This window comes from Simochromis diagramma, unplaced genomic scaffold (assembly GCF_900408965.1).
Source record: "Simochromis diagramma unplaced genomic scaffold, fSimDia1.1 OVJJ01000216.1, whole genome shotgun sequence".
Lineage (NCBI taxonomy): Eukaryota > Metazoa > Chordata > Actinopteri > Cichliformes > Cichlidae > Simochromis > Simochromis diagramma.
Window position 1 is genome coordinate 12,862,588 of NW_024386883.1, and position 122,917 is coordinate 12,985,504.

Here is a 122,917-nt window from a genome sequence, read left to right on the forward strand (position 1 = left end):
ATGACTGGTTTGGGATCACTTTAGAGATATTTAGAATGGAAAAACTGACATATCAGTTAAGAAATCAAATTGTTCCAAATTTGGAACAAGTGGATCGTATTCATTACCCCCAAAAGAGCTGACTTTACTTGATCTCAGTGGCACTTGTACCTGTGTAACCTACTTATCTAACTGTTGACCATTATTAATTCATTTATTTTATTTACTTATTTTTCTACTTTTTTTTTTCTCCATGGCAGCAGAACGGGCAACCCCCCAGTTAATGATTATAGTTCCACATAATTTGTTCTACCTTTATGTAATATGAATCCCCTCTTAGAGAACATGTGAACCTTTTAGAACTTTATTTATCAGGCTATTCTCCTAGTAATATCCATTAGAGGATAATATGCACCTGTCGATCACTGTGTTTGTCATTTGCTTCTCCAGGATTAACTCCAAAAACCTGGAAGGACTCTGTTTTCATGTCATTCACATATTGCTATGTTGATAGATTTTTCTATCAACATAACACAGAGCACACAGAAAATATTTCTGTGTAACTGTGTCATCTAGTAACTGTTTGATAACAGGCTTTTGTATTAAATTGGTTCTCATCTCTCTCTAACTCTCTGGAATACCCTCAAGGAAGGTAGTGTGAGGATATAATGACAGAGGTGTGTAAAATCAGCCAAACAAACAAATATTTTACTCCCTCTTCATATAAGCAAATCAAAATAATGATTAAATGACAGCTACGGACACCACAGTGGTGTCATAGCTGCCATAGAAATTCCTCTTTGGGATAAAAACAAGAAGTATATCTTACTTGTAAGTTGCTGTTTAAAATTAGTCTAATTTGTAGTTTAGTTTATGTTTTGTTTGATAATCTCACTATCATATATAATACATGACATCTCTGTCTGCTATTAGTGTTCAACTCCTCCTACATGATCACGAGTTAAGCAAACAAACTTGGCACACAGATACATCGAAGTACATCTACTAAAGGTTCTCATCTACCATATCACATATTGTAGCGTTATTGCATTGCCTAGCAACCAACTACCAATCGTGTATGAGTTTATGCACCCACAATATTTTATAAAAGCACAGTAGCATTTTAATTTCACGAGAGAGCCATCTAATCTATATCCACAAAAGCTGACGTACGCATTGTTACTTCGTAATGCCATCGAGTTGCCCAGCAACCACTTAACAACAGACTAAAACGACAGTGGAGGAGGATCTCAGCAGTGCGTGGAATCCACAAAAATGTGCTAATTCCTCTAATTCATCATAGTATATACAGCACAAACAGACCAAACCATACTGTATTGTGACATCGTAATCGTAAAATATTATGTGGTGCTTTACAGTTGTGAAATTGGCTACAGGTTAGCAACATTTAGCACTAATATAACTTGTCAAAAATAATCACAGAACATTTTAAATGCAGGACTGAGACTAATGAAATAGTTTTTCTCATTTAAGATGGACAAAATAACAGAAGCACAAAATCCTTCTGATGATTCAGTTTCAATGAACTGTAACTGTGTGTATATTAATTCCAGTCTTTTTGAATCACTGAATCATTTTTCCATGTCTTGCATCTACTGAGTTCATGGGTGTATTAAATGAGTATTGACAACTTTTTCACACTTTAAATCATTTGCAAACGGAAGCTCTGACTCATAAAGCACCTGAACCTGCAATGATGCAGCGGTGGAAAGTCCGGGAAGCGGAGACTGACCGTGAAACCGAGTTGAGTGACGCCAACAGCGGCTCGCCGGGAGTTGCGCGACCGTGCCGATCCGCGGCGCTATTCTGCGCTGCGCAAACCCCTTAGCAGGCCCTGTCCTTTTTGCCCGTCTCTCCCCTCGCCTTTCTCCTGTCTGTCTCTACAAGTCTGTTTTTCTTTCTCAGCAGCCCACTCCTGCCAAGATCGAGGCAGAAAAGCAAAACGCATCCTAAATCGTCCGGGTTTCCCCCTCCCTCTCAAACGGAAAGAGGAGCTCACACCAAGTGTGTGTGACGGCAGAAAGCGTACATTAATCTGACTCTTCTTTGTTCTGCTGGCTCAGAAATGATCTTATCGGACTAAAGGGTGTATTTATTTAACATCAATAGTTGACCCACCCAATGTTTTTTTGACAGAGGAGGGGTTGCGAGTGCTTTTTTGCGGCATGTCGGTTGTAAATGCCGTTTCTCACATCGCCACCCGGTGACTGTGGAGAGGTGTGTGTATGTGTGTGTGTGTCTTTGTGGTTGGGGGGGGGGGGGTATTTTTTCGTTTACACCTGAAACAATCCCCCGACCATCCTCCGTGTCCCCAGTCACACATCCTCCCCACAAATCTTCAAATCTGGAGATTTCCTCAGCCATAAAAAACAAACACACCACGGCAGAAATCTCGTATGTCTCCCCGGCCGAGTGAGCTGCAGTTGTTTTCAGCTCTCAACCCCTCCGTGTGACAGAGAAGAAAAGCCTTCCCTTCAGACGTGCACACAAAAAGAAAAACTGGAAGCAAAGCAGCACGGTCGACGGTTAAAGTGCCATTAAATGTTGTGGTTTTTGCTGTCAAGACGTACGTTTGGCACACACACACACACACACACACCAGAGGATAAGAGAGCCTCAGTCCCCCTCCTGTCGTGGCAGAAACGCTCATAAGACAGTGACTTTGGGAGGCACAACATGTTAAAGAAAATGTTACTGCCGTGACAAGACCCAAAGCAGCCTGCAGAAACCCCATCAGAGCACGGCAGAGGTGCGCTTTGTGGTTCAGTTTCTCCGTGACTGGGTGAACTTTATATCGAACATATATTAACACTTTGTGGCCTGTTTTTTTTCCCTCCTCTCAGGCTGGAGGACTCCATTTTGAAGGGACCGGGTGTGCAGCCAGAGAGACTACACAGCAACTCGTCTCAGGAAAGGAAACCCTTCTGTTTTTCCGGGTAGACTGCTGCACCATTTCACAGCCTCTCAGACGTGGTGGTGGACATTTTTGTTGATTTATTTATTTTTATTACTACTCGTCTTATCTCCAGGAGCATGTGAGCTTGCCCTCACATGCGGGGGTTGTGGTGGTGGTGGTGATGAAGAAGATGTCAGTTGTTGGCACAAGTTTGGCATATGGCATGTCATTGATGAAGGCAGCCCGCTTTGGGTTAATAATTGATGCTTGTAATTAAGAAGAGGGGCGGGGCGATTTTTTCTGAAGGTGTCGCGTGGTCGTCCGGTGCATTTTTTTGTTTTGTTTTGTTATGGGGGTTTTTGATGGCTGACAGCTCAGATTTTTCTCCTCTCTTTGTGTCTTTTTATATATCTTTTTTATTAAGGAGAAATTTACGGCCCCCTTCTGTGCTCCATGCTTTGGACCGGCTGGGGAGGGAGGCAGTGGTGACGACTGGCAGTGCGCACAGTAGAGATACTGACTTTCAAGGGGCAAGGCAGAGTCTGCGGGCAGGAAATAACCATGCAACAGAGCAAACATCCATAGACTGAGGAGGTGAGGGGGGATTATAAAGTTGTAGTTATAACAAAGCAAAGGGGGAGTGTCGCTGGAGGAGCACAACACGCCTGAATTTCTATTCCGGGGGCCGCTGGACCAGGCTTTTTAGCGCATGTTGAGAGGAGGAGGAGGGAGGAGGAGGTGGAGGGAGGCTGTGGAGGGGGGGTAGAGAGTGAGTACGTTTCACAGGATCCAGGCCTAGTAGTATTGCCGCTGGGACTCTCCTCATCCGCTTTCAAAAAATTGGAAATTGACACATTTAAACGCCAAAATGAGCGGGGCGGGGGTCATTTTTGCGCTGGCCGACAGTGGAATGGTAAGATTCTCGCGACACATCCCGTGTCATGTGGCGTTTTCTGCGTGATTTTGCTGTTTGATGCACATAGCCTGCATCTGTCGGAGGGAAGCCCGTGGAAGTGTGTGTGAGTGTGTGTTCGTGAACTTGTTGTGTGTGTCGTGGTCTTCGCATGTTATGTATGTATGTGTCTTGTCTCTCGTGCATTCACTGAGCCACTGGAGAGCAGCGAACGACACGAGACACACACACTCATGCAGCTGCACACAGACATACAAAAACACACAGATATATGTAGATGCAAACGCGCACACGCCTTTTGGGCACGCGCACGAACGGGTCCATTTTAATTCGCGTTTTCAGCGCCGGCGCGTGAACGCGGGCTTGATTTTCTTTTTTATTAATTATTTTTCCCCCCAACACGACGGGATGTGATAATGTCACCGGGTTTATTGATACTGTAGCCATGCGTGCGAGTTTACAGGCTGACCTTATCGCGCTTGATGTCATTTTCATCATATCGCGATAACATTCCTAAAAGGATTTTGCAGCTCGACGGCGGTGTTTGCGCAGAATCCCCTCTTACAATGACACGTTATTATTTCGACCTTCGCGTCGTCAGTGAGTCTGTTTACGTTTTTTTTTTTTTCCCCCCAAATTTTGACACCACGGGAAGGCAGGCTGTGTTGTCTTTTGCCGATCTCGCCTCTGTGAGCTGTGCCCTTTCTCTGCCACTTTTTTTTTTTTCAAATATCTCATTACTCATTACTGCTTGGGATAACTTCAGATAATCTCTTATGACGTTTAAGTGACTGAAAGATGTGCCGAAACAAAATTTAAAAAAATGTCACAAATAAATCAAAGAAAATGACAGCCTTGAAGAATCAGAATGGATTTTAATGTACAAGGCATCTCCCAAAGTCTTTATGTTTTGGTTTTCCATTTAATGAAAGAAGGCCCTGCATTGATTATTTTGTCTTCATGTTTCAGGGAGGAGTCATGCCAGCATGAGTGGGCCTTACACAGGCCCAGGAAGGGAGAGTCATCAGACCAGCTGCCCTTTGACCCCTGGGTGTGACCTCACCGCCCTCTCCTGCCCCTCCAGACGCCAGGATCACAGGCTTGGGCTAACCATGTCAGCAGGCACCTCCTCACTCAAACATGCTTCCTCTATCTATGGGTTCACGACGCAAAGGGACCACTCCTCCTCATCCTCCTCCTCATCTTCGTACAGTCCTCTCAGGAGGCTCCAGCATCTCACCACCATGGTGAGCCAGCCTGACCTGGTCTTGCCGCTGCGGGAGCCAGAGAGGGGATGGGAGTGGGGGACACATAAGAAGAATAGGGAGAATATGGAGAGGGACTCCTGGGCTGATTGCACTAGCAGGGATCACTCTGGAACCCAGGTTACAAGCCGAGAGGCAACCGTTGTTAACATTGCTTCCAAAAAGAAACAACCTGAGGTCCAGACGGGAAGTAGAGACACACCGGCGCCTAATTATACTGATTCTGTCACTTCGGAGAAAAAGACAGAAAACTGTTTCTCAGGCCCACCCAGTCCGGCCTTCTCCCTCGACAGTAACAGTCCCTTTGCGAACAACTTACTCCACTTTGAATCCTCTTTGTTTGAGGATGACGACAATGACATGGAGCGGAGGACCGTGCCACCTCTCAGTGGCATTCAGGAGAAACGGGAGAAGGTGGGGAATGTACTTCAGTCCGCCTCCGGAGACGTAAACTTGCACTCCAAAGACTCTTCTCTGACGACAGCCAAAGTCGTCACCCGCTCCCAGTCCTCCGGTCAGCGCAGGAGATACTGGGATGGCTCAGAGGACGAGTGGGACAGCGACACCGAGTTACTGCTATTTGAGGATAGCCCCTCAAGGCATTCAATGGCAAGTTTTTCCCCTTCTAAGTTATCTCGTCATGAAACAGCAGCAGCTCAGAGGTTTTTAGAAGTAGCAACGGCTTTTGGGTCTAGCCAAAGGATTGCTGGCATTCACCTGGCTGGGAAATACATTCTCCGAAGCTGGATTACAAAACTTTTTCCACACACAAACCTTGACCGTGACATGCAGTGGCTCACTGCTTGTAACCTGCCATAACAAATCACTGGTTATTTTAAATGCTGGCCTGATGCAGACAAACGCACAGCTCCACGGCTGTTGCCCTGCCTTTAACAAACCGCAGCTGTCTGTTTTTAAAAAGCAGCAAAGGATCATTTTCACCTCCGCCATAGGTGTTCAAGCTGAGGGCAGAACTGAAGGGAGGGCGTGGAGGGTGAAATATGATGCCAGCGGTGCCGATGGCTTACTGACGGCACGCTTAGCTACAGGGCCTGCAGTTTGAGCTGTAGCAGAGGACACACAACAAAGGCTATGGAGGCAAATTACTCAAAAGCTCTTATTTAGTTTTTGTTGCGATTTATAGTAAAAAGTGACAGTTCTTTTACAAATCCGATTTTAAAATACTCCTTAAAACTGCAGAACCTTTCTAAGAAGTTGCCTTTACCATCACAGTAGTCCAGTTGTACTCATCAGTATCAGTGGGTACAATTCTAAAAGTAATTGTGAATTTTACATACTTCTACGATGCATATTTCCAAAGTGCTAAACAAACACTGAATAAATAGTCCACAGTTAACCCACTAAACCCCCGGTACCATTATAACCATCCTATAAAGCACACGATTAACTGTAGGTACCAGTTATCCTAAAATCTATGACAAAATGTCAAATTTCATATTCATATTAATATTAACGTTACTGTTTGCACTGTTTTACATGTTTTTATGATGGAAAGCCTCTGTGGGCTGCCTTCTTTAGGACACCGATAGGCTCACATAACAATCGATATAAATACAACACAGCGGATGTTTTCACTCAGTACGGTATATTTAAAGTAGGATACAAACAAAGTCCATACCATCCTTTCACATGCACAAGTTCAAAAGCATGACCACAAAATCCATTTGAAGGCACCGTTTGACCATCAACCAGCATCTGGACCCTGAAACTGAAGCATCTAAATGAAATGCAGGCGTCATTCAAGGAGGTTCCTTCCTGCTATAAGGGAGTTTTTTCTTCCCACTGTCGCCAAGTGCCTGCTGATAGGGGGTTGTCTGATTTTTGGTGTTTTCTCTCTGTTATTCTAGCATCTTTACCTTTGAGTATAAAGCACCACGAAAACAGCTGTTGTTGTCATTTGGTGCTTTATAAATAAAATGTTATTTAATTCCTACAGTGACCTATCAGAATGTCTTAAAAACCCATAAAAGCTTTTTGTTTGTAGACATGATGGGACATTGATGGCAGCCTCACAGGAAAGCCGTGTTCGTGAAAAATTCAGTTTAGTTTCCTGTAGTTTAAAGAGTTTTCCTCAACTCAAAGGAGGTATTTGAATTAAATAAATTATATAATACATAATGTGTTGTTACCTTTAGAAGTGCTGGTAAAAGGATTAAAAGGCTACTTTGGACAGAGCTGGGCTAGCTGTTATCAGTAGGCTTAGCTCTCATGTCCTGGCTTTACCCCTGTGAAACTGTGTCAGACATGTTGGATGGTTATTTAACTAATAAAATATTTGGCTAGTTGTAGTTATGGTATCTTAACCTTTTAGTAAAGTGACAATCTTAGGGGTTTTCATTTAAGTAGCAGTGGTTATTGAGCCTCTGAAGCTATTCCCATATTTTATATATTTGCAGCGATGTGAACTAGGTGTCAACAAAAACAAATAAACAAAAAATGCCATATTGAGTTCATGCTAATTTAAGCCAAGCCAAATCCTTCAGCTTCAAATTAAAAGCATTTAACGGTTAAAAACCACATGATGTCAATGAGTTGAGCTTTTACAGTGGTCACTTTCTGCATTTCAGAAGAAACATTGGAGTATTTTGAAATTGAGATGCCATATCCATCTGCGGTGGTGAAGAGAGAGCTGAGTGTGAAAGCAATGCTGTTCATTTACTGGTCAGTTGTCGTTCCTACCCTCATTTACGCCCGTCAGGTCTGGGTAATGACCGGAAGACTGAGATCACGGATTCAAGTGATGGGAATGAGTTTCCTCCAAACAATGTCTGGGCTTAACCTTAAAGATAGGGTAGGGAGTTCAGTCATTTAGGAGTAGAGCCAACAATCTGCAGCAGTGGTTTGGGCAGCTGACGAGGATCCCTTCTGGACACCTTCTAGGTGAGGCGTTCCAGTCATGTCCTAATGGGAGGAAGCCTCAAGGCAGGCCCAGGACACAGAGATTACATCTCTTGGCTGGCCTGGGAACACCTCTGTGTCACCCTGGTTGGAGACGGTGGCTGGGCACAGAGAGGGCTGAGCATCTCAGCTCATACTGATGTCCCAGATAACTGGCAGAAAATGGATGGATGTGTTTTGAAATATTGCAGGGAGTAATAAAACAAGAACAGCCACAGTGACCACAGTGTGGTTGGTTATCTCCACCAGATAACCAAGTATTACTTTCACTATTCCCTGTTGTTCAAACTCATGCTGCGTGCAGCTTAAAATCAAGTCACAGTTGGAATGCAGAATGATGGAAAAAGACAGGCTGCCTGTCAGCTTTATTCAAATGCCAGTAGTTTGTTTTTGCTGGCCAAGAAATCTGTGATCTATAGCGTAAAATCTGCATTTGCTGTTCCTACTATCACCCGCTGCAGTGATTCTCACACTGTGAGGTGTAGCGCCACGGCCGGATGGATGGGGATGACCAGGGGAGGGAAATATGACAAGAAATTCGATTCTTTTTCATTTTCAGTGATTTTTTTTGTTTTTTGTTTTTCTCTCTTAGTCTAAAGTATGTCATGCCAGAAAAAGGTTGAGAACTAACACCCAGGCTTTTAGATTGACACCTTAAGTGAGCTTGTCTCCAGTGCTAACAGCTTTTCTGGTCACACAGCTCTCTCTGGAGCCCATAAAGCTTTATGAGACTTTATAGCCATACATCCTATAAAGTCTCATATGTGAGCACAGACTAATAAAAAAAAAACTTTGCAAACATTGCAAAATACAACTAGTGACAATTTCTGAATGCTATATCATTTTATTTCACAATAATCCAAAATAAAATGCGTAGAATACTTTTTAAAGTGAAATTCTTGGTCACAGAAATGAAGAAAATAACTTTTTCATTCAACACTCATTTTGAATTGAGTAAGATATGAAAAGTTGTATCAGAAAAACAAAAATCAATAGATGGAAGCAGAAACGTAAAATTTAATATAGTTATATTACAGGTCTTGCAGTCTCCCGTAGCAGTCGTAGCATTAAAGTGTTAGGCTTGTATCGGACTACTGATCATGCAATGTGGACACGGCGTCTTGGCCTTACAAGACACTCACGTGAAATGAGGCACTAATCTCATTTTTATTACCCTGAATTGTTTTGTTCTGTTTATTTTTATTTATAAAAAGATTTGCATTGGTGCTTGTTGCATTTTGAATGCCTCTCGGTATATTTTAGGCTTAACCTGAATCATCAGACTCATCCGGGGCAGTAGGTCTAAAAAATGAGAAATATGCTCATGTTTTTAATTTTGTGGTACAACTTGTGATATTTGCTCAATCCAGCATAAAAGGTTGAATGATAATAGCATTTTGTTTAATTTTTGTGATAAAGAAAATCATGTTAAATAGTATTCTACATTATGTTTTGCATTATTGTGAAATGTAACTATATACAATGCAGAAATTGTCTTTTGCAAAGTGAAGTTAGTGTGTTTTCAAATATGGGACTTTGCAGGAGTCCTTCATTTTTTTATTTATTTTTTTACTTTCTTTTTATTTCAACTAGCTTATACTGAGAGCTTTTTTTAATGCACCTGTCCCAAACTGCAGATACTGATTTAATTTTGTGATAAGAGAAGGGCAGTGAACATTTCAGGCTTTAATCTTTAATAATTTCTTATATATTCATGTTCAAACTTGGACTCAGATTGTAAAAAATTATATCTATTTATAAAAAATACATGTTTTATATAAGCTAAATTATGTCTAAATTTCAAACTGTGACATTTTCAAGAAAAATCAGAGCTGATTAAGCAGAAAAAATTCAAAAAAATTGATGACTTGAGATGCAATGACCCTTTATTTTTACACAGGGTTAAATCATAGCAGCTCCCAGTGTCAGCCCTCTGGTCAGGCCTGCTACATGCCAGTCATAATTCAGGCCTGCTCGTGTATCTCCAAGTTCAGCCTGGTTACATTTACACAAACAATCCAGCAGCTACAATTGGTACTGGGTTTTGGTGTTTCCATGCTGAGGTTTGTGTCACGGTTTGAACTGGACATGATGACAAGTTAAAATTAGACCACAGAAAAGGTTTTTGGAGGCCGTTGTTGGTCAGAAACTGAAACTTTTGGTTAAAATATAAAATGATAGTAAATCCTTTTCATATCTGTTTGTGTGAAATATTTGTACACTTACACAAGGTCATATTTTATCTTTGCTCTTGTCTGTTATATCTTCTGTACTGTTCTGTTAAGTGAAAATAATTCTTTTACTTATATTTCCCTCTTCATTTTTCTGTTGTCAGCCTCAGAGCAGCCTCAAGAAAAAGTCTTTGCCACCTGTGAAGTTTGTTGAGGGTGAAGTCGTTTGGGCAAAGTTCAGCCGGAGACCATGGTGGCCCTGCGAGGTGATTGTTGACCCCGTACAAGGAGTCTATCACAGAGCGAAAGGTGGGCCTGGAACATTGTTGACTTACTGTGATAACCCAAGCCGGTGCTTGGTAAATGAGTAGCTTTTAATTGTTCTGTGCAATGGTTTGGTCTCTTAACTTCAGCTGGTGGTTACAGAATGAATCCGTGAGTCAATTAATGGTGATTAACAGCACAGACACAGCCTGACGTTGAGGCTGTTTGAGATATATTTGATTATTTTAACTTCTTATACTGGGGTTGCCAACTTAAACTACAGGTTGCAGTGAGTGTGGGGATTTTGGGAGAAAATTATGAGGTGTGGTAATTTGGCTACACTGCAACTATGTGCTTCAGGAGAAAACTTTGCCACTTCTGTAAAGCCTGAACAATAATACCCTTAATAAATAGTGAAAGCCCAAATCTGCAGGTGGTGTTCTTTACAGAACAATTATACTGGTTTATGTTTTAATGGTTTCTAAACACAGTTTAGCTAGGTTCCCCAGTCATACACGGTAGGTTAACTGGTGAATGTGACTGTGAATGATTGTCTCTCTGTTATATGGCCTGTTTATGCCCGCCGTTCTCACAATGACGAGAAAAGTGACGTCACATCAACTGGCGCCGCTGCTGTCATGTCTGTTATTACTGCCACTTGAATCAGATATCAGTGCAGGAGCTCAGACGTTCCCAGATTAAATAGAGATGAAAAGGGGGAAAAAATGTGGTGACTTCTCCTCATAAACCAGCACTGATGTGGGGATTTTGGCTGAGAGTAAACTGTAACAAGTGGTGATGTAAATGGGTTGGAGATATGCTGACGTTACTGTTCAAAGTGACCAATGTGGTGAGCATAAATTGGCCATTAGTCCTATAACAAACTGGCAGCCTGTCCAGGGTATATCCCGACTCTTTCCTAGTGACAGCCGGGTTAGGCTGCAGCTACAGCCACGACCCTGAATTGGTGAAGTGGAAGAAAATTGATGGATGTACACAGAAAATTATCTCCTTATGTGATGCCAGGATGATGCCTTCCTGCTTTCTCTGGACAAAATATGTGTTTTTCACATGAAGTACACTTAAAAGATTACTCTCAAATTCATGCTCTCTGACATGAAAAGACAATTATGTATGTGTGTAGTTCTGTACAGTTTCATAAAATGTGTTTTCAGTGTTACTAGGCTACCCGTTTCCATATCAGAGGCATTCAAGCGGCAATAATAATTGGTGAATAAAAGCAACTGCTGTGTTTACTTACAGTAAAATAAAGATATCTGACATTATAAAGTTCAGGAATGAATTCGAGGGCTATGCGACTATGTATCGAGTGATGACTGCCTGAGGGTTTAGGGATATTGTCTTATTCTGTTATGTCCTCACTGTCCCTTACTGTAATTCTGTGTCTGGAATAATTGGTTTACAAATAATTAAAGAAGCTATCATTGTGCCAAGTGCATGCTCTCACTTTTGGGACGCTCATATGGATCCTGCTGCCAAATGTTATCATAAGTGACGGATGACAGTCCTTTTCTACACTATGTTATCATTGGCTAGTTTTTCTTCACCTTTCACCATTTTATCAATGATGAACTATGATTGTATGCAGCTTTCTTAAAAGCTGTCATATATTGAGAACCTAAATGATTATGTTGGTTATGTGTTAGCCGCACATTAGTCTTTGTATACAAAGAATTGTTATTCACAAACAGTAACAATAACATTTCAAATTGCTCATTTATAGCAAATTACAATGAGTTTTTTTATTTATTTCGCGCGTTTCATTTCACGTAAACATAATGTGCCTAACATTAAAGATATAAATTAAAAACCTATGTAGGTGTCCTATGTCTTAAGGGAATAAAAACAAAAAAAACAAAAAAAACAAAGAAAAAAAGCATGATTATTGAATTTTTTTTAATGGTTCTTGGAGTGTTTTTATGATTCTAAAGTCACAGCGGGCCTCCTGCTGCGCCTGTTGCACATTTTCTTTTAATTTTACAGTACCTCCATAATCTGCAGCATATATGGTACTTTCCTTTCCCACAAAGAAGAAGTTCCATATAGAGCCATTTTTTTTCAGTTGATAGCATTGTGGTCATTTAGCAATATGTCATGCTCATAGTTCTGACATAAAGACATCATGTATTTCCATCAGTTATGGGTTGTTAAGACTGCTGTCTTCTTATATTTTCAAGTTCCCTTTTCTTCAGGTGATGCACTGATCTGACTGGACTGAGAGTAATTTTTGTTGTTGTCTCAGAGCCTAGCGACCGGCCCTGTCGGCTCTACCATGTCAGGACGTTTGGGGAGCCCCAGGAGCTGGTTTGGGTGGAGGAAAAATCAACTCATACTTTCCATGGAGGCTTTGAATTTGAACAGCTCCTCCTACTACGGCGGAGGGGGAAACAAAGGGAGCAGAACAGCAAATACACCGTAAATACCATTTTATTAATAGCAGGACAACACTTGCATGCCTTGAGTTAAAAAAAGAACCTTCCTGGTAGATAACAAAGGAAAGCTTCCACGTCCAGAAATAAAAGACTTGCTAAGGCCAAACAGGTTATTTCTGTAAGCTGAAATATGCGCAAAGATTGAGGAGTCTTTGCTTATCTTTCTCTAGATTGCTAAGCGGTTTAAGGAATCCTGGAAGTCCAGTGTGGCAGAAGCTGAATCCATTCTTCCTGAGAGACCCAAAATGGCGTCTTCCGTGTCTTTGTCCATAGCTGATGCCTTCCATGATGCTTCTCCACTGGAAAGAGAGAATAAGACCCATCAAAACTTTCTTCCTGTCACTTCATCTGTCTCCACCCATACTGAGACGTCACACATGACCAATGGATCCATTCCATCCCCAGTAATTACACCCCCTGTTACAACTCCAACAAAGCCAAGCACTTTAAAGAAATCTTCTGGAAAGAAGAAACAGAATGAAGCATCAAAGGATACAAAAAGTAAACACTCTAAAAAGACATTGAATAATAGTCCTGACAAATCGGATAGAGACAGTGAGGAGTGCCCGTACTCTGACCTTGAGTCAGTCCCTAAAATTTTGTGTCCTAAAGCACTTGAACGTCAGCCTAAGCTAGTTCCAACTCAGCCGTCTGTTGTGGTTGTCAAAGAGGTAAAGAAGCAGCCTGAGATTCAAAGTGGTCTTTGGTTTAGCAAATCGAGCAAAGACAGGCGACCTAAAACAACCAGTCCAATGCCAGACCGCAGTCTCTTCAGTAAGGTCCCCTGTAAGAAAAAGAGCTCATCTGTTATTAGTAAAAAGACACCAGCTTCTTGTGCCTCCTCCTCTGTCAGTGCCGCCGCCAACGAGCAGTCAGGATTGTCGGACAAGCAGAAGACCACTGAAACGAATCTGCCTCCTGAACAGTCAGGAAATCTAAAGTGTAAAAACACTGCTGCTGCTAATGGGCACTTTGGTACAGCTGGTGGTGTGGGTGAGCAGAAGTCTCTAGACTCTGAGGATAGTGGTTGTTCAAAGGGTAGAAAGTCAGTTGCCAGTTCAGTGGATACCATCAGTGGCACATGTGGCCAGTTAAGTCTTTCAGACATTAAGAAGTCCTTAGAGGCCACCGTGAAAGATAATTTGAGTGATCTATCCAGGTTTTCAGAGAGTGCAAAGATTGTCAGTCAAACTGAACATTCTGATGCGACATCTACTAAAAAACATTATACAACTGAAAACATTGCTGAGGAGGAAAAAGAGAGCAAAAACGCTTCAGCATCCTGTTTACAAGATAAAACTACGGACCCATTAGGGTGGCTAGAAACTCAAACGAGTCTGGTCTCTAAATGTAGGCTACCCTTTGTCAAATTAATACGCAAGGACATAAAAGATAAGAAGATCTCAAACTCCAATACAACTATTCATTCCAAAGACCAACCTGGAAGCACAAAGAAAGAGAGAAGATCAAATACTAACATGACTACATTGTCATCCAAACAATCAAACTGGATGGATGGTCAGGGAAGAGCCTCAAAAGACGAGGTAGTCGCCTCCAAAATAAAAGTCTCAGTTAAGAAATTAAAAGCACGCGGCAAGTCAAGTATGGTTAATTTCTCATCAGAATCATCACATGAGAATATCATGACCGCAAATGTTTCCACTGAGGAGTTGGGTAGCCCAGAAACAGAGGGGATACCAGTTTCAAATGGAAGTCTGAGTACTGTGAGTTACTCATCCTCGAACCAGTCAGATCAGTTTGAAGGTAAAAAGACACCCGACTCTAATGTAACAAGCAAGTCCTCTGAACAACTGGTCAGACCAGACCAAGCAACCACATCTGTCACATCACATAGAACGACCGTTCCACCTTCTCACCAGCGTGCAAGGTTAGCATGTAGAAGAGCTTATTTTCCAGGACGTCCTTCCTCTGAGAAAACCAAGAAAGTGGCCTATAAATTAAAGCGTGGCCTAGATGAAGTGAATAAAGTCATGCAAGAGCAGCCTGCCCACCTCCCGGCCAGCAGTCGGCTGATGACTAGAGCGCTGAAGGCCATGCAAGAGGCTGAGGAAAAAAAGCGTGAAAAAGTCAAAAAGGAGGCTGAACAGAAACAACCCTTGAATAATTTTAGAAAATCTGACGACCTGAGCTGCAGTCCCAAGGCCAAATCGGACTTTTGCACTAGTAAAAAATCTCCAAAATCACATTCTAATGACAGTGTTGAGTATGCGCCTGACAGTTTTTCCAGTTGTAGCAGCCCCCATTTGATTTTTTCTGATTCCAATGACTTTGACACAGATGTTAAGAGTGAAGATGAAGACCTCTCAATTCCCTCAACTCCACCGATGGACTTTATACCTCTTACTTCTAAAGCAAAGGCAAAGAAGGAGGATCGCTCCTCAGACGCATGGTTATCGCATTCACCGTCTTCGCCATTTTCTTTTATAAATGCCTTTAAAAATGTTGAAGAGGTCTCTTTTCAGTCCCTGACAAATGAAAGCAATGGTAAACCCGTTTCTTTCAAGCCGGACACCAACTACAAGTTTAGCACCTTCCTTATGATGCTGAAGGACTTGCATGACACTAGAGAGCGAGACGGTGCGCCCTTAGAACTGGAGATTGGGCCACCAAGTGCACATGTTAAGGAAGAGCCTTTAGTGATGCCAGGGGAGGCTACACCTGCAAGACAAGATCAACAATTAGAGTTTGTTCATAGAATCTCAAACTCAAGTCCAGATAAAACCATAGTCGCACATAATGAGGAAGGTCCGTATCAGATGTCCAAGAGGCCCTACAACAGACGGGGTAGCTCATCCAGGTGGAAAAAGAAAGCCAATCGCAAAGTGCCTTGTCGTCGCGCCAGGTCTGGGCCTGGTTTCCCAGGACTTGAGTCAGGAATGTCGTCCATGCCAGCAAAGGACTCTTCATCAACAGAGGATTGCTCATCAAAAATGCCGGGCATATGGGAGCAGCCTGGAGGTGGTGAAGGAGCAGTCGTGGTGACGGAGGAGGACAGTTGGAGCAGAGTAAAGGAGAATCTACAGATCATGGTGCCTTTGGAGCAGAAGGGTCGTGACATTGCACTGTCTTTGGAAAAGCCTAATGGGCTTGTGGACTGCACTAAGAAGAAGGCGAGCTTGACGCACAACACTGGAGAAGGTGACAAGGATCCGACAGGTAAGGAGAATTTAGTGTAGAGACCCCCACAGAGAGACTAAGCTGATGGGTGTAATGTAGAAGAAAGATAATGAGAAAAACTGAATAGAAGCCAGGGAGGCAAGGGAGAGCTAAAAGCAATTGTTTTTAAAGAGGTTTTTGTGTCTCTCAAGTGCTCCCACACTAGCACCGGCTTTTTCAAGTGTATAAATGCATTCATATTAGTGTGTTTACATAAACCGCTAGAACAAGCAGAATGGTCAAAAGGTTAAGAGTAAGACCCTGAACTCTTCTCTCCCTCAGTGGTTGCCATCTTGGCTTAGTAGCAGAAACATAAGGATAATTTCAGCCAGTTGAAGGCTACATCATCAGCGTTAATTTTGATTAATGACAATTAATGACAGTCACACCATGTTTAAAGTCCATTTCTCCGTCTCTTGTTTATTTTTTAGAATTTTGTTTTATTCGTTGTTATAAATGCCAGTACAGATAAACCGGCTAATCGCTAAAATCCTCAATGCAAATAACCAAAATATAGATGATGTTTGTCATGTCTTTGCTGTTTTTTTGTTTGTTTGGGGGGGTTGTTGTTGTAAAGGTTGTGTCGATCGGATTAGCTTCGTAAACCGTGTGTACTCGTTACCCTTTGATTACTCAATTACAGAAGTACCTCATTTTGTTTAGATTAAATATTAAGCACACTGGCAAATACCTCCTTAAAAAAATAAATAATTCAGCCGTTTTCAACTGCAAATTGCTAAACGTGGCCAATATCAGTTTTATACAATACGATTACGTCAAGTAAAACAACACTGTAACTAAAACCTGCCATAAATGTTGCCATGAGACAGAGTCAGACTGATATCAGTGTGTGAGGCAATTACATGCAGACGGTTTCTGATAATACAACAATTAACTGTGATAAATCACACATCTGTCACTGACTACATAGGTAGGAATTTCTGTTTATTACATTTGTTCTCAGCAATAATCAGAATACATCCAGTTCATTTGAGTCCCCTCAAGTTGTGCTGATTGGGAAAGACTCCTTCAGACTGATGGCAACATGTTGGCAATGTGTCTGCTTTTATAAAGTAGATGGTGAGTCAGTCCAAATTGGATTGTGACTGTTTGCAGAAAAGTTGCCTCCCATCGGACAACCTGTGCAATCGCCTTGTGATTAGAAGTGGCCATTGGTGTGCAACAGCCTTAACGCTGGGACAACCATTTAGTCGCCACTAGTCACAATTAGTCACAGAATATGAAAAAATTTCAATTAAAAAAAAAATCAGTACAATTATCAGGCAGCTGGAGATGATAATCTTATTTATTTGGTTATTTGTTATGATACATGGATACATGCTGTCCTATTTTTACTTGCACGACTGAGCCATTAGCTTTCACTGAATTAGGGGGTTGTTTTGTCAAGCTGAGTCTTGGTTGATTTTTTTTTTTTAGGTTGAGCCAATTCACAAGTTTGGTCGGCTAACATTATCTGCATGTGATGAGCCCTCTTGTTCGTAGTATTCCCAGCAGGGGCGAGTCTACAGAGGGGGAGACAAGGGAGGGCAACTGCCCTCCCTGCTGTAGTGCCTTGCCCCCCTAGCTTTTGTTAACTCCATTTACACATAGGGGATTTTCAAATACTTCACTGAAGAGTGAAGTATTTGAAAATACTTACGCCTCTTTTGTGTCCCTGTAATGGTACAGTATCATCACGCAAAATATCGTGATGCTATTCTGCATCTGTTGTTTTATTTTTCCCCAACCCTAGTTTATACAATAATGTGTATGAAATGAAAAATCTGTGTTTCTGAATAGTAAATCCTTTAACCACAGGTGTAAATCTGTGTGCACATTAAACTGCAGGTATAAAAGTAACAGTACTTTAAACTGTTAGGTTCAGTTCTGAATTCTGACTTGCCATTGAGGAATTTAAAAAAATATATAGCAGTCTGTTTCTGCTCATGTAATGGGTAGACTACTAACATAGTTAGTCTACCAGTTGTACAAATACTAGTGCTCTCAGTGTTAATGTCGTTAAAATGACGTTGACGCCATAACCGCATTAACACGGCAAATCTCCGTTAGCGAGTTAGCGCGAATCGCCCCGTGCGTGGGGCTGCACGGCGTCAATGCATTAGCGCGGTTAGCTCGTTAACGTGTTAGCGCAGTCCAGCCACACACACGAGGTGATCCGTTAACGACATTAACGCTGACAGCACTAACAAATACTGATGCTGTCAAAGGGCTAAATAGGTCAAAAATAAATGTATATCTATAATCTTTTTAAAAATAAAATAAAATTTGTCCCCTTAGCACATAAACGAATAAGAAAACCAAGCAAGAGGATGATTGAATGGACTGAAGAGTACGACCAGATTTTCTCCGTGAGGAAGAAAACGAGAAAGCCTCTCCAGTTGATTGGAAAGGTAAAAATCACACAAAGTAAGCTCTTTTGTAAGTACACATTATTATATGAGCATAACAGTTTAGTATTAACCAGCCAGTGTAACTTTATACTGCTTCACACAACTCATGCAATCTGCTCTCTCAGGCCTCTCAACCCATTACCTCCATATCTGAACCCTCGGAGTGTGACAAGAGCATGCAAGTCCAGCCATCCTTGAACTTACTTCCCGAAATACAGACACCACCCCCTGAGGAAATCTGTGCAACGACGCCCTCTGACCTACAAATTCCCTGCACTGAAAACACACCTTCACAAGATGCACCTGTTCTTTCCATCGACACGTTAACCCCTCCTCCTGAAGCAGAACCTTCGCTACCAGAAAGCATCGTCAAAGACAATGGTAGGACTATGTTTGTGTGCTTTTCTTTCTGAGGACACAAGTTCAGGTCAAGTCTCTGTGTAGACTGTGGTTGAAATATTATACGGTTAACTTTAAGATTTTCCTGCATTGGCACTAAGAAGCCTGAACCATGACCAGAAATATGCAGATGTGTTGTAGACAGCGTTGTGGCCATAGGCACGGGTATCGACGTACTCCTCTGCCATTTCAGTACTCATACCTTTCACACAGGGTCAACTTATACATGAACTCTTTTAATAAGTGGTGCTAAAGGTTCTACAAGTTAAAAGGTTCTTTCACTTGATAAGGGCAAGGCTTTTAAACTTCTCATTAGTGGTCATGATTGCCTTCAAATGGTAGTTTCTATTTGCCAGCATAAAAATAAATGTTTGACATCAGACAGAAAAGTCCTAGGAACTCAGTGAAGCTGTAAGAAGGATAATTGTAGATTTATAGAAGCTGTGGAGATCTATTGGAGTCCTTTCAAAACAACTGCAGATTCCATCATCAGTTCAAACAATTGTACATAAGTACACCTTATTTGGTTAAGTCACCACTTTGGATCTTCTGCTAGACCTTGTCAAACTGTCAGCCTCAGATGAGAGGAAGTTGGTTTGGACGTTCAGGAACAACCTAGGAACCATCAAAGGCTCAAGGCTGCTGTGAACTGGCAACTGGTGGAACACCAGTGTCGCTGTTCACAGTGAAGCCAGTTTTACATCGACACGGAGTGAGAGGATGCCGATCAAGAAAGAAGACCGTGCTCCAAAATCAACGCCTTCAAGCTCAACTGAAATTTGCAGCTGCCCAGGGGAACAAGCCAAATGCTTTTTGGAGAAAAGTTTAAAGGTCAAAGACAAAGATTGAGCTGTTTGGCCTCTAGACAAGAGGCATGTATGGAGGATTAAATGTGGAGCTGTCAAACCACATAAGAACACAGTACCAACTGGTGCATGCATGGTGGTGGTATCATTGTGCTCTGGGGCGATTTTGCTGCCTGTAGTACATTGCACAAAGTGGATGGAATAATGAAGGAGGAGGACTTCGTCTTCACCATCAACAGCTAGACGCTTGAAACTTGGACGCAGTTGGGTGTTCCAACAGGACAATAAACCCAAACACACATAAAAACTGGTTTTAAATGGATAAAGAAGGCTAACATTAGGCTTCTGGAATAGCCTTCTGAAAGTCCCGCCCTCAACCATGTTGAAAATTTGTGGACTTAAACAAATATTAGTGGAGACGTATTTATATATTTGACCCTGTGTGGATTAAAGAAAATTAAAAATAAATTCAAAGCCCAAAATTACCGCGACATTCATGCCGCTGATAAGCAGTAATAAACCTGTAATCAGAACTGTACTTAAAGAAAGGCAAACAGGAATGATACAAGAACTGGAACATGACAGGAATTCCCAAGAATTTGTAAGAATGAAGTTTGTGTTTTGTTTTAACAGGTTACAGTTCAGCGTGCAGTAAGTTAAGTGCTCAAAGTAAATACTGTCAGTAACACTGTAAAATGAGACCAGCTTAAGATGACTGGTTAAACAGGAGCTTTAACCAAATGAAGAGTAAATATTGTATTAAGCTTTATTCTTGTGCCAGTGATCTCATTACTGTAAACTATCAGTTATTATTAATAAAGCACTAGTTATTCACATATTTACACATACACAAGTATTTTAAGCACTTCCTGTCGAGCACACATAGATACAGTCAGAAGAAATGTGGGTTCATGCAGACCAGGGGAATAAACCACTGATGACCTAACCTATCTCCTGAGCCACACATAGCTGCTGCAAATGGCTTTTTAATGTAGGAAAAACCTTGAGAGTATTCCACAGAGAACCAGTCACTTTCTGTTTTGTAGCAGGCTGATAATAGTCAGTTTTTATCATCACTTATGTTATTTGGTTTGTATCCACTGCTCCTACAAATGTGTGACGGAGCAAACAAAGTCTAATGCAGGCTGTCAGTGTTTCCACACATGGACTTAAAAATTTTCTAAAGGCACATAAAACTTTGATTTACGGGTGTGTTGAAAACTTGTGATGGTTAATGCTAATCTGGCTGTGACACTTGTTTTTCCAGGAAGCGCTCCTGTGCTGGAGAAGAAGCGCAAAAGAAAACCCACTCAGAAGATCCTGGAATACTGCCTGGAGGCCGAGGCATCAACAGGCCTCAAGAAGAAGGTACAGCATGTTTAATGAGTGTACATTTATTCGTTTGGTGTAATGTTTTTGTACTGTGATGTGCCAGCTTATAAGATAGAGCTGTACATTTTATTTAGCGCAAAAAAAATCCATTTACCTTCATAAAAGCATTACATCAGATTAGATTTTACTGAGTTAGCAATTATAATTAAAAAGAAAATCTTAGTTTCCTCCTATAGTATCAGTAGTACAGTGCCATGAAAAAGTATTTATTCCATCCCCGATTTCGTAGTTTTTTGCACATTTGTCATACTTAAATGTTTCAGATCATCAAACAGATTTTAATATTAGACAAAGATTGACATCTGTCAGTCTGGAAAGGGTTACAGAGATATTTCCAAGGCTTTGGGACTCTGGCAAACCACAGTGAGAGCCACAGATGAAGGAAACTTGGAACAGTAATGAACCTTCCCGGAGGTGGTCTACCAAGACACTAATGACTCCCCACGGATGTCACAAAAGAACCTGGAACATCATCTAAGGAACTGCGGGACTAACTTGGCTCAGTTAACCCTTTAAAGCCGGTCGGAGCGGGCATGCTCCGTTTTGCCTATTTTTAAATCCCTGTAGAACCGGAACCGCGTAAGCTAGCGCAATAATATTTTTTGCATATGAAACCGGAGGAGTTGTACTTACATCTTATGCCATCAGCTTGTCCTAGGTCACGGTTTCCTTCCACATATAGCTTTGCAAATATTGCATAAAAAGCGCTTGCAGGAACAAAAACATAATATTCCAGAAACACACTTTGCCGATCCAATCAGCTGTTCGTAACACTTCCCACATTGAAACAGACGTCAGCGCGAACGATCGCATGTACGCTATTTCCTGCCCGAAACCGGAAGTGACGTCATTTTCGTGGAAAATGTAGTTTTTTACTTGTAAGCCTTAAAAGCCTATACTGGTGTTTTTAGAAGTCATGTTTGACTTTATGCTTTTCTGAATAGTTTCTGGGATGCTTAGAACTCGAATTGCACTGCTGGAAATAGTTTATTTTGATGCACATGCTATTTTCTTTGCAAATTTGCATCATAGGATTGTTTTTTCGTTTTTCCTGCAGTATATAAAAATTGCTGTATCTCAAAAATAAAACTATGAAGACACTCAAAATAAATTTCCTGTTGTTGTAAACTATTTTTTGCAACTTTTTTGTATTTAAAGTTTTGAGGGATAAACCTCTTAAATTTCTCCAAGTAGAAATATATGTGAAAAACAAAACAAAAACGATTTTCAATTTTTTTGTAGTTTATTGCACTTTTTTGCAATTAATGTAGTTACTATGGACTTAATGCATACATATTATTAAAATATGGGCTATAACAGTTGTATTGATGTATAGCAACTTGAAATGCTCCCAAAAATGGCACTACAGCATGTTAAAATATAAAATAAGCCCTGGCAGACTTGGTTCTATGGTAGGTCTTAAAGGGTTAAGGTCAAAGATCTTATGCAAATATAAGAAAGAGACTGGGTAAAAATGGCATCAATGGGAGAGTTCAAGAGACACAGAAAACCACTGCTGACTAAACAGAACATAAAAGCTTATGACTCATTAAAAGTACTCTTATTATACAGGAGGATGATCCAAAACATGGCAGCAAGAAGTTCTCTGAATGGCCAAAAAAGAAATAAAATGAAGGTTTTGGAGTACCTGAGTAAGTTCAGACTTTTATCCGATTGAGATGTTTTGGCTTGACCTTAAACAGACCATTCATGGAATTGGAATTAAAATTCTGCAAAGAAGAGTGGACCAAAACTCCTCCACAGTGATCTGAAAGACTGATTGATAGTTATCACAAAGTAGTTCTTGCTGCCAAGAGTGGCACAACCACTTGTTACGGGTTATTACTTTTTCACACAGGACTTAGCAGGTTTGGATAACTTTTTCTCCTTAATAAAAGAAATAATCATTTAAAAACTGTTACTCCATGACTCCAAGACAAAATTAGTGGTCAAAGCTCTCATTATGTTATCCACGGTCAGATTTAGTCACTCCTGCACCAGCAAGACATTGTTTTTATTGCAAGCTGTAAAGCAAATAAGTATAAGGAAAATTTTCAAAAATGCACCAGTGGGAGTGGAAAGTTCCTTGGGTGATCTACTAACACTAACACTTTGTGTATGAACACTAATTCATACACAAAGATGCAGTAGGTTTATTGCGATAATTGTGAGCAGCATGGATTAGTGACTTAGAAACAAGCGCACCTGATGAGGGAGTGCAAGGGAGCGTTTAAAGCCCTAACAAAAATGAATCGTTGTAAGTTAGGATTTTACAGGTTTTTCTCTCTGAAAACAGTGTGGCAGTTATGATAAATGAGAGGAGGCTGAAGGAGAGAATGCTTTACTATAACCGTGAACTCATTTGTTAGAAATAGGTGGGAACTGTGTGAGGTCCTGAGGCCTGAATCTCAGTTTGGAGTATAGGATTTTTCTGCACACCATTCAGGTCAGCTGTAGCGCAGATTTCAGGTTTATAGGGTGGAATAGTTTCTCCTCTGGATGAATCCTGCCTCCACCTGAGCTGTGAGAGATATCTCTGATAATACAAAGTGGAGAGAGTTGTAAGCAGCATGTAAGAACTGATGATCTGATGGTCAGACAGATGACTTTACCTTCCTAAATTCAGTCTGATGTTTGGTCATAGTTGATGTTCAGTTATGGTCAAAAAATAGAAACTTGCCACTGTGTTGAAAAAACCTTAGAAACACCAATGTGCATGTAGGCAAATGCATGACCGATGCACTGTGCTACTTAAATAAACAGCACTGCACCACGGGCATTAGAAACATTAGAATCCTTTTTCAGTCCAATAAAAACAACGTAGGGATGTTTGATTGGCCTCCGGTCACAAACATAAGCACCGGTTGAGTGTTTCCAGTCATTCCAGCATTTAAGAGATGATGGAGGGTTAATCCTCCCACACGTGTTTAGTTAAGATGTTTAGTTAAGCGCATCTAAACACGCATTATGTTAAGAGCTTCTTAAAGTCTGGGGCTTTCAAATAATGAAGTGTATTTCATTTTGTGCAAGCTTTGCTTTGAGTTATAAATAACAAACATAAGTCTAAATAATACAAGTAAAGGATTTATGCTGTGAATGCTGTGGAGATGAAGCTGAGACTATGAGATGATCAGATTATTTCAGATTATTGTGTAGTTAAAAAAACAAACAAACAGATAAACAATTTTATAGAGCCAAAAGTCCCTTTAAAGATTAAAAGTGTTTGTTTTTAATTGAATTTATTTGTTTTTAAATATTTTATTTTAAACATCACTCACCTTACATTCAATCTCAGCTAAGAAAAGAAGTCAGTGACTTTCAAAAACAAAATAAAACTTTGACAGCGTGTAGTTCTTCCTTGATCCTCTGTGTATCACTCGTAAGAATGTCTTTAGAACTGATATCGTGTAGATGAGCACCCCCAGTTTCCCCAGCAAGAGATGCGTGGAGCCTCTACTTGAGGTTGAAGTTTCTCCCAGAGCTCCCTCGTGGTCTTGTTCACAACTGAGACAAGACGGAGATGGAGATCAACAGATGGACTGGTGCATAAATCCAGTTTTCTGTGGTGAAGCGAGAGCAGATTAAGATCACAAATACAAGTGTTGAAAAGGCTCTGAAGAGAGGCTGGGCTCACCTTTAGAGACAGGACTCAATCACTCAGGAGGGGCTCAGGGTACAGCTGTTGATTCCTCCACATCGAAATGAGCCAGTTGAGTTGGATCAGCCATGTGACTAGGATGCCTCCAGGACATCTCCTAGATTAAGTGTTTTGGGCTTGTCCTACATGCTGGAGGGATTATGTCTCTCCACTGGCTTGGAATCTTTGTGTCCCCCGAGAAGAGCTGGAGGAGGTGTGGGCATTTCATCTCAGACTGATGCCCTTTCCAACCTGGCTGGAATAAACGATGGATGGATGGGCATGGATGGAGTATTCTAGCCTTAAAATGCTTTTGAGAATTGCAGATAAGAGCTACAAACAAAGCAAAAAAAGAAACACTTGAGCTAGACTTTTTTTTTGTTTGATAGACTAAAACAATGTTGGTTTAACTGCAGTCATTTTTGACAGTGTTCCTCTTTGTTCCAGGTCAAAACACTGAAGACTAATCCACCTCCAACTCCTCAATCTGGTCAGTGAGTTTTCGTAAAGCCTTCTAAATTACACTGTAGTGTGCGGTATCTCATCCAGGACTACTTTTATTTAACTTAACAGTAGGTAGCAGGCCTATATCTGTATTAGAGGCAGGCTCATAAAGACATGCTTGATCAGAGGATTTTTACTCATCTGCCACTTTTTCTTCTTCTCCTCCACTTGCCCAGTTTTCAACTCTTTGGGAATCACATTAATAGTGTAAAAATACAAATTTATGTCTGTGTTATCTTTGGTATTTTCCATAGTTTTTATTAAAGAAATGAGAACAAATAGTGTTTTTGTGACAGACCGCTAGTAACAAAGTGTCCAGAGATACAATTTAGAATTAGTGCTTTACTAAATTATCTGTTATATGTCGACACGACACACATCATCCCTTGGGTTTTGTATATTTATGCTCGACTGACTCATAGGTCAGTGTTAGTGTTGGCTTAGAAAACAAACAAACAAAACATGAGTGGAAAAGCAGCAGATTTAGAAAGGAGAAAATATAATAAGTAATTAAATGTTGTAAATGAAATAAAATAATCATTGTGTACATGTTAAATCTATAAAGTGTAATTACATTATTTGTTCGGTGGGTTTCAAACATTTTATGACACAGAAGAAGAAGAAGTTAACATAAAAAAAACTTCCAAGTCACCGGATTTTCTTTTTTCCTTGTAAATTAAATTTGGGAAAGCAGCCAACTAAAATACGCTCTGAGGAGTCCAGATGAATTTACAGCCAAGCGTATTTAATCTGCACAGTTAATGTAATTTAATATGATGCTAAGAGGAAGTCCTTGTTGTTATGAGTTGAAAATCTTGAAAAGCTAGTTTTTCTGTCTTACTGTTTCAAATATGGTTTTCTTCCACACAGACTGCTCAGCACCACCCCTAAAATCAAAGAGTAAGCCACTTCCAGCATCAGAGTCCACACCGGCGACGACCTCTGACCTCTGTACGCCCACACCTTTGGTTCAGACCAGCACTCCTGCACCTTCTGCTCCAGAGCAGTCTTCGCCAGAACCCGGACAGGAGGAGACGGCACCAGCCGATGTCGACGATCCTCAACCGGACGACGGTAAAGCCGAGGACATCAAAAAGGACGGAGCAGAGTCAGAGGTTGGTCGGCTTTACTTTTTTTAAGTACAGCAATAATTAAAATTGTTGCTATGCAACAGCAAAGTCCTGCTTTGTCTCCTCAGGGTGAACCATCCAGCCTGGACAACAGTTTCTGCTCCATGAAGGACGACTTGTCACTGTGTGACGACTCACTTTTACCTACGAGGAAGATCATAGGGGACCGAGGAGGCCCGGCTTCCATGAAGGAGAACATATGTCAGGTGAGCTTTCAGCAGTTTAGTGACAAAAAGATCCCTAGAAATGTGTCCAGAAGCTCCATAAGAAAAGGTTTCATTTTAGCAGTGATAGATTAGAACGCTACTTGTGTCTTTACAAGAAGCTCTACAGCGAATTCTCTGCTGCTAGGGTGAAACCTGTATTCAAACATTTTATCACAGCTTGCATTTCTGTTCAGTTCATTACTGTATGGTTAGATCTAAACAACAGTTGGCAGACATTAGATGTTTTCCTCTAAAAACTCTGAAGCCTTCATATCCACCTCGCAAACCATGCATACATAAGACGTAAAGTTCCCTCTCTCTGAGTCATTCTAGTTATGCTATGATCTCTGCTCAGGTGTGTGAGAAGACCGGGGAGCTGCTGCTCTGTGAGGGTCAGTGTTGTGGCGCTTTCCACCTGCCCTGCATATCTCTGGCCGAAGCACCGAAGGGGAAGTTTGTCTGTCCAGAGTGCAAATCAGGTAAAAAATTAACAGCTGTTCCCTGATGTCAGTACAGCCTATAATTTAATTCTTGATGTGTGAATTTTCCAAATGTAAAAATCACTACAAAAGGTCAGACTGTAAAGTCTAAAGACGTTCTAGCATAAGAAATATCCAAGCGTTTGGATATTTCTTCACTCCCCATGTTGCCTTAATCATAACGGGTCACCGCAGTGGGCGGACTTTTATTTTTTATTTTTTGTGTCTTCTCCCGGGATCAAACTGGGAATCTATGTAAACCACTACACATAGACCACTACGCAAATTTATTTATTGTTATTATTTATTTATTATTTTTAGTTTTCAAAATTTTTCTTTATTTTTGGTTTCAATTTTATTTCTGTTTGTAAGACTTTTTAGTCTGTTTTAGCAATAATTAAATAATTTTTTTAAAATAATTTTTAAAAAAATGCCTGTCATGTTTGCCATTTTATTTATTTTTGTTCATACAATAGAAAAACATTTTTAGTATTGAAATCATGTCTAGCATGGGAAGTTTTAAACAAATAGTTCACGATTAAAAACAGATTTAAAAAGAATTGTTAAAATAATCATAGTTTTATTAGGAATTATAGTTTTATTTATTTGTGTTCATTGCATTCTGGAAGCGATTAGAGGGAGAATTGAGGCCACTTATTATCTGCTGTTTTCATTTTGTTAAATTAATATGAAGATATATTTTTTTAGGTGATCATTTAAACCTGTGACTTTTCCTGTGTCCAGGACTCCACACCTGCTTTGTGTGTAAAAAGCGCGGTGAGGATGTGCGGCGCTGCATGATCCCTGTGTGCGGGAAGTTTTATCATGGCGAGTGCATCGCCAACTACGCCCCGACCGTACCCGTGAACAGAGGTTTCCGCTGCTCCATCCACGTTTGCCTCACCTGCTTCATCGCTAATCCCAACAGCTCCAACATCTCTAAAGGTAATCAGAGGACGCTCAGACCGCACCTTCGCTGTAATCACCCGTCTTGCGCCGTGGCATTTACTCTCCTCTTTACGTCTACAGGTCGGCTGGTACGGTGCGTGCGCTGCCCGGTTGCCTATCACGCTACAGATCTTTGTATGGCAGCGGGCAGTGTTGTACTCTCCAACAACAGCATTGTCTGTCCTAACCATTTCACCCCCCGCCGCGGCGTCAAGAATCACGAGCACGTGAATGTCAGCTGGTGCTTCGTCTGCACTGAAGGTACAGATGCTAAAGGAAACTCTAGACCAGACTAAACTGGTTTTGTTGCTGAGCTGTTTTCTTCACCTCAGATTTATATTTTATTTCACCTTACGGTTACGAATTACAGTCAGGTGGAAAATAAAGTACCGGTAAGGTTTTATGCCAGGATATTAATAAATCATCTGGTTCTCACAAAGTATTTTACGATCACCAACGTGTGGCATATGTCACTGTCATTATTTATTTAACAAAAACTGAACCAAAATCCAGAATTAGTGTATGAAAAACTTAAGAATACCTTTTATTGTTTCCACAAGAACTAAGATTTTTGTTTAATTCATCATCATCGTTGTTTCAAAGGCTAGAGCTGAAGACCAAATTTCTGCTCTAAGGTAAACTTTCAAACTGTTTCAAACTGGTCCAAAAACATGCAAAATCCACTGGAGATGCAGCCTCAACAGGCAGAAAAGCGTTTAGTGAAATACAGTTTTAATACATTTAAAAACATGGACAAAATTGAAGTAAAATAGACATAAAGCACCCAGAAAGGGTTAGGCCATAGACTCATTTGGACATAATCAAAGACCCAAGGCTCTTGGGAGCTCCCACTTTTTTAGGAATGGAAGTTTCCAGTTTTGGTCTGCTCTGGCAGGTGTTCTGGAAAATTTGGTATTTTCCAGTGTCTCATTGTTTACTATACCCAGTGGGATAGTGCCACAGAGTCCAACGGACTCCCACAAAATCACCACAGAGTCCCGCAGACTCTGTGGCAGCCAAGCCAAGTAATGATCTTAGAGAAGCAGTTGTTACTGCCTATCTGTCTGGGAAGGGTTACAAGTAGATTTCCAAACAATTTAAAGACCATCATTCTACCGTGAGAACGATCATTCACAAGTAGAAACTGAACACAGCTGCCAAACTTCCCAGAAGTGGACATTCCAGCAAATTTACCCCAACGTTGTTTAGCAAAACTGCAAAAAGCCCAAGAGCTGCATGTCAGACTCTCAAGGCCTCACCTGAAGTTCTTGATGGTACAATTTGGAAAAAAAGAATGAACAAGTATGGCTTGTTTTGAGAGGTTTGTAGGAGAAAGAACATGGCACTACAGCTCAGTTTTCGCACAAGTCGGATCTGAACAAACCACAAGACTACTGGAATAAAGCCCTTTGGATAGATGAGACCAAAGGGGAGATGTTTGACTGTAATGCGAAAAACGAAACAAGCCAATCAGCTGCAACATCTTATACCAGCTGCTGATGGTGGAAGTGTGATGATTTGGGCTTGTTTTACAGCAACAGGACCTTAAAGTCATTGAGCCAACCATAAACTCCTCTGTATACATACAGAGTACATATAGGACTAAATGTGAGACCAACTGTCTGACAAGCTTTAGCTGTCAGACGGCTGGCTTCATGATTCATTGATGAGAGGTTAATGCAATGCTGTCCCTCCTCCTGTGCTCCAGGGGGCAGCCTACTCTGCTGTGAGTCCTGTCCTGCTGCATTTCATCGGGAGTGTCTGAACATCGAGATGCCCAAAGGCAGCTGGTACTGCAACGACTGCAAGGCCGGGAAGAAGCCTCGCTATAAAGACATTGTATGGGTCAAAGTTGGGCGCTACAGGTCAGCTATGACCCACAGAGTCTTTTAAATCGGAAAAGTCAGACGCACGTCATCAAATCCTTTATTCTCCCATTTTCTGCTCCATAAGGTGGTGGCCGGCAGAGGTCAGCCATCCCAAAACAATCCCAGAAAACATCCAGAGAATGAGGCACGACGTCGGCGAGTTCCCCGTTCATTTCTTCGGCTCCAACGACTACCTGTGGACCTACCAGGCCAGAGTCTTCCCTTACATGGACGTGGACGCCAACAGCAAGGAAAAGATGGGTAAAGGGGTTGATGCGACCTACAAAAAAGGTAGGCAAAAGTAAAATTTGCCCTTTGATCGGTTTGATATCATGGTTTGTGTTTGCGATCGCTGACTTTTGACGTCCTTCCTCAGCTTTGGAGGAGGCGGCTGTGCGGTTCCGTGAGCTGCAGGCAGAGAAGGAGCTTCGGCAGCTTCAAGAGGACAGGAAGAACGACAGGAAGCCTCCTCCATACAAACACATTAAGGTAATGGAGGTGCCTTTACTTTGAAATCAAGCTGCTTAAATCACAAAGAAACTGTAAAAAGCTTTCTTCATAAGTTGACTTAAAAAATGAGGTTTGATTGTAATGCTCGGTGATGAGTGATACACACCTTTCTGACTCATTCAGGTTAATCGACCAATAGGAAAGGTTCAGATCTTCACTGCCGACCTCTCAGAGATCCCCCGCTGTAACTGCAAGAAGACAGATGATAGTCCATGTGGGATGGACTCCGAGTGTATCAACCGCATGCTGCTCTACGAATGCCATCCACAGGTACCGAAACACCTTCATCACGCTCATGCACAGCTACAGATGGATTCACTGACTGATCCAAATCATTGAATTCAGGTGTTCCAGTCACTTCGATGGCCACAGGTGTATCAAATCATACAGACTGCTTCTACAAGTATTTTAATCCAGTTAGTTTGGTTTAATTTTTTTCTAGAATTTTATTGTACAAGGTGCATGATCCAAGTGTTTTTAGTTATTTATTGAAATTTTCTACTTTCAGGATGTTAAGAAATGCGTTTAAAAATCTACTATGCTGCCACCAATAGCTGTGCTTGACCAATTGGAGTTTAGTGGGGCTAAGACGTAATAGTTGTATTGCTCCAGATCTTCTAAAGTTGAATCGGGAACTTTAGCGGCTCCCTGGCTGCCTGCCCTGGACTTTGCAGCCAGGTGTCGAGTATCTGACCGAGGCCGCTTCTTTACTTGCAGGTTTGCCCGGCGGCCGAGCGGTGCCTCAACCAGGCGTTCACCAAGCGTCAGTACAGCCAAGTAGAGATCTTTAGGACGCTGTCTCGAGGCTGGGGGCTCCGCTGTGTCCATGACATTAAAAAGGTAACCGCAGTGCTGCTGCTGTTGCTGCTGGAATTCCCATCATAAGCCAGGAGTGAATGATCCACGTTTCCCGTATGTGTTTGTTCTCTCAGGGTCAGTTTGTGAGCGAGTATGTCGGGGAGGTGATCGATGAGGAGGAGTGCAGGTCGAGGATCAGACACGCTCAGGACAACAACATCTGTAACTTCTACATGTTAACTCTTGACAAGGTACGGCTCAGAGCCACGCGTGTTTTTAGGGTGTTTTCACATTAGCCTGTTACGTTCAGTTCACTTATGCAGGTGTGTACACATTAATCGCAAAACAACCGCACCAAGACCCTTCGGAGGAGGAGGTCTCATTCAGTTCCTAACCGATTCGTTTATGGTGTGAAAGTGATCAGACCTCAACCAACTATCAGGTGAACGTTGGAAATGTAAATTAACATCTTCCCGTAGCCACATATATTTTGCATTCTGGGATGCAACAGGGTAACTTCGATGTACAAAGGTCTGTATGGGCTGGCAACCAGCTGTAAAATGTAAATTATCGTTTCATCATATCTTCTCTAATAACTGCGTGGAAAGAAACCAAACCACAGGAAAATGCTTCAAGTTTACAAACCCATTAACTAGGGCTGTGCGATATGACCAAAATCTCATATCCCGATATAAGACATCTATCGTCCGATAACGATATAAATCACAAAAATTTAACATTTTCTGTAAATTCTGTGAATCTCGGGCAGCTCGACTTGCGGGAAGTGTTTCCAGCTGCGCGTCATGTACCTGGAGTCGAGTGTTTTAACCGATGCATGAAACGATACATTTTTAGACATAAGTTGCAACAGCCGACGTTTTCTTTGTGAGTATTTATTACACAGCGTGCTGCGGGGAAAAGCCTGTTCTAACGTTTGAGTCTAAGGTTCATTTTTTTAGCACCTGACGGCTCTATGTTGCTTTTCATCGGAAAACACTCTGCATCGTCTTTCATATGATTCAGTTTATTTTGAAAAGTCTCAAAAGTCTCAACAGGATCTTGAGCTTTATTGTGAAAGGTTTATGTGGAAAATAAACAAGCGGACACGTGATGCTGTTACCTTGTTGCTAACGACAAGGCATTAAAACAAGCGCTTGTCTGTCTGTAGTGTGGTTATATTAAATATAAGAGAAAGAGAGAACTTTAAGAAATTAATATAGCCACTACAGTGACCATCAAAACGATGAAAAAATATTGCCGTAAACAGTTTATTTTGCGACACCACGAAACAAATGATAGGGTAAAATGAAACATTAGACGTCATCCAATACATATCGTTATATCGAACAGCCCTACCATTAACTGATTTGGACCAGAGTAAATGAACTATAACTGTGAAAACGCTGTTAACCTCAAGAGCAACCCTATTCAAGACTACAGAATGCACTAACTGAGGTTTTGCAGCTACGTGGCCGCTTACTACGTGACATTAACTTGTCAGTTATTATGAATGTGTGACAATCATGGTGGCCATGTTGGATCAAGTGAATAAGGCCCCAGTCACATTGGGTCAGAGCTCAGTTAGTGGCCTCCCCAACTTTGTCTAGCAACTGGTAGTGTCGCTTTTCTTTTTGAGCGAGTATAGAGGATAAAGTGGTCAATGTAGTTCTGAGGAGAAATAACAAGTGCATCAACATTAACCAAGGACTTGAGCCTTAACAGGGAACACAGAAGAGTGTTTAAAGCAGTCCAAATTATGGTTTAAGAAAAAATAAAAACAGTAGCAAACTGCCACATGGTTAGATTAAATCTAATTAAGATCTAAAATTATTCACTTACACAGAACAGCTTTGGAGTAAAGCCTCTGAACATGAATGGCTTTCCTACATCTCTTGTTTCCTGCCATCTCTTTTTTCAATCAATACCTCCTGATAGGTATGAATGCACTTCTAACAGAATCGTGTGTTTGGTAGTTTTAACCCTGTTACCAGCAGTAGATGCTTTCTTGGCACTTTGGAAATTTCACGGCCAGGCTTTAATTTAATTTCTTGTTGGATGACTTTGTGTTTTAGGATCGGATCATTGATGCTGGGCCGAAGGGGAACGAGGCACGCTTCATGAACCACAGCTGTCAGCCAAACTGTGAGACGCAGAAGTGGACGGTGAACGGTGACACCCGGGTGGGACTGTTCGCTCTCATCGACATTGCCGCAGGTTCGCCGCCTCTTACAGATCTGAAGATAGAAGTTGTTTCTATCTTGATGTTTGGTGATGCCAGCAAGCCACTCTCACTCATTTGTGTTTATCCTTTCAGGCACAGAGCTCACCTTCAACTACAACCTGGAGTGTTTGGGCAACAGGAAGACAGTGTGTAAATGTGGAGCATCAAACTGCAGCGGCTTCTTAGGCCTCAGGCCAAAGGTGAGAGGAGGGACACGCCACAAAAAGTAATAACCACCTGTGTTTGTTTGGGAATAACCTACTCCTCTGCTCTCTGAACCAGAACAACCCCCCGCCTGATGATAAAGATCGCAAGCTGAAGAGGAGAGGTCACGGCAAGAGGAAGAAAAAGGTGGTGTTGACCAAAGAAAGGGAGGACGAGTGTTTCATCTGCGGAGACGGAGGACAGATGGTGTCATGTAAAAAACCTGGATGTCCCAAGGTTTACCATGCAGACTGCCTGAACCTCACCAAGAGGCCTGCAGGTCAGTGACTTAATTTATTTAGGATTTTCTCTAATCCACACAATATCACCCAGTTTTTATGAAAATAAAATGTAGGATGGTCCCAAAACAGATCTATGCCACCAAATGTTTATTACAGCTGGTGGAAATGTTGTTGTGGTCCTCAGTGAAATAAAGATTCCTTAATGTTCTTGCATTTGTTGTAGGTCGGTGGGAATGTCCGTGGCACCAGTGTGACATATGCGGTAAGGAGGCTGCGTCCTTCTGCGAACTGTGCGTCAGTTCCTATTGCTGCCAGCACCGTGACGGCCTGCTCTTCATCTCCAAACTGGACGGCAAGCTGTCCTGTAGTGCCCATGACCCCTGCGGGGAACCGCTAGAAGCAGGCGAGATCCGAGAGTACACACCCGAACCCACAGCCCTCACCTCGGGGCTGGGCATGGCGGTCATTCCCTCCTCTGCTACTAACACTACCTGCAACGTTAACCCGTCTCCCAGGAGGGCCTGGGACGTAAGCACCGGTGCCGGCATGTGCGCGTCAGAGTCCTTTCCTGCTTTTTCCATCCCAGTACCTATCACTATTCCCGTCGCAGCTCCTGCAACGTCGCCTCCTCCCAGTAGTTCTGATGCTCCCAGCAGCCCGCACGTGTTCGACCTCCCCCACTACTCGCCCATCTCCTCATATGAGGAGGAGAGGGATGTCTTGGAGGAAGACCTGTTGGCTGAAGAAGAAGAGGAGGAGGAGGAGCTGTTGGAAGAGGGTGATGCAGAGAGGCATAAATCAGACACTAGTGAAGACGACAGAGAGACAGTAATGGAGGAGGAGGGGGTCGAATACCTGGAGCTCAAAGATGAAGAAGAAGAAGAAGAGGAGGAGGAGGAGGAGGAGGAGGATGAAGAAGAGGAGTGACGCACAGAGGATCATTATTTACAGAGTCACTACAGTGAGGAAGCACATGGAGGTTACTCAGTTACAGTCACTGTTAATGTTCAGTATTCAGTTGGATGTATGGAGGGGCTTTTAGGAGAAAACTACATTTAAAAAAATAAACAAATTGTGAGGTTTATAAATAAAAAATATAATATAATATAATTTATGTATACACTGACACACATCCAACAATTTTGCAGTTTATTTATGCTTGCATTACATGTAGTTTTACCCTGGTAATCACTCCCTACCTCCATCTACACACCTGCTACGAGTGCACAAAAACTATCCGGACCCGGGACATCAATCATGAGACTTGGAAACACATTTCATCTTTTTTTTGTTTTGTTTTCTCACATGTTTGTTGGAGGTGTAGGTCAGGTGTCCTATGAAGCTTTGTGCGGTTAGAGGCAGATGTTTTATGCTAGAAAAGAGAGTCACAGCTGGGCTCGGTTTGTGACTTCTACTGAGTTAAATCGGGATTATGTTTACATCCGTGCAGTTTGAGGCCGTGTCAGAAAAACGTTGTATATGTCTAGAATTAAACTAGCTGGAGTTCTCTGTGTCCTTTTTAAAGCTTTTCTTTCTAATCTAAACACTGTTGAACCACCACAACCAACCAACGGAGTTAAACTCGCCCTTGTGGTCCAGTTGTCGGGACGCACGATGCTGGCAACACCTGCCACAAAGGCCCGAGTCAACGTACACGCAGGACTCCATAACCTGGAAATATTACTTGTTGCTTATATTAAATCCACTCTCCTCTCCATTTCCAGTTCTTCGTGATGACTCACATCAATTAGTTGGTGCTTCAAGATCCAGGACTACCAGTGAAGATATGACAGGCTGCCTGGAGTAGTCTTAGCCATGCCAACTTTGTCTTTCCTGGTGTTGTTGGGAAAAACAAAATGCAGTATAATGGAATCAACTGTTTTTTAATAGATGTAGATTTGGTTTGCAGCTACAAATAGACTCTAGATTCAAACATTTCATGCCAAAAAAAAAAAGATTAACTGTTTGAAAGTTAAAGTGTGAAAGATTTCGTGCCATCCTGGGACATTCAGCTCCACTGTTGTTGGACTGCAGGCTCACGTCGTCCAACAACTAATGGTGTGCAACGCGAAATGAACGCTCAGCCTTGCCCTTGCAGTCGGAAAGAAAAGGTAGCACTCAGTTGGCTCCAGTGTGTGTGCTGTGCTCTGTAGTCATTATTTATTCGCTGGTCTGTGACGCACAAACGGTGACGAGGGAGGGAGGGAGAGCGGCGGGGTCGGTGCCCTCCTCCCTCGTTCTTGACCCCCGCACTTCTCGGGGAAACAAAAGTCTTTCGGAGGGAGCAAAAACGTTTGAAACGGCGGACTCCTGTCACCACGCTTGCACTTGGGTATGTGTTCTTGCCACGTTTCGCTCTGTCTTCAAGCTTAATATTGTCTGTGTGTTATCTGCCAATGCCTTAGAGTGTATTTCTTTGGAGATATTTTTAAGGAACAATGTCGCCCCTGTGAGAGCCAAGTTTCCCTACTAATGCCTTTTTACAGTTGCCCAACAAGAAATGTCTCATTCCAGTGTAATTATGTTAGATCTCAACCACTGACCTGTCAAAACAACTGCTATATAAATATATAAGAAGACATGAAATAAGCATCTTGTGGCTCGTATCTTTTTTGTTTTTGTTTTGAGATTAATAATTATAAATCTGAAAAGAGATCTGTGAGATACTTGGATGCTTTTTAAAGCCAATAATGTCAATTTTTAAAATAATTACATTATACCACATTATTATTTAATTAAAATAAATCACACAATTCAAGGATCCAAATTAGTATGTTTTCACTACTATAGATATATAGAAATATATTTTTTTTTAATGTGATATTTTGTGAATTATCAAAATTTTCTTTTTTATAACGACAGGACAGAGTCTGGGCAATAAGTTACAACTTTTTCCATTATTTTCCATTTATTTCTTACAATTTATACCCAAAGAGTCATGGTGACAGATTTCCTTCATTGCAGCATTTTTTTATGCTTTTGAAATTGCACTTATTTTTCTAATACTAAAATATGTCATGGATTAAGTGTGTAGTTAAAACTTATTTATATCAAGAAAAAGGAGTTTCACTGGTCCGATCCACTAAAGTGGGCTGTAAGTGGGGGATAAAAAGCCAAACATACCAACCTGAATCAAAAAAGGTTTTTAGTATTCCTCGAATTCACTTCTGTAGGCAAACGTGCAAAGATTTATGCTGATATGCAATCCAATGCCAAAATTGCGCATATACAGTATTTTTGTCAGTCTTTGCCAAATATTACACACAAGCAAAATACTGTGGATCAATTCAAACTTACAATCTATCTGCGTTCTGAAACATTCTTGGAATGAGCCTTTTATTTTTCAGAACAGATGTGGACATCAGTTGTTTTTTAAAAAATATTTGCATCAATATTGAACATCAACACATCAAAGCAGCAACCTACAAGTCCATTGCGCAGTACAACTTAAAAGGCAATAAATTAGTGACTCGAATCTTAAATATAGCTTTAAATGTTTGTGGGAGATTACAATGTTAGCCCACGAGGCTTTTCGCTGATCGTCCTTCTGCAGAAGAGCTTCTTCCTGAAATCATTTGAACATTCCAAGATTTTCCTGCTAGAAATCTGTCAGACATATTTCTTTCTTTGAGAGATGCGTTCAAACTTAGAAAAACAGTAGATTATTTGTAGAAAAGTAACATTCCCTAAAAATGTTCTTTTAGGCAGCTCAGGCCATGCAATTTAATTACAGATATGTGGGCGTGTTGTTAGTCACCTCCTTAAAACCAGCTTATTTTTCGGACATTTTTACAGAAATCGTAGCTTATGATGCAAAACAAATCTGTTTTAGCAGCATTTAGTGTTCTTGCTGTGTTGGACACAGCAATTGGACTTCATACTGGATGTTTTGGGGGGGGGGAATTTACACCCAATTCAGGCATTATTATTTAAATTATTTTGTCTTTGGGAATTATGCTTTTTGGGCCACAGTTTTTGGGGGGTTTTGTGGGTGTTGGTGCACTACCTTGAGTGGCAACTAGGACAAATGCACAACAAGTCTGAGTAGTGGCAGCGTACGGCGCTTTCGTGGCTGACACATGGCAAAAGATGTACTGTTACTGTAAAGGCCTCTATAAAGAAAAATGTCGTGTGTTTTGCCAAGTTTTTCCAAGTATTTCACTTAAAAAATGCAGCGGGTAGAAAACTAGAAAAGACAAACCAAGATTGTGCCAGAATCTACAACCTTCATCCTGAAGCATGAGCTTAGTTTGGTCTCCACACAGGATTCAAACCCTACTCTTCTGGGTAAAAATTCTTCTGCAAAACCCAATAAGCTACCACATATGAATTCTTACTCAGGCTTTTTCTTTTTTTAAACTTAACTGATTGATTTCTTTTAAAGCCTAAAATCAGAGCGTAGAGGAGTTGCATGAGTCTAGCGCCCTCTTGAAAGGTTATTATGGGTCATGTTGCCTACCCCAGCTTTAATTAAGAGCAGGAACATAAGTAGTTTTCTGACACACTTCATCCTAGCTGGCTTCTCCATCTGTGTAGCCTCCACTGAGCATGAGCAGGACTGACAGATGTGTTTCCATAACAATGTTAAATACAGTTGGAGGTAAACAAAATCAGCATTTGCAAACAAACAACTCCCCCTCCCAAAACACAGCAACCGCTAAAACACACAGCATCAATCGAGTTCTCTTTCAGTCTGGCTTCAGTGAGGATCCCACACCCTTACCACTGCAGGCTGTTGTCCAACCACAGTGTTGCTTCTGATTGTTTAACACTGTGAACTTGGGGAGGCTTATCGCCCTGTGGGCTGCAGGAAAGTCACAAGTTGATATGGTGATAAATATGAATAACTTGGTGAAAAAAGTGGGCGTGGTGGTCTTTAAGTCCCTCACCACCCAGCAGTTGAGGATCCTCTTCCCCAAAGTCTTGCAGCTCTCAGTTCATTATGGCACAAAAGAAAAAAAGAAACATATCCAACAAAGTATAAAGAGTTTTGTTTGATTTTCCTTTTTGTGATTTGGTACCACATTCATAGATGAGTTACAGCTTTCCAGCATTTCCAGGTTTGACTCCAGCTGAGGGAATGCAAACACTTCCTGTCCTGCTCCTCAGCATCAGTTGTTGTGACAACAGGAGTAGAAATACGAGTCCTTCTTCTGGCCTAAGTCGACGCCTGTTTCCTCTGCTATGAAACAAAAGTGATAGGACTTTAAATTAGTTTGAGATCATTTCCAGGAGATAAACACATTGCATATTGCTTTTACATTTTGATAGTTTGTATAGATTAGAGAAAGTCCTGCCAAACCTAAGGAAACCTGTTTCACCCATTTCCCATTTAAGTTAATTAGCTGAAAGCTCTAACTTTATATTCACATCTAAAAGACTGGTACTGGTCTTTTTTCCCCAAAATTTTAGCAACAAAGATAATAGATATATTTCTCCAAAGTCTAAACTTTTCTATAAGGTCCCGCGTCTACTATATTATAGGTCAGTAATTTGTAACTTACTCCATTTTATGATGGTGTTCCTCAGGGATCATTTCTGGGACCACTGATATTTTCTAAGTATGAATGGCTACTTCATATCACTTGTGTCACAGTTAATTTCTGCTTTTTTATTTTGGATTAATACTATTTAAAAGCCCAAAATGTGATCCCTCATGCACCATCCCATCTGAGCACTAATACTGTAGTGTCTAAATCTCAGCTATACATTTACCAAACAGAAATTCTTGGACCAAAAAAAAAAAAGAAAAAAAAAAAAAAAGAAAGAACAATTGGTCTCAGCATTGTTTATTTATTACATATTCTGAAAGGATTTTTTATTAATTTCTGTGCAAAAAAGTTTTTTTTTTTTTTTTTTAAAACCATGAATTTTGTTTGTAAAATGTTATAACTTGGTTTCTTTTTTTTTTTTTTTTTTTTAAAGTATTTGTTTTAATACTACTAGAAAAAAATCTTTAGATATAAAGTATGTTGACTTGTATTCCATATAACTGTATGCTAGTTTAACATAATATAGATGAACTATTGATTTTGATGGAGTAACAACAAATTGCAATAAAGTAAATTAAATATAAAGTCATTAAATAAAAGTCAAGGGCTTTTTTTTGTAATCCTTTGTTACTTCCATGCTTTTCTTTAATTCAAACCCGCTTGTAGATGTGTAAAATTTTAAATATTTTCTGCACAGATGCTAAACCTTTAACTTTAAAAAATTTGATTTTCATGAAAGTTCTGCAGTAAATTCTGCTACGGATAACATAACTTTAAACAAATTTCCATTACCCTTGCCACATGAATTGATATAAAGATAACAAAAACAATCTGTGTACATGAACGACACGCTTACCTGTCATATACTGGAAAGCAGTGCTGTTGTAATCCTCTGCAACTTTCTGGAATAACTCATCTGGAAAGCAGAGGAAGAATGAGGCCTGTCAGTTTCCATCAGTTCGTATCTGTCATGGCCAACAAAAACAAGCCAACTCACATTCATAAAACCTGGTGTACAGCACGCAATAGCTTCTTTTAGTGTAAGCAGGCTGATAAGGGATGCTCCAAAACCTGCATCCAGCGAGAGAATGCTAAAAGCCACAAAGGAGACGACGCTCTTGTTCTAATTAGACTTTAATCATCAGATTCAGCCATGGCCTCACACTATAATACTGGCAAAAATCTACCAATTAATTAATCCATTCATTAAGCTTCTTAGATTAAATATTTTCTCTTGTCAGAAAGGAAATTAAATATGTCCGGCTGTGATTAGCGGAAAATTATGGTAACACTCTTTGATCACACTCGCATAAAAAAAAAAAAAAAAAAGAGAAAAGCTCTTAAGTGCACAAAATTAATCAGTACATATTAAAACTATGTGTGCTAATAAGTAACTTAAAAATAACATTTGTCCAGTACATGTCAGCTGTTTTGTTTGAAGAAGGGTGTGAAAATATGTAGAGATTCTCTTGGGTAAACAAAAATAAAAGGTGGACTTGGGTGAATCAGTAACCTACTTTTTATGCCATTTTGGTGGATTTTGTCATGTCAGTTTGTCCCTGTTTGATTCTGGCTACACACCAATTCGAAAACCTCATGATGCACTACTCAGATCTTAAGCGGTCACCCTGTGTAACCTTCCTTCTGCCTCCTGTTTTTGTGAAGAATCATATGTGTCTAAGTTTGACCCCTGTGTTGCATTTTTACAGACAGAAAAGCTGCCAAAGAGCAACAGTTTTGATACTCTTGAAATGTTTCCAATCAAAAACTGAAAGGCTTTCATTTGCACATACAACACTGCTAAGAATACATTTAATCCAAAGCTGAGTGGGTATCTGCAGCAGCTTCAAGCGTCTTTTATGAGGAGCCAACTTGTATCTGCCATGCTGTGTTCTGACCATCCTCTGATCATCCTGCATGTTAACGAAAACATACCCATATTTTTAATGCTACAGCTCACTTCCTCACTCATCAAAACCACGAATGAATGAATGAGGCTGCGGTCAGAGCCAACAACCTGTGTTACATGAAGTCTTCCGGTGACTCGAGGTCGAACTCACCTACATTATTCCCCGTTTTACTGGAGGTCTCAAAGTGCTGTGCACCAATCTCTGTGAATATTAACCAGAACATTCAGGTTAAACATCAGTCAGTCTGAAGGACAAACTTATGTAAGTGAAGAGAAATTGTGTTTGTGTTGCAACTCGGGCTGATCACACAGAGAAAGCAGACAGAAGTTAGAGATTTCTTAACATCCTTTTAACAACATCCAGAGTGTTCACAAGCTCTTCAGTACACAATCTTTCCCCCAGTTTCAAACATGACAGCGCACGTGGAAAATCCTGTTTCTAAGGTTAAATGATCAACTTTGTCAACACATCTGACTGGTCTCTTAAAGCTGTCTCGGATACAATTTTCAAGAAAAAGACAAGAAAATATCAGAAACATTCAAGGAATCAACTATAAATCATTTTTCCACAGCTGAAGAGCATTTATAGAGTTCAAACACATATTTACAGTATATAAAGTAAGGAAAATGACTCAGGGTATTTTTAAGTGACACTGTGGATACAACTGAAACTGTCTGTGATCGTCTGTAAATTTGTTCAAATATAAAAGACAAAGTTGACTAGCTCAATAAACAACCAAACTAGGTTTTTTTATTCTTCCATGTTTTATGTATTTATGTTTACATTTTAGAAAATTATGAATGCCTCAACTTTAGGAATTTGAAAATTTCGGAAATCAGTAACCTGAAAGAAACCACAAGACTATTGCTCAACTGTTTTCTTAAGTAATGCATACTGTTAACCATACTGATGTTAATTCACTTCTGACCAGGCCACCGTCTCAGAAAGAAAACATGTTACAGTGTAATCTTTCTGCATGTCTACACTCCACTGGGCTCACCTTCAGCAAAGTCCTGAGCGTCGTGGTAGTCGATTTTGCGAAGACTCCGGTCTTCCTGGATCAGGTCGCTCTTGGTGCCACACAGGTAGATCTTACAGTGCTGCAGTGCACGACACACACCAGAATAAAACACAATGTCCATTACTGACATGATAGAAATTTCAGAAATCCAATGTGGGACTTCAGCTTCAAGTAAACCTCGCTGACAGCAGACTGTGCGGCCACAGATAGTAATAACACATACATTTATCTAGATCAATAAAACAATCAAATAAAATAAAAACAATCTTCCATAAGGTTGTGGACTGAACTCTTATATTTTTTTTTACTACAAACTGAACCATCTGATCACATCCATCAAGCTGAGTCTTATTTGATTAGATATTGCCTGCTTTAAATATATGGTACTTTCAGCTGTGTAAAGGACTGAAATAGAGTTCAGAATGGGACAGTGTTTTTTCAGTGCTTCATTATCCTAACAGATGCATATAAATTGACTGCTTTACAAAATGGAGGCCGGATTACCTCAGAGGCAATTACACTGAAACCCCAATTTAGCAACCAACACAGCCAACTAGCAGAGTTACACCATCATAATATAATTTTATTGTATAAATCGGCTATTGTATAAACGCAATTTGCTAACTTTACTTATGGTGTAAAACTGAATGCCCCCAAAACCCTTTTGAGCTTCCATATTAAGATGACTGTTGGGCGTGTGAAAAAAAAAAAATCACATATCAAATGACGTGCAATCATTTCAATGAAAGAAACCATCTTACCTCCTCGTAGTTTTGCAGCTCTTTGACCCAGAAGCGAGCTCGCTGGAAGCTGCTGCTGTCAGTCAGATCTGAAAGCCAAAAATATACAGCAGACTTTTCAGTATTCAACATCCTTGTCTAGACACACACATGCACGTACACGCACACACACACACACACACACTCACCAATCCATACAGAGCAGGCACCCCATATTCGTCACACATTAAAACTAACAACCAATCTGTCCATTATTTGTTTGATAATATAATTGATTAAATATGCTGAAAGATTAGGCTATAAGGTGAAATACAATCCAACTTAAGAAGGAGGAAGTTAAAGAAGAAAGATGTTAAACTAAACATCACAGCAGTGTGACTAATCTGCTGGGAAATGACTATCCACCGACTATTTTTACAAAGTTCCCCAATGTGGAAAAAAGACACAGATCTGAAAGCAGTTCAGGACTGGACAGTGGCTCTTTGGTTAGAGGCCAACACCACACCAACTAGTTTGCTTCTTAATACTCAAGCCAGGATTCCTTGATGCCGATTCTAGGAAATGGGGTAATACACTGAAAGACATACAAACTGATAATGCATTACTGCCGTTTAAAAGGATTGAGAAATATTGTATCCCTAAACTCAATTTCTTTTGCCACTGACAAATTTGATATTATAGATTGCAAAGCACAAACGTACATATCTTCTATCAGAAAGCTGTGGTTTCAAATGCCTAAAATGCTAGCCGTTGTTGCCACCTGTGGTTTTTCCAAGACCTTAGATAGATGGAAATGGGACCTTTCTGTCACAATAAATGATAGTGAATAGGAAGATATACAGAGATTACAGACTGGAATTGAAAACCGGTGCTGCTTGAGAACCGGTTTCAAATTTTCCACAGCACTGTCATATGTGCAACAATGTCATATGTGCACAGTTGAAACAGCCCAAAGCATTGCTTCACAAAGAAAAATTATATCAGTGGTAGCTGTAATCTTGTAATCTGTAATCTGTAACATGATTATTTAAAGTTGGATTAAAATGCCCACAACATGCTGAAACATTTTTCTACACAACAGCTCAAACCGGACATCACAACACCAGTTTGATTTACACTTCACCTGCTGAAATCATCACCAGGTCGAGTCAGTGTACCTGCCTTTGAAGGATTCTGCTGACTGTTTTACAGAGTGCAGTGATGGGCAGGACGTCTCATGAAATGGAAACTGCTGCCTCGAGTGAGCTGTGGTAGCACTGAGCAGAACTGGTACTGAAGCCGACCCACACTTTCGTTTTGAGCCCTCATAACTTCAGAATTTATAATAATAAAAATAATAATAATGGATTGGATTTATATAGCGCTTTTTAAGGCACCCAAAGCGCTTTACAATGCCACTATTCATTCACTCTCACATTCACACACTGGTGGAGGCAAGCTACAGTTGTAGCCACAGCTGCCCTGGGGCAGACTGACAGAAGCGAGGCTGCCATATTGTGCCATCGGCCCCTCTGGCCAACACCAGTAGGCGGTAGGGTAAAGTGTCTTGCCCAAGGACACAACGACCAGGACAGAGAGCCCGGGGATCGAACCGGCGACCTTCCGGTTACAGATGCGCTTCCCAACCCCCCTGAGCCACAGTCGCCCATATGAGGGTGGGAAAACAAAATCTGAAACTAAGAAAAGAAACGCAGGCCAAGCTGACTTGTCACAGTTCTTGTGGTCCCCTTATAACACATTAACAGTCACGACTCACCTATTAAAAGAACGTATCATGAAATTCAACCTGGCTGTGACTGAAAGTGAGTGAACACCATCACCTTTATAAACCAGATATGTGTGTCATAATTATCAGCAACACTGTGCTAATTTGCACACCGGCCAACCTGACATTCTTGATACTGATACTCAAAGCTGCTTAACAAACGCGATTTTGTTGCAACACTGAAGTGGTTGTAAAATTGCTCTTAAATGTGTTTTTCAGCCCTAAAAAAAATTATTGTGCTAACTCGTGTATTTAGGCTAAGTTTAAGTTACAAGGCACCAAAAACAGTGGAAAAACAAGGATAATTAAGAAGCACCAACTTTCAACACACACAACAAATATCAGCTGATTTTGACAGGAGGTCAGGGTGAGTATCCAGTGAAGTTATTAACGTAGGAATATCTCCTCTTCACTTTAAAAGTATAGATTTACCATAGCAGACGATGGCGGCTCGAGCTCCTCTGTAGTAGATTCTGCTCATGGCTTCGTAACGCTCTGATCCAGCTGTGTCCTGAGTGGGAAACACAAGAGAAGAGATGAACTAACTGGAACTGGAACCTAAACAGTGATGAAATGATCAGGAGAGAAGCCTTAACTTTTTGTTTAAAGCTATAATAAACAGCTCAAATGCTTTATCTTTATGCCGCAACAGGCTGTGGTTCCAAAATTTTACAGGTCAAATTAATATTATGTATTTTTTTTTTTACCTCTATTCTTATTACCATTTATATGAGATATGATAAAAACCACTTTCATTAATAACTATTTGCATCCAGCCACACACACGCCATCATCGTGTGTGTGTTTTTTCATCAACTGTAAACCTTTTTATTCACCGCGGGAGTTTTCTTCCTTCATGCTGGTCGGAGTTTACATCCCTCCACAGGCCAACGCGAACAACGCACTGTGCGAGCTGGCTGACCAGATTACTACCCTGGAGAGGAAATTCCCGGATTCCTTTACAATTATTCTTGGAGATTTTAACAGAGCAAACCTAAACTACGAACTCCCTAAATACAGACAGCATATAGACTGCCCCACCAGGGACAACATCATACTGGATCACTGCTACACCACTCTAAAAGATGCCTATCGCTCTGTGCCCCGGGCAGCTTTGGGACATTCTGATCACTGCATCTTATTCCAGTTTATAGGCAAAAACTCAAACGTGCCAAGCCTGTAGTCAAAATTGTGAAGAAGTGGACTAACGCAGCAAAGCAGGAACTGCAGGACTGTTTTGACTCCACTGATTGGACTGTTTTTGAAGCTGCATCTGAGAACCTAGATGAGCTCACGGACACTGTGACATCATACATCAGTTTCTGTGAAGACGTGTGTGTGCCAACAAAGACCTTTTGCACATACAACAACAATAAACCATGGTTCACTCCTAAACTCCAACATCTTCGTAAGGCCAAGGAGGACGCCTACAGAAGTGGTGACAGGGCCCTGTACAAGCAAGCCAGGAACACACTGACCAAGGAGATCAAAGCAGCTAAAAGCATCTACTCCCAGAAGCTGGAAGAACGGCTCTCAGCCAACGACCCTGCGTCAGTGTGGAGGGGCCTGCAGGAAATCACCAGCTACAGACGCCCCCCACCCACTATTGAAGCAAACAAAGACCTGGCCAACGAGTTAAACACTTTCTATTGCAGGTTTGAGACGGACAGACTCCCACCCTCCCCTCCCCAGGGACATTGCTTCAGACATTGACCCCCAACACACCTTCCACCTCTCCTCCCTTCACCCTCCCCAATCCAGACCTAACGACCACCACCACCCTCCCCAATCAAGACTCAACGACCACCCCCACCCTCCCCAATCCAGACTCAACGACCACCACCACCCTCTCCAATCCAGACTCAACGACCTCCACCACACCTCTCACCCCCCTTTCCTCCTCCCTGAAACTCAAAATACACACTCAGGATGTGAGCCGACTATTCCAGAAACAGAAGCCCAGGAAAGCCCCCGGACCAGACGGCGTCTCACCCTCCTGCCTCAAAACCTGTGCTGAACAGCTGGCTCCCATCTTTACTCGCATCTTCAACAGATCCCTGGAGCTGTGTGAAGTTCCCTCCTGCTTCAAATGCTCCACCATCATCCCTGTTCCCAAGAAACCCACCATCACAGGACTGAATGACTACAGACCTGTCGCCTTGACGTCTGTGGTCATGAAATCCTTCGAACGACTGGTGTTAGCCCATCTGAAAGACATTACAGGCCACCAGCTGGACCCTCTGCAGTTTGCCTACCGGGCAAACAGGTCGGTGGATGATGCAGTGAACATGGGGCTGCATTACATCCTGCAACACCTTGACCGCCCGGGAACTTATGCCAGGGTCCTGTTTGTGGACTTTAGTTCGGCTTTTAACACCATCGTGCCTGAACTTCTTTCCTCCAAACTCTCCCAGCTCAGCGTGTCACCAGCTACCTGTCAGTGGATCACTAGCTTCCTGACAGACAGAAAGCAACAAGTGAGGCTGGGGGAGATCACCTCTGAAACTCGGTCCCTCAGTATTGGTGCCCCTCAAGGATGTGTCCTCTCACCACTACTGTTCTCCCTCTACACTAACGACTGCACCTCCAAGAACTCGGCTGTCAAACTCCTAAAGTTTGCAGATGACACCACTGTCATTGGCCTCATTCAAGATGGTGATGAGTCTGCATACCGGCAGGAAGTTGAGCGGCTGGTACTCTGGTGCAGTCAGCACAATCTGGAGCTGAACACTCTTAAGACTGTAGAGATGGCAGTGGACTTCAGGAGACATCCCTCAACTCTGCTCCCCCTCACCATATCAGACAGCCCTGTGTCAACTGTGAAGACCTTCAAGTTCCTGGGTACAACCATCTCCCAGGACCTGAAGTGGGAGACCAACATCAACGCCATCCTCAAAAAGACCCAGCAGAGGATGTACTTCCTGAGACAACTGGGGAAGTACAGTCTTCCACAGGAGCTGCTGATCCAGTTCTACACTGCGGTCATTGAGTCTGTCCTGTGCTCCTCCATCACAGTCTGGTATGGAGCAGCCACTAAACAGGACAGGAGCAGACTGCAGCGGACTGTACGGGCAGCAGAAAGGATCATCGGCACGCCCCTGCCCTCCATCCAGGATCTGTACCTCTCAAGAACCAGGAAACGGGCAGGGAAAATCATCACAGACCCCTCACACCCTGGACACAGACTTTTTGATCTGCTGCCCTCTGGCAGACGGTACAGAAGCCTGCAGACCAGGACCACCCGACACAGGAACAGTTTCTTTCCCCTCGCCATCTCCCTTCTTAACAGTTGACCTGTCACACTGCTCCCACTGCCAGACTGCAGCTGCACCTTATGTACATTTTGTAGTATTCATTCCACCTCATTCATTTCTGTATTTTATGTATACAAGTTTAGATTTGTTATTTATAGTTGATTTACATAGCTTTGTGTATGTATGTGTAATGTGTATATATAGACACGTGTGTGTGTGTGTGTGTGTGTGTGTGTGTGTGTGTGTGTGTGTGTGTGTGTGTGTGTGTGTGTGTGTGTGTGTGTGTGTGTGTGTGTGTTACATTGCTGTGCTTGAGAGCCACCATCTACCGGAACCAAATTCCCTGTATGTGTCTGCACATATACTTGGCCGGGAAACCATTTGTTTAGCTTCTGACTTTTAATCCTTTAGCAGGTTGAGTCAGGACAGCTATGCAGAGAGTTCTTGTAACTGGCACTAACATCAACTAATTTAAATTAAAGTTAAGATACATTAATACTGGGTACATGCTGATGACATTAATCTATTCTGAAAGGAAAATTCATAATCATCAACCTTCAGTTAGGTAGTAATTTAAGTATGATTATATTAAAGATATAAAGAGGCTGTTGTTTTGGTTATTTCCTAAAATAGAAACCAGGTAGTCAGTTAAAAGCTAGGTCTTTGGAAATGTGATCAACACAAACAACACAAAGGCCTGTAGGGACAAAAGCACAACATGGGGTGGAGACAAGTCAGCTTGGCTGATGGTGCACAAAAAGGAAAATTCTGGACCTTTTTTTGGAATACATACATAAAGTTTTATTGTGTTGAGGAAGTTTTGGTTGTGACATAGCAAAGCTTAGCAATATTAGTTCTCTTGGTTCCAATAACTTTGAAGCTGTGACACTATGAGTGCAGTGGGTAGTTGGGTTTGGAAAAAATAGACAGAATTACTGTTAGTATGAACCTTTTAACAGCATAAAGTAGCAACTTCAGCAGGACAAATGACATCGGACTGGCTTTGCTCTTACTCATGGCTATTTTCCGGTCTTCAAACAGAGGAAATTTTGAAAAAAAAAAAAAAAAAAAAAAAAAGGGAAATATACGAAATTCCTTTTTGGTTTTATGAATCTTCCATCAGCTCATTGAACTGCAAGAAAGGGTTCAAATGTGAAACGACTGACTATCACAAGCACGTGCATTTTAGGCAGCCTCTAACTCACCCATATTCCAAGAGTAATCACTTTCTCTCCCACCTGGATTGGCTTGGCAACAAAAGCAGCACCGATGGTCTGTCAGAAAGAGAGAAGCAGTGGGGTTAGACACTGCAAACATATGATATGACTGCTTTCAGCCATGTTAGATTGATATTTGTCAGATGATATGTGGATTTCATTTTTTCTTAAAGCTTTTCTCATTTCTCTAATTTGTGGCTCCTCGAAATGTACGCAGGTTTTGACACAGAAATCAAAGGAAGAGAGATGGCTTGATGGAGGAGCTTTAAGTAAAGATCCACAGGTGTTTTCTACATGAGTGTTGTAGGAAATGTAAGCAATATCTAGATTTTCCAGAAAATCCTAAATATGCACTTTGAATACCATTAAAAGCTATTTTTATCATTTTGACGTTAATTGTTTTTTGTTTCCATTTGTAGATTTTAAACATGATGTGTGTTTACTTACTGCTTCTATTTTAGTGTTTGTGTTTTTGGAGACTTGGAAGGCTAACAGGTTTGCCTAAACCAGAAAGCATTTTGGGTTAACTCCCGCTGCTTTAAAGAGGCTATTGACTTGTATAAAACGGGTGTGACACCTAGCTGGAATAAACGAACCATGGTGGGAAAAATACTTGATTATTTGAGATGATTAATTGGATCATCAAACTTTCTGCACCTCACAGTATTGTCACATGGTGCAATTATAAGTGGTCCAAGATATAAAACAAGTGCCATTAATCCTGTTGGGTCTAAGAAAACAATTTATGATGCAGTCATATTTAATTGGAATCACTTTAAAATAAGGCTCATAGGTGAAGATGGCTCACTTTGTTAAAAGCCTGTTGCATTGCCCACACCTAAGCTCGAGGAATCGAGAATAAATAAACTGTTAAGTGAGAACGAGGGAGGTCAACACTGTGAGGATAAAACCAATACTTTCACACTCTCACATGGAGAAAGTCATCAACACAGCAGCTTCCTTTACAAGACAGAATTGAGGATGTCTGCCTCATAGGCCTACAGCTGCAGAAATGAGTGAGCTGGAGCCTTAAATCCTTAGGTGGGGCCTCCTGGTTGTTCCAGACCTACATCTGAAGGTGCCAACTTTGGAATTACCTACCTGAGGAGATTAGGCTTGCAGAGTGGGTAACCACCTCTTAGAACTCTCTTTTACTTGATGTCTTACCTTATACTTTTGCCTTCTAGGCTCCCTTTATTCTTTTCTTATACATATATAAGTTTACATTTTTTGTCCAACTTTAATGTTTAGATCTGCCATTGATTGTTCTGTGTTTGTCTGTTTGTCAAAGCCCTTTGCAAAGGTGGTATATATAGAATGTTTACTATACTGTTATTATTTATGGAAAATGCAGCATTAGCTTGCAGAAATGTACTAAAACATTACTGCAACCCTACTTCCTGTCAGAGCTTTGACTCATTGAAACAATCACAGACTTTATCTTCTGTTACCACAGCCTCCCTTGGGCTAAAGTTAAAACTGAAGCCCTTCATGGAGGCAGCAGACCAACATGGAAAATTGAAGTGGAGCAGCTGACACTCACATTCTGGTACGGGCCCACCAAGAAGCGATGGTGAACATATCTCTCCACCAGACTCGTCTTCCCCACGCTCTCTTTTCCTAGCATCACCACTTTGACGTCCACACGCATTGCGGTCATAACGACGGCGTCTGGAAAAGCCAGAGAAGAGACCACGGCACAGCAAACAAGGGAGAGCAGAGGGGAGTTGATTTATAAGGCAGCTGAAAAGAGAAAATACACGAGTTAGAGACTGAACTTTATAAATCATGCACTGGAAACAATGAGAAATTACCAACTTAAATCCTCACCCGTTCTGTAAGAGTCTGTTAACACCAAAGTTACTTCACAGGGAATCTCACAATCATTTTTTTACGATTTGAATCTCTGGATGCATTTCTTTTCTTATTTTTTCAAAGATGAAAGTGAAACAAAACTGCAGCAGTAAGACCCAACCCTCAAAAACCTACATAAAAGTGGTAAAGAAAAAGGTACAATTGTAGCCTTAATTTCTAGTTTAATCTGACTAACAACATAAAACACGAATTATTTCCTTTAAAATTATAGCTACTACTGCATAACTGCTGCACTTGTCATTGAAAATAACCACTAATTATCATAACGTAGATTAAATATTTATACACTATGTACTTTACTATATTATTTTAAGATAACCTGAATTTAAAAGGAAAGTCTTACTAGGTGTGTTTCTATTCCTGAGATATAGAGTTAGCTTTAATTAGAGTTTTACTAAAGTCTCTTTCTTTTATTTTCTCTTAATAAAAAAAAAGCAAAGGTGTGGTTTTACTACCTTGCATGAAGCTAGAAATGATCCAGCTAGCTTACTTGCTCAAACACGGCCGAGCATTATCTTTACAGGGTTTCAGGGCTCCCGAGTTGGGCTAGGCTACATATAAAAACATCAAAACTCACCGGGTAGCTAGCTTGACTCAACAAATCTCTCGTAGCATCAGATCTCCTCCCAGCAGGAACCAAAACCAAGGCTGAGCCCCGTCTATCAAATCCGCTTTAAAGTGGACACAGCAGCCGTCGGCTCGCTCTTCATCTCTGCTCCCAGCCTCGCAGAGCCGGGTGGTGTTAGTACTGGTAGCGCTGGCGGTTAGCTCGGTTAACGTTATTATTGTTGCGCAATGAGTGAAATTATAAACAAGCCTTCAGTCAGCTGAGCGTGTTACCGGGACACACGGGAGCCAACTGGTCATGATTTCTGGTTATCAGGAATCCAGTCCTCTGAAAACAGGTTCAGGTTACTGCCGCTGGGGCAGACACGAAGCTAAGTATCGTCTCTGTGAGGAAAAAAATCGCCAGCTGAGCTTTGTTTGGGTGGGTGGGAACCAAATACCGGAGAGAGGCGGTTTCCAAGAGGAAGTGGACCGAGTTCTATGACACAATCGACGGATGTTGAAAGCCACAAATGACCCTACCACAACCACAGCTTTTTACTGTTATTATTTAATTCAGTCTGCCTGTGTGCACCTTAATCTCATCAGAAAATCACCCAGAATTTTAAAAAAAGAGACTTAAATCTAGAAGAATACAAGATTACAAGTTGCACACATAATAATAATATGTATTGATTTAGCATATTATACAATTAATTCATGGATATATTTATCTCAAGCATTAATTATTGAATGAGACCACCAGGCACAAGAAAATGATCCACTTTTTTAAACTTTATTTTATAAAAATATTTTTATTAAAAAGTAACAGAGTCACAAAAAGACATAAAACAACCAAAAACACTTTCACACCGAGTCCAAAGAAGCGCGTTTCTGTCATTTTGCGTCTCTGTGTTTGTTTTATGTGTGTTGCTTTGTTTCATTTGTTTGTGTTTGACTTATAATAACATAACTTTGTTGTGGTGGTCATTTTTATCTCTTTTAATAGGAATATGTAGCCATTATGTAGTTGTGCTGGGACCTTCTAAACATTTTAAGCCTGTTTTTTGTTTACATTTACTTTTTTTTTTTTTTAGAAATATATCTTTATTTACTTATTTATTATGTATTTATTCTGTTTTGGAACTAATTAAAGACTTATCATATTAATCATTTCTAAAACAGAATAATTGTTAGTTTTTTGTGTAAAGTTATCAATATAGTTATTGACGATATCCACCACAGGACCAAGGACATTAATTTAATTCGGGGACCAAATGAAGAAAACAAAGACCACATACACAAAAAAGACAAGATGCAGTCAAAAACATCCAAAATGAACACAAAGGAATTAAGAAGCATTTGTATAAATTTGCATCTCTGTATTTATTTTATGTGTTGTTTTGTTTAATTTGTTTGTTACATTACATAACTGTTTGTAGTCTTTTATATCTTCTTTTAGTGGTGGTTTCATGTCGCACCGTAACTTCCTTGTTGTTTTTGGCGCTTTTTAGACTTTTTTTGGCCTCCACAGATGATTGTTACATGGACAAAGTGCGATATCTATTGAGGCACTTAGAAGACGTTGATTGGTCCAAACAGCGGACTGTAAGGGTGAGAGAGAACTGTGATTGGTCCAGGGATCACAAGCGCTGGCTCGGCCCTAAGCCGTTGAGTAGTGTGAGGTCAGGCTCCACCAATCCCACCCAGCACACACGGTTCAGGGGAAAGAGACGACAACATGGCCGAAGCAGAGAGTAGCGAATTAACTTCTGGTGGAATTTTTCAGGAGATCTTCACTTCTCCGCTGAATCTGACCCTGCTCAGTCTCTGCTTTTTCCTTTTGTACAAAATCTTCCGCGGGGACAAACCACCGGAGCTCAGCGAGGAGGACAAACCACTGCCCAAAATGAAGAAGAGAGATTTTACGCTTGCGGAGCTGAAGCCCTACGATGGGCTGCAGAACCCGCGGATCCTCATGGCCATCAACGGAAAAGTGTTTGACGTGACCAGAGGGAAGAAGTTCTACGGACCAGGTTACTAACTGTGGTGTCCTCGTGCCACGAACAAAACCAACGGCAGTTAGTTTAGCGTGGGTTTTAGTTTAGTTACTATCGCTAAATGCAAAAAAACTGTTGCTGCTTGGCACAACTTTTAGTTGACTTCTGTGTCTTGGAGCTGGCGCCACACCCCCTTTAGTTGTTTAACTGAGATCCCGTTTCATAACAGAGGGGCTGCGGTGGCCTTGGAGCCAGAGATCGTCTATGAAGACGTTGAGTTCTCCTTAGAAAAAGGGCTTGATCCCTGCAATGTTTAAAACATACCTGATGCTTCTTCTGTCCATAGAAGAGTCCAGTCTATTAGGGGTTTAAAACTGCAGTAGGGACCATTCAGGGTTTTATATGAGCCCCGGGGGCATCCAGGTAATATAGTAAAAGCACAACAGTATGTACTGTGCGGATGGAGGACATAATATAGGAGTCAAAATATTGGTGCCTTCAGAGCTTGACACAAAGTAGATAGACTCTCTGATTGGTCTGAATGTGCTGTTAACATGTAGTTAATGTCTTAATAGCTGTTATCTAGATTGTTCTTTTTTTATAGCTTTACATTTGGACTACTTTGAATTAATTTGACTATGTTTTTTTTGTAGTGACTAAGCAGAATTGATCTAAAACTCACTGCACCATCTTATGGTACAAACTGTTATTACACAAAAGTACAACCCAGCCCTGGTTCAGTTTCACTTGATGTGTCATCAATGCAACACACAATGCTTTGGACACAGATATAGCAGTTGTTTCTGATGATAGCTTTACAGAAAATGGACAATAATACGTTTAAACCAAACAAAATCACTTAAGCTGCACATTCCCATTTCTGAAAACCACTTTCTAAGAGGATGAAATGAAAGAGTGAAAATCACCAGGACTGTCATCTTTAACAAGTTTTTTTAAAGTTCCATTTAATTAATAAAAGCCAAAAATATGTTTAGCAAATGGCCAAAAATCTAAAGAAAAGTCTGAGGCCGTGAAAACACAAAACTTAAAAATTAGGTAAGTAAATTAGTTAGGGAAGAATCTGGATGTGGATGATATGATTTCCTGGACACAGTCAATTTTCTCTGTGACTTTTCACTTGTGTGGAAACGGGCACAGAGTGAGCACTCTCGGGTTTTGTCTTATCTAAGAATGTAACCTCTGTTGCGTGTAACCTCTGGACAACATGATAGTCATCTGTCACGCAGATTTTCTTAGTGCATTCCACACCCTGCCCTGTAGCCTAAATTCCACAGTTTGTCTCATTTCAGGAGTTTGGATCATTTATATTAAAACTTGCCCTCAAGTTGAAAAAGCTTTGGCAGCTCTCGAGGAAAACCTTAGGACTGGCTGTTGTTTGCTGTTGGGGGGGCGGCAAATAAGGCTGATTAACTCTATATGCTGATCTTTTTGTTATATCTTTTAAATAAATCCAAACTGAGGCAGGTGGTTACTCACCTAGTTCAGTATACTCTGGGATAAGACAGCATTCGTTAGGAGTTTTAAACACCCTCAATGATATGAACCACATCTTTGGGGGGGTTTTGGGGAAAATGTATCATTATCTGTATTTGAAATAACCTTTCTTTAACGTCAGATTTTTCCTCAGCGCGCTCTGTGGTTTAAAGACAAATATTCAAGATATTTTCCCATGCACGATCATCTGATCGTATGTCTTCCTCACCTTGCAGATGGACCGTACGGAGTGTTTGCAGGCAGAGATGCATCCAGAGGTCTGGCAACCTTCTGCCTGGATAAGGAGGGCCTGAAAGATGAACACGATGACCTGTCGGACCTGAACTCCATGCAAAAGGAGAGCCTTTCTGATTGGGAGTCTCAGTTCACCAGTGAGTGGAAGATAAAGCACACTGTCAGGTTATTAGGGTCCAAAAATGCCGCAGAAAAAAAAAGAGGGCAAGGCCTCTTAATTTAAAAATGTTTTACAATTCTTGTGTATTTTATAATTTACTAAGCATTTATAGTAAAATAAAGCCTGTACTTAGATCAGCCAGGGTTTCAGTCAACAAGTATGTCGGGCAGTTTGATTTGCCAGCTCTTAATCCATTATCTCCCTTTACCCTTTAGCCACAAATATTTATTTTCCTCACTGTCAGTAGCCTGTTATCAGATTAAAAGGATATCAGATTACAACTGGATTGCTTTAAGATTGTTTCCCATCATGCTCATAGTGCAAATTTGCAAAAACCTGTTGGAACCATGGAGGTGAAAAAGGAAGAGATTTTGGCCATCTCTGCCATTTATGTGTTCAGGGCTTTTTCCTGAAACAGCCCAGAAGCACAGAGAGAGAGCGACCAGAGAATGTCACTGCTTGTATGAGCTTAAACAAAATTGCAGTGATAAAATGTTTGATTTTCATAAGAAAATGAGAAAAAGAGTAACTTGAGGCGGCTCTGGTTGAGTTTCATGGCCACCTCACGCCTCACGCAGGTGGCCTTGGTGTGAGGTCACATTAATAAAGTGAGACAGCTGCAGATCGCAACGTGCAGACCTTGGCTGTTTTCCCTTCGGGTCTTTTTTCTTTTTCTTTTTTTAAATTAGATTTTTGTTCTACGTTTCAGTGAAGTACGACTACATCGGCAAGCTTCTGAAGCCAGGAGAGGAGCCGACGGAGTACACCGATGACGAGGAAGGAAAAAACAAGAAGGCGAACTAAAACATGAACCGTGACCACAAGGGGGAACAAGATGCCTTAATGTATATTGGTAATTTGATAACCCTAATAGGGTCGCTGGAAAACTCCTCCACCTTCTGTCCATCTACCACTACTTTTGGACCAATCTCGGCTTGTATACAATGACTGAATTCAGTTTATCTTTATTAATCTCGTCTGAAGGCATTAACGGTTAGAAATGCAGCTTTCTAATGTAGAGTTCTTTAATTGTTTAGAGCTGTTACTGTAATCTCTCAAACACTGATCCACCAACCAATCCCAGCGTTTTGTTGAGCTCCTGGTAGTTATGTGGTGCTGAAAAAGGTGATCAGCTCATCTTGATGGTTGCCAGGTTTCGCTGAAGGGTCTCAGGAAGCGATTTTTGGTTATGATTGGCTGCCCATCAGAAACACCAGGCAGAGTTCTGTGCCTGAGATAACCATATTGCTGACATCCCCTCTCTGTGACCTCACAGAGACCCAAAAGTAGAAAAAACTGTCTGAAACTGAGCAGTGTAAAGTCTGAACGTGTGTGATAAGAAAATCCATTGCTGTAAGATGACATAAATCACAGGAAATAATAATACACTGCCCTTGACACAGACTTGCGTCATTAAATCAAGGCCTTAAAGGAGGTAGTCTAAACACTGCTGGTGTCATTGTTCTGTAGCCGCTACGTTGTGCAGTTCCTAACATGATAAGTTAAATCTAAAACTCGTCCATTGTCACTTTAATTATAAGAGTAAGTACATTTTCCTTACAAACTACATCTAACTTTCACATCAGGCCTGTTGTACTGATGATCTCTGAAGATTTGTACCTGCATGCATGTTCAAACTGTAAGAGGATGATGATGTACCATAGGTCTGTTATCCCTACCCTTCGGTTTACTCCTAACAGTTCCTGTAGCTGGAAAAAAATATTCCAAGTATAAAGGTCAAATTTTGCATGGCATAATTAAATACACTAAATCTGTCCCAAAAATGAGCTGATTTTGAGGGGATTTGGTGGGAACCTTTAACATATTTGATTGATCTTATATCAATGTCTCCATAGTCACTATTAACAAGTGAAAGATCCCTGGTTTGACTCCAGGAAGAGACACAGATCCCTTTGGGGTTCTTTAAGGGTATCTTTCAGGAGGGAACAGCTGAAAGTAGCTTTATAATACTACTGTGACAGTGCAGGTTGATGTGTTTCCTCTGCATGGAAAGGCCATCTTCTCTCTCCCTCTGCTGTCTCCTGCGATCTTACCACAGAACAGCAGTTAAGCATTTTAGCATCTGGATTCAACATCCCAGACAAAGGATTTGCTGCTCTTTTCATTCTCAATTTGCTTTTTGACCTGTAAAAGCAGTAGACATGTAAAAACCTTGTCAGTAAATGAATTAGAAAAAATGCGTAATGGTAAGTGCGGTCACCGTGGTGCTCCTTTAAACGAACAAACATTTGGAAATTATTCCCCCCCCCATTTATTCTGTTTACCTTGATTTTAACACTAAATCCATGATGACAGAGAGACCAAAACCAACCCTCAGATCAGCTGTCATGGACGTAACAGCTAAACTTTGAAGCGTTTTCAAGCCTTCAGACGTGAGTTCATTTGTAACTCAGGAGTTGTTTCTGACTGTAGAAAAATGTTTTCTTCTATGTAACTTCCATTTAAAACAAACAAAACATCCAATATGTTGACATTCCTGGTATGCGTATATATATTATTCATCATACAGTCATACTGTTATAATCCTGAAATGATGTTTTGATTTAAATAAAAAAAACTACAATATGAAGACTTGACTGTCTTGTGTCTTTCTATATCTATATTTAGATTTTTATTGAACATGTTTACATGCCTTTATGTTTATGCCCAATTCCAACCCTACCATCTGAATGGCTCAGCACAAATTAAGACTCATTAGACCATGTGATGTTTTTCCAGTCTCCTATTTGCCGAATCCACGCAAGCTCTTCTGACAGGAGTGGCACCCAGTGTGGTCTTTTCCTGATGTAGCCCATCTGGTTTAAGTTTCAGTCTGTTGTGTGCGCAGAGATGCTCTTCTGCATACCGCGGTTATAACGAGTCGTGTCATGGTGTGAGGACAACAACCTTGCCTTCAACACTGATAAGACAAAGGAGATAATAGTGGACATGAGGAAGAACAGCAGCACTACTGCTATGGACTGCCCTCGAGATGAAGGTTCAGAAGTGTGAAATCTAGAACATCCTGACTCAACAACTCCTTTTTCCCCACTGCTATCAGACTCCTGAACAGCTGACCTACCTCAACTGCAATTTTGCACATCAGGTCGCTTTGCACATTAAGCTCCTTTGTACATCCATCTACATCAACATCTGCATACCACGCTTTTCTTCACTTACTTATTTGTAATTATTTATCTTTTTTATTATTTTTTTATCCGTATTTTATCTTTTTATTTATTTTATTTTATTTTATTTTTGTTCTTTTACCCCTTACCCAACTTGGCATTTGTGAATGGACAGCAAAGGAAGAGTGTCATTGCACAGAGAATGCTATTTCTTCTGTACTGACAATAAACACTTTGAATTTGAATTTGAGTTTCTGTTACCTTCCTATCAGCTCATAGGAGCCTGGCTATTCTCATCTGACCTCTTACATCAACAAGATATTTTCACCCTGAGAACTCACTGGGTAGTTTCTCTGTTTCTGGACCATTCTCTGTAATAGTTGTACAGGAAAATCTACGTGGATCAGTGTTTTCTGCAACAGTTTTCTACACTTCATTTACATCTGAAAAGCACCCTGATTTTAAAAAGTCCTGGATTGTGCCTGACAAACACACGATTCCTACAAAATGCAGAGTGAGTACTTGTGCAGAAAGCTCAGAACATTAGCATAAATGTTTGAGCTGGTAAACTTGTTAATTAGTTATAAACTAATTTGTAGAAATTAACTAATAACCTACTCAGCCTACCCTAATCATTTTGTATCATCGATTTTAACCAAAAAAGATATGTGTCAGAAGTGGGATTCGAACCCACGCCTCCATTCGGAGACCAGAAGTCCCGTCTCTGCGGAAGGAGATTATCCTTGAGTCTGGCGCCTTAGACCACTCGGCCATCCTGACACGGTGCTCAACGATGTTGTTAGTAGGGGTCTTAACCCTAACACTGTGTAGCCTATGATTTGATTTGATTGTAATATATGTCGTTATATTTCTTAACAAAAGCAACTGCCAGTTATGTGAGCGTATTTTACAACTTTATCTCAGCTTAAAGTGCGTATTTATCTTCTGTATTCACTTTTAATGTTCAGACTTTATCTGCGCATGCTCGTTTTAAGACTCGTGATGATGCTGCGTTCAGGGAATGGAGAAGAGTGGGATAAATATGAAGTCATTTATATTATCTTTAGCGGATATCCGTTTAATTTGACATAACTAAGCATCAGCATTAATTTCACAGGTTTTTAATACAGTAGGTTGATGTGAAAATTGAAAAACATCGTCACGGGAACAGCTCGTTTGCTAGCGGAGACCAGAGCCTTTTTATGGAAGGTTGAATGACTTACTCAAGTACATTGGCGGGGACTATTTTACTATTGAACATGAACGCAGCATAACTTCCGCTTTGTCTACGTGCGGCGGCCATATTACACTTCCGTGCTTCAAGGGTATCTGAAGACATCGGGCTAGGCAACATGTACCGGTTTGGTAAAGCTGCAGTGAACATTAGCGGTAAGAAAGCAGTTATTTTCATATAAACTCGCCCTAAATGGTTGCGTTTTTAGATCGGTGTGCTGTTTAATACTAGTTGACCTGGAGAATGACAGTTTGATGGGCCGGTGACCGCAGTCAGCGTGCAGACAGGCTAACCTTAACAACCCTGAAGGAGGAAATCTTAAAAAGCTGTTTTCCCCGATTAATTTAATAACCAGAGTTATATCCCGTAAGTGGGAGTCATTATTAGGTAGTCGTTTTAAAGTGCTCCTTATTCAATAAACATGTCGTTGTCCGACCCTCTGACCTGCGTAACTCGAAGACGTGACAGGCTAACACACTTGCAATGCTCATTTCTTTATCGAGTATTTATCCTAGTATGCATTCATTTTTGAAAGTACGCGAATGTACCCGTCTGATGTGAGAGTGCGATACTGCAAGGGCAAATAAGATTAGTAAATCTCTTGACTTGCCCTTCTAAAAGAGGCTAGCAGAAAGCGAAATTGATTGTGGAAGTATTGAGCTTAACAATTCCTGAGAAAATATTTAATACAGCGAATTGTACTCACAAATACTATTTATTACAGGAGAGCAGAATGTACGTGCTTATTTTAAGCATGTATTGGTTTCTTTAAACCCCACTTTAAAAATGAGTTACTGTGTATGTTATGAAAGGGGACAGAACTGTAAAAATACACAAAAACACATAGTTTAGATAGAAAATAGAAGCGCTCCATGAATACCTCTACATGTACATCAATAATAAGATGAAGTAAAAAATTAAACAAAAAGATGCTTGTTTCGATTTGTTATGTTTTTATCATTAGTTTCTGTTACTGATTGATTTTGTTCCCTATTATTATTATTATTATTATTATTTTATTTTTTTTTTAAATTGATTGCTTTCAGTAGTTTCTGTATATCATCTCTTTTCTTTCTGACAGCTCAGTCATTAACATGAGGACTGTTTCTTCTTGTCATGTAGGCCAGGCCATGCGGCAGGTGAGGCATGGATCCAACCTCCCCCAGAATTTCCACTCAAAGTACGGTGCCGGTGTGTTGGTCAGTGGAGCCATCTTCTGCACAGCCGTGTGGGGATACGTAAGTTTGATCACATCACATTCAGTTATGAGCATGACCTGAACAGACCTTAAGATGATAAGCAGTGGTGATGTTGGTGTGGGGGGAGAGGAATGCTATTGTAGAGATGAAAAAAACATTGCGGTTAGTTTGGTCGATACTGAGATCACATTTGTTAAAACTATACTTTGGTTTAATTCAGTTTAAAACAGAATAAATGACTTAAATAAAGCAATTGCCAGTTTGGAGAATAGACCCCTGAATTTTTTTCAAATGAAATGAATACATTTTTCCTCTATTGGTGTTTTTATTAAATGGCAAAAGTTAAAAAGTAATTAAAAACAAAGTTTGATGACTGCACACTCGCATTTTCCACTGATATGCAAATTTTTCAGTTTTTTAAAATTGGTTTCATATTTCCAAACTTGTCTGTTTTCTCATTTTCACCAGGCAATACTGAAAAAATAAATTTGACTTCTCTTGCTTCAGGTTCTAACTTCGACTGGCATCACCTGGAATCTGTCACCTGTCGGGAAGATCCAGCCCAAACCGTGGAGAGAGGAGTGAAGAGGTGCCATGACGGAGCTACCTTCCATCCAACCCTTCTGTTTGTACAGATGAATAAAATATCTGCGTGTTCAGACAGCAAATGCTCTTGTTTATTCCAACATGTTTCTTTGTCCAAATAAATTAAGTGTGATTCTACTGACTCCATCTGTTTGAATAAAGTTATTAGTTGGCTTGATATCAGACAGAACTGTTTTGAACTGAGGAAAAGTGAGTTGCTGAAGGGCATTAAAACATTTAAATAATACAGATTTTACTACCTCCCGTGTGTTTTTATTAGGCTTTTTAACAGAGGCTTAAGACATTTGAAGGGAGCAATGTGGTAATATAAAATTACAAGGTTTGTGTGATCATGAGAAATACTGTTACATGAGAAATACAGGCCTGAAAAACGAAAATAACCTGGAAAGCTTTGAACACCAATGTAGTCAGATTTTTAGTACACTCACTGGTACCAACCCATGTAGTTGACTTGAGATGAAGTTGAAGAATTTGGAGGTCATCCTTCATTATTCCATCCATTTGTGTTCAATGTACCAGTACCACTGTACCAGCCCCAGAGCATGATGCTATCTTTTTCGGGACCTTTGCAAAGTGGTGACACATTTTCTAACTAATGTACTCAGTACATCTAATATATTCATCCAAGGATGTGTATACAATAAATAATCTGTTAAAATATTTCTTAAGTTTTAGTTACTGGTATGTTTTTAAAATGTATTATGAATTTCATTCATTTATTCAAAAGTATTAATCGGTATTGACAATTTTTACCTTACAGATATTACTTTCCTTATTATTAACCTAATTATATTTTTCCTTCACGTGCTTATTTTTGCAAAAATAATATCCTTGATGCTTTTGCCAGGGGTAGATCTAGAGAAATGTCCTAAGTTTTTTTTACACATATGCAGCTGTTACTTTCTGTAATATGTATTATATATGGTTAAAATACATCAAAGTATACACATTTCATTTAAATATAGTCTAACACACAAGTCTAACTCAAGCATCACACTCTTTTTTTTAATAGAAAAAATAAAATTGTAACTTGAGGTTTGTTACATTACATGAGAACACCACAGGCCTAAAACCTGCAGGTCTAACAATGGGAGGTGTATTGCTCCTCCTTTTTTCCACTTAGAGACAGCGTTGCCTACTTTGACATTCAATAGTACCCTCATTGTTTTAACACACAAAACCAAACAATGACTACACTACACACTGACTATACTAGACAATGCTACTCACTAACTACACCACAAAATGCTAAACTTCACAAATCTCTCACATTTCAAAACTCGCTCTCTCTCTCTCTCGCAGCAGTCACACAAACCTCATGTGCTGCCATATCATTTTTTTATTGGTCGACACAGTATATTTTTCGTGGTAGCATTTTTTTCCTTTTTTTGTGCTGTCATTTGAAAATGACGTTTTTACCATTTTTTTCCTGCACTAAACGTGATGACAGTATTCAGGGGGGGGGAAAGCATCAGTATATATAGTTTATTTTAATCATAATTATGGTTTTAGTGGCTATCAATAAAATTTAAAAAGAGCATATAGGCAGGGGCCGATCTACAGGGGTGGCATAGGGTGGCATGTGGAACCCTAAAATAATTTCTTGTCCCCCTTAGTGCCACCCTAGTTTTGCAGATGACTGACTGACTGGGGTGACAAAAGATTATTATATGGTGGCACATGCCACCCAATGCCATGACTGTAGATCCGTCCCTGGCCTTTGCTATATCTTCTAAAGTATGCAGGAGGGGAGGGGGGTTGAATGACATCCACTAAGTTCAGCTGATGCAGTAATCAGGAAGCATCAGAAGATAAACAGCAAACCGATCCAATCAGCGTGGAAGCTCTCCTAATGCATTAGCCAATCAGCAGCGGCGGGTGTGCGATTTGCCCTGCCCGGTGGTGTTCCTCCGCTGCGCTAAGGTCACCGCTGTCATTCGGTAGCTAACCAACAGCCGAAGGAGGCGGAGGAGACCCAGCAAAGGAAGGTGCACGAAAGAAGCAGCTAAACTCAGCAAAATGTCTCTGTCTAACAAACTCACCCTGGACAAGGTGGACGTCAAGGGGAAGCGGGTCGTTATGAGGTGAGCGTTAATTATCGCCTGGCAGTTAGCTTCTGCTGGCACCGTAGCGGCTAATCGGAAATGAGATTATTGATGAGCTTCTCCAAAATGTCGTGTTTGTTCTTCCTGCGGTGGCAGACTGTTTGGTGCTCACACACAGTGATGTGAGGGCATTAAAGTGATGGCTAAATGGTGTCTGAGTCGGTTTAGTCCGACGGGCAGACGACAGGAAGTGAACTCGTCGGTTGTCACGTTTTCCTTTCATGTTACGTGCCTGTGCGGAGATGCTGCATGGATGGATGGAACCACTGGCATCCGAGTCAGTCCTGTAAAATACACCAGCATCCCTCTAATAATGAGTTTATCAGTTAAAAACCTGAAAATTGATGATGAATGTTAGTGAAGTCTTCAGATTTCAGCTTAGGCCTCAAAGGAGATTTTTAAAGGTGATGATACAGACAGCACTAGGAACTATTTCATATATATATATATAGAGGGAAAACTAGCAATTGTTGGCGTTATCTATGAAAGGGATTATTAATTTCATAGTTAATGATAATCGACAAAAAATAGCTATCGCAAATATCCAGATTCACATTTTGACATCCATTCTCAGTAGTTTAGGAGGCCCAAAACAACCCAAAAAAGTTGAGTGATTTTTGAGCTGGGATATGAAGGTTGAGCCAAAGAAACACTTTAATTGCTTGAAAACTGAATCAAACAAGACTCTGACTTTACTAATCAGCCGACTGATCCACTTTAACAGGTAATGATTAGGTCACTGGCAATTCAGTCCAATTTGTTTGTTTTATTTTATTATTATTCCTATCTTCCAGTGAAATCTCTCTAGCAGAAAAGATGCCCTGCATCCTAACTGGACACATCTGAAGTCAAATTTATATTAGTCTAATTTGGCAGTCATTCACTTTATATTTCTGCAGCCCCCTCCAGTGATCTTGAAGGCACTTTTGAAACTGACACCATGTGTGAAAATGTCAGAGGGCCATGCTGGTTCGCTCAGTTTGGTGATGCAACACCAGGTGGCTTAGAACAAGGTTCACCCGTATTGCTGAGTGTTAAAAGGTCAAAATTCACCACATGTTGAGTTATCCTAAATGTGAGCGAATGTTGTGCCGGTCTAAGACAGTTAGACAATGGGTTACATCAGATCACACCCAGGGCCTGTCGTGGCATGACACATGGTGGTGGTGGGTTTTTTCCCCCAGATTCAGATGGAGGCAGTGAATCGGTGTTTCCTTACTGAAGAAGGCTGGCCCTGAATTTAAAAGGGGGAGGGGCTCTTTATTGAAAAGGGGAAAGGGCTCTATGTTGCTATAGAGGCCTGAAGTGGCTGACAGAATTGAAATGTGTTCAGCAGAGACTTGCAGCCGGCTTCCTCTGTCATGTAGGCTCCTGCTGCAGCAGCATGAAACATGTCAGTTTTAGGGTTGCAAAATTTATTTATAAGTCTTTGAAAGGGTTAGGGGCTGTTCACTGAATTTATTTTGGGGGTTCCTTCAATTCCAGCGAACAGAAAGATGAAGGCAAAACTGGAGAGTCAAACACACTAGTGCCTTTTGGGGCTCTGTACAAAAGTGAGAAATACCCTCACATGTTAATGTACCAAACTTTACAGCATTAAAAAAAAAAAAAAGTTTAAAGTTTTACTTGATGGATTGCAGTAGACTTGAAGTCTACTGCAAGTGACTCTGCAATAACCAAACACTACTTTATTATGTCTTTATTAAGTGACTGAAAATTCCCATGAAAATCAGCTGCTGAGCTGCTGTTAACTCCTTCATTGAGCTTATTTCTAGTTGTAAAGCAGCTAAAAGAGCTTTAGAGTCCACTGTGCTATAAACTGTATAAAGATCTGCATTCAAGAGCAACAGGGGGGAGAATGCAGAAATTTACAGAAGTAGAGCGGAAAACTACCACAGCTTTTGGATGAGTGGCACCTGTGAACAAGATCCTACTGTTGAGCCTCTGAATTGCTGACTGATGGCTTTCAGACTAAGACAGTGGATTGCTGTAACAATGACGGCAGGTACCGAGTGCGTGCAGGCTGATCACATCTCAGAGCATCAGGTCCCCAGAGGGAGGGAAAGGAGAGGCAGTTATGTAACCGGCTGGAGTACGAGGGACACGGCGTGTACTCTAAGCTGCCAGTGTGCATCTGTGAAAAGGAAAACGGTTTCAGTTCCTTGCTCAAAATGGGCTTTTTTTTTTTTTTTTTTTTTCCACCTTTAAAAACAAAACAAAGTCGACCAATTTCATGCATGAGTAAAAAATTTTATTACTGTCCTGATGATTTTTGGGGGGGGGATTCAAGGTTAAAACCTTGAAGGTTAAAATGTATGTTCCTCTCTACATAGGAAATAAAAATAAAGCGTGCTAAAAGTCATTTTAGAGGAAAGCTTCTCAGCTAATGGTATTGACTGCTTGGCATCAGGGGACTCGAGCTGTGTATAGCTGACTCCAGGAGTCAATAGAGGAAGGAGAAGGGACCAAACACTGAGCTAAAAATGGTGCAAGATTTGAATCAAGACCTCCTCTCTCAGCTGCCAGTTACATCTGGTTTTTAACAAATGGGTAAGGGGTATAGTCTTAAAGCAGGGCCGGTGTCCTGCAGGTTTTAGATGTGTCCTTGATCCAACCCAGCTGATTGAAATGACTAAATTACCCACTCAATATGTCTTGAAGTAATCATTTGATTCAGGTGTATTGACCCAGGGTGATATTTAAAACCTGCAGAACACTGGCCCTTGAGGCCTAGAGTTCCACACCCCTGTCTTAAAGTCTTGCCAAATTCCCTAAAATTTTGTAGCACTTTGTAGCATCCTGGTTTTATTTTCTGATGTGAAATGTTTCTTCTCTTTCAGAGTCGACTTCAACGTTCCAATGAAGGACAAGGCGATCACAAACAACCAGAGGTAGCGTCTATCTTATTCTGAATCTTTTCAGTCTGTTATGTGTTAAGCAGCTGGGATTTCTAGAAGAGGAGTAGCAGATTTAGATTTGCTGAGAGCCTCCCTCGGAAATGAAAACTGAAAAAAATATGTAGTTTCCTAGCATGCTTTAATTCTGTTAAAACTCCATACATCGATGTCAAGATCTCACTGGCCTTGATTTTTGACAAACGTAACTGTAGTCTTTTAACAGAAAAGGGAAGAATGTAACATTCCTAAAAGCAAGAACATTAACATTAAGTTGGAGTAAGTGTGACTTGATTCTTTTTTTTCTAAACACTCCTGTTCACTCGTGTGTTGCCTTCAGGATCAAGGCAGCCGTCCCCAGCATCCAGCACTGCCTGGATCATGGAGCAAAGTCTGTGGTGCTGATGAGTCACCTGGGCCGTCCTGACGGAAACGCCATGCCTGAGAAATACTCCCTGGAGCCCGTCGCTGCAGAGCTCAAGACCCTCCTAGGGAGGTGAGATGATGGCCTGAATAAGTGGTGTTTGTTAACAAGGGCAGAGGCGATGTCCTTGTTATGGTTGAAATATTCTGGTATTAGTAAGAAAGATATTAACGCTATTTTTGGTTGCTTCTAGCAAAGGCAGATTTGTTTCGTTTAAAATGTATATATCTGTCTATCTATACACTAAAGAAGAGAAGATCTGCTCTAAGAACCAATCATAATCACACTCACTAATTCTGTGACTGTAGGGACGTCACCTTCCTGAAGGACTGTGTGGGCCCTGAGGTGGAAGCTGCCTGTGCTGACCCCACCTCTGGATCCGTCATCCTGCTGGAGAACCTCCGCTTCCACGTTGCCGAGGAGGGCAAAGGGAAGGACCCCTCTGGGAACAAGGTGAGCTTCTGAGGTTTGAGTGTTAACGGTGGTTAGACTCAGCAGCGTTATGTGTGGTTTGGGCTTCAGTTTTGTTTTGTTTTTGTTTTGTTTTTTTGTGTGTGTGTCAGTTTTCCTAAAGACAGAATATTGGTCTGTCATCTAAGACTACAGTCATATTAGAAAATTTAGTCTCTGAACTGCCATCGGTGTGAAGAAGAGCACGATAACTTACAGCTGCAATCAAGTTCCTGTTATTTTCAGAACTTGCATGTAGTCCTACAGTTTGTCTCTTTACTTCCAGTCCCCTACTTTTTTTCTTTTTGCCTCAATCTAAAAGAAGTTGAACATTAACCTCTCACAACACACTGAAGTGAATTTTTCAGAGATTGAAATAATGTAGTTTGGCCAACTTGGTTTTTCTCTATTTGCATCACATGGCAATTTGCTGCATCACAAATGTAACTGAGCAAGTTGTTATTTGGCAACCAAGCCGTACACGGAGGACAGACCAGGCTCTATCCACGAACATGCTGCAGTTGAATTTTCGAGCACAAAAGACACGGAGAATGAGAGCGTCAGTGCGAAAGGGAATGTGGCCCAATCATTTTGTCAACATAATCACTGGAAGGCAAAATTGTATTTGAAAATATGACCCAGGCCTCAGACAAAGGTGTCTTTTTATAGTTTAAAAAAAAAAGTGTGTTCTATATTTTACACACTTTCAATAAGACCTAACAAGATGCAAAGTGAAGCAGAAAAATGGCCAACACCTTGTCGGTTCAGCAGATTTTCTTTGTGCTCGGTCACATGGAGGAAGACTCAGTCACTCCAGCTGCAGCTTCTCCTGAAATTGCTGCATCACCATCTGACATCACAGTGCTGGTGCAGAGACTGTTTTGTAGCACACTGTTAACCGCACTATGTTCGTAGGATAAACGAACTGTGAAAATGTGACTTAACTTTTCTAAAAAGCCCTAATGATGCAACACACACAATAATAGGCTTTCATTTACCTATTTAAGATAAATTTGGTCATTTGTGTTTTTTATTGAGATTCATATTTGTCTACTCATAAGCCATTTATGTTGTGGTTTAGTAAGGCTGCTGTAGGAGCAATTTCCCATCTCTGGGATAAATAGTCTGGTTAGAGAATGCCTGGTCGCACCCCCTAATCTCCTCCTTTATGCTGAGGCATAAATATTGTAGCATATTCAAACTCACAGACAGACGCTGTCTGAAATGAGCATCGGTCTGACCCGTGGCTGAGCGCCACTTTTGACCTGTTGACATTTATCTTGAAGGTCGGTGGGCTTTTCCTGTCCTGTGAAGCCTCGTTGGTATGCTGGTTGGTTTCTACTGTACCGCTGTAGTGTATCACACCACGGTCTCTTTATTTTTAGCTCATTATAAAAACATGAAATGGTCTCACTTTCTCACTTAAATGGGCGCTCCACTGCTTTTTACACAAGGATCGGTTTGTCACCAGGAGGAGGACTCGGCCTGTGAAACTGTAAAGTGTTTTCTGTAGCTGTGAAAGTTCATCAGGGTTATTTCAGCTTGGAGGTCTGGCTATTAAAAGCATCACTGTGTCGAACTATGGGGGAAGATCCATATTTAGTTTTACCCAGTTTATTTTTTTGGCCTGAAGCAAGTAGTTAGTCTGGTCAAGTAATGGAAAACTAATCTGCAGCTATTCAATTATTTTACAAAAATTGCTAACTTCTGTTGGTTTCTGAAGCTCATACTCTTTGGAGGGGGGTAAAAGTTTAAAGCCTGAAACCTGTCCCTTGGAAAGAAGTGACCTGGGCTCCCTGGCATTTGGTCGACCCCTAAGGAGCTCTCTTGACCTTTACTCTGCCTACAGTCTCACAGTTGTGACCTTTCCCTGTTAAAGTGCATCAGAAACCTGACCCACAATGTACTGACTGAATCCTGATGGATAAACGGAGTTCATATTGACAGCAGTCCGATTATACCTGGACACAAAACTGAGTTGAGCTTGAAGATATTTGGGTATGTAGGTGTTGCCCTCTGCTCATTGGTGGCAGGTAGATTAGCTTTTATTTGTATGTGGACAGTGGAACTGGATTGGAGCTGAAACAAGGAAAAACTGCTTTGAGATCAGGATGATGAGACATGCAGCATCAGTTCACAGGACTTAAACGAGTCCCTGAATTTAGGCCAACAGTCTTGTTGAAGTAAAATGGATGAACTCTTGCTTTTGCACTTTGCAGCCTTAACAAATGGTGTTTGTCTTCTCTTGTCTTTCCAGACGAAGGCAACCCAGGAGCAGATTGACTCCTTCAGAGCGTCTCTGTCCAAACTGGGAGACGTTTACGTCAATGATGCCTTTGGGACGGCTCACAGAGCCCACAGGTGAGCGCCACGCAGGTCAGGTGGATACAGTGATGATCACTAGGTGAAATCTGCAGTCTCAAAGCAGATGGTCTTTGAGAAGTTTCAATTCGATTAGTTTAATTAAATGGTATAATTCAGTAGTTTGTAACTTCTTCATCCTTGTCGCTGTTAGCTCCATGGTGGGAGTGAATCTGCCTCAGAAGGCAGCTGGTTTCCTCATGAAGAAGGAGCTCGACTACTTCGCCATGGCTCTGGAAAAACCTCAGAGGCCCTTCCTGGCTATCCTCGGAGGGTGAGAACATCTCTTTTTAACAGATGAAGTTTGAAAATGTTGGCTGGACAATATTAAAAAAAACTACGCAGAGCATGGTCACTAGTTCTGATTTGTGTCCACTTTAGACATTATTTTCTTCTGCTCAGTTCTTTAGGAAGGGTCACAGGGTGTCCAGCCAGGAATAGAGGAAAAGCTCATTATATTGTCTGTGGTGTCACTGTGCACTGCTTTATTCAAGGCTCAGTGAGCAGGCAGATCCAGGATTAAGATTTAAGTTGGTTTTGATTTATACTCTGACCCCTGATTTATGGTCACAAATATTTGGTGGTCAACAAGCAAAATTTTATGTATGTTTTAAACCTTTTATCATGTGTCTGCAAATTATGCTCAGAAAGAAAACTGCCCATTAACCTTCTGTGCACAGAAGTAAAACTACAGTTTCCATCATTAAGTGAGGACTTCCAAAATAAACAACTTTATTTTCTAACAGTTGCTAATCGTGTCAAAGTCTTGTATAAGGTAACCATTAGAATGTATTTCTATTTAATTGTATAGAAATTGCTTCTATACAGTGAGAATAAGAGCTGCTTCTCAGGAATAATGACTTGATCAACAGTTTTAGTGAGACTGTGGCACTGTTTCCTGTAGCTTTGTACCTCTGTCCTGCCGTGGTTTCATAACCCTTAACTTGCTTGGTCTGCTGCCAGCCAGATGTGGCAACATGCCAGAGTACATTGTGCAACAATTGCTGGCAGTCTGCGTCGACTGCTGTTGTTAAACCCCTGACTTACAACATTACACCTGCAACAGGAGACTGCAGACTTTTCTGCAGCTCAAAGTCATCAGCGGTGAGGTTAATGGTACAGAGGTGCAGATAAATCGATTAGCAGCTTCGCTTTCTGATTTCACTGACATAATTCTTTTTAATAACTACAGTTGAAATGTAATAACAGTGCAGATCTATTGATAAGGGTTTGGTATAATGACAGAAGGTTGTGTTCGAATATTGGAATAAAAACAACAACAAAAAACCAGATTATTCAACCATTTCTTGTCATTAATGGTTTTCCTGCACTGTTCTGTGTGGTGGGATGCAATACAATATAATATCTAAGCAGCTCCATGAGCCAATATTTAACAATAATGGAGAAATAATGCACTGCTAAAAGACTTTGAACTACTAAAGTTTGTCTCAGTGTAACTAGATGCTACTTTACAAAGAGTTTCATTCAAAGCCAAAGACTACAGCAGCTGTCACGAAGCCTACATGAAACCCTTAAAGCATAAAGGAAGAGGAGGAGGAGGCCCTCACAGAGAGCCAGTGAATATTTTTGCTTGAAATGCCTAATCTTATATAATCAAAGACTTAATTGAATTATTGACTCACAGAACTTTGCATTAGGAGGCAGTGGGTTCACCAGCTGCCCTGCGGCGAAAGACTCTGCAGTTTTGATAAAGAGAGAAAATCTAAGGATAAAATTTGGCTATGACATCATAACTAATAAAATGAACCAGTTTTTAGCTCCTGTATGTACAGATGAGTGAATTTCAGGATTGTCACTGTTTATCTGTCCTGACGTGTTTTCTCTCTGTTTCAGAGCAAAGGTGAAAGATAAGATCCAGCTGATCAACAACATGTTGGATAAGGTTGATGAGATGATCATCGGGGGTGGCATGGCTTTCACCTTCCTCAAAGTCCTCAACAACATGGAGGTGAGGAGGAGGATGCGTCGCCAAAGCGATTCGAAAATCAAACCGTTAAAAATGGTGGCTCAAATGACTTCACCTGATGGAGGTCGCCTGCTCTGTGCCTCAGAAAGCTTTGAGCTTCAGCTCATTGTTTAGCTGTACATAGTTTGCATTTACACTTGCTCCCCTTGTGCTGGATGAACCTCCCAAAAAAGACGACTCGGTTAAAAAAACAAATCGCATACAACACACTATTAAGTTAAAACAGTGATGCTTTTTGATTCTTGAGTGGATATGTTTCTTAGTTTTCCATGAGTATTCATGTTTTAACCTCAGTGTTCAGCCTCAGGTAGATTAATAAAATAAAAATTCTCCTTCTAATGGAGCTCACACTTGGACTTTTGTAGTGACGAAACGGTCTTGTGAAACAGTTTTGTTTGCATCACTGCAGAGACCGAAAGTCACGATCGTGACCTAAATTTGACTTCTTGACAAGCAGATTTTATTCAGTTTCCTCCTCCTGGTTTTATTTGCCCAGTTTATGAAATGAATAGCTACCACAAACCCTGTAATAGTGATAAGTTGCTGCCTGCCTGGGCAAAAAGATTCCTAATCTCACCAAGCTCACAGTTGAACTATGAGGCAAGAGCAGAGGTATGAAGACAGAGTGGGTGTGAGGTGAAAGAAGCTGGAGCTCTTAAAAATGACAGGATGTTACTTATTGTGATTTGTGCCTCAATGCAAACAGTTACAGGTGCAGCTATAAAATTCTTATCCCAGTCATTTGTGACATTGCATAACTTTTTAGATTTAGTAAACTTGGAAACTACAAAAAGGTGAGGTTATTTTGCACCACAATGGGCAAATCTGCCCTGTGAAACGGGCATCCTCCGACTGTTCCTGTTTGAGCGGTAAATGTTGTGTTGTGTACATTCCTAAATGATCTTGATCCATCTGAGGCTGCAAGATATCAGAAAGCTGTTGTCACTTCCCTTTAAATGGCACTGAGCGTCTCCACTAGAAATGACACAAACTTGCTCAACACATGAAGGGTGTGAAGTAAAATAAGTTTCAGCATCAGCTTAACTCGACAGTTTTCATCTCGTGGGGTAGCTTCGGTGCAACTTCCAAACATTAAGTAGGACTTGAACACAAAACCTCTTTGAGACTCTTATAGAAGAAAACCCAAAATATGAATCATGCAGTGATAAATGTCTGCAGGTTTGAGTAAATGTTTTTTCTTCTTGCAGTCCTGTCTGTATCATAAAGAAACATCAGATTTCAGAGGGCTGCATATTAATTTATTTTTTAAAGTAATGGTCATGGAAGTTTGCGGTAAATCTTAAAATGTATAGCTGAATATAAAGTTTTAGATGCAAAACTTAGGATGTTCAATGTGTCCCCATTCTGAATACTCTTCGTATATAGTTCCTCAGATTTACTTGTTTTTAATTATGTCTTTGCTGGTTTCATGTAAGTCACAAATCTTTGCTCCCGTCCTCCTGCTCCTGTCAGATCGGTACCTCCCTGTATGACGAGGAGGGCGCCGGCATCGTCAAAGACCTGATGGCCAAAGCTGAGAAGAACAAAGTCAAGATCACGCTGCCCGTCGACTTCGTCACTGCTGACAAGTTCGACGAACATGCCGCCACCGGTACTGCAACAGTTGCTGCTGGCATCCCCGCCGGCTGGATGGTGAGAAAGGACAAGTTATTTTAATTTAAAACTACTTAATGGACTATGAAGAAAGGTTAAGCATTCTTTCCTCCTCTGCAGGGTCTGGACTGTGGACCCGAGAGCTCTAAGGCCTACGCAGAGGCGGTCGGCAGGGCCAAGCAGATCGTGTGGAACGGTCCGGTCGGTGTGTTCGAGTGGGACAACTTCGCCAAAGGGACGAAGAACCTGATGGACAAAGTGGTCGAGGTGACCAAATCTGGCTGCATCACAATCATCGGTAAGAAAGAGGAGACGAATGGGGAGCGTGTTCCTTAGTTTCACTCAGTTTCATCCCTCGCTCATCACAAGGAGATTTTACTGTGATTCATTTGTAGTCTGGTTTATGGGACACAAGTGTTTACTGGAGACACACAGGGACTCGTGCTGCATTCAAGAACATTACGTTTACTTATAGTGCAGCTTTACAGTTCGGACTTTTTTTTTTTAATCATTCAGGTTCAGTTCCATATTTATTTTTTTTATATTTTGTTCTTTTACTACTGACAAATCATAATAAACAAAATGTCTGAGTATGCAAAGCTGAGGAGAAAAGCTTTGTTTCCTGTCTCTCTGCACCTTTTAAACTGTCAGATAAAAGCAGATCTTTCATAATGAGGTGTGATCTTACATCTGATTTGTTTGCTGTACAAACAGTAGCACCACATGTGCAGTTAGTCCAAAAATGAGTCATTTATGATGGTTTTACTGCAGCCACGTCACCTTCTTAATAACATTCAGTGATCGTAAATGTTATGAGGGGGTTTACAGCGAGATTAAATGATGAGGCTGTTTGATTGGGCGAAAAAAAAACAAAAAAACAACAACCCATAAATGTGTGGAATGTGCACAAAGAGCAAGTAAAAGTATAATTTAATGGTGTTTTTATACCTTTAAATCGTTCATGTGTGTTTGTTCAGGTGGGGGTGACACTGCTACTTGCTGCGCCAAGTGGAACACAGAAGACAAAGTCAGCCATGTCAGCACGGGAGGCGGAGCCAGCCTGGAGCTGCTGGAGGGTGTGTGATGGGAGAAGCTGCCCCATGTTCACTGACAGAATAGAAAACACTGTTTTTTAACATGTTGAGCCTGACTGAGCATCTGCTCTTTGTGTCCTCAGGTAAAGTCCTGCCAGGTGTGGATGCCCTGAGTAACGCTTAAACCTTCATCAACTGGAGAGCGAGTGTGTGTACGAGAGGTGGTTAGCTACACAGCCAGACTCCTGTTTACTCCCAGAACATCCCCAGAAGTGAAATAAGACAAATCCCATCTTTACCCTGCAGCCGTTTCATGTTCAGTCTTTGTTTTTGAAGTTGTGACTCGGAGGAGGAAAACGTCACCTCACACCTGCTGTCATTACTGAGTAGAGCGCCCTGCCTTACTTCGACATGCTTCTCAAAGCCACTCTGCTGAAAGTAGGAGCCTTTACTTAACGGTTAGGACAAAAAAGATCAACCTCATCGAGGTGGAAGTCGTTTCTTTCTGCTGAAACACAAACGGCCTCTGCAATGACTGAATCTGGGTTCAAACAGCAACGTCTGCTTCACTGTAAACTTCCGCAGTGGCTCGTGTGTGTAAATGTTTTGCTGCGTCACTTTTGCCTCCCTGGGAACGTCACTGCACCACCCTGAGTGTATATACATGCAAAGTATATATATTAAAATGTATGAGAGAAATGGTAACTTGGTGTGTTACATTTTGTCTGTTGGCACTAATGTTTGCTCTGGTCGTCTGTCCTCTGTGGTGGTTGTTGGTTTCGAGCGGCTTCAGACAGAGATGTCTCGGCTGATCTGTTCAGGCTAATAAAACTGTCTCTGTGTTAAAAACTCTGCTGTGAACGACTCCTCCTTTGAAGGTGTTACTGTCATAGAAATGCAGCCATTTACTGGTGAAACTGATGACGCGATAAAGCTTATTCTGGGTTACCTGCACTACCAGGAAAGGAAACAAAGTTATTTAACTTTTTGGTGAACAAAGGTTTAAAAAAAACGGGGTGAAAAATTAAAATAATTATTTTGTGAACTTTTAGAACTGAATAAGTTAGCAGAGCTATTGTTTTGTTTTCCATGACTTAGTCAAGCTCAAATATAAGCATTCAAACTTGCATGGACTTCTATTGATAAAATGTATGCAAAGAATCTCTGTATTTAGTGTTGATCCTTCATAACGTCTCCAAATCTCTCTGGCATGCCTGACTTCAGTGTCAGGGTTCAAATCCTGATGGTGAGACACATTTTTGTGGTCTCCTGCTGGTGTGTGTGTGTGTGTGTGTGTGTGTGTGTGTGTGTGTGTGTATATACACACACGTGTGTGTGTATATAAAACTGTGTAATGCAACAAGCACAAAAAAGGAGGTGGTGGGATTGTCACATGCTGTGAGCTAGCATGATTTACTTAAAGCTGATGTGAATTTGAATAATGTATTTTGTAACTGCAGTACACATAATACTAATTTTGAACAATTTTGTCCAGGTTCCTTGTCACCGGGGACTCCTTCACGACCAAGCGTTCAGTTACAGAGTCTGTGTGTCCACGGTGAGCCAGATCACCCCCCAGGTAGCGACGGCCATCTGGGACTGTCTAGTGGACGACTTCATGGCTGTGCCTTCACCTGGAGACTGGCGGTCCATCACAGAGGGATTCCAGGAGCGCTGGAACTTTCCTCTGCTGTGGAGCTCTGGATGGGAAGCACGTCCAGACAAAGGCACCCCATATATCATATAGGAGACACACACATTGATATACACTAAATACTTATTCCATTTCTTTTTTTGTGGTGCCCAAATTTATGCACCTGCTTGATTTTGTTTAAACAATTATTGCACACTTTTTGTAAATCCAGTAAACTTCTTTTCACTTCTCAAATATCACTGTGTGTGTCTCCTGTATGATATATTTAACTGACATTTTTTATTGTAACAACCAACGATTTATACAGGAAAATAATGTCTATTAACAAGGTTGCCCAAACTTTTGCATCCCACTGTATTAGTATATTTTGTCATTAGTATAATATGAAATAAATTCTACATGTGTCAAGTCGTGTGCCAACATTTGCTGTGTAGTAGAACTGAGACATTAGTCATTATGAAAATTTATTTGAAATAATATTAAAATTCTCAAACAGAAAAACATTAAACATAAATATATAAAATATAAGAATTTACAGAGAGACAGGAATAAAAAGGACCAGCTGCTCTCCAGAGCAGGAACATGGCTGAGGAGGAAATGCTCCATTGGAGACTGGTGTGGCCTCTTCAGAGACTGCAGGATGGCCAGCTCCACCGCCGATGGACCGCCCTGGAACCCATCCCTCATCTGCCTCGGAGCCGTCCTCCTCTGTGGGCCTGTAAAACAGCACAAAACACAAAGAAATGGAAAAAAAAAAAAAAAAAAAACAGGATATAATCAGATTGGTTGTAGATATTTAGTAAAGGTGATCACAAGGCAATCCCACCGACTAAAAAGGTATCAGTGCTTGCTGTACATACCTGTGGGTGCAGCAGCAGGAGCTCAGGGACTGGGGAGCCAGGAGAAGCAACAGGGGATGCTCTGCTGCAGAATCAGTTGGCTCTATCAATACAGTATTAAATGTTAACATGTTGAATATAATCAGAGAAAGTATATACAGTGGTCCCTCATTTATTGCAGCAGGGGTTCTCAGAATAACTAGCCCCTGGTCACGCACTGTATACACTGTTTTCCCCACACACATGAACATTGGTCACAGTTCTCACAATTGATTCTCAAAGTGCAAACCTGTGTAGATTGCAAAACGTAAAAGTATTATTATGCCGCGTTTTGTCTTCATCTGCCTGCCACTTTCGTGCGCCTTTTTCCCTCGCGGTGCAGGTGTCTATTTCCAAACGAGGCTCATAGTTATGGGTATTTTTGTGCTGTTTTTTCTATTATCAAAACCAAACATGATAAATTTGGCAAGCGCAGGAGACACAACACGAAGGAGATTTGTCAATCAGGCTGCAGAATGCAATGCTGTACGGTGCAAAGAAAAGAAAAAGAAAATCAGCGAAAAAGCGAAGCAGTGACGGATGAACAGCGGGACCACTGTGTGCTGTTTATTAATAAACAAAATATATTCCTATATGACAAAATGCATAAAAGCAGAACGGTATTTGTACGTCAGTGGGAAAATAGCGGTGGCTTGCTAGCTTTTGTGCGGCTTCCCCTGGTCAGTGAAAACTTTCAAAAGAGAAATGAATGAACTTATCAGGTTGCCCGATCTCTTTACATACCTTCCTCCAAGCTCGGTCCTTTATATTCCTGTCTCGGTACAGAAAGCAGCTGGTGTCGTACAGCTCCAGGTTGTTTGCTACGGCGTTGATTAGCCTTCCTTCCATTGAAGAATGAAGGGCTTTGGCTGGATCTGCCCCTTTGACCTAGGTGACAGCCACGTCAACAGGCTCCTGATTGGTTGTCGCGGTGCGATTTGACGCTGGAGTTCAGATTTTTCCAACTCGAGCGGTAGACGCGTAACGCGCGTATGCACAAAATGCAACACAAAAACTCAGGCGCGTGGTTTTTTTCGCGAGTCAAACGCTCCAAACGCGCTAGACTGACACGCGTTTCAGGTGTTTTGGCGACGCAAATCTGCTTCCGAATTTTCGCGGGAGCCGCAATCGCGGGTCATCGTGCTTTTCCATTGACTTTACATGTAAACCTGACGCTCTGTTCGCGTCTATCGCGTTCGGTGTGAACACACCGTTTTTATAGAATAAACTGCATGACTGCAGTGAGAAAGCATCACGACAATGTCAGTAGGGAGTGGGGAGAGGGTTTTAGGAAGGATTCGAGTGCCAGGTCTTACAACTGCAGCACAGATCATAATAAAATTGCTATTTGCTTGGGTATTACCTTCATGAATGACATCCATATTAATAGGAAGCAAATTCTGCATCTTCAAGCTAGGATTTTAAGGGGGATAAGGGGCGGGGACACCAACTGATGTGCAACTTCTACTAAAGCTTTAGCATAGGAGTAATACTAATGATTCTTGATGCCAGCGAGGCTGACAAAGTGGTGTAACAATTTGTTTTTTTTAAAGATAGAATTTCCTATTACTGACATCATTTAGAAACTAGGGTTTGACTCCTGCGTGAGACCGTAATTTTCTTTACTTTTCTTTATTTATGTAACTTTTGTTTTCACTGGCAATTTAGTGTTAGGTTAGGACAAAAAACAAATTAGGAAGGTTAAAGACAGAACATTACTAGATTGTGGTTTTAATTAAAATGTAGCCTTTGACAATGCTGAACACATGAGAAGCTACTTTTAGGCATATCACCCAATTTGTAATATTGCTAAACATTTCTTAAGGCAGACAAGTTATGCTGGCTGGGTCAGTGTCATTTTTGTTGTAATTGATGTCTGGTTTGTTCTGTTCCCTAGTGATGGGTAGGGATGGGTACCAGTATCCGGTGCCATAAAGGCACCGGTTCTGACATAATCCTTGAAATAGTAATAACACAGTATCCTCAGCAAAGATGAATTAAACAAGTTTTATTTTAATGGAAGTTTACTTCAAGTCTTCAGATTTTTACTGTCTTTTATTTGATTACTTTAAAGTATATGATTACATTAGAGTAATTAAATAAAGACAGTTTTGATGGAGCTCCTGACCCAGCCCAAGCTCTCTATGAAGACGAGGAAAAACTCCCCTGGGGGGGCCAGATTGACGGGAAGAAACCTCGGGAAAGCCCATTCAAAGAGAGATCCCCTTTCCTGGGATGGCTGGGGGGGTTACAGGAATTCCAAAACACTGAAATTTAAAGTGGGCCAATTAAAAAAAATATTTCCTGAAAAAAAGCAAGGTAATTCATACATCACACATAAATGATAACGTCTGAATTGTGTGTGTTTGTGTGTGTGTGTGATATGCTTATCTCAGCCAAGTGTGATGCTGTAGGTCCTCCAGCGTCGGCCGCGTCTCCGGGACTTTGGTTAAACACGCGTCCAAGAAATCCCGGCAGTCTGGAAAGAAAGGAAAGAGAAAAAACATGAAGATGATAGTTCCAGTGGTCCAAGCCATCAGTCAGTCTTGAAGTGTGACGTTTTCTTACTTTTGGACAGACGTCTTTTGAATTTCAGGCGCTTTTTGAGGAAGCTCGTGGTGTTAAAGTCCCCCGCATGAAGCGCTTCGTACAGAACCACTCCCATTTGCCATACCGTGGTGGGTCCACACCTGTAGCAACTGCGCCTGTACCACTCGGGAGGGGAGTAAATTTCTGTACCTAATAAACAGACACAATTGCAATTTCTTCTAAAACAAAAGGCGAAAATTGTGACATCTGTGAAGAGCAAGAGCAGAATATGTTACCATAGAAGACGCGGTACTGCGACCGCTCCTTAACAAAGCAGCTCAGTCCAAAGTCGATGATACGAACACGCGGTACATCTGAGCCGGTCTCAATTAGAATGTTCTCACTCTTGATGTCCCGGTGAAAGATGTGTCTATCCTCCAGGTGCTTCGCAGCATCAACCAGCTGCTTCAGAATGACCTGGAAATAGAGCAGGGCGATATGACCAAAAATATTTATCACGATATACATTTGAAAAGTTGCGATAACGATATAACTGACGATATAATTGACACTAGACAAAATACTTTACAACTCCACAATTTTATTAGTGCAAAAAACCCCATCAATGTATTTTCACTTAAACAAGCAGCTGTTTTTTTATGTCCATTAAAGTTATATAAAAATGTAACAGTGCAAATTCCTTGCTGACAGTTTAACCAAAAGGCATTTCCAGTGGAAATTGGCCGACATATCCTCAGCATAACCATGTATAATATCCACAAAACTTAAAAAGAGGTTATACACACACAATACGGTAATATAATGTTGAGGTGCAGTACGTATCACTCCGCCAGGCGCCTGCCTACGATAGCCGTAATGCTCCGACAATCCATCGAGCGGTGCGGCTTTGTAGCTTAGCAAAGTCGCCGTGTACATAAAATCGTTTTGAGGTCAGTAAACACAACCAGAATTCATGCGGCGTCACCGCCATGTGCGTATGTAAACAAAGGCACTGCGCATGTGCGTTTTACCCATATTCTATCGTGATATTTCATTTTCCTATCGTTGCCCAAAATTACACCGGTATTACCATGAACGGTATGATATAGCCCAGCCCTACCTGGAAACGATGAAAAAGACAATAATCAATCAATGGGTTAATGTTTCTCTAATACTCTGTGCTTTGATTGAATGATGTACAGTCTAAGACTCTTCTAAGGCAAGTCAACTTGCCTTGGCCTTGTCCTCTGGCAAAAATCCTCCATTTTCTTCGATGTATTTATCCAGGTCCACAGCGGGGACAGGTCTCTCCATCACCAGGATCAGCTCTCTGCCAAAGTCAAACCACTCCAACAGAGACACTGGGGCTGATGTTTCCACTGATCCATCTGCTTCAGCTGCAAGCTTCAGCATGATGGCAACTTCCACTGACACATTCTTCCCGTTATCATCCTGAAATATTTCAACAAAGTGGATGATGAGGCACAGACGTTCCACAGGTGAACGCTGCATGCAATCCACTAATGTAAAAACAATTCAAGTCTTGCACATTTACCTTCACTTTGCAGTACACGTTCCCCCTTGGGATGTGTTTGATGGCCACCTAAAAGACACAGGGCATTGATGAGCATTTCCTCAGTATGACATAATTAAAGGTGTAAAACAGCTTACGATATTATCCCTTATCTGCGTTACTGCCTGTCTTACTACCACCATCTGAACACTTACTGGTAAATGATCCTTTATGCGGTAGCCAGCAAACACTGCTCCGCATCCTCCTTCTCCAAGCCGCTGCTCCTCCACGTATCTCGCTTGGAAGTCACCTAAACAGACAAACACAAATTGGGTTTTACTACAGCTGTCACACAAATTACTCTCTGCTGTACCCTAAATGTTCATTTTGCTCTTCACCTGAATATAAAAGCCAAGCTGCTTGCTACTTACGTTTCTGTTCAGCCACTGACTTTTTGGCAACAGTTTTGCTTTTGTCCTGGTCCACTTTCTTTTTCTTAGGTGGGTCCCTGGTGTCTCCCGCAGCTTTCCTTTTGCCAGCCTTTTTGTTTTTACTGCAGCTCTCTGAAATCTCTATGCTGCAGTCTGCAGATGTGGAAAACACCAAAAGCACGTCAGCTTATTAGATAATAGACACAAATATCTCCCAAACACTAATATCTTCAAACTAGCAACCAGATGTACACTTAATCTACCCCTCACTCAACTAATTAGCCTACCTTTACCAGTGTCCAACCAGGAAGATGCCTGCCCCTTGTCACCGCTCACATGGTCAAGAAGTTTACGCTTCTTTGCTGTATTGGCTGTCCCCGCTTGATCTTGTTGGACCTTTCGCTTGACTCCCCTGACCACATGAGCATCTGAGCTGGTGGAAGGACCAGCCTGCTCAGAGACCCTCCTTCTTTTTATGGGGGTCGTTTTTTCAGGACTGGCCTTTCTTTTAGCCATCCTGCTCTTACAATCTATAAACAACAACAACAACAACACATTAGTGAAAAAGAGCGCTCGACATCAGGACTAGAAGGATTTTGATGTCACTGAATTTTAAATTAGTATTGCTTACAATATAATAACAAGTTTATCCTTTTGATAAAAAACACACCAACACGAGTCCATACTAGGTCTACTAAGTCTAGATACTGATGACACTTGTTGCTCTGTTTTCACTGCTCAGTCCAAGAATAAACTTGTCACATTATTTTACCAAAAGACAAAGTGCCCCAGTAACCTTTCTTTGATTAGACATGTTGCACTTAGGTTAGTTTCAATCAAAACCAGGATTTAAATCCTCTAAAAATGAATCGTTTTATACACAGAGCCTCAACATTGTTAGAAATGAGGATTCTGTTATTTGGGGGATTTTTCTTTTTTTTACTTACTTTGATCTCCTGGATCTTTCTTATCTGCCTCAGTCGTAACTTTTCTTGTTTCCTTTTTCATCTTAAGTTTTTGAGAACTTTTAAAATAGAAAATGTCACCTTAATGAGTGAATAGTCCTTCAAATGTCTGGATGCTTGACTTTTCTAACTAAGCTGTATAAGTCAGTTCTGTAAGTGAGCTTTAAAAGTAAACTCCGGAGACTATGGCAACACAACATTAGAACCTTTCCTTTTAGTGACATCACTAAAAGGCAGTGTCCCAAGTAGTTTAAAGAAAAACACTCTGGCAGACAAAGCCATAATATTTCATATAATTCAGTAATTTCACATTAAACTTTCTTTCATTATCCTTTCATTATTTGTTTAACCCTTTAAGACCTACCACAGAACCAAGTCCGCCAGAGCTTACTTTATATTTTTACATGCTGTAGTGCCATTTTTGGGAGCATTTCAAGTTGCTATACATCAATACAACTGTTATAGCCCATATTTTAATAATATGTATGCATTAAGTCCATAGTAACTACATCAAAACAAAAAAGTGCAATAAACTACAAAAACATTGAAAATCGTTTTTGTTTTTTTACATATATTTCTACTTGGAGAAATTTAAGAGGCTTATCCCTCAAAACTTTAAATACAAAAAAGTTGCAAAAAATAGTTTACAACAACAGGAAATTTATTTTGAGTGTCTTCATAGTTTTATTTTTGAGATACACCAATTTTTATGTACTGCAGGAAAAACGAAAAACAATCCTATGATGCAAATTTGCAAAGAAAACAGCATGTGCATCAAAATAAACTATTTTAAGCAGTGCAATTCGAGTTCTAAGCATCCCAGCAACTATTCAGAAAAGCATAAAGTCAAACATGACTTATAAAAACACCAGTATAGGCTCTTAAGGCCTATACTCATGGAGGCCTGTACCTCCATGACTGCCTGGCATGCTCTGGTCCTTCTGCCCTGGCAACCAGATGATCCTCAGCCAGGATGGCTTGCTGGTTGACGGCAGGGGACCCCTTGGGTGGGCCACTTTGTCCAGCAAACCAATGACTGTAGAAAACATGGATGATCTAACAGTTCTCCAAAAGTACATAAAGTACTTGCCTAAAAAGCAGTTAATGTCATGTTGCATTTATTTATTGTTATTACATTGTTTTACAGCAGCTAATTAAAAAACCATCATCTTAACTACATGTTTTGTTTTTTTATTCTTTCTTGTTGTTGTTGTTTGGTTTTTTTTGCAGTTGTCCTGTAGGTGATGGTGTAGCACAGAGACTGAACTAGTGGCTAGCTAACATAAGAAGGATGTACTTGAAATGTACTGTACTTGAAACTTGCGTCTCATCTTTGCAGCGTTCACTTTGAAGAGAATGTCTTTACCAAGGACTCACAGGTTAAGTAACTTTACAATTTTCATATTACAATATATAATTTTAGAGCATGATTACAGCTCTGCCATCTTGATTGAAAATTAAATACATCTGGAATACGAACAGCTGATCGCATCGGCAAAGCGTGTTTCTGGAATATTATGTTTTTGTTACTGCAAGCGCTTTTTATGCAATTTTTGCAAAGCTATATGTGGAAGGAAACCGTGACCTAGGACAAGCTGATGGCATAAGATGTAAGTGAAATAGTAATAACACAGTATCCTCAGCAAAGATGAATTAAACAAGTTTTATTTTAATGGAAGTTTACTTCAAGTCTTCAGATTTTTACTGTCTTTTATTTGATTACTTTAAAGTATATGATTACATTAGAGTAATTAAATAAAGACAGTTTTGATGGAGCTCCTGACCCAGCCCAAGCTCTCTATGAAGACGAGGAAAAACTCCCCTGGGGGGGCCAGATTGACGGGAAGAAACCTCGGGAAAGCCCATTCAAAGAGAGATCCCCTTTCCTGGGATGGCTGGGGGGGTTACAGGAATTCCAAAACACTGAAATTTAAAGTGGGCCAATTAAAAAAAATATTTCCTGAAAAAAAGCAAGGTAATTCATACATCACACATAAATGATAACGTCTGAATTGTGTGTGTTTGTGTGTGTGTGTGACATGCTTATCTCAGCCAAGTGTGATGCTGTAGGTCCTCCAGCGTCGGCCGCGTCTCCGGGACTTTGGTTAAACACGCGTCCAAGAAATCCCGGCAGTCTGGAAAGAAAGGAAAGAGAAAAAACACGAAGATGATAGTTCCAGTGGTCCAAGCCATCAGTCAGTCTTGAAGTGTGACGTTTTCTTACTTTTGGACAGACGTCTTTTGAATTTCAGGCGCTTTTTGAGGAAGCTCGTGGTGTTAAAGTCCCCCGCATGAAGCGCTTCGTACAGAACCACTCCCATTTGCCATACCGTGGTGGGTCCACACCTGTAGCAACTGCGCCTGTACCACTCGGGAGGGGAGTAAATTTCTGTACCTAATAAACAGACACAATTGCAATTTCTTCTAAAACAAAAGGCGAAAATTGTGACATCTGTGAAGAGCAAGAGCAGAATATGTTACCATAGAAGACGCGGTACTGCGACCGCTCCTTAACAAAGCAGCTCAGTCCAAAGTCGATGATACGAACACGCGGTACATCTGAGCCGGTCTCAATTAGAATGTTCTCACTCTTGATGTCCCGGTGAAAGATGTGTCTATCCTCCAGGTGCTTCGCAGCATCAACCAGCTGCTTCAGAATGACCTGGAAATAGAGCAGGGCGATATGACCAAAAATATTTATCACGATATACATTTGAAAAGTTGCGATAACGATATAACTGATGATATAATTGACACTAGACAAAATACTTTACAACTCCACAATTTTATTAGTGCAAAAAACCCCATCAATGTATTTTCACTTAAACAAGCAGCTGTTTTTTTATGTCCATTAAAGTTATATAAAAATGTAACAGTGCAAATTCCTTGCTGACAGTTTAACCAAAAGGCATTTCCAGTGGAAATTGGCCGACATATCCTCAGCATAACCATGTATAATATCCACAAAACTTAAAAAGAGGTTATACACACACAATACGGTAATATAATGTTGAGGTGCAGTACGTATCACTCCGCCAGGCGCCTGCCTACGATAGCCGTAATGCTCCGACAATCCATCGAGCGGTGCGGCTTTGTAGCTTAGCAAAGTCGCCGTGTACATAAAATCGTTTTGAGGTCAGTAAACACAACCAGAATTCATGCGGCGTCACCGCCATGTGCGTATGTAAACAAAGGCACTGCGCATGTGCGTTTTACCCATATTCTATCGTGATATTTCATTTTCCTATCGTTGCCCAAAATTACCTGGAAACGATGAAAAAGACAATAATCAGTCAATGGGTTAATGTTTCTCTAATACTCTGTGCTTTGATTGAATGATGTACAGTCTAAGACTCTTCTAAGGCAAGTCAACTTGCCTTGGCCTTGTCCTCTGGCAAAAATCCTCCATTTTCTTCGATGTATTTATCCAGGTCCACAGCGGGGACAGGTCTCTCCATCACCAGGATCAGCTCTCTGCCAAAGTCAAACCACTCCAACAGAGACACTGGGGCTGATGTTTCCACTGATCCATCTGCTTCAGCTGCAAGCTTCAGCATGATGGCAACTTCCACTGACACATTCTTCCCGTTATCATCCTGAAATATTTCAACAAAGTGGATGATGAGGCACAGACGTTCCACAGGTGAACGCTGCATGCAATCCACTAATGTAAAAACAATTCAAGTCTTGCACATTTACCTTCACTTTGCAGTACACGTTCCCCCTTGGGATGTGTTTGATGGCCACCTAAAAGACACAGGGCATTGATGAGCATTTCCTCAGTATGACATAATTAAAGGTGTAAAACAGCTTACGATATTATCCCTTATCTGCGTTACTGCCTGTCTTACTACCACCATCTGAACACTTACTGGTAAATGATCCTTTATGCGGTAGCCAGCAAACACTGCTCCGCATCCTCCTTCTCCAAGCCGCTGCTCCTCCACGTATCTCGCTTGGAAGTCACCTAAACAGACAAACACAAATTGGGTTTTACTACAGCTGTCACACAAATTACTCTCTGCTGTACCCTAAATGTTCATTTTGCTCTTCACCTGAATATAAAAGCCAAGCTGCTTGCTACTTACGTTTCTGTTCAGCCACTGACTTTTTGGCAACAGTTTTGGTTTTGTCCTGGTCCACTTTCTTTTTCTTAGGTGGGTCCCTGGTGTCTCCCGCAGCTTTCCTTTTGCCAGCCTTTTTGTTTTTACTGCAGCTCTCTGAAATCTCTATGCTGCAGTCTGCAGATGTGGAAAACACCAAAAGCACGTCAGCTTATTAGATAATAGACACAAATATCTCCCAAACACTAATATCTTCAAACTAGCAACCAGATGTACACTTAATCTACCCCTCACTCAACTAATTAGCCTACCTTTACCAGTGTCCAACCAGGAAGATGCCTGCCCCTTGTCACCGCTCACATGGTCAAGAAGTTTACGCTTCTTTGCTGTATTGGCTGTCCCCGCTTGATCTTGTTGGACCTTTCGCTTGACTCCCCTGACCACATGAGCATCTGAGCTGGTGGAAGGACCAGCCTGCTCAGAGACCCTCCTTCTTTTTATGGGGGTCGTTTTTTCAGGACTGGCCTTTCTTTTAGCCATCCTGCTCTTACAATCTATAAACAACAACAACAACAACACATTAGTGAAAAAGAGCGCTCGACATCAGGACTAGAAGGATTTTGATGTCACTGAATTTTAAATTAGTATTGCTTACAATATAATAACAAGTTTATCCTTTTGATAAAAAACACACCAACACGAGTCCATACTAGGTCTACTAAGTCTAGATACTGATGACACTTGTTGCTCTGTTTTCACTGCTCAGTCCAAGAATAAACTTGTCACATTATTTTACCAAAAGACAAAGTGCCCCAGTAACCTTTCTTTGATTAGACATGTTGCACTTAGGTTAGTTTCAATCAAAACCAGGATTTAAATCCTCTAAAAATGAATCGTTTTATACACAGAGCCTCAACATTGTTAGAAATGTAGATTCTGTTATTTGGGGGATTTTTCTTTTTTTTACTTACTTTGATCTCCTGGATCTTTCTTATCTGCCTCAGTCGTAACTTTTCTTGTTTCCTTTTTCATCTTAAGTTTTTGAGAACTTTTAAAATAGAAAATGTCACCTTAATGAGTGAATAGTCCTTCAAATGTCTGGATGCTTGACTTTTCTAACTAAGCTGTATAAGTCAGTTCTGTAAGTGAGCTTTAAAAGTAAACTCCGGAGACTATGGCAACACAACATTAGAACCTTTCCTTTTAGTGACATCACTAAAAGGCAGTGTCCCAAGTAGTTTAAAGAAAAACACTCTGGCAGACAAAGCCATAATATTTCATATAATTCAGTAATTTCACATTAAACTTTCTTTCATTATCCTTTCATTATTTGTTTAACCCTTTAAGACCTACCACAGAACCAAGTCCGCCAGAGCTTACTTTATATTTTTACATGCTGTAGTGCCATTTTTGGGAGCATTTCAAGTTGCTATACATCAATACAACTGTTATAGCCCATATTTTAATAATATGTATGCATTAAGTCCATAGTAACTACATTAAAACAAAAAAGTGCAATAAACTACAAAAACATTGAAAATCGTTTTTGTTTTTTTTACATATATTTCTACTTGGAGAAATTTAAGAGGCTTATCCCTCAAAACTTTAAATACAAAAAAGTTGCAAAAAATAGTTTACAACAACAGGAAATTTATTTTGAGTGTCTTCATAGTTTTATTTTTGAGATACACCAATTTTTATATACTGCAGGAAAAACGAAAAACAATCCTATGATGCAAATTTGCAAAGAAAACAGCATGTGCATCAAAATAAACTATTTTAAGCAGTGCAATTCGAGTTCTAAGCATCCCAGCAACTATTCAGAAAAGCATAAAGTCAAACATGACTTATAAAAACACCAGTATAGGCTCTTAAGGCCTATACTCATGGACGCCTGTACCTCCATGACTGCCTGGCATGCTCTGCTCCTTCTGCCCTGGCAACCAGATGATCCTCAGCCAGGGTGGCTTGCTGGTTGACGGCAGGGGACCCCTCGGGTGGGCCACTTTGTCCAGCAAACCAATGACTGTAGAAAACATGGATGATCTAACAGTTCTCCAAAAGTACATAAAGTACTTGCCTAAAAAGCAGTTAATGTCATGTTGCATTTATTTATTGTTATTACATTGTTTTACAGCAGCTAATTAAAAAAACATCATCTTAACTACATGTTTTGTTTTTTTATTCTTTGTTGTTGTTGTTTGTTTGTTTTTTTGCAGTTGTCCTGTAGGTGATGGTGTAGCACAGAGACTGAACTAGTGGCTAGCTAACATAAGAAGGATGTACTTGAAATGTACTGTACTTGAAACTTGCATCTCATCTTTGCAGCGTTCACTTTGAAGAGAATGTCTTTACCAAGGACTCACAGGTTAAGTAACTTTACAATTTTCATATTACAATATATAATTTTAGAGCATGATTACAGCTCTGCCATCTTGATTGAAAATTAAATACATCTGGAATACGAACAGCTGATCGGATCGGCAAAGCGTGTTTCTGGAATATTATGTTTTTGTTACTGAAAGCGCTTTTTATGCAATTTTTGCAAAGCTATATGTGGAAGGAAACCGTGACCTAGGACAAGCTGATGGCATAAGATGTAAGTGAAATAGTAATAACACAGTATCCTCAGCAAAGATGAATTAAACAAGTTTTATTTTAATGGAAGTTTACTTCAAGTCTTCAGATTTTTACTGTCTTTTATTTGATTACTTTAAAGTATATGATTACATTAGAGTAATTAAATAAAGACAGTTTTGATGGAGCTCCTGACCCAGCCCAAGCTCTCTATGAAGACGAGGAAAAACTCCCCTGGGGGGGCCAGATTGACGGGAAGAAACCTCGGGAAAGCCCATTCAAAGAGAGATCCCCTTTCCTGGGATGGCTGGGGGGGTTACAGGAATTCCAAAACACTGAAATTTAAAGTGGGCCAATTAAAAAAAATATTTCCTGAAAAAAAGCAAGGTAATTCATACATCACACATAAATGATAACGTCTGAATTGTGTGTGTTTGTGTGTGTGTGTGATATGCTTATCTCAGCCAAGTGTGATGCTGTAGGTCCTCCAGCGTCGGCCGCGTCTCCGGGACTTTGGTTAAACACGCGTCCAAGAAATCCCGGCAGTCTGGAAAGAAAGGAAAGAGAAAAAACACGAAGATGATAGTTCCAGTGGTCCAAGCCATCAGTCAGTCTTGAAGTGTGACGTTTTCTTACTTTTGGACAGACGTCTTTTGAATTTCAGGCGCTTTTTGAGGAAGCTCGTGGTGTTAAAGTCCCCCGCATGAAGCGCTTCGTACAGAACCACTCCCATTTGCCATACCGTGGTGGGTCCACACCTGTAGCAACTGCGCCTGTACCACTCGGGAGGGGAGTAAATTTCTGTACCTAATAAACAGACACAATTGCAATTTCTTCTAAAACAAAAGGCGAAAATTGTGACATCTGTGAAGAGCAAGAGCAGAATATGTTACCATAGAAGACGCGGTACTGCGACCGCTCCTTAACAAAGCAGCTCAGTCCAAAGTCGATGATACGAACACGCGGTACATCTGAGCCGGTCTCAATTAGAATGTTCTCACTCTTGATGTCCCGGTGAAAGATGTGTCTATCCTCCAGGTGCTTCGCAGCATCAACCAGCTGCTTCAGAATGACCTGGAAATAGAGCAGGGCGATATGACCAAAAATATTTATCACGATATACATTTGAAAAGTTGCGATAACGATATAACTGACGATATAATTGACACTAGACAAAATACTTTACAACTCCACAATTTTATTAGTGCAAAAAACCCCATCAATGTATTTTCACTTAAACAAGCAGCTGTTTTTTTATGTCCATTAAAGTTATATAAAAATGTAACAGTGCAAATTCCTTGCTGACAGTTTAACCAAAAGGCATTTCCAGTGGAAATTGGCCGACATATCCTCAGCATAACCATGTATAATATCCACAAAACTTAAAAAGAGGTTATACACACACAATACGGTAATATAATGTTGAGGTGCAGTACGTATCACTCCGCCAGGCGCCTGCCTACGATAGCCGTAATGCTCCGACAATCCATCGAGCGGTGCGGCTTTGTAGCTTAGCAAAGTCGCCGTGTACATAAAATCGTTTTGAGGTCAGTAAACACAACCAGAATTCATGCGGGGTCACCGCCATGTGCGTATGTAAACAAAGGCACTGCGCATGCGCGTTTTACCCATATTCTATCGTGATATTTCATTTTCCTATCGTTGCCCAAAATTACACCGGTATTACCATGAACGGTATGATATAGCCCAGCCCTACCTGGAAACGATGAAAAAGACAATAATCAATCAATGGGTTAATGTTTCTCTAATACTCTGTGCTTTGATTGAATGATGTACAGTCTAAGACTCTTCTAAGGCAAGTCAACTTGCCTTGGCCTTGTCCTCTGGCAAAAATCCTCCATTTTCTTCTATGTATTTATCCAGGTCCACAGCGGGGACAGGTCTCTCCATCACCAGGATCAGCTCTCTGCCAAAGTCAAACCACTCCAACAGAGACACTGGGGCTGATGTTTCCACTGATCCATCTGCTTCAGCTGCAAGCTTCAGCATGATGGCAACTTCCACTGACACATTCTTCCCGTTATCATCCTGAAATATTTCAACAAAGTGGATGATGAGGCACAGACGTTCCACAGGTGAACGCTGCATGCAATCCACTAATGTAAAAACAATTCAAGTCTTGCACATTTACCTTCACTTTGCAGTACACGTTCCCCCTTGGGATGTGTTTGATGGCCACCTAAAAGACACAGGGCATTGATGAGCATTTCCTCAGTATGACATAATTAAAGGTGTAAAACAGCTTACGATATTATCCCTTATCTGCGTTACTGCCTGTCTTGCTACCACCATCTGAACACTTACTGGTAAATGATCCTTTATGCGGTAGCCAGCAAACACTGCTCCGCATCCTCCTTCTCCAAGCCGCTGCTCCTCCACGTATCTCGCTTGGAAGTCACCTAAACAGACAAACACAAATTGGGTTTTACTACAGCTGTCACACAAATTACTCTCTGCTGTACCCTAAATGTTCATTTTGCTCTTCACCTGAATATAAAAGCCAAGCTGCTTGCTACTTACGTTTCTGTTCAGCCACTGACTTTTTGGCAACAGTTTTGGTTTTGTCCTGGTCCACTTTCTTTTTCTTAGGTGGGTCCCTGGTGTCTCCCGCAGCTTTCCTTTTGCCAGCCTTTTTGTTTTTACTGCAGCTCTCTGAAATCTCTATGCTGCAGTCTGCAGATGTGGAAAACACCAAAAGCACGTCAGCTTATTAGATAATAGACACAAATATCTCCCAAACACTAATATCTTCAAACTAGCAACCAGATGTACACTTAATCTACCCCTCACTCAACTAATTAGCCTACCTTTACCAGTGTCCAACCAGGAAGATGCCTGCCCCTTGTCACCGCTCACATGGTCAAGAAGTTTACGCTTCTTTGCTGTATTGGCTGTCCCCGCTTGATCTTGTTGGACCTTTCGCTTGACTCCCCTGACCACATGAGCATCTGAGCTGGTGGAAGGACCAGCCTGCTCAGAGACCCTCCTTCTTTTTATGGGGGTCGTTTTTTCAGGACTGGCCTTTCTTTTAGCCATCCTGCTCTTACAATCTATAAACAACAACAACAACAACACATTAGTGAAAAAGAGCGCTCGACATCAGGACTAGAAGGATTTTGATGTCACTGAATTTTAAATTAGTATTGCTTACAATATAATAACAAGTTTATCCTTTTGATAAAAAACACACCAACACGAGTCCATACTAGGTCTACTAAGTCTAGATACTGATGACACTTGTTGCTCTGTTTTCACTGCTCAGTCCAAGAATAAACTTGTCACATTATTTTACCAAAAGACAAAGTGCCCCAGTAACCTTTCTTTGATTAGACATGTTGCACTTAGGTTAGTTTCAATCAAAACCAGGATTTAAATCCTCTAAAAATGAATCGTTTTATACACAGAGCCTCAACATTGTTAGAAATGTAGATTCTGTTATTTGGGGGATTTTTCTTTTTTTTACTTACTTTGATCTCCTGGATCTTTCTTATCTGCCTCAGTCGTAACTTTTCTTGTTTCCTTTTTCATCTTAAGTTTTTGAGAACTTTTAAAATAGAAAATGTCACCTTAATGAGTGAATAGTCCTTCAAATGTCTGGATGCTTGACTTTTCTAACTAAGCTGTATAAGTCAGTTCTGTAAGTGAGCTTTAAAAGTAAACTCCGGAGACTATGGCAACACAACATTAGAACCTTTCCTTTTAGTGACATCACTAAAAGGCAGTGTCCCAAGTAGTTTAAAGAAAAACACTCTGGCAGACAAAGCCATAATATTTCATATAATTCAGTAATTTCACATTAAACTTTCTTTCATTGTCCTTTCATTATTTGTTTAACCCTTTAAGACCTACCACAGAACCAAGTCCGCCAGAGCTTACTTTATATTTTTACATGCTGTAGTGCCATTTTTGGGAGCATTTCAAGTTGCTATACATCAATACAACTGTTATAGCCCATATTTTAATAATATGTATGCATTAAGTCCATAGTAACTACATTAAAACAAAAAAGTGCAATAAACTACAAAAACATTGAAAATCGTTTTTGTCTTTTTACATATATTTCTACTTGGAGAAATTTAAGAGGCTTATCCCTCAAAACTTTAAATACAAAAAAGTTGCAAAAAATAGTTTAGAACAACAGGAAATTTATTTTGAGTGTCTTCATAGTTTTATTTTTGAGATACACCAATTTTTATATACTGCAGGAAAAACGAAAAACAATCCTATGATGCAAATTTGCAAAGAAAACAGCATGTGCATCAAAATAAACTATTTTAAGCAGTGCAATTCGAGTTCTAAGCATCCCAGCAACTATTCAGAAAAGCATAAAGTCAAACATGACTTATAAAAACACCAGTATAGGCTCTTAAGGCTTACAAGTAAAAAACTACATTTTCCGCGAAAATGACGTCACTTCCGGTTTCGGGCAGGAAATGGTGGACATGCGATCGTTCGCGCTGACCTCTGTTTCAATGTGGGAAGTGTTACGAACAGCTGATCAGATCGGCAAAGCGTGTTTCTGGAATATTATGTTTTTGTTCCTGCAAGCGCTTTTTATGGAATTTTTCCAAAGCTTTATGTGGAAGGAAACCGTGACTTAGGACAAGCTGATGGCATAAGATGTAAGTACAACTCCTCCGGTTTCATATGCAAAAAATATTATTGCGCTAGTTTATGCGGTTGCAGTGCTACTGGGATTTAAAAATAGTTACGCAAAAAAGAGCGTGCCTGCTCCGACTGGCTTCAAAGGGTTAAAGACTTGATGTGTGGATGCTACTATGAAGACTTCTAGTTGAGCAAACACTAATAAACACTGACTAGTTTATCTGAGATAAAATATAACACTTTTTTATTAAGTCAGTGTTAACTCTTTTTTTTTCTGTTAGGATCATTCAATAGTACAAAGCGAGGGTAGGTCAACGCAGCAGGAAGTGATCATCAATTTCTATCACTTTGTCAAAGGCTGAGCGTAGGGTGTCACCAGTGGAAAATCTTCTGTGGGGCGAATCATCGGAATCGGCGTCGGACAACCCTGCATCACCGCTGAGCGCCACGCAGACACTACACACTACTTAATATCGTGATCAGAACTCCACATACTGCCCCAAAAGTTTATTAAATCCCTGCCAACGTGTTCCTAAAATTAGAGGACAAACTGACTGCAGCCTTTATTCCATGTGTTTTGTCTGTGAATGCCCCCATGTACACATGTAACCTCCACCCACTGCAACACCAATAATGTCCCGGGGCAAAGCGGGGTTTGGTGAACCAGGAGCTGTGTGCAGCCCGTGTCCACCAAAGCCTGGTGTATACCCCCTTGACACCTTATTAGAATGCTGTACCTCCATGACTGCCTGGCATGCTCTGCTCCTTCTGCCCTGGCAACCAGATGATCCTCAGCCAGGATGGCTTGCTGGTTGACGGCAGGGGACCCCTCGGGTGGGCCACTTTGTCCAGCAAACCAATGACTGTAGAAAACATGGATGATCTAACAGTTCTCCAAAAGTACATAAAGTACTTGCCTAAAAAGCAGTTAATGTCATGTTGCATTTATTTATTGTTATTACATTGTTTTACAGCAGCTAATTAAAAAACCATCATCTTAACTACATGTTTTGTTTTTTTATTCTTTGTTGTTGTTGTTTGTTTGTTTTTTGCAGTTGTCCTGTAGGTGATGGTGTAGCACAGAGACTGAACTAGTGGCTAGCTAACATAAGAAGGATGTACTTGAAATGTACTGTACTTGAAACTTGCATCTCATCTTTGCAGCGTTCACTTTGAAGAGAATGTCTTTACCAAGGACTCACAGGTTAAGTAACTTTACAATTTTCATATTACAATATATAATTTTAGAGCATGATTACAGCTCTGCCATCTTGATTGAAAATTAAATACATCTGGAATACGAACAGCTGATCGGATCGGCAAAGCGTGTTTCTGGAATCTTATGTTTTTGTTACTGAAAGCGCTTTTTATGCAATTTTTGCAAAGCTATATGTGGAAGGAAACCGTGACCTAGGACAAGCTGATGGCATAAGATGTAAGTACAACTCCTCTGGTTTCATATGCAAAAAAAATTATTAGACTGCTAACATGGATGTGCTATGCTATCAATGAATGCCGTTGGTGTTTACTGATAGCAAACTGTGGTACGGAGACGACTGTTTATAATATTTCTAGTGATACTCGAAAGGTCTCATCAAGTCCTGATTTAATTCAATTTATGCTGTTATCAGTGTTTGCAACGATAGCATGGCTGTGGTGTCATATGCATGCTCTCGGTGTTTGCTGATATCAAACTGGTATTAGGACCAATGTAGGTTAATCTTTGTAGTGATATACACGTATATATATGTGTGTATATATATATATATATATATATATATATGTGTGTGTGTGTATATGTATGTGTGTATATATATGTGTGTATATATATGTGTGTGTATATATATATACACACATATATAAACACCCAGCACGCCCCTGCGGGCGGTTTATCCTTCAAGCTCGGGTCCTCTACCAGAGGCCTGGGAGCTTGAGGGTCCTGCGCAGTATCTTAGCTGTTCCCAGGACTGCGCTCTTCTGGACAGAGATCTCCGATGTTATTCCCGGGATCTGCTGGAGCCACTCGCCTAGCTTGGGAGTCACCGCACCTAGTGCTCCGATTACCACGGGGACCACCGTTACCTTCACCCTCCACATCCTCTCGAGCTCTTCTCTGAGCCCTTGGTATTTCTCCAGCTTCTCGTGTTCCTTCTTCCTGATATTGCTGTCATTCGGAACCGCTACATCGATCACTACGGCCGTCTTGTGGTCGTACATTTTTATTTTACTGTTGTTGTTTTGTTTTGTTTTTTCTTTTTTCTTTTTTTTGTTTCCTCACTGCCAGTTGTATTTCAGGATTTTATACAAATCGAGACGTTGACTCTCACAGTAACCATGTGTGTAGCCACAATAAACAATGTAGTGCAGTGAAAACATTTTTAATTTATGTGTGTGTATATATACATATATACACACACACACACACACACACACACATATATATATATATATATATATATATATATATATATATATATGTGTGTATATATATATATATATATATATATATGTGTGTGTGTGTGTGTGTATATATGTATATATACGTGTATATATACGTATGTATGTGTATATACGTGTATATATATATATGTGTATATACGTGTATATATATATATAATTATTTTTTTTTTTGGTCCTCAAAATGTCCTCAAAAACAAACTTCTTCCAAAGATGTAGGAGTTTATATATTATGAGTAGCTCATGACTTTTAAAGGTTACTCTTATTAACCATAACTAGTAGACTCGAGTCGGCTTCTCTTTAAGTTTAAGCGGCATACAAACTATGAGAGTAATAAGGGCTCAAATTCTGGATCAGACAAGTCGTACCAGGATTGACAACAAATGTCTCTTAATGATGTAATTTTGATTGCAGGTTGTGTATCACAGTGAACAGGTGATGCTCCCATGTGGTTGGGCTGGAGGTTTGAGAGCCACAATCCTGTACTATTGTGTTTGACCCATAGTCATGTTTTCTTTTATTTAATCAAAGAGCCACTTTAGAAGCTTCTTATTTTTGTTTTCAAATTTAAGAATAACTGTGTGAGATGATGCATGAGCCTGAATTTATGACTTTATAATCAGCTAATCTGACACAGAGCCTGAACCCACCGAGGACTAAGAAGCTGTTGACTCGGAAGTTATTAATGAAGACTTTCACCAGCATGTCAAAACAATCCATTAAAGACCAAATGATTTACATGACTCTGGCTTTGTTAAGAAGAAAAACCTCTCTGGCTTTATTATTTACCGCATAGAATCACTGTGTAAACATAATGTACTTGAACACCACGGTTATTATAATGACTAAAAATAGGTTTCAAAAAATGTCATTAAATGGAACCAAAATGTTTAAAAAAAACAAAGTAAAACTGCAACACTGTTGCGTACTTGCAAAACAAAAATAAAACCAAAAATAAGTTAATCAAATAACTTTATTTTATTAATAATAAAATAAGTTAATTACTACAGAGAGAGACATACTTGGAATCAATCCTTTGTGTTTTTGTTGCACCTAGTTTTGGTGAGAAGTTTACACACAATGATCATAAATGGGCATAAATGTCATGGGAATGTCTTTGATCTTTTTCCAGATTGTACAGCATACATGTTAATCTTTTGGATTTTCTTTATTCCACACAGAGTCAGAAGTATACATACAAACTGAAATATATACATATACTCAAATATTTAAAAAAAAAACCTCAAACTTGTGTTCCAGCAGGACAATGATCCCAAACACACATGAGAACTGATTTCAGAATAGGATAGAGCAGGCTAACAAAGCTTCTGGGATGGCCTTCCCAAAGCCCCGACTTCAGCCCTATTGGAAATTTGTGGACTGTGCTTAAACGTCAGGTCCGTGCCTGTGCCAGGAAACCAATCAGTTTAAATGAACTCTACCAATACTGCCCAGAAGAGTAATCAAATATCCAGGAAATGTATTCCAGAAGCTTACCAATGGATGTTTAACCAAAGATTAGTGGAAGTGTATGTATATATTTGAGCCGGATTAGAGAAAATCCAAAATAGATTCAAACTTGTGCACCCAGTTCTCATTTTCTAAAGTCATTAAAGATGTTGTACAATCATTCCACCCTGGAAAAAGATCAGTTCAGAGAAATCATTGAAAGCCCCAAAATACCATGACCTTCATGCCCATGATGAGAGTATGTAAACTTCTGACCACAACTATAAATTATTGCATGTATATAATATAATAAAGTCTACTTCCTCTGTAATACATTATACTTTTTTCACAGGGATCAGTGTCATAAATTTGAAAAAATTCTAGAATATGAGCAGAAAAAGCAAATAATAGCCCATGTGTGGTCAGTTTCAGTTAATTTTATCATGTTTTTTTTATCATTTTCATCACTCATTTTTTTTACGTATACAGACTGGATTAAAAAATGGAAACCTTTTTTTTTTTTAAGAAAAAGGTTTTTATCAAAGATAAAAAACAAAACAAAACACAAATTTGTTTACACTATATTTAAATTGATTTATTTCACCACCAGGTGGCAGACTTGGTTTTCACTTTCAGTGTCCAAAAGCATCTGTGCATGTTATTTGCACATCAGTCAGACAGACAGACATGAGAATCTTTTTTTAAAGTAGCAGTTTTCAGCTACAGTTTTCCACCAGATAACTTGCAGAGCTGTCCAGGATGGTCACATCTTCTCACCGATGCTTCTTTCAACATCTTGATTTACGTAATCTCCCTCATCTGTAAAACATGTGCATAAGTGGTTAATGATGAAAACACGTCCAGACCATTGAGCAACTTAACAGCATGAAGTTAAACAGAAGAATCTAAAAACTGGGCATCCTAAAAAGTTGTTTCTGTTCATCTGATCGCAGCGTTTTCAGTGGGAGAAATGTTTCATCATTCATCCCAGTGACTTCAGTTCAGTTCAATTTGATTTATAGAGCGCCAAATTACAACAGTCGCCTCAAGGCGTTTTACATTGTAAGGTAGACTTTACAATAATGCATACAGAGAAAAACCCAACAATCATATGACCCTCTATGAGCAAGCGCTTTGGCAACAGTGGGAAGGAAAAACTCCCTTTTAACAGGAAGGAACCTCCTGCAGGACTGGCCATCGGCCTGTAGCAGCAGATGCGACTGCCCCATCTGCCAGGGCCACGTGACTTCTTCAGTCTCAACTGACTGCAGGTTTACCCAACCTTATAAACAGTACATTTGCATAATGACTGAAACTAGCACCACTGAGAAACTGGGCTGTGAGGTCAACTAAAACCTGGGCAGCTCTGCTTAAGCACAGCTGAAAGCAGGCCTTTAAATGAATGTTTTCACAGTCACCGTACTGTGGAAAAGTCTTAAGCCACGCTTATATTTTTTTTTTCTCCAAGGAGCCACATTTCTTATTTTTGAAAGTGGTCTTAAGCAATAGTTTTCCAGGCTTTCTGATGGTCTTCATCAGTTGTGGCACTTATTTCCCATTTTCCTGACAAAATATAAAGAAATGAAAGGTAGCACAAGACTTTTTCACCGTGCTCTTCATATATCATATATCTGAGTGCTTGAGATTTCCAAGCAGCTGCTGTAACATGTTGGCTGTTACTGTATAAAGCAAATGCCCCAGGTAGTCAGTAATATGGCACCACATTTACTGTTGGTTGAAAGCTGTGTGAAGTAATATAGTGAGGCAGCCAATTAGAAGTTCACAGGACTCTGGGACCTATAAGCATCCTCAGTGGGCCATTTTCTGTTAGTGCTCCTGTGATGTTATCAGTCAGAAAAGTTAGACATGTTATATATGGCAGTATTATGGTCTTGTGGTTATACTGGGTGAGTATGCAAATAAAGACGTCCAATGCCATATAAGTGCTACTACTTATATGGCATTAAAATAACTACGTCTTTTATGGTATTTAATCAGTGGGAAACACTCTGGGTTCCCCAAAATGCCCTGCTCACGTCATCTGGTTGATGTTACTTGACGTCAGTGTTGCTGAGCTTTCGTTTGAAACTGTTATGAATACAAATTATTGCGTGGAATAACTTTTAGTGGCAGCTATGTGTGCTCACCTTGTGATGAATCATTTGGAGAGGTACCCGCTGCCGGTGCTTCTGTCTTTTTCTGTACATCTGAAATTAAGGGCCATGTTTCAGGGTGTTAAGTTGTGATTTTAATCATTGAAGCTCTGTGAAAAAGTCTTGAGTGAACCCTTCTAAGGAGCTAGACTGTCCTCAAATTTAAAAAAAAAATGGTGTTGCATAATAGTTCCTCTGTCTTTCTAAAAGGTTGTTAAAAGTTTGTTGTTTTTTTATATTTGCTGCTTTTTTGAGTCAGTTCAGTCCAGTGCTTGTACCTGATGATTTTCAGATGAATGTTTAGTTTGTTTGTCTGTTAAACCATTTAAAACTGACCTGAATCTTTCAAGCATTAATAAACACCTAACTCAAAATATAACCAGTGTTGTGTCTTCACATAACAGACAAGTTATCAAAGAAACCACTTTAAAATGCATCTTCGGAAGCCAGCAACCTGTCACAAAAAAACTTTGGTGTTGTGATTATTTAATATTCACACGAGAGACCCCAGTTCAACTGATGCAAATGACATAATTTATTAAATAAAAATAGTTATTTCACCAGGTTAAACAGCTTCTCTTTCAGTTTGAAGCTTACAGGGAGGTTGTTTAAAAGCTTGTGGACACGGTTTATAGCACACAAACAAAGGGACCTTTTGTCCCTGATGAAAAAGACGGCTAAAATACCAACCAACAGTCGCTGCAGTGGTGTGGTTTGGTTAAAGTGAGACACTACAATGACTGGTTTTTACGGAGCCCCTCTGATGACATGGTCCAAAAAATAAATAAATTGTGGCCACAAAATACTACTTCGTGGGCATGAAATAGGTATAACGTGCCCACGAAATGCTAATTTGTGGGAACAAAACACTTGACCGTGATCCTTCCCAGGCCCTTGCAGTTGGTTGACAATAAAATCTATCCCAGCGTCCGGGTCGTACTTACGTCTGCAAAGCAACTGGGCTCTCAATATCCTGTTTAAATGTCTCTCTGGAATAATGATTCCTTGCAGTGCCAGGCTTTTCAAAATGCATTTGTAGCTCATTCCCAGCCTAAAATTGTCAGGGATCTGAGTCTGAGTGACCTAGAGTCCCTGAACAGTTGTGGACTACTTATTTATTTTTTGGACCATGTCATCAGAGGGGCTCCGTAGGTTTTAAGCAATCATGGTAAGTGTTACACAAAACCGATGTTTACTAATATTAGGAGACGCAAAGACCTCCTGTGGGTCAGTGTGCTTCTTTTTCTTTCGAATTCAAAGAGGATGGGCTGCAGCAGCAACAGGAATCATCAAGTGCTACTCCTGTCAGCTAGGAACAGGAAACTGAAGCTACTATTTGCACGCATCACCAAAATTGGACTACATAAGATGGTGTGATGATTTTTTTTCGGTCTGATGATTCTCGATATCTGCCGTGACATTTGGATGTTAGGGTCAGAATTTGGCATAAACAACATAAAAGCATGGATCTATCCTACGTTTAGGCTTCTGGTGGTATAATGGTGTGGGGGATATTCTCTTGGCCCCCTAGTATAAACTAAGCATCATGTAAACGCAACAGCCTACCTGAGTATTCTCACTGATCATGTCCATCCCTTTATGAGCACAGTTTACCTGTCGTCTAGTGGCTGCTTACAGCAGCAAAATGCACCATTTCTCAAAGCTCAAATCATTATAAACCTGGTTTCTTGAACACGACAATGAGTTCACTATACTCAAAGAGCCTCCACAGCTAGATCTCAGTCCAAAAGAGCAGCTTTGGGATTTGGGTCACATCATGGATGCGCAGCCGACAAATCTGTAGCAACTGTGTGATGTTATAATGTCAATATGAACCTGGTTGAATATATACCATGAAGAATTAAGGCAGCCCTGAGGGTGAAAGGGGTCAAACCTATGAGGCGTACCTAATCAAATCCCTGAGTGAATATATACACTCAATAAAAGATTTGAGGAGTTTGAAAATGATGTGAATCATTTGCTTTGCTTCACAGCAAAGAAAATTATATTAATATAATATATATAAATTATATTATATTACTAATTACTAATATTTTTGTTTTGTTTTGTGTGTGTGTGTGTGTGTGTGTGTGTGTGTGTGTGCTGACATATCGGCTAACATTAAAGGGAAACATAAATTAGCTAACATTAACTGTTTTCAAATTAGTTAGTCAATGAGTTAGTTAAGATGGTTGTAGTATTATTTTTGTGTGAGTGTTGTTAACTGACTGTAACAAACTTGCGTTAGTGTCAGTATGTTAGCAGTTAAACAAGCTAATGTAAGATAGGTAATATGATTGGCTTGTCTTATTATATGTCTATTGCCACATAATAAGACAAACAACATACACCTAAGGTCATAGTCATTTTGGGATATTAAAAAAATAGATTTAGTTTATATTTTTCTACTAAAGACTGCTGCAGCTCCTTAATGTTGATGTAGCTGGTCTCTTGAAAGTGTGTAACATTAGTAGCATGTAGCCAAAGCCTCTACAAATGTGCATACGGATAGGATGATGTAGCTACTAAAACTCTGCCATGAACTCATGAAGGGGCTGCAGTGATAAAGAAAGGCAGTGAAACGCTGTAGTTGATGTAGCTGGGACCTGGACTTCATCTTATTTTGTGGGATAACAAGAAAACAAAAAGCTGCTATGCTAAAAAAAACCCGAGCCTTTCGGCTGAGGAAATATTACTTTTTACATGCTAGATGGAGCTTCTTGTCCCACGGGTTACCTACATCTGATAATAAAACTGTTCGGGAACAAACAGGAAGAGTAAACGGATGTAAGTTACTGATGTGGTTACATGGTGGAAAAGCAGGGCTTTAAGCAGCTAGTTAAAAAGTGTGACCTAAGATATGATATATAGGTAAGAAACATTTTTCATTTTTTATTATGTGACAATATTGTGCAGCTCTTAAAGCGTTACAAGGTTCATTTACTTTAGTTATTGTTATTAAATGTTATTAAAATAAAGTGTTAAGCAATTAGTATCCAGTTGTTAAGTGATGATGTATGAACCTTGCTTCCCGGTCTAAACTACTCTGCATTTATTAAGGCTGTTGTGTCTTTAACTTGTTTTAATGCTTTGTATCTTGTTCTGTTTAATCTGAACAATAATCCATCCACAATATCTCAGTTGTTCTCCTGACTGAAGTTTGGTCTGTTTACAGCATCCTGCCATGCAGTTGCATTTGTCCCAAACCATCGGGAACCCTCACGTTAACTTTTTAACTTTTTTTAACGTTCGTCCTCCAGCTTCACTGTCTTTATATTATGCTAACCATAGCTGTGTAGCTAGCCACCACATAGCGAATCATTATTAGGGGTGGGTTTCGATAATCGGTTTTCCAATTAAAATCGATTTTAGCTTGAATAAAGCGATATAGATTCATTAAATACTGAATCGATTTTTAAATATAAATGTATTTTGCCAGAAACGCCAGAATTTCAGGTTAAAGCTCACAAAACTATTTCAGCAACCACTAAAGAGCTAAAAAAGCAAATGAGAGTAAACGGATTCCACACAAAGACGTAAACACAAAGCGCGGACCCTGACGCATCAGAATCTGCGAGATGTCGGCATCCTCACCCAACAGACACGCCATCTGGGCTGAAAGCTGACAGCTCACAGATTCTGAAGCTGCAGGTTTCATCATTGTGACCAAAATTCACCGAACCAGAAGCAAAAGAAGATCAAAGCTACACTTCACGTAAACATCGTCATGAATTCTCTCTTACTTTTGCTGTTTTGCTTCCACCACGATGAAATCACATTTCCTGCACAGCTCTCTCTCAGTGTACTTCCCATCTCAAATCTCTGTTTTCTGCATTATTTGCTAGCTTATTGCCCTCCAGTCTAACGTTGTTTACAGCGCTGTAAGCCGCTGTCTTTTTTATTTTTAAAAAAAAAATGACTTCCAACAAGAAATGTCAAACTTTTTAAAATTATGCCGAACTGCAAAAGGCTTAGCTGTGTCTCTAGTAAAACCTCTGTAACTTTGCTCTGCTTCACTTCAGCAGCATCAGGTAATGCTCATATGCTGATTCATGGTTTTCTTCAGTTTTTGTTCTACTGCAGAATATTTTTAATGTTATCTACTGTAAAAAGCCAGGCCAGGAAAATCTCCTTCATGTTTTTCTGTTTTATCCTCAGTTACTTTGACACAAAGAGCTAAATCTCTGCTAACTTCAAACTCCATTAAACTTCATAAATTCTGTTTTCACGGATGCCTGGATGTTAAACTTTATTGTTACACCTGGTAGAGCAGCCACACTGATCATTTTATAAAGATGAAAGATTTTAGACAGTTTGTAACTCTCAGTGATGACGCAAAATTTTCCATGGAAAAAGAGTACCGAGAGTATTATTGCTAATTGTGTTGATTCAAGTTCCAGTTTTGTAACTGTAATGCTGAGAAAATACAGACACTTGAGTAACAAATGTTTGGTTTATTAGATTACTACTTTTAAAATATTTAGAACTGATATTATAGGTAGTATTAGTTAAAGAAGAGCAGTGTACAAAATATATTTATCATAGAATTAAGTCAGCATATAATACATGTATTTGTAATTATAATATAGAAGTAGTAGTACTTGCATTTTAGCCATAGCAGAAGTAGTAGCACTTTGCTTCAGCAGTAGCAAGAAATTAAACTTAAAGTACCTAAAGTAAAAGTATTCCTGTGTACTCAGAACATAATACCTTTGAATAATTTTGACATTAAGAAATAAAGTTGCAGTTACAGGTGAAAATCCATTACCCTAAACACGATGAAATCACTTCAACATGAGACAACAGATTTGTGTTACAGGAAAACACACAGATCATGTGGAATCAACATGATTCTTATGCAATCTTATATGAATAAAACTAATAAAAATTAGGTCAGGGAAAAAAAATATTCCTTTTTGGCAAACTGGACTCTCCGCATCCATCATTAGAACATAAGCGAATACTTTTTTGAAGACCGCTGGTCCATCTCCCCTGCAAAGGTGAATTGGAGAATCAATGCTGAGGTACACTGAAACTGTTTGTGTTGCCCAACACCTTCATAAATTAGCTGTGTTCTTTTGGTTATTCCTTTAATTTGTCACATGTGTGTGCATAGCCCCCTCTAATAGGCACAAGAGCCTGACAGGGCTTTTCATCTTCTTTAATAATTAAACAAAACATGCAATCCATATACACCGATTAGATATAACATTATGACGACCTGCCTACAGGTATGGATTGTGGTGTGGTATCTGCCACCAAGATGTTAGCTAACGATCCTTTAAGTCGTGGAAGTGGTGAGGTGGGACGTCCACCAATCGAACTTGTTTGTCCAGCACATCCCACAGATGCTCGTTTGGATTGAGATCTGGAGAATTTGGAGACCAAGTCAACACTCGTTGTGCTCCTCCAATCATTCCTGAACCATTTCTGGTTTGTGGCTGGGTGCATTATTCTGCTAAAAGAGGCAACAGCCATATATGAATACAGTTTCCATGAAAGGGTGACCACAGCTTGCAACAAGCTTAGGTAGGTGTTACGGGTCAAAATAACATCCACATGGATGGCAGGACACAAGTGATGTGATTCACTCTGTATTCTTACACCTTTCTATCGGAACCAGCATAACCTTTTCAGCAATTTGAGCTACATGGCTCGTCTGTTGGTTTGGACCAAATAAGCCAGCTTTTGCTCCCCATATGCATCAGTGAGCCCTGGCTGCACATGACCGTACTACTGGCTCACCATCGTTCCTTCTTTGCACAACTCTTGAGTTTTGATAGATACTCCAGACTGGGAACACCCAACCCCATCACAATTTGGACCTCATCAGATTCACTCACATCTTTACTCTTGCACATTTTTGCTGTTTCTAACACGTCAGCTTTCAGGACAAAATGTTCACTTGCTCCCTAATAGATCTCACCCACTAACAGCTGCCACGATAAAGAGATTATCAGCGTTACTCACTTCAGCCTGCCTCACCTATTTTTTCCTCGTTTTAGATCTATTATTGATTTCAGCGAGTCTTTTGTTTTTTCTGTTTTGTTTTTTGCTTCTTTGGACTCCTGGGCCCAGAATGCCCATTGGATAACCTTGCCCAGGGGAAGTATGTATTACCTCTTTTGTTGCTACATAATAATTTAAACCTCCACTGGCTCACAGGTAAGTATGTATCACTTTACAAGATTCTTCTCACTTAAAATCCTTCCTCAGTACCCGTCCAGACTCACGCATACACACATTTTGGGATACTATGGTCCTCAGCCACCGGTCTGCTTTCTGTTATTTTTTCTTAGTCAGTATAATCCACAAGTTATTTGTCAATCAGATGCCTCGTTTTCACGTCTACTTGGACTCTTGATTTCAATTTCTCGATTAAGTGATTACAAAAAAAACACAGAACAAAAGCACAAACTTGACAAAAATGAAACTTACCTGCATCTTTCAGGAAGTCTGAATTTTCATAGTCGTCGTCGTCTGTTTGGTGAAACAATAGTTTGAATGAGTTGAACTCTTTATCCGTCAATCGACTTCTCACATCTCGAATGGAGTCAGAAAATATAAGGCTGGACGTACCGTTTGTTAATTCTATCGATGGGAAAACGTTTCCATACACTCCTGGAATGTCATCTGCAAAAACACAAAATACCCATGTAAAAAGGTGTTAAGCAAAAATCAGTCAGCTTTTTAAAATCTGTGATTATTTTAAAGCAAAATCACTCACCCAGTCCGTTGTTAAAGGTTTTTTCATTTACATACAGCGACTCACTGATTGGATTGCTATAAAATAAACAAACAACCAAACACTCATCACCTTATCGCTTTGTGTAAACATATACAAAAACTAAAGTGTATGCTCTTTAAACGTTTTATATTGACAGTTCCATAAATAATAACAGGACTTGGTTAACCGAGGGACAAAAGCTCCATGAATCCAGCTCAAAATGCAAAAAAACCTGCAGTTCCTTAAATGGCCACTTGAGGCGGGCTCCAAAAGTAAGCCAACACCAATGGACTCTGATGTTAAAATACCCGCATTTCCATGTTTGCACACTGTAAAATAACTCTACATGGTGTGAATTACTTTATGGTACATCTATTTTGAAACTGGTGAGGCTGTGAAAGGTTGTGAAAGCTTTGATTGAGAGGCGTTATGACACGGGAAGCTGCTAAGAACACTGAACAGCTGTCAGCTCTGCCAGGAGAAGTCACTAAACAGGACTTTGTGACCTTGTTTGTTGAGTTTTGGTACATTTTTAATGCAGTTGTCTGAAAAGTAATATGGCTTACTGTGTGGTACAGATCCTTTAATTAGCAAATAGGTGTTCACTTGAGCCTTTTAGTCGCCTCTGAGTCTAAAAAAGCTGTAAGACTGAGATTTCAATATGTACCAGTGGTTGACGGCACAGCAGCACCATCTTTTATGTATTTGTTTTTTTCCCCACTTTCTCTGCTCCTTTTCCACATAAACAGTTATACAACTGTAAAGCACTTTCAAATACTCACTATACAAGAGAAGTGCAAACAAGCCAACATAACCAATGGTGAAACCATAACAGGACAAATGCTCTATTGTGGGATTTTATTCATGCAGATGTTTGACTTTCTAACCTCCGTCCACAGTCTAATTGCTTTCTCACAACTAGGTTAGACAGTTCAACATTACAATATGAATAAAAACTCATCTTTATGTTTGATTGTTCCGCCTTTCTGCAGATGAATTACTCCCAGAATTGGAGTGTAGGGCTGCAACGATTTATCAATTAATTCGATTATAAAAAATTCTAAGCACAAATTCAGCATGTGAATAAAAAGTGTGACAACATTAAGCCAAAGCAACCCCCAGTTTTAAACAAAAACAGTGAGGATGATGCTGGCACAGTTAAACGTGAAGCCAGTGTTCCAGATTAACTGTTTTTTACATTAACATAAGTGTCATAAGTGTCAATATATTCCACTCTCCGTGTTGCAGATGTTGCATCCATTGCAGATGTGCAAAAAGAACAATTACAGTAAGTTATTTGCAACACAGTATACGAGTAGGAATATCAGTATTTTAGTTTCGGCATCATAACTGCAATATAGCAACAACAATTGTCTTTAATTTGTTTTTGGCTGCTGTGGCTCAGGTGATAGAGTGGGTTATTTACTACTTTTCAATATCCATATGTCAAAGTGTTCTCGAATAAGAGACTGAACTCTGAGCGATGATCGAAGTGTGTGTGTGTGATGGGGTGAATGAGACTCGAGAGTGCTCAAATTTGGTAGAAAGGTCCTAAATTTGTTCCAGTCCAACTACTGAAAAATATTTTTGTAAACTTTTTTTATTTTTTCAAATTCAGGAGGTAATTCTCTCTCTTTCCCTCTCAAACAAGAGACAGTTTATGTTTTTTTGTCTAAGATAAGACAGTCTAAAATAAGTTTATATGTCAAATAACTAAGTTCAAGACATGAAAAAACAAAAACACTGAGTCTGGATTGGCTCTGGCTGTTCGTGAGTACACATCTAATAAAGCAGGTCCATAAAAAGAAGGTCAGTTAAAAAGAATTTGAATACTTACACATAGTCACGTTCCACACTTCCGCAGACTGGTTAAACAGCAGAACCACATCAAAGATAAGACAATAATACAATAATTTAATTTAAAAAACCCACCAAGAATTTAAATTTAAAAGCCATCCAGATGTGTGTGTGTGTGTGTGTTAACTTATTACCGTCAATATTTATGTAGTCTGACTGTTCATCTTCTGCAGGTGTAACACAGCACAGTTATTAAACCTCAGATTAAACACTGCAAACACCATGGCAAGGTATGCAGAGCTTGTGCTCTTTAAACATAAGAAAACACGGGGGGCTTACCTTCTGGAGGTTCAGATGGTTCTGGAGTTTCACTGAAAAAAACAAAACAAAAAAACCCATTTGAACTGTGAAGTTTATTTGGGATGAAATGCCACAGAGAAGCAGATAGGAAGCTGATATTATGGTGATAATATTTGCTCATCTTCTGAAAAAAAAGAACATTTTCTTTTTGTTAACAATAAGTAAAAAATTTGGATTGTTACACCAAAAAAACTGCTAAGTTGAAATTTTGAGATGATAAATCAATATTTTGACTTGGCTCTACCTGGCAACCCCCCCCCCCAAAAAAAAAACAACAAAAAAACGGGTAATTTGTTTGTTTTTCAGTGGTGGAAACAAGCATCCACATGGAACTGTTAACAGTAGCTAACTTCTTGACTTCTAGAAAATTACCCGTTTCTCTGATAATTTCTGTCTGAAATAGGCTCTGCTTAGTTGATCCATTTTGTGCATTAAATACGTGTTTTTAAGAGAGCGCAGAGTGTGAAGCAGCAAGCAGAACAGAGAAACTGATAACCATCATTGTGATATCTGTTATCTCTGAGTCTGGTTTTATGGTTTGTTGAGCCAGCAAATGCAAAAAAAGAAAAGAAAGCCTGATTATTTTCTCTTATTTGGTAGTTCACCCTCAGGTGAACATAGACTGGAATTATAATAAGTCTACAGGTGGTTGTGAAAGATGTAAAGGAAGACATCGCACAGTAGTTTTGTTTTTTTTTCATTTCTGTTTGTGAGCATATAAAGAAATAAACAATAATTCTAATGTTTAAGTTAGAATGTCTTTGAGCGGCTGTTAGGTGCATTTTTTTTATTCTAAGAGTTTCCCCTTGATTCCATCATGAGTTTATTTGTTTCTGTTTAGCTGAGCTGCACAGGGTTTATAAAAGGAGAAAAAATTTCTGTGGAGAAGGTAATGTACTTTGGGTTATCTTTTATCCAATGTTAGGTTACTGCATGAGTGACCCAAACCTGACTTGAGGTGGCAGACACTCTGCAGAGAGGAAACTAACCAAAGGGCAACTTTAAACAACATCCCTTGAGAAGCACAAAAGCGAAGATGATGAGCTGATTTTGATAAAAGTTTCCCACAACTCTGAACTAACTATTACTCTGAGATGTGAAAGTGCTGCAGATATGGTGAAATCAGACTGTTTTTTTTTTTTCTTTTAAAAGTGTTGAGTTTTTAGGGCACGACAGCTGGGATAGGCTCCAGCGCCCCCCGCGACCCTGAAAAGGATAAGCGGAAGCGAATGGACGGATGGATGGATGGATGGATGGATGGAGTTTTTAGGGCCTTGAGCTTGGAGCTTGAGAAGGTGTGTGTGTGTGTGTGTGTGTGTGTGTGTGTGTGTGTGTATATGTATATATATATATATACACACACACACACACATCTTCTCAAGCGCCAAGGTTCTCAAGCTTCTTGTGTTCCTTCTTTCTGATTTTGCTGTCACTTGGTATAGCTATAATGTTTTGTATCATTGCCTGGTACAGGTCATTTGTCCTTGATAAATAAGACCAGACTTGGTAACCTGGTTAAAGTGGCTGGTAAGATTTCAGGGGGGACTCAGGTCCAGGTCCAACCTCTGCCATGTTATGTTCAGACCATCCTCTCTTTAGAAATTTTGAGCTGATTCCTCGTCATATAGTGCCTGCAGTGAAGACCAAGAGACAGAGTCTCTTTTATACCTACTGCTATTGTTATGCTTAATAACACTAAACCATAAGCTTTTGATAGAACGGGATGTTTTTGGTTTTTTTTTAATTTCTTTGTTTTTTTTAATACAATGTATCTGTTGTTTAATGAGTAGATATACTGCAAATCAATTTCACATTGGGAACAATAAAGTTACCATTGACCACTGACCATCTATCACTATAGCCCTCCTTCTCTGCTTGTTCACCACTACTATCTCCAGTTGGTTAACCATCACCAGTTTATCTGTCTGTATCTGGAAGTCCAACAGGCTCTTAGCTTGGTCATTCTCAACCACCCTAGGGGGCATATCCCACTTTGACCTCTGGACTTCCTGGAAATAATTGGCACAAATGTTCCTGTATATTATGACAACCACTTGGATATGGCATTGCATGTGCACCTTCTCTACTAGCATCTTGCACCCTGTTTGACTCTCTAAGTGGCATCTTTGCACACCTTGCACCTGCGGTCTTGACTGGCGTGGTAGGCCCCATCCTCTGTGGATCTTGTTCTCTGAGCTTGTTCCTGTGCTGCCATGATTAGTGCCTCTGTGCTGTCTTTCATGCAGAGGCCTGTCCTTGTATAATGGTTCCCCTTCTTGCTCATCTTCTTTCTCAGTTTTCTGCTGCCTGAGGTATTCACTAAGCCCATCTTCCTGATGTACACACGGATCTTTGTTGTTTTATCGTGGATAGTGGTTCTATCATACAGGGTGCTAGATTTGACACTCCGTGCATGGTAAGGAGCTTCCTTGTCTTGATGTCAATGGCTTCTGTCTCTTTTTTTTTTGTCAGCTGATTATCCCAGCATAGTATCTGATGACCGGCATGGCATAGATATTGACTGCAGCTTTCCTAGGGGCCTCTTCATAGTTTCCATTTACCAGTGGGATTCCTGTCTACTTGTAGCTATCCTCAATGTCTGCAATGTTGCTTTCTGGTAATGCAGTCCCCTGAGTTCCAACTACTATCCCTCTCTTTGTGACCACCTGGCTACACTTCTCCAGTCCGGATGACATTCCATTGTCATTTCTGTAGATTCTAGTGGTGTGGATCAGTGAGTTGATGTCTTGTTCACTCCTGGTATGCAGCTTGATGTCCTGCACTTAGAAGAGGTGGCTGACGATTGCACCATTCTTTAGTCGGTATTGGCAGCCAGTCTTATCAATCATCTGGTAGAGGAGGTTCAGGCCTGTCAGTGGGGACAGAGCATCTACTTGGTAAATCCCACACTTGATGGAGACTTGTGCTATTGGCTTGAACTTCTCCATCTCCGTCAAATTCCTGATGAGGGGTCTAAAAGGTCCTGTTGAACTTCTAGGCACAAGTTCAAATTCAAATTCAAATTCAAATTTCAAATCTTTATTTGTCGTACACAGTCATACACAGTTACGCTATGCAGTGAAAAATGCTTGGACATACTGCTCCGTGACCCAAAGAAAACAAAAAAAGGGAAAAGGCTTGAACCAGATAGGAACTAACTATGAAAAACTTAAAGAAACATTAAAACGGGTAAATTTCACTAGGAAGGAACAAATTAAATTAAATTTAATAAACGTAAATAAAAAGTTCTAGGCATTTCAGGATCCATGTGTGAGGCATTGAGTCGTAGCGTTTCTTGTAGTCAATCCAGGCAGTACACAGGTTGGTCAGACTGTGGTAAATGGTAAATGGCCTGTATTTGTGCTGATCATTGTCTTTTTGAGAGAAAGTTTACTCTTTTATGGCCCAGCATGCAGTGAAAATCATATAGTGACAGCCCTAGCTTACAGTCAGGTTGAGTTGTGTGTTCAGTGTGCAGTTTAATACATTTTACTGAGGGGTGGGCACTCTTTAATCTAAAAAAAAAAAAACCCCAAACAAAACAAACATTTTTGAGGAATTTGCAAATTGTGTGGAGCCAAAAAACATATAAAAAACATAATAGCTTAAAAAAAATGCAGTTTATTGTAGTTTAAAACTTTTTTTTTTTTACGTATCACCTGCTTTTGTTTGTGTAAAATAATTTAAATATAAACAGCCTACTTTGAAAAAACCCTGCCAAAAATCATATAGTAGTTTTATAGCTTTCAAACACAGTAGCAGTAAAGTTAAAAAATTAGGCAGTTTAATTTGAATATTGGCTAAAGTGTTACATATTTAATTTTCTTCTAACTTTGCATTTGAAAATCAATAGTTAAGTTAAGTAAGTTTAAGCATGTCCATCCATGTTTGCCATTGCTATTTAGGTTCAGCAAAACTAAGAGGATACAGAACCAGTTGAGGTATTAAAGCACATATTAACATGCAGTGTATAGACTTCAAACTGGAGAATAAAGAATCACCTACGGCATTGATTAATAAGAAATAAAATATTTGGGAGCTGCTGGACGTGGGCATATTTAGCAAATAGAATTCACTCGTATCAATTCTCAAATCAGCAATAGCTGATGGAGGACACATCTTATAAACTCAAGCTGGAATCGGGGGGGAACTGTTTGCAGATTGAAGTGCTTTTCAGCAGTAACACCATTAAAGCTGAGTCTTTGTACTTGACCTTTAACTGATCTGGCTTCTGTGTTATGTGCCCTGATAAAAAGCGTCTCGTGTGCGCAGATATGCATAAGCACTGCATGAAACACATAACCAAGTGTGGTTAAATATCGTGCAGAGTCTTGCAAGTGACAGTGTCTCACGCTGTACGTACGCTGCTGCTGCTTCAAATGATGATGATATCTGGTTGGTTTTGGTTACTGAAAAATAAAACGAGGATTTTAAACAAAGCATTAAAGCGCGTTTCACAGAGGCGGTATCTGAGGTACAGATTTCATCGGTTTACTTTAGCCTACCTGTTTTTGATCGCATCACTGCAAACTGACTCCCCCCACGTTGGCTGTCGAGATAGAGTTTTAATGTCAGGACTTTTATGAAGTGATTAAAATATGCTGGTATTAAATATTTATGGTAGCCACACAGTTTACTACTATTACTACTGTTTACTGCTTAAGGCCTTTAGAGATGCTTAACTATGCTCAGTGATGTAATTTTAAAGGATTTATCTGCAGATTTATGAGAGTTTCAATAAGTGAATGAAACTAAACTTGCAGGAAAGTGATGGACACCTTCTGTAATTTTCTTTCTTGCAGTCACTTTGCTCATCTGACACATGTCACAAAAAATATATATCTATATATATTTATTTGTTTTTATCAGACATTTTTACAGCTCTCTATACACTGAAAAGTTTATCATCATGTAAGATATTACTTACAACGTTGGTGGATTGTATATTTGACGGTCCTCTTGAATGATCTCTGCAGGTAAAAAAAGACAGAAGAAAGAAACAGGTTGAAAGAATTCAACCTCAATATTTATACCAGTTGACTGCAGCTGTGTCTTATGACTATAAATATACGATGTGTGTGATCCCACAAGTCTGTGCTGAGCAGAATGAGTGTAGGCTACAATAAGGCAATAACCAATGTCTCCATATAAGTATGCAGGGTCTTAGGAGGTTAATGGTGGTCTACAAGATGTTAATGAAAGTGAATATTGCCATATGGTAATCTATGGCTCACAGTTGTGGTTGTGGGTGCAGAAACTCCACCCACCTGCCGCTCACATCCTTTGTTTGCAAGGAGCAGCCAATCAAAGGAAAGTGGCTTAAAGGGGAAGGAGTTTAAACTGAGGTTTTTCAGACAGAAGATGAACTGAGGGTTTGCAAGAAGTATAAGATTAAAATAGGATTATTCTAAACTGTGACTCATGCAAAGCTACTCTAGGATAAAGGATGACAATGCAGAAAAACATGTTGAGTTGATAAGCAAAAATCTTATGATTAAGAAAGCAGGCTGCATGAACAAATGAGAAATCTGTGGAGGTGTGACTCATTTTTTTCTTCTGCTGGGCTTTAACCTCCTAGGACCTGGCGTCCACATATGTGGACATCACATTTTGGGTTATTTAGACCAAAATACTCAATTTTGCTCTACAAGGGCCTGATATCCACTTACGAGGACGTTATACTGCTACTGTTCTATCAAAATTTTAAACGAATATCCTCATCCTCATTTTTCTTAGAAACAAAAATTAGGTAAAAAAAAAAAAAATCTGGTAATTCTGTTTTTACATTCACCAGGACCCAATCAGCCCAAATATCAAAGGGAAATTAAAAATGCATGCTGTGGAGGAGTTCGGGTCTTAGGAGGTTAAATGGCACCTGACTGCAAACTTTGCACCACCTGTTGTTGGCACTTGGCAAACTAATAGCCAGTAATCTCATAACAACGATGAATGGAAACACTTGGTGGTGGAAAAAAACCGCTATATCGCAATATTTTGTATCGATACAAGGGACACTAAATATTGCTATTTTAATAAATAAATGAAAATAAATAAATTTATGAAAATACTCTGGGAATCTCCTGCATCACGATTCTGAGATAATGTTAGCCAATAAATCGGCTCAAAAGAAAAAACATCCAACACTGAGTATATAATTGCCAACTTCAGCCTACCAAATCGCAGACTGACTCCACTTTATGGCAAAATTTATGGAAAACTGATCTTCAGTTGTCCCCGTTATTTGTCCCTAATTTCTTTTTTGAAATCTAAGTTGATATATTCAACTTCGAGGTTCAGAGTCCTGTTTTGATTTCTTTATTATCCACACATTGCAAGTCTTAGTCCTGGCAATGTCGAGTCTCTTTCTTTTAGTTTTAACTTAATGGCTTCAAGAAATAAGTTCAGTTTTGTGTTTTGATCCTTTCTATCATTAGTTTTAGTCTATCTCGTGTTTCTTCTTGGTCCCTCTGTTCTCCCTTTGCTTTTGTCATCTTGTGTTAGTGTTCATGTCTTTCAGTGTCTTTGGGTTATTTCCTGTGTTTGCGATGAAGGTTGTTTTCTTGGGTATAAGGTGTTAGTTTTGCTTCCTGTTTATTGTCCTTGGACTCCCTGATTTTTTTTTTAACCTTTTTGATGTGTTTCTCCTGTTTTTCTTTGCCTGTCAGACTTCTTTGAATACAATCGCTGGTCACTTTATTAGGAACACCTGTTCAACTGCTCCTTAATGCAAATATTCCAGCCAGTCACATTGCAGCAACTAAGTGCATTTAGGCATGTAAACAGACGACCCGCTGAAGCTCAAACCGAGCATCGTCAGGGAAGGAAAGGTGATTTAAGAGACTTTAAAAGCTTGTCTATGTTCCCACATAACCAGCTCAATGGTTTGCAGAGAATGGGCTGAAAAATAGAAAATATTCTGTGAGCAGCAGTTGTGAACATGCCTTGTTGACCCCAGAGAAGAATGGTCAGGCTGTTTTGAGCTGATAGGAAAAAAATATTAAACTCAAACAACCACTCAGGAATGATTCCAACACTTTGTCGAGTCATGAAAATTTACAGCAGTCCTGAAAGAAAAGGCGGTTCAACCCTGGTAGTAGCAAGGTGTACTTAATAAAGTGGCCAGTGAGTGCATATAGCTCTGTCTTCTACTCAGCCTGCTGGCTGTCATCACATGTTCCTATTCAGTTCCTGTGCAGCATGTTTGATGATCTTCTGCTTTCATCCCCTTTTAAAGTGACCTTGGCTCTTCGTTAAATAGAATTTAAAATCCTCACATACAAAGTCCTCCATGATCAGACCCCTATCATAGCAAGGAATCATTATTTTGTGAAGTCATTAAGAATGTATCACATAATGAGAGTAAAACTTGTTATTTTCCTCTGAGCCTGCATCTGAATCATCTTCAGTGTAACGTGCTTCTGACTGAGAGGCATCACCCACGACCTGCCACACCACAGTCTGGTTAGATTATGCTTCTTTGTTTTACAACAGTCACATATCTTTGAAATGACAGAAGTGTATAAAACATAGTCACGTATTCCTCAAACTGTAGTTATTTTCATCTCTAAGTCTATAATGTTTGATGTTTTCAAAGTGCATCTGTGCTTCTTTGCACTGAAAGGAGCACGTTTAGGTTATTATACAATACTTTTCTAGCCATGTCAAATCTAATTAAATTGCATGTGCCCTTCAGATTAAAATGAGTTTGACACCCCTGTGCTGGACTAAAGGCAAAGCTGAAAAACATGATCTCATCTCTGAGAAATCATCACTTCTGTAAACTATTAGATCTAAAAAAGCGAGAATGTAACTGGATTTATTTGTACCTGACGTTAAGCGTTCCTTTATACTACAACACAGTTTTGGGGTTTTTTTGAAATATGAGAACTTTTTCGGTGGTTCTGACTTCTGCCCTATTTTATTGTCTGTCCTCGCTCTACGCTTTTCTTTCGTCTCTTTGCTCTCTGCTCCTGCTACGATGGCTTGTGGGGGCTGGGTGCTCGCTCGCAGCGGATCACTGTGCTGTTAACATTTGTTCAAGGGTCTTTACCTTGACAAGGACAAATGTGTTAATGGAACGTATGTTATTACAATGGTATATCTATAATCGCTAAATTTTTAATTCCCCCAAATCCTGCCTCCATGTCTGGTCTGTGTGGATGTGTAAAAAAAAGCAAGGGTAAATTGATTTTTTCACATCTCTATCTTTGCTTTGAAGCGGCAGGGTGGTGCCAGCCTCTCTGTAAAAAGTATGCAAGATCTCCCGCGTCTGCGTGGTTTCTCTCTGACAGCCCTGAGACATGTATGTTAGGTGTCTTTGTGATTGTAAAATGCTGTAGATGTGAAGCTGAATAGCACTCATATCTGATTAAAGAGATCAAGATAATATAAAGACTGCATGTGGTTCTTCTGCAGGGGACCAGCATGCTCCCACATTGTCCTCAGCATTGTGACCCACATACAGCGTGTGGTGTTGCTGATCTTTCAACTCATTTGTTCTGCAGCTGTGCAGTAGACCTCCCTATGGAGGACGTACTTACTGTGCTTGACCCAAGAATGGAAAGCGGGTAGAGACAGCGTGAAGAGCTGCCTCCCCCCAAACTGCTTCATGTGGTTCAAGCGAAGTAAAACAAAGCCCACATGTGTCTCCAGTTCAGTTGTTTGTGTATATCACTATTCACACCTGAAATCGGTCACATCGGTCCAAGCTCTCTGAGAAATGTACTTACTGGGTTTCCTTTTGCATCGCAGACACAGCAGCGTCAGCAGACTCAGTAAAGCCACTGACGCAACAGTCAGGACTGGGGGCAGCGGGCCAGAATTTCCTATCATACCTGAGAGACACACAAAGGAGAGAGAGGAAAGACTTTAGAGCAACTCAAACTAATCCCTTCAGTTTGTTTAGTTATATTAATGCAGACATTACTGGTCAACAGGCATTCACACCTACATGGCTTAAGCAGCTGCTGCTGCTGCTTTCCTGTTAACACGGCAAAGAACCACAGGATGTGGTCAGCCAAAACAAAACTGAAACACTGCTTTGTATATGGGACTAACACCTACCCACACCGTTTAAGAAGCATCACACACCCCAATGCAAGAAAACTGTTTTTTTTCAAGGACACATTATTTTATAGTGTGATCTCAGAAAGGTCATTTCATATTCATCTGCAGCAGGTGACTAATCAGGCTCGTTTTGGAAGACGTTTTTTGCAACTTTCTCACGGAGCGCATTTCTTTTAAAGTCTGGTCAGCCCTCATTTTCCAAGAATAAACAAAAGGCAATGATCTCTGGGGTTAAGGTTAAGAGAGTTCAACAAATGTGCAGATTAAATCAAATTTTAAGAATCTGATTTTTATAAAAATGTAACATAAATTTATTTAAGAGGAGTGTGAGAGGTCAGATAGGCTGTGCAACTGGGTTGAAAAGCTAAAACTACTCAAGTATTACTCACAATATGTCGCTTCAGTTGTGTTTTCATAAAATAGAGAATTTTTACATTGAATTGAATTGAAGTTTACTTTAAGTTTAAAGCTGTTGCTGCCTTTGTGTTCAAAGAAAAATTAATTATCGACTTTTTTTAATTGAAAATTTGGTACAGCTTATTCATTTACAGGTAATAATGATAAATATTAAACTTTTGTGTCTGTACGAGTGCTGGTGTTTGTGATTAGCATGCAACTCCTACAGTCACCGGCCGCTTTGTTAGGGGCACCTGTTCAACAGCTCCTTAACACAAATGTCTAGTTCAGCCAATCACATGCCAATAATTCAGTGCATTTAAGCATCTAGACATGGTCAAGACGACCATGCGAACTTCAAAGCACAGAGAGAAAAACTGCAGTGAGCCGCAGTTCTTTGGCTGAAAATGCCTTAGAGGTCAGAGCAGGATGGCTAGACTGCTTCAAGCTAATAGGAAGACAGCAGTAACTTAAATAAGCATTCATTACAACCAAGATACACAGAACATCTCAAAGCAGATGGGCTAAAAAAACAGAAAGCTATACCGGATGCCACTCCTGTCAACTAAGAACAGGAAACATACGATAAAGTTCACGCAGGCAAAATTCAGCAACAGAGGATTGGAAAAATGTTGCTTAGTTTGATTAGTCTGGATTTTTGCTGCGACCTCCAGATGGTACGGTCATAATTTGATGGAAACGGCATGAAAGGGTTATACTGGTATGCCATCCTGCGTTGTATCAACGATTCAGGCTGCTGAGGGTGTAATGGTGTGGGAATATTTGTATCTGACCATTGTTCAAACACTACAGCCTCCCTGAGCTTTGATGCTGATCACGTCTATCCCGTTATGACCACAATGTACCCTTCTTCTGCTTGCTGCTTCCAGCAGGATAAAATCTCATATCAAAAAGCTCACATAATCCCACACCGGTTTCTTAAACATGACAGTAAGTGCACTGTACTCAAATGGCCTCCACGGTCACCAGATCTCAATCTAATAGAATACCTTAGGGATATGGTGAACGGGATCCTGTCGTGGATGTGCAGCTGACAAATCTGCAGTGACTGTGATGCTATTGTGGTAACGTGGACCGAAATCTCTGAGAAATATTTCCAGCACCTTGTTGAATCGATGCCATTAAGAATTAGGACCGCTCTGAAGGCAAGAGATGGTCGAACCCAGTAGATGTAGCCAATAAAGTATTCAGTTTATTAGCTACAGTCAGACATTATATGACTGGTCTTTATCAAAGTCTACAGGAAATGACCCCTGCAAGAGTCTGTATATATTAGAGGCTGAATAAGATTTAAATAAACAAATTAATTAATTAAATTAACAAATCGTCACTTCTCTTCAATTGTCTGAACAGGTTTTTCCTCACCAGGCTTCATAAAATTGTAAATCTTTGTTTACTGTGTATAAAAGCAAATCTGCATGAATGAAGTAATGCATTTAAGTTTACAATGAGCAAACAGTGACAATTAGGCAAAATTCACACATTTAGTCCAAGTGAACTCTGCGTGGGATCTAAGTAAGACGCCAACCTTTAATGCAGCGTTTTGGAAAGGGATGTATAAATATGTAAATATTTAACACCTTTAAATATCATCAGCATCTCAGTGCTGGGTTAGAACATGACTTATTCATTCTACATCATAGTTTATTATTTCCATCCATTGTGAAATGCTTTGGTTTCAGGTCTCAAGTTGTGGTCTCATTGGAAAGTCTGTCTTTCCAGCGGGCGGCAGTTTTTCCATCACAGCCCCACTGCAGCACCTACTGTTTCTCTGTGCGCTGATGAATCTTTGTTGCTATTTGTAAAGATTTTGTGTCCTGCTGCAGAGAAACGTGGACGTGTTCGGTATTTGGATGATGCCAAACATCGCTCTATCCGCTGTTATTCATTTAACGCCTTTGGTCCACGCACAGTAGAGTGAAAATGCCTGTTATCTAAATGAAATCTGTGCATTCACTTCTCATCTGATAAACAAAAATCCAACCGTGTTTGAGTCATTTAAACCACAATAATAAAAAAATTTTATATTACAGCGGCAACAAATTTCACATTGCCGCGCCAAAAATCCCGATGAAGGAAAAACTCGGCTCTATCGCCATGAGCAATGGAGTGAACATATGCTAGAGGAAATTGGTGGAAAAATCTTGCAGTGTTTATAAATCTGGCAGCAAAAGCATGCATTGATTTTCAGAGCAGATTAAAAGGTTTTTAATGGTCTCCAATATGAATATAGCATATAGCAACTTCCTGACTCTCAAAACTCAATGTAAAGTTTTTTTAAGGAACTTTTTTCTAATGATGTAGGACTGCTGTCTTTACTGTTTTTATCTGAATGAAGCTTATGTCGAGCCTTCTCACTGAATATTTGCATATGTACATATTCACCAACAAATAGCTGTCCACTACTACAACAAACAATACACCAGCTCTTATCTTCATTCTGTACATTTGAATTAATGATTGCGTTTTCATATTAATCTTTCATTCTCACTATCGCAGACCCTTATTTTAATTTCGCTACTAAAATTTAAACCTGGGACAAATGTAAGCTCTGAATCCTGAATGTTAGCATACTTTATGTCGTAATATTTAATAAGTTCTGACACTGTAATCTACATCTGAAGTGTTTTCTTCTTTATCTGGCCCATCTGTGTGTTTTTATTCATAAAAATTAGCTGCTAAAATGTACGTTTTTTCTTCGCTTTCCCCCTGTTTGTATCCAAATGATGAATTTGTACACTTTTACTGTGTAAATCTTATCCCATTACTTACTTCCCTCAGTTGCCAGCAGATACCCAGACATACAGTACTTTACTTACTTTTTGGCACTAAATACATTTGGTACTTTCAAGCAAGCAGTTTAAAATATTTCCATTGACTTACGATTAAATTAATACAGTCTTTGAATAAGCAGAAATAAAACCATATAAAAATCCTAATTGTGATTTTTTTAAAAAAATCATAAGCATCTTATTGCACTTAAAGCAGCAGTAAAAGTAAGAGAGTTATATCCTGTCAGAGAATTATATCTTTGGACCGTCATTAATAATGTATTCATTAATGCCTGTGATATTTTTTTTTCAATCTTTTAGTTGAGGTGCAGATTTTTTTATTTTTATATATATCCATTCTTTAGCGGTTTAAGGAGCAGCATTTCATTTTTAGGAGCTGGTCACATCTTTTGCAGGTAAAATCTTAAACTTTCAGATAAATGTAGAGGATGAAACTACTTTCAGCTGCTCACTTATTCACAGCAGGTGGTTCTACATGTTTGATTGGGCCGGCTTTTTATGCCAGTTCCCCTTTTGGACACAACCCCAAAATCAAATGGGGATCTTTCGTTTAAGCATTACACCATTGAGCCACCAGAGAAATGTAGAAACCAGTGAAATCATGATTTGGATTTTTTTTTGTTCCAACATCTCATCAGATAAAAAAATCCTTTACATATCGATGTTATACAGCCTTAATTGTAAAAAATAATAATAATAATAATGTATTTTATCTGCTGTGTTTCTGTGTTACCTTCTGTGGTCCGTCTGTCTTCATTCTTCTGCAGTTTCTGGTAGCAGCAGCACAGTGACGACAAGCTGCGCTTCCTCTTTCAACACCCCCCACATCCGTCAAGCACTCAACTGTAAACTCTGTGTGGTTTGAAGTGGACACACATGCAAAAACGCTCTCTTCAGCATTGTTTATTTAGAAGCAACAACTCTCATTGATATTTTTAAGCCGAATTCTTCAGCTGTTCTCACACTAAATGTAATCTTATGGTGGCACAGCAGTGCAATGGTTAGCACTTGCAAAAAAGTTAAACTTTCATCTGAGCTGGAACCTTAATGTGAAATTTGCATATTCTCTCGTTTCCGCCAGCTTCCTCCCACAGTCCAAAGACCTGCACGATATGACTAAATGGTTGCCCCTCTCTCTGTGTTGGACCTGCAATAGCCTGGCAACCTGTGCAAGGCGTGTGCAAGGTGCACCCCTCCTCTGACCTCATGTCAGCTGATACAGGCTAAGCCCAGCCACATGACTCTGAAACGATAAAGAAAAAGGATTGTGGCTACCTCCAATGTCACTGGACCGTACAGTGGTGTGAAAACGTATTTCCTGATGGTTTATCTTTCCCGTTTTTTGCATATTTATCACATGCACTCTCTAATAATTTCCCTTGCTCTCAGGGGAGACGAGTAGATCCTGCCTTTGACTCTACCCACTAGTAGATCGTGCTTGCGTCCTGCCCTGCCGTTACTTAAGGACCTACTCAGGTGAAAACTTGCCCGAGTTAATGGGATCCTGCAAACAAAGGAATTGTGTTTTCACCTACTAAGAATCTAACATGACCCCCCGCCCTTTCTGCCACCCTATGCATCCATACCGAGTAGTGATTTAAAATTAATCAGTATAATCTAAAATTGAATTGCACATTAAATAAACAGTATAATTCTGGAGTAACATGTTCCCTACATGGAGTATTTGTGAGTATCCTTGCTGCTGAGTATTTCCACCAGCTATAAATGTTCAACAGCGACTTGTACTCTTCTAATGAGGAAACGAAGGTGCGGATGAGTGGTGCAGTTAAGGAGATAAGGAATGGAAACACTGTTATTCAAAGACTGTGTCCTCTACACCAACCACTCAGGTGTTGTATCTGGTTTTGAGGTCAGTTACGACA

The 122,917-nt window shown here is 40.2% G+C and overlaps 8 protein-coding genes and 1 non-coding gene across 17 annotated transcripts; 4 read left to right on the forward strand and 5 right to left on the reverse strand.

Moving 5' to 3' along the window:
• Positions 1-2,317: 2,317 nt before the first annotated feature.
• nsd1b (nuclear receptor binding SET domain protein 1b) lies at positions 2,318-36,402 on the forward strand. 6 transcript variants are annotated; one of them, XM_040032350.1, is made up of 26 exons: positions 2,319-2,749; positions 2,844-2,936; positions 3,321-3,490; positions 4,779-5,683; positions 10,329-10,473; positions 12,692-12,864; positions 13,052-16,058; positions 18,357-18,469; positions 18,595-18,850; positions 20,942-21,042; positions 25,151-25,193; positions 26,078-26,322; positions 26,406-26,543; positions 26,899-27,022; positions 27,767-27,967; positions 28,052-28,231; positions 29,679-29,835; positions 29,924-30,129; positions 30,215-30,327; positions 30,472-30,618; positions 31,066-31,188; positions 31,281-31,397; positions 33,219-33,360; positions 33,461-33,567; positions 33,650-33,851; positions 34,037-36,402. In XM_040032350.1, the coding sequence occupies exons 4-26, from the start codon at positions 4,796-4,798 to the stop codon at positions 34,738-34,740; spliced, it is 7,632 nt and encodes a 2,543-aa protein (XP_039888284.1). In that variant the 5' UTR covers positions 2,319-2,749; positions 2,844-2,936; positions 3,321-3,490; positions 4,779-4,795; the 3' UTR covers positions 34,741-36,402. The 6 variants fall into 6 exon arrangements, with proteins under 6 accessions (XP_039888286.1, XP_039888284.1, XP_039888285.1 ...); XM_040032352.1 differs by lacking the exon at positions 3,321-3,490 and having other exon boundaries at positions 2,318-2,749; XM_040032349.1 differs by lacking the exons at positions 2,319-2,749; positions 2,844-2,936; positions 3,321-3,490 and adding an exon at positions 3,927-4,409 and having other exon boundaries at positions 34,037-34,774; positions 35,538-36,402.
• A 730-nt stretch (positions 36,403-37,132) lies between these two features.
• On the reverse strand, positions 37,133-52,132 carry rab24 (RAB24, member RAS oncogene family). 2 transcript variants are annotated; one of them, XM_040032357.1, is made up of 9 exons: positions 51,665-52,132; positions 50,756-50,955; positions 49,201-49,269; positions 45,174-45,252; positions 42,998-43,065; positions 42,216-42,315; positions 41,366-41,416; positions 40,162-40,221; positions 37,133-38,992 (listed from the first exon to the last, which is right to left on the reverse strand). In XM_040032357.1, exons 2-9 carry the CDS (start codon positions 50,870-50,872, stop codon positions 38,925-38,927), a joined length of 612 nt encoding a protein of 203 aa, XP_039888291.1. In that variant the 5' UTR covers positions 50,873-50,955; positions 51,665-52,132; the 3' UTR covers positions 37,133-38,924. The 2 variants fall into 2 exon arrangements, with proteins under 2 accessions (XP_039888291.1, XP_039888290.1); XM_040032356.1 differs by having other exon boundaries at positions 37,133-38,995; positions 51,665-52,128.
• Positions 52,133-53,321: 1,189 nt separating this feature from the next.
• pgrmc1 (progesterone receptor membrane component 1) lies at positions 53,322-58,132 on the forward strand. The gene is made up of 3 exons (XM_040032358.1): positions 53,322-53,669; positions 55,364-55,519; positions 56,252-58,132. The coding sequence occupies exons 1-3, from the start codon at positions 53,375-53,377 to the stop codon at positions 56,344-56,346; spliced, it is 546 nt and encodes a 181-aa protein (XP_039888292.1). The 5' UTR covers positions 53,322-53,374; the 3' UTR covers positions 56,347-58,132.
• A 1,207-nt stretch (positions 58,133-59,339) lies between these two features.
• trnal-caa lies at positions 59,340-59,450 on the reverse strand. Its single transcript has 2 exons — positions 59,413-59,450; positions 59,340-59,385 (listed from the first exon to the last, which is right to left on the reverse strand). It is a non-coding gene; the product is annotated as a tRNA-Leu (tRNA).
• Positions 59,451-59,925: 475 nt separating this feature from the next.
• Positions 59,926-61,835, forward strand: LOC120733867 (cytochrome c oxidase subunit 7B, mitochondrial). Its single transcript, XM_040032359.1, has 3 exons — positions 59,926-60,059; positions 61,027-61,142; positions 61,611-61,835. Exons 1-3 carry the CDS (start codon positions 60,023-60,025, stop codon positions 61,686-61,688), a joined length of 231 nt encoding a protein of 76 aa, XP_039888293.1. The 5' UTR covers positions 59,926-60,022; the 3' UTR covers positions 61,689-61,835.
• A 1,776-nt stretch (positions 61,836-63,611) lies between these two features.
• Positions 63,612-75,428, forward strand: pgk1 (phosphoglycerate kinase 1). Its single transcript, XM_040032355.1, has 11 exons — positions 63,612-63,793; positions 66,655-66,705; positions 67,049-67,204; positions 67,441-67,585; positions 69,840-69,943; positions 70,098-70,217; positions 71,798-71,912; positions 73,404-73,583; positions 73,665-73,842; positions 74,522-74,620; positions 74,722-75,428. Exons 1-11 carry the CDS (start codon positions 63,729-63,731, stop codon positions 74,760-74,762), a joined length of 1,254 nt encoding a protein of 417 aa, XP_039888289.1. The 5' UTR covers positions 63,612-63,728; the 3' UTR covers positions 74,763-75,428.
• Positions 75,429-79,103: 3,675 nt separating this feature from the next.
• LOC120733868 (serine/threonine-protein kinase pim-1-like) lies at positions 79,104-82,862 on the reverse strand. Its single transcript, XM_040032360.1, has 9 exons — positions 82,531-82,862; positions 81,871-82,113; positions 81,584-81,736; positions 81,368-81,462; positions 81,195-81,242; positions 80,873-81,091; positions 79,936-80,116; positions 79,679-79,849; positions 79,104-79,589 (listed from the first exon to the last, which is right to left on the reverse strand). Exons 1-9 carry the CDS (start codon positions 82,589-82,591, stop codon positions 79,498-79,500), a joined length of 1,263 nt encoding a protein of 420 aa, XP_039888294.1. The 5' UTR covers positions 82,592-82,862; the 3' UTR covers positions 79,104-79,497.
• A 1,335-nt stretch (positions 82,863-84,197) lies between these two features.
• On the reverse strand, positions 84,198-88,745 carry LOC120733869 (serine/threonine-protein kinase pim-1-like). Of its 2 annotated transcripts, none has more exons than XM_040032361.1 (9): positions 88,513-88,745; positions 86,924-87,166; positions 86,637-86,789; positions 86,421-86,515; positions 86,248-86,295; positions 85,926-86,144; positions 85,030-85,210; positions 84,773-84,943; positions 84,198-84,683 (listed from the first exon to the last, which is right to left on the reverse strand). In XM_040032361.1, exons 1-9 carry the CDS (start codon positions 88,718-88,720, stop codon positions 84,592-84,594), a joined length of 1,410 nt encoding a protein of 469 aa, XP_039888295.1. In that variant the 5' UTR covers positions 88,721-88,745; the 3' UTR covers positions 84,198-84,591. The 2 variants fall into 2 exon arrangements, with proteins under 2 accessions (XP_039888295.1, XP_039888297.1); XM_040032363.1 differs by lacking the exon at positions 88,513-88,745 and adding an exon at positions 87,584-87,775.
• Positions 88,746-89,250: 505 nt separating this feature from the next.
• Positions 89,251-95,141, reverse strand: LOC120733870 (serine/threonine-protein kinase pim-1-like). 2 transcript variants are annotated; one of them, XM_040032364.1, is made up of 9 exons: positions 94,553-95,141; positions 92,018-92,260; positions 91,731-91,883; positions 91,515-91,609; positions 91,342-91,389; positions 91,020-91,238; positions 90,083-90,263; positions 89,826-89,996; positions 89,251-89,736 (listed from the first exon to the last, which is right to left on the reverse strand). In XM_040032364.1, the coding sequence occupies exons 1-9, from the start codon at positions 94,758-94,760 to the stop codon at positions 89,645-89,647; spliced, it is 1,410 nt and encodes a 469-aa protein (XP_039888298.1). In that variant the 5' UTR covers positions 94,761-95,141; the 3' UTR covers positions 89,251-89,644. The 2 variants fall into 2 exon arrangements, with proteins under 2 accessions (XP_039888298.1, XP_039888299.1); XM_040032365.1 differs by lacking the exon at positions 94,553-95,141 and adding an exon at positions 92,678-93,006.
• Positions 95,142-122,917: the final 27,776 nt, after the last annotated feature.

Excerpts from the sequence above, each read along its gene's own strand:
- nsd1b (XM_040032348.1), top strand. The coding sequence starts at position 4,292 with ATGTCATTTTCATCATATCGCGATAACATTCCTAAAAGGATTTTGCAG. Across the intron at positions 12,865-13,051 it reads AGCAGAACAGCAAATACACC|ATTGCTAAGCGGTTTAAGGA; the intron begins GTAAATACCATT and ends ATCTTTCTCTAG. Across the intron at positions 30,328-30,471 it reads CTCCATACAAACACATTAAG|GTTAATCGACCAATAGGAAA; the intron begins GTAATGGAGGTG and ends TGACTCATTCAG.
- rab24 (XM_040032356.1), bottom strand. The coding sequence starts at position 50,872 with ATGACCGCAATGCGTGTGGACGTCAAAGTGGTGATGCTAGGAAAAGAG. Across the intron at positions 41,417-42,215 it reads CGCTCAGGACTTTGCTGAAG|AGATTGGTGCACAGCACTTT; the intron begins GTGAGCCCAGTG and ends TAATATTCACAG. Across the intron at positions 40,222-41,365 it reads TAAAACGGGGAATAATGTAG|ATGAGTTATTCCAGAAAGTT; the intron begins GTGAGTTCGACC and ends TCTGCTTTCCAG.
- pgrmc1 (XM_040032358.1), top strand. The coding sequence starts at position 53,375 with ATGGCCGAAGCAGAGAGTAGCGAATTAACTTCTGGTGGAATTTTTCAG. Across the intron at positions 53,670-55,363 it reads GAAGAAGTTCTACGGACCAG|ATGGACCGTACGGAGTGTTT; the intron begins GTTACTAACTGT and ends CTCACCTTGCAG. Across the intron at positions 55,520-56,251 it reads TTGGGAGTCTCAGTTCACCA|TGAAGTACGACTACATCGGC; the intron begins GTGAGTGGAAGA and ends TCTACGTTTCAG.
- LOC120733867 (XM_040032359.1), top strand. The coding sequence starts at position 60,023 with ATGTACCGGTTTGGTAAAGCTGCAGTGAACATTAGCG. Across the intron at positions 60,060-61,026 it reads AGCTGCAGTGAACATTAGCG|GCCAGGCCATGCGGCAGGTG; the intron begins GTAAGAAAGCAG and ends CTTGTCATGTAG. Across the intron at positions 61,143-61,610 it reads GCACAGCCGTGTGGGGATAC|GTTCTAACTTCGACTGGCAT; the intron begins GTAAGTTTGATC and ends CTCTTGCTTCAG.
- pgk1 (XM_040032355.1), top strand. The coding sequence starts at position 63,729 with ATGTCTCTGTCTAACAAACTCACCCTGGACAAGGTGGACGTCAAGGGG. Across the intron at positions 66,706-67,048 it reads GCGATCACAAACAACCAGAG|GATCAAGGCAGCCGTCCCCA; the intron begins GTAGCGTCTATC and ends TGTTGCCTTCAG. Across the intron at positions 67,586-69,839 it reads AGGACCCCTCTGGGAACAAG|ACGAAGGCAACCCAGGAGCA; the intron begins GTGAGCTTCTGA and ends TTGTCTTTCCAG.
- LOC120733868 (XM_040032360.1), bottom strand. The coding sequence starts at position 82,591 with ATGAAAAAGGAAACAAGAAAAGTTACGACTGAGGCAGATAAGAAAGAT. Across the intron at positions 81,737-81,870 it reads CTGGTTGGACACTGGTAAAG|ACTGCAGCATAGAGATTTCA; the intron begins GTAGGCTAATTA and ends CCACATCTGCAG. Across the intron at positions 81,092-81,194 it reads ACGTGTACTGCAAAGTGAAG|GATGATAACGGGAAGAATGT; the intron begins GTAAATGTGCAA and ends GAAATATTTCAG.
- LOC120733869 (XM_040032361.1), bottom strand. The coding sequence starts at position 88,720 with ATGCAACATGACATTAACTGCTTTTTAGGCAAGTACTTTATGTACTTT. Across the intron at positions 86,296-86,420 it reads GCATAAAGGATCATTTACCA|GTGGCCATCAAACACATCCC; the intron begins GTAAGTGTTCAG and ends TGTGTCTTTTAG. Across the intron at positions 86,145-86,247 it reads ACGTGTACTGCAAAGTGAAG|GATGATAACGGGAAGAATGT; the intron begins GTAAATGTGCAA and ends GAAATATTTCAG.
- LOC120733870 (XM_040032364.1), bottom strand. The coding sequence starts at position 94,760 with ATGCAACATGACATTAACTGCTTTTTAGGCAAGTACTTTATGTACTTT. Across the intron at positions 91,239-91,341 it reads ACGTGTACTGCAAAGTGAAG|GATGATAACGGGAAGAATGT; the intron begins GTAAATGTGCAA and ends GAAATATTTCAG. Across the intron at positions 89,737-89,825 it reads CAAAAGACGTCTGTCCAAAA|ACTGCCGGGATTTCTTGGAC; the intron begins GTAAGAAAACGT and ends CTTTCTTTCCAG.